We start from the raw sequence: 132,547 nt of genomic DNA on the forward strand, positions 1-132,547 counted from the left end.
CAATATCACGTCAGAGGACACCGGCAATTGGCTTCACATATTGTACCCATATGGGGAATCGAACCGAGCGAACGCTTTACCCACTACGCTACCCCGTCCCGCTACAGAGAACCATGTGAAAAACAGTGAAAGCACAAAACGTCGTCACTACATTATATGCCGGATACATGACCAATAATTCTTGAAGCATCAAGGAATGTATAGAGATCTACTTTGGTTTTTTTTTGTTTTAACGCCGCACTCAGCAATATTCCAGCTATATGACAGAGGTTTGTAAATAATCGAATCTGGACCAGACAATCCAGTGATTGACATCATGAGCATCGATCCACGCAATTGGGATACGATGACATGCATCAACCAAGTCAGTGAGCCTGACCACCCGATCCCGTTTGTCGCCTGTTACGACAAGCATGGGTTGCTGAAGACCTATTCTTACTCGGATCTTCTCTGGCCTTGAGATCTATCAAATATACGTGTTCTGCCACACCCTTTCAAGTAACCAACGACCATCATCGTCCATCACAGGAAGAACATACAAATTAAAACATTACTTTTTCCAAAATGTCTGCGTATTCAGCAGTGAGTAAGATGTGCGAGGCTTTAAACAGTATTTCATTATTTCACTGACAAAACATCAGGGCAAATCTGGCATTCGAACCTCAACGCAACTCTGCACAATGAAGTCCGGTACATTGGACCAACTGGCCATCAGTGCCAACAAGAGTATTCACTGCAACTGTCTTGTAGCCATGGTAACCGTCGCAATGAGAAACACCAGGGTGAGAGTCATGGATTGGACTCCAGCACCTGCAAACAGTAGATATAATATAAGAAATAATAATAAAGGATTTTATATCACCATGTCATTGTTAAATACTGACAACGTTATATTTTACCGAACTTCTGCGAATCCTCTGTTTCTCCAGCAGGGGTCGTTGGCTTTATCATAGGTATTTAATTTAGTTCAGTTTACTCAGCTTATTATATACGTCATTGTATCTGAATATCGAGAACTCGGAAATTATAAGAAATAATTACTTGACCCACCCATTACCGTGCTCGTGCAAACGTGCAGACAATTTTTTTTGTGTGCCAGGATCCTTTGCCTGCATTAGAAATGTGGGTGAGGGAGTGGGAGTTATGGGTGTTTGTTTTTGGGTTTTGTTTTGTTTTGTTTTTGGAGGGGGGGGGGGGGGGGGGGGGGGGGCACCAGGTGTTACGTAGCCAACATCGACACCACAGCTGTACAACGTGTTTACTATTCGACGCAATATTCCAGCTATACGACGGTGGTCTGCATATGATCGAGTCTGGACCAGACAATCGGGGGGGTTGACATAATGAGCATCGATCTTCCCAATTTGTGAGCAGCCATGCATGCCGTCGGAGAATGAATAAGTGAGTTTTGAACATTATTTCAGTTATATCACGGCGTGACAGCTTAATGTGGGAGGACAGCCCGAAGTGATGCAGGTCTCAGACGTTTACCACTTCGGTGAAACCCACGAGCACGGGTATGGTGCTGACAAACCAAGAAACATACTTAGGACGAACCAGGATTCGAACCCACAATGATAGGTTTGTGGTGTGCCTAAGGGACGCAACTCTGCACAGTGAATTGGGGCGCCTCAGACGACTAGGCACCTACGGGACCACCCACCCCTCCCAGTCGGAGTATGATGACACGCCATTCACTAAGTCTCCGAGCCTGGCCACCCCGTCCAGTAAGCCGCCCTTACACACACCGTTAGACGAGTTCTTGCCCTTAATCCCCACGGGGATTCAGTTATATGAGTGAGTGAGTGAGTATGGTTTTACGCCGCTTTTAGCAATATTCCAGCAATATCACGGCGGGGGACACCAGAAATGGGCTTCACACATTGCACCCATGTCGGGAAACGAACCCGAGGCTTCGGCGTGACGAGCGAACGCTTTAACCACTAGGCTACCCGACCGCTCTCAGTTATATTAAGGTGTTGTTTGCCAGTTAGCGACTTTGGCTGATAACGAAGTTGGTTGCCAAGGCAACCTTCCACCCATCTTCTCGAGGCAAGAGAGTTAACCGACTTTAAAAGTCCAGTTTCCACCCTTGCCGAACTTGGCTGGAATTCCTGGGCTCGATCGTAGCGCCACCAGTGGTTATTACGAGTTATGTCCCTTCTGAGCCTCTCATATGGACCAATCAGATTCCACCTCTCGTATCACATGTATTTGTTTCAAACAAAATGGCGCCGCCCAGTCAAGACGATCTGATCGATAATCGCGCAGTGCATCAAATCACATGAACACCATGATCAGAAACATGAAAAGACATGGAAAATGTCCGTTGACAACGAGTTGGCGGTGCACATGCTTTACAAATCCTGCAAGCGACCGAAATCTGCATGACTCGTTAGTCCAGCCAAAATGTATCGCCATAATACCAGTCTAGTTCGGCAAGGGTGGAAACTGGACTTTTATAGCCAGTTATCTCTCTTGCCTCGGGAAGATGTTTTTGTACAATATTTGTGACACAGACATCGGGTAGACAGTTTTCAATGAATCAGTTACAGTATACGAATAACTACCTGATTGGCACTGCTCGCTTTCCTCGTGTTTGTAGTGGTCAATGAATGAACGGAACTGACTGGACACGGCACACGAATCCTTGCTCTCGTCGATGCATTTGTTCACAATCTTTATGTTACTGAAAATACAAAAATTTGAAAGCAAAGTTCCAGTCGCAGTTTGGTCTACTGGGGCGGAATTCACAAGGACGTGACAGCAACACAACCACGTGACCGCTACACAACCACGTATGACACAGCTACACAACCACGTGACAGGTACAAAACAACGTGCCAGCTACACAGCCGCGTGTGACAGCTACACAATCACCTGACAGCTACACGATCACGTGTGACACAGCTACACAACCACGTGACACAGCTACACAGCCACTCGTGACACAGCAACACAACCATTCGTGACACAGCTACACAACCACTCGTGACACAGCTACACAACCACGTGACACAGCTACACAACCACTTGTGACACAGCTACACAACCACGTGACACAGCTACACAACCACGTGACAGCTACAAAACAACGTGCCAGCTACACAACCACGTGACAGGTACACAACCACGTGTGACAGCTACACAGCCACGTGTGACAGCTACACAGCCACGTGTGACAGCTACACAATCACCTGACAGCTACACAATCACGTGTGACACAGCTACACAACCACGTGACACAGCTACACAACCACTCGTGACACAGCTACACAACCACTCGTGACACAGCTACACAACCACTCGTGACACAGCTACACAACCATTCGTGACACAGCTACACAACCACTCGTGACACAGGTACACAACCACGTGACACAGCTACACAACCACTCGTGACACAGCTACACAACCACTCGTGACACAGGTACACAACCACTCGTGACACAGCTACACAACCACTCGTGACACAGCTACACAACCACTCGTGACACAGCTACACAACCACGTGACACAGCTACACAATCACTCGTGACACAGCTACACAACCATTCGTGACACAGCTACACAACCATTCGTGACACAGCTACACAACCACTGTGACACAGCTACACAACCACTCGTGACACAGCTACACAACCACTCGTGACACAGCTACACAACCACTCGTGACACAGCTACACAACCACTCGTGACACAGCTACACAACCACGTGACACAGCTACATAACCACGTGGCAGCTACACAAACACGTGGGACACAATTCTCACAAGCATCAACAGCCTCGACTGTCCCGTGTATCATATCTCCCTTCTCCTCCAACCATTCGCCACATTTATGTCTTCTTCTGGATTAAGCATATGGTCATGATTTCTGACCGCCTCCGTGGTCTAGTCGTATAGCGTCCGCCAGGAGAGCGGAAGGTCCGGGGTTCGATCCCTGGCCGCGTCATACCAAAAGACGTTAAAAGATGGTACTTGTTACCCTGTCTGGCGCTCGGCATGAAGGGGCTAAAACAAGGACTGGTCGGCTCGGAGTCAGTATACTGTATCTGAGTGGGGTATTCATGTTAAACTGCGGCATGATATCTCAGTCAGCTAGCACTATAAATCGGCATCAGTCCGGACTAGTACAAGCAGCCACACACACACACGGTACATGCACGTCGCTATATAAGTGCAATAATCTTGGACGCGACGTTAAACCCCATTTCACCTCACCTCATGATTTCTTCCATTCCGGTTCAAACAGCTTTAGCTCAAACAGTGAGTGAGTTGGGTTTAACGCCGCTTTTAACACTATTACAGTTATATGTCAGCTTAATGTGGGAGGAAAGCCCGAAGTGATGCGGGTCTCAGACGTTTACCACTTCGGTGAAACCCACGAGCACGGGTATGGTGCTAACAAACCTAGAAACATAATGGGGGCGAACCGGGATTCCAACCAACAATCATAGGTTTCTGGCTTGGCCAAGGGACGCAACTCTGCACAGCGAATCGTGGCGCCTTAGACGACTGGGCCACCCGTGCCCCCAGCTCAAACAGACGTCAAATAACGTCTATGCATCTACTCTGTGTGTGCGTGTTTGCCAAGACTTATTCCCATACATGCAGAATGTGCCCGTGTCCGTGCCTTGTGGTCCGGGGCGCAGAGACTGACCATCCCCTGTACATCGCATCAGCTCCACACACCCAGGAGACGATAACGCTGACAGCCCATCTCCTTCATCTGGATGTAGGAAAAAGATACCCATCTTAACACATTATTACTTTTAAACATGCAGGACATTTCAAAGCATAAACATGTTCAAAGGCTAACATATAATGTTGTATTTCGAAAAGCATTAAAAAGAACATTTTTTTCTTATATTAACACATTATCAAACGGCATCACTTATCTGTGAAATGGGGTTCAACGTCGCGGCCAAGATTGTTGCACTTATATAGCGACGTAAAGGCACGTGTGTGTTTGTGTGGCTGCTTGTACTAGTCCGGACTGATGCCGATTTATAGTGCTAGCCCACTGAGATACCATGCCGCAGTTTAACATGAATACCACACTCAGACAGAGTATACTGACTCCGAGCCGACCAGTCCTTGTTTTAGCCCCTTAATGCCGAGCGCCAGACAGGGTAACAACAAGTACCATCTTTTAACGTCTTTTGGTATGACCCACCCGGGGATCGAACCCAGGACCTTCCGCTCTCCGGGCGGACGCCATACGACTAGACCACGGAGGAGGTCGCCACTTACCCAGTATTGTGAGGAAATAAGGAAGAATAGCCACGATTCTATCTGAAATAGGAAGACACACCCGATGCTTATGATAAGGAAAAAGTTAAATTCAATTGAATACCACGAAATTAGGACAAACATTTCATATCCTGGGGAAAGGGGCCGTTTGTTAGGGAAAGACTATTTTTGCACTTCAATATCCAATAAAATTGAGAGAGTGAGTATTGTTTAACGCCGCTTTTAGCAATCTTCCAGCAATACCACGGCGGGGGACACCAGAAATGGGCTTCACACATTGTACCCATGTCGGGAATCGAACCCGGGTCTTCGGCGTGACGAGCGAACGCTTTAACCACTAGGCTACCCGACCGCCCTCCAATAAAAGTGACAAGTGACCAAAAGAAGTCTTTGCTAAGAACAGAGTCCATTGTACGATGACGACTATATCATAAATATGTGTTTATGAATCACTACCAAATAATGATGATGCCGATATTCGCTAAAAAAGTGAGCGTATCCTGCCCCAGAGATGGCACCGTCACAAACACATGCAAAGGCAAATCAAGTGTTCACCCGAAGAGACACGGGAACATATGGTAAAGCACGGACGTTTATACTATATACGTCTTTGGGTAAAGTAAAAAAAAAGGAACTGGATCACACATCAATCGTCACTGAGGCGTTAAATTTGGAAATGTCTACAATAAAACGTTTTGAAAGCCTAGGCCTTGAATTTCAAAACATAAAATTTTATTTTAGGAATGGTGGCGAGGAACGATGTTTGGAACTCTCATTCTGTCAACACATTACATTTTAGTACAACCAGCATGACAATGACCTATATAGGGGTAATTGAGGGTAGTTTTTTTTCCAACATTTGTATTTTTATAACATCCCATCTCCTCCAGCAATCTACGCACAGTAGCATACATTCATCTGACGCCTTAACATACTTACGGTGAACAAAACAGATGTGAAATTGGTTTTTGGTTGGTTGGTTTGTTGTTTAATGCCACACTCAGCAATATTCCAGCTATATGACGGCGGTCTGTAAATAATCGAATCTAGACCAGACAATCCAGTGATTAATATCATGAGCATCGATCCACGCAATTGGGATACGATGACATGCATCAACCAAGTCAGCGAGCCTGACCACCCGATCCCGTTAGTCGCCTTTTACGACAAGCATGGGTTGCTGAAGACCTATTCTACCCCGGAATCTTCACGGGTCGGAACTGTTTTTTAACGATGTTTACCAGTATCACTATCAACATTAGTCCCTATCGAGTGATCTGTTAAGGGACGATCTATACAGTGGTTATAGTAACGCTCACCGGAATTACAGAGTTTTTCCACTTTTTGTTTTTGAGATGCGAAGAAGGTTCGTATTGACTTCGGGACGCCGCACGACAATAAGGCAGCGTCGATACACTTGAAGACAGACCCAACAACACTGCAACGTTCAACACCGATTTATAATGTCAAGTTATGTTCTTCACATTCTGAAGTCAAAATATAATATGGTGTTTCTAAATGCCAATGTTTTGGGCAGACTTTCAAAAATACTTTGTTTTCTGAGGGTTTTCTTGGCATGTTTATATGTCCTACTGAACGTTGGTTATGCAGCTAACAAAGTCACATTTGAGTGAGTGAGTGAGTTGGGTTTAACGCCGCTTTTAACAGCATTCCAGTTATATCACGGCGTGCCAGCTTAATGTGGGAGGAAAGCCCGAAGTGATGCAGGTCTCAGACGTTTACCACTTTGGTGAAACCCACGAGCACGGGTATGGTGCTGACAAACCTAGAAACATTATTGGGGCGAACCGGGATTCGAACCCACAATCATAGGTTTCTGGCGTGTACAAGGGACGCAACTCTGCACAGCGAATCGCGGCGCCTGAGACGACTGGGCCACCCGTGCCCCCTACACCTACAGAGAATCGACATCGGTGATGTAATTTGTGACTTTTCCATGAAGGTAGTTTTATTGCCTCTTCAGCTGCTTCAAATGAAGTCAGGGCGGTGACGTAGCCTAGCGGTTAAAGCGTTCACATCAACGACCCAGGCCCGATGTCCACGTGGGTAGAAAGAGTGAAGCCCGTATCTGGTTTCTCCGCCGTGACATTGCTGGAATATTCCTTCTAGCGGCACAAAACAATACTCACTCGATTCCAGCTGTGACAAATGCTTTGTTTGTTTGTTTGTTGTTTAACGCCGCACTCAGCAATATTCCAGCTATATGGCGGCGGTCTGTAAAATAATCGAGTCTGGACCAGACAATCCAGTGATTGACATCATGAGCATCGATCTACGCAATTGGGATCGATGACATGTATCAACCAAGTCAGCGAGCCTGACCACCCGATCCCGTTAGTCGCCTTTTACGACAAGCATAGTCACCTTTTACGGCAAGTATGGGTTGCTGAAGACCTGTTCTACCCCGTAATCTTCACGGGTCTGTAACTAATGCAGTTAAACCGGCGACACAATCAGGGGAATGTGAAGGATAAAGAGGTGAGGTGAAATGGGGTTTAACGTCGCGTCCAAGATTATTGCACTTATATAGCGACGTGCATGTACGTGTGTGTGTGGCTGCTAGTCCGGACTGATGCCGATTTAGTGCTAACTCACTGAGATACCATGCCGCAGTTTAACATGAATACCCCACTCAGACACAGTATACTGACTCCGAGCCGACCAGTCCTTGTTTTAGCCCCTTAATGCCGAGCGCCAGACAGGGTAACAACAAGTACCATCTTTTACCGTCTTTTGGTATGACGCGGCCGGGAATCGAACCCTGGACCTTCCGCTCTCCGGGCGGACGCTCTACCATTAGACCACGGAGGCGGTCTGAAGGATAAAGACTTTAGGTGACGTATTTATGCAGATCGCTGACTTACTTGCAGGTGTCAGCTCCACTGAATGGGGATATGTTCAGCGGCACACAACTTGCGAAAGCCGAGCAGTCATGCAGTAACCGCAAGTCTCCGGGGGTCAGGTGAAGAGACGTGCCTGAGGAACAATATTCCAGATTCTTGAGTGAGTGAGTGAGTGATTTGGGTTTAACGCCGCTTTTAACAGTATTCCAGTTATACCACGGCGTGTCAGCTTAATGTGGGAGGAAAGCCAGAAGTGATGCAGGTCTAAGACATTTACCACTTCGGTGAAACCCACGAGCACGGGTATGGTGCTGACATACCTAGAAACATAATATGGGGGAGCCGGGATTCGAACCTACAATCATAGGTTTCTGGCGTGCCCAAGGGACGCAACTCTGCATAGGGAAGCTGTCATAGCTTAAACCATGGATGCAGAATATGACAAGATGATTATCCACCCGCAACCAATCTTTCACAAAGTCTGTTTGTTTGTTTTCTGAATCAGACAATCCAGTGATTGACATCATGAGCATCGAACTTCAAAATGTGGATACGATGACATGGATCAAGTCAGCGAGCCTGACCACCCGATCCCGTTAGTGGCCTCTTAGACAAGCATAGTCACCTTTTACGGCAAGCATGGGTTGCTGAAGACCTGGTCTACCCTGGATCTTCTCGGGCCTCATGACGCCATGACAGGATGCTACAGGGGGAAGCCAGATAACTGAAAGTTTTGTTAAATATACATACAGGATATTATATTGACATTTGGTTCAACGTCGCGTTTAAGATTTTTGCGACGCGTGTGTGCGTGTGTGCTCTAGTCCGGACTAATGCCGAATTTACAGTTCTAGCCCACACCGAGCCGAGCAGTCCTCCTTTTACCCGCTTAATGCCGAGCACCAGGCAGGGTAACAAAAAGTACCATACTTTAACGTCTTTTGGTATGACGCGGCCGGGGTTCAAAACCTACACCTTCCGCTCTCCGGGCGCCCGTTCTACCACTGGACCACAGAGGCGGTCTCAGCAGGTTGAAAGTACATCGTATATAAAGCGGCTATTGGCATTACCATTGGCAAACCTGGCAAGGGGTTGATGAAGGAGGGTGTGCGCCATGTCTGGGGTACGTGGAGTTGGCTGTCTGGAGCACACGTGGTGAACGCTGGTGGACATGCTCTGGACGGTCCGGTCTGACGAGAGGCAGGAGTCCACACACTGAGTGAAAGCCTGCAATGCACTGAAAGCAAATAGTGAAAGCCTGCAATGCACTGAAATTCGAATAGTGAAAGCCTGCAATGCACTGAAAGCAAATAGTGAAAGCCTGCAATGCACTGAAAGCAAATAGTGAAAGCCTGCAATGCACTGAAAGCAAATAGTGAAAGCCTGCAATGCACTGAAAGCAAATAGTGAAAGCCTGCAATGCACTGAAAGCAAATAGTGAAAGCCTGCAATGCACTGAAATGCAAATAGTGAAAGCCTGCAATGCACTGAACTGCAAATAGTGAAAGCCTGCAATGCACTGAAAGCAAATAGTGAAAGCCTGCAATGCACTAAAAAGCAAATAGTGAAAGCCTGCAATGCACTGAAAGCAAATAGTGAAAGCATGCAATGCACTGAAAGCAAATAGTGAAAGCCTGCAATGCACTGAAAGCAAATAGTGAAAGCCTGCAATGCACTGAAAGCAAATAGTGAAAGCCTGCAATGCACTGAACTGCAAATAGTGAAAGCCTGCAATGCACTGAAAGCAAATAGTGAAAGCCTGCAATGCACTGAAATGCAAATAGTGAAAGCCTGCAATGCACTGAAATGCAAATAGTGAAAGCCTGCAATGCACTGAAAGCAAATAGTGAAAGCCTGCAATGCACTGAAAGCAAATTATGTAACCATGGGCAACGTCCACGCTTAGAATTTAAAGCTGGGAATCTGCCTCATCTAACTTTCGCAAATATACTCACCACTACTCGGGTGGTTTTGGGTTGCTTGGGAATTTAAGACCGTAAATTTAAGAAGATCTTTAACAAAATTTAGATGTTGTTCAAATGATTTTAAAATACATAAATATAGAATGTCTAGTGATGATGTCTTTGCGGACAGTCTATGTACTTTCTGTAAAGAAGACTTAGATGATGAATACCATGCACTATTTATATGTCCAGCTTATACTAGCTTAAGGATAAGATATTTGCCCTCGTGTTACTATCAAAATCCTACCCTGCACAAGTTTGTATTGTTACTCACAACAAATGACGACAACATTTTATTTCAGCTAGCTCTGTATTTAGATAAAATGTTTAAACTTAGAAATTCTAAAGCCAATATTAGTGAGTGAGTGAGTATGGTTTTAAGCCGCTTTTAGCAATATTCCAGCAATATCACGGCGGGGGACACCAGAAATGGGCTTCACACATTGTACCCATGTCGGGAATCGAACCCGGGTCTTCGGCGTGACGAGCGAACGCTTTAACCACTAGGCTACCCGACCGCCCCAAAGCCAATATTAACTGAAGCGCTCTGTCACAATATGTCAAATATTACCCAACCATCTGTACTATTGCCCTCATGGCCAGACTATACGAAATAAATTCTAATTCTAATAACGAATGTTTTTTTAGGACGAACCTGCGGTCCGGTGAGATCTGACATGACGTACCAGCAGTCGGGGAGATCTGACATGACGTACCTGCAGTCGGGGGAGATCTGACATGACGTACCAGCAGTCGGGTGAGATCTGACATGACGTACCAGCAGTCTGGGAGATCTGACATGACGCACCTGCTGTTGGGGTGAGATCTGACATGACGTACCTACAGTCGATGAGATCTGACATGACGTACCTGCAGTCGGGGGAGTCTGACATGACTTACCTGCAGTCGAGATCTGACATGACGTACCTGTAGTCGGGGGGGGGGGGGGGGCTGACATGACGTACCTGCAGTCGGGGAGACCTGACATGACGTACCAGCAGTCGGGGGGGACCTGACATGACGTACCTGCAGTTGGGGGAGCCTGAGTTCAACGAAGAAAGAGCCGCCGCATGTGTTTGTAAGCATGGCGTCAACACCGGACATTCACCCCTGTACACGTCAATCAGAACTGCGAGAAAAATGGCAAATAAGTCAAAGGTCGTTCAACCCTTACATATATTAACAAAACAGAAGTAACAGTGCTCATAATATTGTGAATTTTAGAAGCACGTCTCAAAACATTGTTCTTTTAGATTCACAAGTGTGTTTGTATATGAAGGGCACTCCAAACAATCCGTGTTAAAACAGCGTGTTTAAACGTTTGTGAGATATTTGTGCTCACAGTTTGCAAACTACTCAAGCTATTACCTTCTTTTCAAATCTACTCAGCCTTTGATTGCCTTGTTTGTTTGTTATTTTACGTCGCACTCAGCAATATCCCAGCCATACGGCGGTCTGTAAAAAATCGAGTCTGGGCCAGACAATCCAGTGATTGACATCATGAGCTTTGATTCACGCTATTGGGATCGATGACATGCATCAACCAAGTCAGCGTGCCTGACCACCCGATCCCGTCAGTCGCCTTTTACGACAAGCATAGTCACCTTTTAGGGCAAGCATGGGTTGCTGAAGACCTATTCTACCCCTATCTTCACGGGTCGGTACATGGTAGTGACTGTCAGTCATAGTGTTGCACGCCTGTCCAAATTGTAGCCACCTTTGTATTTTTTATAATTGATAAAACTATGCAAGTCGGCCAGTTCACACTAAATGCATTACTGTATATCTTAAATTTGCATTTACATATATATTGTAGGTATTTAGGTATCTACCATATACTAAATTGTAATTATATACGTATTTATCATCTGGTGGGGTAGCCTAGTGGTTAAAGCGTTTGCTCCTCACGCCGAAACCCCGGGTTCGGATCCCCTCGTGTGCGAAGCCGATTTCTGGTGTCGAATGAAGTGATATTACAGCAGAACACGGATATAACGAACACGGATAGAGCGAACAAACGGATACAACGAACTGTTAAAACATCCCCGATTTATTTCTTATATATTATCAAATCAAATGTACGTACATAACAAACTCTCTACAGCGAACAAACTCTCTACAGCGAACTAACGGATATAGCGAACTGATATCTGATCACCGAAAAGCCCATCTATCACTAATTAGTGACGTGTATAGCGAACTGAGAAATCTTACTCAGTGTCAAGTGTCACTTACAATTGGCTGTACGCAATCAGATGCGAATCAACACAATCACTGGTGACGATTCAACCTTGTTAAACTTGTATTATGTTAATCTTTATTGTCCATGTAATTAGTCTGGTCTGTAAAACAAACAAACTTCATCAGTAAAGTTTACATTAATTTCGGTGATATTGGAATATATTATCCTGATAAAATAAAAACTTCAGATACAAACGTATATGTGTTTTGTATTTTGTTTTAGCCAAGATGGCGGACGTTTGCGAGCGAAAACGTATATAACGAACAACGTATATAACGAACTGATTTCTCCGGTCCCTTGTAGTTCGTTTTATCCATGTTCTACTGTACTAGAAATTGCCAAAAGCGGCTTAAACCAGCTCACTATCTTTCTACATTTCATACTTAAAGGACATGTTGATTTTTTTATATCTTGAGTAAAGATAAATTTCATCGACCTGTTAATGTACTCGATAAATCTTTTACAAAGAAAGATAGTTGCGCCTATATTACTGTATGCAGCATATATTCCAAAATGTGTAGAAAACTGAACTACTCGTTTAATGGGTTTTAGAACTTAACAGAATAACCATTGCCAATATATTAACAAGATGTTTCACCCGTATAGAAAAAAAACTCCTAGTAATTTTTTGATGCAAATACCATTGATATTTCCATGTGACAGTCAGTTATTGGTTTGTTGGTTCATTGATTTGTTGTTTAACGCCGCACTCAGCAATATTCCAGCTATATGACGGCGGTCTGTAAATAATCGAGTCTGGACCAGACAATCAAGTGATTGATATCATGAGCATCGATCCACGCAATTGGGATCAATGACATGCGTCAACCAAGTCAGCGAGCCTGACCACCCGATCCCGTTAGTCGCCTTTTACGAGAAGCATGGTCAGGCTCACTGACTTGGTTGGCGCGTGTCATCGTATCCCAATTGCGTGTGTAGCGGCCATAAAATTTCCGAGTGATGGGATTCGAACCACGGACCTTCTGATCAGAGGTCGGACGCCTTGTCCAGATGACCAAAGAGGTTAACCCCGTCAGAAAGCTGACAAGGTATGGATGTCATCTGTGGGATGACTCCACGCACTGCTACACGTGGATCGATACTCATTGAAATCTGGTCCATCCTCGATTATTTACAGACCGCCGTCATATAGCTGGAATATTGCTGAGTGCGGCGTTTAACAACAAACAAACAAACACTGTGAGTTTGAAATATATCACCAATGCAAACACAGACTGGGGGATACTCGCTGGCCCGATCCACCATCAAAGCGTCTGAATGATAGATACACATAGGACGTCCTTGACTCGTAGCAACCTGTATTAACTCTCATTGTGCTGACATTGTCCATATTGTCTTTTTCTCATATTTACATATTGTTTAACGCCGCAGTCAGTAATATCCCAGCTATCTGATGGCGGCTTGTAATAAAGCGACAAAACCCTTTCCAAAATCTCTGCATAAAGCAGAGTCGATTGTACAATTCCGACTATATCATCAAATAATAATTATACCAGGTGTTCGCGAAAAGTAAGCCTATCCTGCCCCACCGGTGGCACCCGTCACAAACACATGCAAAGGCAAGTCCATTGTTAGCCCGAAAAACATGTGGGAACATGTAAAAGAATTCCGAGTCTGGATCAGACAATACAGTGATTAACATTATGAGCAATGATCCACGCAATAGGTATACGTTGAAACACAATTAACAAAGTCACTTTGTCTGTGCACCCAATCTATGAAGTCGCCTCTTTCTATCAGCATACACTGATGGTGACCAATTCTAACCCGGAAGGGACACGGGTGGCCCAGTCGTCTAAGGCGCCGCGATTGGCTGTGCAGAGTTGCGTCCCTTGGGAACGCCAGAAACCTATAATTGTAGGTTCGAATCCCGGTTCGCCCCCATTATGTTTCTAGGTTTGTCAGCACCATACCCGTGCTCGTGGGTTTCACCGAAGTGGTAAACGTCTGAGACCTGCATCACTTCGGGCTTTCCTCCCACATTAAGCCGACACGCCGTGATATAAATGGAATACTGTTAAAAGAGGCGTTAAACCCAACTCACTCACTCACACCCGGAATTGCCAGGTATAATTAGAGACCATATAATAGATCTATTGTATGGTCTCTGGTGGAATCAAGAACTGACTTTGTGGAGACATATTTTGAATACGTCTCGCGTGACAAGAAAAAACGTTCAGTGATGAGTGATGAATGATGACTGAAAATCTTCATAACAAATCGCCAGACATCCTTAATTATTGCAATTCGATGGGCATAGCTTACCTGAAAATACAACAACAATCAACAGGTTCTTTGACATCGTGAGCAGTTGTCACCGGTATCCCTGAATATCATAATGTCGTCTGCATTGGTGAAGGCTGTGCTGCCGACTCGTCCACGGGAATGCACGCCTCGCCTCACTCAGCACGTGAAGCACGGGCCGTACATGTGATGTACATTGCATACGTGTCACCAAGATTGACGTCTGGTGTGACAGGTGTATCCTGCCTGCATTGAACAGACAGGAGGTGGTGGGCGAGGTGTCATGGGGTTTACGCTTGTATGTGTGCGCTTGTGCGTGTGCGTGTGCGTGTGCGTGTGCGTGTGCGTGTGCGTGTGCGTACTATATTTGAACGTCTTTTGGCAAGACGTGACTGTAGATCGAACCACTATCCGCTAATCACTCTATCCACTAGACAAAGGAGGCGGTCTGAAATGTCACCCCGTTTAAAAAATGGAAAGACTTCCGCCCGTACCACAACCCCCCCCCCCCCCCCCAAAAAAAAAAGAAGAAGGTATTTATATATTTACATAGCGTGTTTCTTCTTACTATATATATTTTATAGGGCGGCGTGGTAGCCTGGTGGTTAAAGCGTTCGCTCGTAACGCCTAAGACCCAGGTTCGATTTCCCACTTGGGTACAATATGTGAAGCATATTTTCTTGTGTTCCCCGCCGTGATATTGCTGGAATGTTGCTAAGGACAGCGTAAAACCTCACTCACTCACTCACTCACTGTATATGTCAATATAGGTGAGAGATCAGTGGATGACATTCACGTTGATTTGTTGAAGAGAATCCTGAACCAGTCGAGCAATATGAGGCCGGGCGTTGTCATAATGAAAGGTAATGCCTCTGCCATGACGACGCAAAAACGGTTGAACAAGAGGGCCGATGATCTCGTCGCGGTAGCGCTGTCCATTGAGATTTCCCTCCCCCATTATCAAACGGGTCCTCTGTCTTGCTGTAATCCCACACCCCATACCATAACGCTGCCGCCCCGAACCGATCTTCTTCTATGACACAATGATTGACGTAACGTTAACCTCGACGTCGGTACACTCGAATCCGTCCATCGCTGTGGCTGAGGTGAAAACGAGACTCGTCAGTGAATAGAACTTGTCCCCACTGCATGGCCGTCCAGCGTAGACGCTGTCTGCACCACTGTAGACGCGCGTGACGGTGGTTTCCTGTCAAAATGGGACGTCTGGCGGGTCTTCTGGCGACAATCCCTGCACATCTGAGGCGACGACGTACGGTTTGTGAAGATATTCGTCGAAGACCAGGGATGCTTCTAGCAGTCACTGTTGCTGGCTGGAATCGATTTCGTAGGTGTGTTGTTCGAATCCAGTCGTCTTGTCGATTATTGGTTACGCGTGGCCTGCCACTCCGATGATGGTCTCTGACTGCATTCGTCTGTTGCCAACATTGCCATAAACACCAAATGGTGTTTCTGTGGACGTTAAATTGTCTTGCAACATCACGTTGTCTGGATCCTGCTTCAAGCATACCAATGGCTCGCAGACGCCCATTTTCGGACAGGCGTGGCATTTCTTAATGATGAACAATTGCGTAATTTTGTTTTTTTTCTGAGTGGTTGTTGTCAGCACGATGTTAAACAATGCATATGGAATCCCGTTAACGCAAATGTTTTTATACCCATTCTTGGGTAGTGAAATGCTTGGGGCTTGCATAAAAGTCAACTTTTGCATGGGATGCATGCTTTTCTGTACCAGCGTTTTTGTGACTTGATTCCATACATGTACTACAATATTGAAAACCAAACTTTACTTGTTTGAAAAAATACACGAAAATATTGGTGTCACATGAACTTTTGTTGTTGAGTATATATATGATTTTATTTTTGATTATAATTAAAATTTTATTTTTGGTGTGTGTGTGTGGGTTAAGATTTAACGTGCGCTTTCCGACTGATGCGTATTTCGCACACGGGGCGGGAAATCACCGACCGTCTATTAATATAGCCTTCACAAATAAAATTGCAGATTGTAACGTAATGAAACGAAAAGAATGAAGCGTTTAGTCATAGCTGACAATTCAGATAACATTTCAAATAAGATTTGAAGACTTTCAATAGATTACCCTACTTTGATCGAGAGTACAGTCTACATCAACATGGCAGAAAAAAAGGTCGAGAATAGGGCTGGGACGGGTAACTCGGGTACCCCGGTCGGGTGGGTACTGAATAGGACTCGGGTAGCCTACCCAGGGGACTAACCGGACCCGCGTTAGTCACGTGATATATTGTTTAATAAGAAAAATTATCTTGAACTCTATGGTTACACTACAAGTCACTAATGTTCGCATTTCTTTCTGACTATGCGCCCATTCCTTCTGATTTTTCATATGGTCGAATAAAGATATAACTTGATTCAACTTCAGTGTATGAATGACCAGATTGTTTAATACATGTATCTAAATACGTTTTGCCAGGGCTATGGAAAAAATGTTCCCAATCTGACATTTTGAGACACCTCCTGAGACCTACAGTGGGTATACCCGGGTAGGGTCGGGTAATAGGGGGTGTGTGTGTGTGTGTGTGGGGGGGGGGGGGGGGGGGGGGGGGGGGGGGGGTGGGGGGTGCAGGCTAAAACGGCACCTCAGCAAAACGTCACCGATTTCTCTGGCGAAAACGGCTACTATGTGTCGGACGAAAACGGCACCTCTATTTTAATAACGATAAGTGCGATTTATGTAGTTTTATATCTTCATCACATGTTTATAATATCGGTTCTAATGCCACGTACCGAACATTGTGATAGTAGCTGCCTCAGCTAATTTCTCGATAACGGGTATACCCACTTTATTAATCTCACCATATTTCGTAATCCGTAGCACCAGAGACCATATCTATTATATTGTCTCTGGTAGCACTGTGTAAAATATAAGGGTAACGCTGTTTTTCAGGGCATTATCATTTGCAGAAGCCCGAGGTCTTCCATTAACTTGAGGGCTTCTGCAAATGATAATGCCCTGAAAAATAGCGTTACCGTTATTATAGCTAAAATGGATGGAATTTTTTATCAAATTAAAAGAAACAACAATATCGGATTTGAAACATTTACTGCAATCAACACGAATGTCACTGACCAACTTTTACAAATATGGAAAAGTCATAGAACAAACCAGATGACGTCCCTATTGAACGTGACGTCACTATCCTATCCTATAACGTCACCTTACAACGGGCGTAATAATGGCCCGTCGTCAAGCAATATGAGGGCATTATCAAGTTACACTGGCCCGCGCATTTCTGATAACATGCGGGCAGTTTAATGATAATTCTATCCATTTTAGCTATAATATGAGATACACGATGTGACGACTGAGATGATTAGGGTGATGATGGTTATAAATTTGATTTTGCGCACTCAGTGTTTGACATCTTAATTCACAGTTGAAACGGGCCACTAAGAGGGTGTGAGGGACCATGGGATATGAGGGTTAATCTGTGATGGTCGTGACGATACGATCAACTTGTGAAACGGAGCCTGGTTTCATTTAAAATTACTCACTATGGGTGAATAATCAGTTACCCAGTTGTATATATTATACCGGCAAACGATTCTTTGAAAAAAGTCTATCCCATAATTACATCATATTTCCCGCGAAAATATGCAGCAGCAAGGGTCAGGGGAGATAATGACAGCCGAAAATATGTTTTCAGGTATATTAATTATAAGACATAATTAATTTTTGTCGATTATGGTATATTATTGACGAGAAAAATAACATCATCCTATGAGGTATTGAATATTTATTTTGATTGGTTTATATGTTTTGGTTTTCTGCGGTCCATGTAAACAAAGGAAAATGGCGTATGAGGAAATGAGGATGTCAACAAAAAGGTTTCTGCAGACAGGTAGGAATACATGTGATATGTGGTGCCTGTAAACAAGTAAACATTGTCTCTATGATTATCATACTTATTTCAAAATAGTCAAATTTGACTCGGTGAATATGGTATTGGCCTAGTTATGTAACAGGACAGGAAGGGAACTCATGATAGGCTAGATCAGTAGATGATATCAGCATGATTGAATCACTAGTTCCGGATCACTTGAATGTGGGGCGAAATTAAATGGAGACATGAATTTATCAGATCCGTAAACAATGTCCGTTATTGCTCAAGAGTACGAGATTAAATCATATGTGGGCGGGCAATCACATGATTGATGGGAAGAAATAGTTTTAACTGAAGCCAGGCTGCGATACCCAGCTGCGCAGATTCCGACTAAGATCCTGAAAGTGTTCAGTCGTCTGTCAATAACCTCTGCAGAGAGACTCAAGTCAGCGTCATGTGGAAAGGACTTTTTCAAGCAGGTATGGTTTTGGGAGTGTCAGTGTAATTTAGGTATTGTCCATGGGTGCGCGTTAAATTTAAATTGAATAATCTTGAGTATTTTTGGTTGTTGTGACTACACCTTATCCTCGGCCATGTTTCAAGTACCCCCCCCCCCCCCCCCCCCCCCCCCAGATTTATACAAACATCTACATCATATATATTTTAGGGACAGTGGCTCGATGTTTTCATCAGCGTGTTAATAGCCTAAATTGGTGATATTTGCCAGACATTTACTATTGCTCTGATATTGCTCCATCAGAAATCGGTACAAATGCATTATACCGGACACCAATCTGCCATGTTTGTTTGATGCAACTAATAGAGTATTTTGTATCTACTTTGGTAATTAGACATTTCATTTACATACGAAAGCATTTAATTCAGGCCGTTGAGTGTGGGGCAACCCCCCCAAACGGCCTGTTGTTTTAGTGAGGCCACAAAAATGGTGTCTGTAAAACATAGAAACCGTTACTAAAGAATAAGATCATGCACTTCCCTTACCCAAATGGCCGAAGGTGTCCGGTATACTGCATTCTTGCCCAGAAATCATCTGTCCCAAGAATATGATGTGAAATGTAAACTATACTATCACTGATGAGGGTCTTTCCTGTTTTCCACAATATATTTGCCGGTCTCAGTCCTGAGTTTCTGTGGTGTACATATCCAGAGCTCCAGATAAGCTTTTGGTGTTGTGGGTATTTTACCCATGCATTTTAAAATCATTGGGTATCAGTAATTCTAGCTGCGTATTCAAATTTCTGTTACCCACTAGTTTTTACACATGTGGGTATTTAAGTTAAATATTTAAAAACACTATTCATCTAGTCATCCTGCAAACTGGTGTCGTGTGGGTTCGAGAGCTTTATAGGACTCAAAACTACCACGATACTTCCACAAGAAAGTGTGATGGCAAATGATCATGATGTAACTGTCATCGTGGAGATTGGCAAGGTTGACGGAATGCCCGTTTATTATTTCAAAATAAGTTGCTGATTTGCTAATCGAATACGCAGGGTTACTTCACAATATTTTGATGATACGCACAAGTTTTATTTTTGTAGCGTATCTGTAATGTTCATTGCGTATTTGATACGCTTGGATTATATTTTACTGTGTATTTCTGCATTTCTGATGCGTATTTCACGCAGATACGCAGCTTATCTGGAGCTCTGATATCTATTGAACACGAGTCTGTCTAGGTTTAGAATTTCTTCTGAATCAGTCAATCAGTTTATTCCTATAGTACAGAATACATGACAATGTGGAAGCGGTTAGAAATGTTACAAGGATTCATTTCTTAATAACATGGCATGATTTATAAAGAGAGAAAGATTTTGTATAGCCGTTTTGCTCACATGTGATATTAAAGAGATAAACTTGTATTTATTTGGATGTACATAGTATTTCTGTTCAACATATTTTTTCCTTAAATTATCATATTTACAACATACAAGTAGAAAATGAAATTCATCTTCGACAACATTTAAAGAACATTGTTTACATAATCTTAAACATTTGGGTATTTTGTTGTGCCTGCCATCTTCAACCATTAACCTGTGTGAGCTGCATCCAAATTGTGTTAATGATATTCTGCATTTTCTTATATTTACATCAGTTAAATATTTTTCTGCGCATATTTGCATTTTAAAATATCTATAATATTCGCATTTGCCAGAAACATCTACAGTAGATCTCCATGTTTGAAAGTACATGTCAAAAAGCGTCTGCCTTATTTTCGATATGAACATGGCATGATTCTCTAAGAAACATAATTTCATATAATGTTGATATAGGATTTAACCGCAAGAGATACCAGAACATCCTGTAGCCAAATATACTTGAGCAATCTGACACATACGATAGTTTCAGACAATCTTCAGAAAATTATCTAGTTTTCCAATACATATCCAAACACTTATAAAATATGTTCAAGTTTAGACAGGGGTGCCTGACTTGCCTGACCAGTGATGGGCAAGTGGGGAAATATAATTTAGTTTTCCGGCAAATATGGAAAAATCAGCAGTTTTAACTTTGATCCTTAGAAGATGCATCATGTGTTAGTCAGCTGCTGTTGAAGTACCTAACTAGTCATTTTCTCCCATTAGCTGGGGGGACACGGGTGGCCCAGTCGCCTAAGGTGCCGCGATTCGCTGTGCAGAGTTGCATCCCTTGGGCACGCCAGAAACCTATGATTGTGGGTTCGAATCCCGGTTCGCCCCGATTATGTTTCTAGGTTTGTCAGCACCATACCCGTGCTCGTGGGTTTCACCGAAGTGGTAAACGTCTAAGACCTGCATCACTTCGGGCTTTCCTCCCACATCAAGCTGACACGCCGTGATATAACTGGAATACTGTTAAAAGCGGCGTTAAACCCAACTCACTCACTCATTCACTTCCATTATCTGATTCATCATTTAAAAAAGTTTGTTGTTTGTTCTTCTTTTCCCTGATTTGAAAATCAGACTGGGCAAGTAGAGTTTACCGGTTCTTACCCTTGGTCAAGTAGAAAATTTTGGTATTTGAACTAAAGATGTTATCTGGGGTAGAATAGGTCTTCAGCAACCCATGCTTGCAGTAAAAGGCGACTGTGCTTGTCGTAAGAGGCGACTAACGGGATCGGGTGGTCAGGCTCGCTGACTTGGCAGATGCATGTCATCGTATCCCAATTGCGTGGATCAATGCTCATGATGTCAATCACTGGATTGTCTGGTCCAGACTCGATTTACAGACCGCCGTCATATAGCTTGAATATTGCTGTGTGTGTCGTTACACAACAAACACACAAACAGTCAACTCAAAAGTATTTGTACCAGAGGTTTGTACTGTATAGTTCACACACTTTTTCCTATGTGTCAGTCTGACACAGGAAGGAATACAATGAGTGTGTCATCCATTGTTGTCATCCATTGTTGTCATCCATTGTTGTCATCCATTGTTGTCATGCATTGTTATGGGATGAATTATTCTGTGTGGCAGGTTGTGCCATGCACTTTAGATGTTTGGAATATTTTGATAGAATGAAAACTGTTACCGTATTCGACGTAATAAGCGCCCAGGGCGCTCTCAAAATTAGAACTAGGGGGCTCTTATTAGAATGTTATTTTGGTGGAAAAAAACAGAGTTGAAAGATAAATTTCATGGTTTATGCTGACAGTCTGAACTGTTTATATACGACAGATATATTTTTTCAGAATTTAATTGCCCATAATTAAGGGTGCATATAACACATGAGTGCGTATTATACACGAATAAATAAGTCTTGTGTACATTGATCAATCGGAAGGGATGCTAAATTAGATTGTTCATTTGCCAATATATTAGCAAATATCGCCGTGGGCTCTTATTAGAGTGGGGCGCTTATTACGTCAAATACATTAATCGGATATGACATGGTCTCCGTAGGATGAGCAACTGGTTCAGAATTTTGTTTGTTTGTTGGTTTGTTGTTTAACGGCGCACTCAGCAATATTCCAGCTATATGACAGTGGTTTGTAAAATAATCGAGTCTAGACCAGACAATCCAGTGATTGACATCATGAGCATCGGTCCACTCATTTGGGATTCGATGACATATATCAACAAAGTCAGCGAGCCTGACCAGCCGATTCCGTTAGTCGCCTTTTTACGACAAGCAACCCATGCTTGCCGTGTGGCGACTAACGAGATCGGTCTTCAGCAACCCATGCTGGCAATAAAGGGCGACTATGTTTTTTGTAAGAAGCGACTTACGTGATCGGGTGGTCAGGCTCGCTGACTTGGTTGATGCGTGTCATCATATCCAAATTGCGTAGATTGATGCTCATGATATCAATCACTAGATAGTCTGGTCCAGACTTGATTATTTACAGACCGCTCTCATATATAAACAACAAACAAACAAACAAACAAACAAACAAACAGCACTCAGTCAGGTGCCTACTACTGTTCGGCATGGGAGAAGCAGAGACTGAATATCTACTTCCTGGTCCAGGAACAAGTACATCAGATCTCATCAGATATTACTTCTTGCTACAGCTAAACAAAGAATTGAGGATGGCCTAGAACGGGTCACGTCAAACTTTGACCATCCAGTGGAATGACTAACAAGAAGTCGACTTTTGACAATCAGTAGTTAGCTTTCTAGTGCTTTTTTGGCACTGGTTTCAAACTGGCGACTGCGCTTTGAAACATATTTTGACAAATTCTTGATTAAAAATGAATAACTGATTTTAATTTTTACCCACAATACCTAAAGCTTATCTGGAGCTCTATGTGCGGCTTTCGAAAATTAAGCATAGGAGTTAGGGCTGGGACGAGTCAAAATTTACTACCCGGGTACTCATCCCGCTATTACCTGACCCTACCTATTATTCGTTTTGATTGGATAACCGTGGCCTCCGTCACACCGGGACTACTTTTTTCATTCATAAAAAATCGCGAGACGTTATTCTATTTGCAACTATGCAGAACTGAAGCTATCTCTTGAAAGCGAGAGACATTTACACACACTTTATTAAACCAAACAAGATAGTCACACGCATCAACTTTGCTTTGCATTCTGTATTAGTTATGTACAGAGCTACTACCATGACTACAGACATATAATCAAGCTATATCCATTTTGCAATGTACTACTATGGATCGATAGATCGAGGGTCCCTATGAGCGTGACGCACCCAACCATTTTCGCAACTTTAAATTCGATTCAACATAAAAGTATAAGCGTGGTGAAATGAAGTCATGTTTAACTATCTGGATATATATCTGGACTTACGTTGGATGCTCTGGTTGTGCCATCAGTGTCCCCTTTGAAGCGTATTTTGTGGCACTGTTTTGGGAGGTGTTTGTTCATGAATAAACATACACGACTGCACGACCAGATCACTCAAAGTGAACAGTTCCGAAACAAATCATTTAAAAACTCTGTGGAAGTGGACTTCTGATTTTGTGGCCCAGAACATCCCAAATGCGAACAATAACATTCCCTTGCGTAAAACGCTGTGAGTAGATCACTGTTGTCTTTTGTTATTCCGATGGTGACCTTGCCCTTCGATCGTTCGAAGCAGTCACTGACATGCAAGCATACTTGAGTTTGTTGATTTTCACGTCTTCAGTATAGGGTGGTACAGATAACATGAATGTCTTTGGCGAACACTCTGATTTCCCTCTTCCAAAATGGTACGGACAGGATATCAATTCAGCTGATAGATCAAGGAAACCGCAACATTTTGATGGCACAGACGGGACCCTGGCAGTGCGAGTGACCGACTGTTTGTCCGATATTCAAAGCGCGGCGCTAATTGACTTTTAAGATTTTCTTGGTGTCGTGGGTGCTAACAATGCACACACAACAGCAGGAACAAGTTGTTAATGCGTATGCATAGAAATGTCAACAATGCCCATATTTGGGCATATATCAGTACTCATGCGCAACCAGATTTGCAACCGGTTTCAGTTTGATCTGTCAACGAAAGAATTTCTTTTAGGTATTTACACCTAAATACATATTTTGACATGGGTAATAAATAAAATACCACACTCATTCACGTTAGATACAATTTTTACGAAACTTGTGAACATTCTATGGTATCTGAAGTCGCTTTCGCTCGGTCAGATACCATAGAAAGTCCAGTCGTTTCGTAAAAATGGTATCTAACCAGAATGAGTGTAGCATTCTCTATCTATAGCCCGTGTTCCATGTTGCAGTGGTGGTGGTGGTGCTGGTGGCCTGCTGTGTGGGTGAACAGCATCCAACATGTCAGCTGTGGAAGAGGATGGCTCACCAGCTGTCCAACGAACCCAGGAAACAGATGACTTGCTTCGCCAATGACACAGACCCTTGCACCAGTCTGAGATGCTCAGGGACATACAAGTACACTGTAAGTAACCATGACACTAAGTTACCACTACAAATGGCCTTGCTCCTGTCTATGATGATTAGCGACATACAAGTACACTGTAAGTAACCATGACACTAAGTTACCACTAAAAATGGCCTTGCTCCTGTCTATGATGATTAGCGACACACAAGTACACTGTAAGTAACCATGACACTAAGTTACCACTACAAATGGACTTGCTCCTGTCTACGATGCTCAGGAACATTCAAGTACACTGTAAGTAACCATGACACTAAGTTACCACTACAAATGGCCTTGCTCCAGTCTAAGATGCTCAGGGACATACAAGTACACTGTAAGTAACCATGACACTAAGTTACCACTACAAATGGCCTTGCTCCTGTCTATGATGATTAGGGACATACAAGTACACTGTAAGTAACCATGACACTAAGTTACCACTACAAATGGCCTTGCTCCTGTCTATGATGATTAGGGACATACAAGTACACTGTAAGTAACCATGACACTAAGTTACCACTACAAATGGCCTTGCTCCAGTCTAAGATGCTCAGGGACATACAAGTACACTGTAAGTAACCATGACACTAAGTTACCACTACAAATGGCCTTGCTCCAATGATGATTAGCGACATACAAGTACACTGTAAAAGCTATCATGACACTAAGTACAAATGGCCTACCACTACAAATGGCCTTGCCCCTGTCTATAATGATAAGGGACATACAAGTTCACTGTAAATAACCAATATTCGGGAATCGAACCCAGGTCTTCGGCGTGACGATCGAACGCTCTAACCACTAGGCTACCCGACCGCCCCTCCGACTCCTGAGGTAACAGTACACTATAAGTTGCCATTACCCTGGATGTGTCTGTTGTAGTTGTTGATGTGTCTGTTGTAGTCGTTCATGCCGGACTCGTCGGACATCGAGGTTGACTACTGCTTCGGAATGCGGCTGAACCACTGTGACAACCCAGTCTCCATGGACATCTACCTGGTCGTACCCAACAAGAACATGAGTTACAACAAGAGGATCTCCCACAACACACAGATCCAGATGCCTGGTAAGTCCATTACACACTGCGTTAATGTCAAGGTCATCTCATTTGACATTCCAGAGCTTGGATTTAATGTCAAGGTCATTTCATGTGACCTACCAGAGCTGGGATTTAATGTCAAGGTCATTCCATGTCACCTACCAGAGCTGGGATTTTATGTCAAGGTCATTCCATGTGACCTACCAGATGATGGGATTTAACGTCAAGGTCATTTCATGTGACCTACCAGAGCTGGGATTTAATGTCAAGGTCATTCCATGTGACCTACCAGATGATGGGATTTAATGTCAAGGTCATTTCATGTGACCTACCAGAGCTGGGATTTAATGTCAAGGTCATTACAGGTGACTTACCAGAGCTGGAATTTTCTAGGAAATGCCCATGACATGCAATTTCGGAAATAAACAAGTAAAATTTGGAATTGAAGTCAGGGTATCAAATATTCTATAAAACTGAAGTCACATGTTATCTCCGAATTTACTCACCTACACACCGCATCATGATTGTAAACATGATTGTAAGTGTGATTGTAAACATTGTGTTCCAGGGTTGTCCTTCCACCTGAGGAGCCTGGGAACAGTGGATGTGTTCCTGTACTTCTACATGCTGAGGAACGCCTCCACCATCCAAATGTCGGTGAGTCGCAACGAACTTAGCACTAAGATAAACGTGACACTCTGTAACACTGGCATACGACTGTGATCACTTTGAGGACATATGTGCCTTCAGGCTAAGTACGACTGTGATCACTTTGGGGACATATGGGCCTTCAGGCTAAGTACGACTGTGATCACTTTGGGGACATATGGGCCTTTAGGCTAAGTACGACTGTGATCACTTTGGGACATATGGGCCTTCAGGCTAAGTACGACTGTGATCACTTTGGGGACATATGGGCCTTCAGGCTAAGTACGACTGTGATCACTTTGGGGACATATGGGCCTTCAGGCTAAGTACGACTGTGATCACTTTGGGGACATATGGGCCTTCAGGCTTAGTACGACTGTGATCACTTTGGGGACATATGGGCCTTCAGGCTAAGGCACCACAATGCACAGTACAGAGTTGCGTCCCTTAGTTGTTCCAGAATCAGCTGAACATTTGTTCTAATCCCTGATTCTGATCCTGCTTGTGTGATGTAACAAAAATTCCCCTTAAAGCTAAGTTACACTCAGCCCACTGAGTACATCTTCCCGAGGCAAGAGAGTTAACTGACTATAAAAGTCCAGTTTCCACCCTTGCCGAACTAGGCTGGTTTTATGGAGTTATATTTTGGCTGGACTTACGAGTCAATGCATAGTCCAATCAAAATCGTGCATCGAAATCCGGTTGGTAAACTGTCATGCTGATTTCGATCGATTGCAGGATCTGCATGTGCACCGCCAACTCGTTGTTAACAGATATTTTCCAAATCTTTTCATGATTTTAAACGAGGTGCTCACATGATTTGATGCACTTTGCGATGTAAGACCCGTTTTTACACAATATAGATCTTGATTATCAATCAAATCGTCTTGACTGGGCGCCTCCGTTTAGTTTGAATCCAATGCAAGTGATACGAGAGGTGGAATCTGATTGGTCAATGGGAGAGGTTTAGAAGGGACATAACTCGTAATAACCACTGGTGGTGCTACGATCGAGCCCAGTAATTCCAGCCTAGTTTGGCAAGGGTGGAAACTGGACTTTTAAGTCAGTTAACTCTCTTGCCTGGGGAAGACGACTGAGTACAAAATACAAGGGGTCCTATTGGTAACCCTAATGGTTGAAGGTACAGATTTAAGGGGTTGGATGGGTTTGGTGGATGGTCTGTAGGGTCCTAGATTCAAATACAACAACAGCAAACCAGGCGCTTCCACTTGTGATGGAGGCAAACATTGGATTCTGAACTGCTGATCCTGGCACAGCCATGAGATACAACTCTGCACAGGAAATTACAGCCATTTTGAGTGTGCATGGTCTTCGAGCTGTTGCAGACCCCAGAGTGAGCGATAAAATTGCTTTTGCTAAGTGATTCGTGGCTTGCAATGCACCCCCGATCTCTGCAATCAATAAGTAATTCTCCAAGACATGATGATGCCTTTGTTCTAATTTTCTCCCATCGATACCCGGAATCGAAATCTTGACTCCTTCATGCCCTATGGTGCGTGACCCATAAGCACATTCGTTGCTTTTATTGATAGTATAAGGGAGTATTGTCACATTGTTAAACAAAATTGAAACACAGCATTGTCTTGGAATTAATGAGGAAATGTAGGCATCTTAGGTGTCGCATCTGGATGTTGACAAAGTTTTGATAAGTCACTTGCTTGTTGTTCTGTGAATCACCTGGCTATTGCTTGTCTTAGGGACACAGTCATCTGAGGCGCTACAGTTTGCTGAGTTGCATCTCCTAGTGGTGCCAGAAGCCTATAATTCTTACGAATCCTCTTCCTCTATTACATCATTGGCATAAATTCTGTATTTTCGCAGCAATCACTCAAAACTAATCTTCAGAATATTCAGCAGAAGTCCTCTTCACTGTCAACTACACACAACTAGTTGTCAAGACATTAGAACCGCCAATCAGCATCCAGCACTCTAGCTTGCCACGGCGAGAAAACCTGACTATTCTCAAGACATTTACTTCTCCCATTTTGTGTTTCAGATCACAGCCAAATTCAGGATAACATCTTTTATGAGAACGATCATGTGGCCACCATCGCTGCAGAAAGAGATTGTCCCCATGGAGAGTATCCCTGTACCCCCCTGCCTCAATGGTTCCACCCCCTCCCCACCTACCACACTGCCCATGGGAAGCTGCCACCCCCCGAGATGGGTCGCGCCAACGTATCCCCCGGGAGTCTCCTCCACGCCCTACACTCCACACAGCAACAAGAACGGTAAGGCTGTAATGTGATGAGGTTATTATTTCTTGTTATCCCCCTGGAGTCTCCTCCACACCCTACAATCCACACAGCAACAAGAACGGTAAGGCTGTAATGTGATGAGGTTTTTATTCTTGTGATCTGCTGGGAGTCTCCTCCACGCCGTACACACCACACAGCAACAAGAACGGTAAGGCTGTAATGTGATGAGGTTGTTATTTCTTGTGATCTGCCGGGAGTCTCCTCCACGCCGTACACACCACACAGCAACAAGAACGGTAAGGCTGTAATGTGATGAGGTTGTTATTTCTTGTGATCTGCACATTGTGTGACATTGAGTTTCCCTTTCTAAGAGATTGTTTTCCACCTTGAAGTACTTCCTGTTTCATTTGAGGCGTGATGTTGATGACATCCTTGTATTCCTTGTTGTTTAATGTGGAGGGGATGATTACTTTAGTTTCTGTCTTCTCATCCTGCCTCGTGCTTGTGTCTTCTGTTTCTGTCTCATGTTCCTGTCTCATGTTCCTATCTCATGTTTCTGTTCCATGTCGTGTAGTTCCTGTCCCATGTCGTATAGTTCCTGTCCCATGTTGTGCAGTTCCTGTCCCATCGACTGTAGTTCCTGTCCCATGTTCTGTAGTCCTGTCCCATGTCCTGTAGTTCCTGTCCCATGTCCTGTAGTTCCTGTCCCATGTCCTGTCGTTCCTGTCCCATGTTGTGTAGTTCCTGTCCCATGTTCTGTAGTCCTGTCCCATGTCCTGTAGTTCCTGTCCCATGTTCTGTAGTTCCTGTCCCATGTTGTGTAGTTCCTGTCCCATGTCCTACAGTTCCTGTCCCATGTCCTGTAGTTCCTGTCCCATGTCCTGCAGTTCCCGTCCCATGTCCTACAGTTCCTGTCCCATGTTCTGTAGTTCCTGTCCCATGTTCTGTAGTTCCTGTCCCATGTTCTGTAGTTCCTGTCCCATGTTGTGTAGTTCCTGTCCCATGTCCTACAGTTCCTGTCCCATGTTCTGTAGTTCCTGTCCCATGTTCTGTAGTTCCTGTCCCATGTCCTGTAGTTCCTGTCCCATGTTCTGTAGTTCCTGTCCCATGTCCTGTAGTTCCTGTCCCATGTTGTGTAGTTCCCGTCCCATGTTGTGTAGTTCCTGTCCCATGTCCTGTAGTTCCTGTCCCATGTCCTGTAGTTCCTGTCCCATGTTCTGTAGTTCCTGTCCCATGTCCTGTAGTTCCTGTCCCATGTCCTGTAGTTCCCGTCCCATGTCCTGTTGTTCCCGTCCCATGTTGTGTAGCTACGGTCCCATGTTGTGTAGTTCCTGTCCCATGTTCTGTAGTTCCTGTCCCATGTCCTGTAGTTCCTGTCCCATGTTGTGTAGTTCCTGTCCCATGTTCTGTAGTTCCTGTCCCATGTTGTGTAGTTCCTGTCCCATGTTGTGTAGTTCCTGTCCCATGTCCTGTAGTTCCCGTCCCATGTCCTGTAGTTCCTGTCCCATGTTGTGTAGTTCCTGTCCCATGTCCTGTAGTTCCCGTCCCATGTCCTGTTGTTCCTGTCCCATGTTGTGTAGCTACTGTCCCATGTTGTGTAGTTCCTGTCCCATGTTCTGTAGTTCCTGTCCCATGTCCTGTAGTTCCTGTCCCATGTTGTGTAGTTCCTGTCCCATGTTGTGTAGTTCCTGTCCCATGTCCTGTAGTTCCCGTCCCATGTTGTGTAGTTCCTGTCCCATGTTCTGTAGTTCCTGTCCCATGTCCTGTAGTTCCTGTCCCATGTTGTGTAGTTCCTGTCCCATGTCCTGTAGTTCCTGTCCCATGTCCTGTAGTTCCCGTCCCATGTCCTGTAGTTCCTTTCCCATGTCCTGTAGTTCCTGTCCCATGTTGTGTAGTTCCTGTCCCATGTCCTGTAGTTCCTGTCCCGTGTCCTGTAGTTCCCGTCCCATGTTCTGTAGTTCCTGTCCCATGTCCTGTAGTTCCTGTCCCATGTCCTACAGTTCCTGTCCCATGTTGTGTAGTTCCTGTCCCATGTTCTGTAGTTCCTGTCCCATGTCCTGTAGTTCCTGTCCCATGTCCTGTAGTTCCTGTCCCATGTTCTGTAGTTCCTGTCCCATGTCCTGTAGTTCCTGTCCCATGTTGTGTAGTTCCTGTCCCATGTTCTGTAGTTCCCGTCCCATGTTGTGTAGTTCCTGTCCCATGTTGTGTAGTTCCTGTCCCATGTCCTGTAGTTCCTGTCCCATGATGTGTAGTTCCTGTCCCATGTTGTGTAGTTCCTGTCCCATGTCCTGTAGTTCCCGTCCCATGTTGTGTAGTTCCTGTCCCATGTCCTGTAGTTCCGTCCCATGTTGTGTAGTTCCTGTCCCATGTTGTGTAGTTCCTGTCCCATGTTCTGTAGTTCCTGTCCCATGTCCTGTAGTTCCTGTCCCATGTTGTGTAGTTCCTGTCCCATGTTCTGTAGTTCCCGTCCCATGTTGTGTAGTTCCTGTCCCATGTTGTGTAGTTCCTGTCCCATGTCCTGTAGTTCCGTCCCATGTTGTGTAGTTCCTGTCCCATGTTGTGTAGTTCCTGTCCCATGTCGTGTAGTTCCCGTCCCATGTCCTGTAGTTCCTGTCCCATGTCCTGTAGTTCCCGTCCCATGTTGTGTAGTTCCTGTCCCATGTTCTGTAGTTCCCGTCCCATGTTGTGTAGTTCCTGTCCCATGTTGTGTAGTTCCTGTCCCATGTCCTGTAGTTCCCGTCCCATGTCCTGTAGATCCTGTCCCATGTCCTGTAGTTCCTGTCCCATGTCCTGTAGTTCCTGTCCCATGTCCTGTAGTTCCTGTCCCATGTTATGTAGTTCCCGTCCCATGTTGTGTAGTTCCTGTCCCATGTCCTGTAGTTCCCGTCCCATGTCCTGTAGTTCCTGTCCCATGTTGTGTAGTTCCCGTCCCATGTTGTGTAGTTCCTGTCCCATGTCCTGTAGTTCCTGTCCCATGTCCTGTAGTTCCCGTCCCATGTCCTGTTGTTCCTGTCCCATGTTGTGTAGCTACTGTCCCATGTTGTGTAGTTCCTGTCCCATGTTCTGTAGTTCCTGTCCCATGTTCTGTAGTTCCTGTCCCATGTTGTGTAGTTCCTGTCCCATGTTGTGTAGTTCCTGTCCCATGTCCTGTAGTTCCTGTCCCATGTCCTGTAGTTCCCCTCCCATGTCCTGTAGTTCCTGTCCCATGTTGTGTAGTTCCCGTCCCATGTTGTGTAGTTCCTGTCCCATGTCCTGTAGTTCCCGTCCCATGTCCTGTAGTTCCTGTCCCATGTTGTGTAGTTCCCGTCCCATGTTGTGTAGTTCCTGTCCCATGTCCTGTAGTTCCTGTCCCATGTCCTGTAGTTCCTGTCCCATGTTCTGTAGTTCCTGTCCCATGTCCTGTAGTTCCTGTCCCATGTCCTGTAGTTCCTGTCCCATGTCCTGTAGTTCCCGTCCCATGTCCTGTTGTTCCCGTCCCATGTTGTGTAGCTACGGTCCCATGTTGTGTAGTTCCTGTCCCATGTTCTGTAGTTCCTGTCCCATGTCCTGTAGTTCCTGTCCCATGTTGTGTAGTTCCTGTCCCATGTTCTGTAGTTCCTGTCCCATGTTGTGTAGTTCCTGTCCCATGTTGTGTAGTTCCTGTCCCATGTCCTGTAGTTCCCGTCCCATGTCCTGTAGTTCCTGTCCCATGTTGTGTAGTTCCTGTCCCATGTCCTGTAGTTCCCGTCCCATGTCCTGTTGTTCCTGTCCCATGTTGTGTAGCTACTGTCCCATGTTGTGTAGTTCCTGTCCCATGTTCTGTAGTTCCTGTCCCATGTCCTGTAGTTCCTGTCCCATGTTGTGTAGTTCCTGTCCCATGTTGTGTAGTTCCTGTCCCATGTTGTGTAGTTCCCGTCCCATGTCCTGTAGTTCCTGTCCCATGTCCTGTAGTTCCTGTCCCATGTTGTGTAGTTCCTGTCCCATGTTGTGTAGTTCCCGTCCCATGTCCTGTAGTTCCTGTCCCATGTCCTGTAGTTCCTGTCCCATGTTGTGTAGTCCTGTCCCATGTCCTGTAGTTCCTGTCCCATGTCCTGTAGTTCCTGTCCCATGTTGTGTAGTTCCTGTCCCATGTTGTGTAGTTCCTGTCCCATGTTGTGTAGTTCCTGTCCCATGTTGTGTAGTTCCTGTCCCATGTTGTGTAGTTCCTGTCCCATGTCCTGTAGTTCCTGTCCCATGTTGTGTAGTTCCTGTCCCATGTCCTGTAGTTCCTGTCCGATGTTGTGTAGTTCCTGTCCTTTGTTGTGTAGTTCCTGTCCCATGTTGTGTAGTTCCTGTCCCATGTTGTGTAGTTCCTGTCCCATGTTGTGTAGTTCCTGTCCCATGTCCTGTAGTTCCTGTCCCATGTCCTGTAGTTGCTGTCCCATGTTCTGTAGTTCCTGTCCCATGTTGTGTAGTTCCTGTCCCATGTCCTGTAGTTCCTGTCCCATGTCCTGTAGTTGCTGTCCCATGTCCTGTAGTTCCTGTCCCATGTTCTGTAGTTCCCGTCCCATGTTGTGTAGTTCCTGTCCCATGTTGTGTAGTTCCTTTCCCATGTTGTGTAGTTCCTGTCCCATGTCCTGTAGTTCCTGTCCCATGTTGTGTAGTTCCTGTGCCATGTTGTGTAGTTCCTTTCCCATGTTGTGTAGTTCCTGTCCCATGTCCTGTAGTTCCTGTTCCATGTCCTGTAGTTCCTGTCCCATGTCCTGTAGTTCCTGTCCCATGTTGTGTAGTTCCTGTCCTTTGTTGTGTAGTTCCTGTCCCATGTTGTGTAGTTCCTGTCCCATGTCCTGTAGTTCCTGTCCCATGTCCTGTAGTTCCTGTCCCATGTCCTGTAGTTCCTGTCCCATGTTGTGTAGTTCCCTTCCCATGTTCTGTAGTTCCTGTCCCATGTTGTGTAGTTCCTGTCCCATGTTGTGTAGTTCCTGTCCCATGTCCTGTAGTTCCTGTCCCATGTCCTGTAGTTCCCGTCCCATGTCCTGTTGTTCCTGTCCCATGTTCTGTAGTTCCCGTCCCATGTCCTGTAGTTCCTGTCCCATGTTGTGTAGTTCCTGTCCCATGTTGTGTAGTTCCTGTCCCATGTCCTGTAGTTCCTGTCCCATGTTGTGTAGTTCCTATCCCATGTCCTGTAGTTCCTGTCCCATGTTGTGTAGTTCCTGTCCCATGTTGTGTAGTTCCTGTCCCATGTCCTGTAGTTCCTGTCCCATGTTGTGTAGTTCCTGTCCCATGTCCTGTAGTTCCTGTCCCATGTTGTGTAGTTCCTGTCCTTTGTTGTGTAGTTCCTGTCCCATGTTGTGTAGTTCCTGTCCCATGTTGTGTAGTTCCTGTCCCATGTTGTGTAGTTCTCGTCCCGTGTCCTGTAGTTCCTGTCCCATGTTGTGTAGTTCCCGTCCCATGTTGTGTAGTTCCCGTCCCGTGTCCTGTAGTTCCTGTCCCATGTTGTGTAGTTCCTGTCCCATGTCCTGTAGTTCCTGTCCCATGTCCTGTAGTTCCTGTCCCATGTTGTGTAGTTCCTGTCCTTTGTTGTGTAGTTCCTGTCCCATGTTGTGTAGTTCCTGTCCCATGTTGTGTAGTTCCTGTCCCATGTTGTGTAGTTCCTGTCCTTTGTTGTGTAGTTCCTGTCCCATGTTGTGTAGTTCCCGTCCCATGTTCTGTAGTCCCGTCCCATGTTGTGTAGCTACTGTCTCATGTCCTGTAGTTCCTGTCCCATGTCCTGTAGTTCCTGTCCCATGTTGTGTAGTTCCTGTCCCATGTTGTGTAGTTCCCGTCCCATGTCCTGTAGTTCCCGTCCCATGTCCTACAGTTCCTGTCCCATGTTGTGTAGTTCCCGTCCCATGTCCTGTAGTGCCTGTCCCATGTTCCTGTTCCATGTTCCAGTGTCGAACACCTTCAACCACACCTGTCAAGAGGACACGTTTATCTGCAGCCCGAAGGAAGCGTGTGACCTCGGAACAAGCAGATGCGTCTGTCGACCCAACTTTCAATACGACCCCAGGAAAAGAAGATGTGAGTCCAAGAACCGCATGGGTATGACCTGTTCCTACCCGCGTCAGTGCGGCCCCAACGAGGACTGCATCCAGGGGAGGTGCAAGTGTAAGAAGGGGTACACCTTCTCCATCTTCCAAGAAGTCTGCAATGTTGGAGTTCCCAGAGGTAATATATGTTTTTATCATTTAACTAAAGCATTTATCCATGACATAAGCTTATGACATAAAAACATGTATGTCATACCCCAGTGACATAAGTATGCAAATTAGATATGCAAATTAGATAACCGGAAGTGGGACTTTTTTCGCCGGTGCACGTGAGAAGGTGTTTACAAACAACATGGATACCTTTGATGTTGGAGACATTATTTCAATTATTCTGCAAAAGTCTGTTCAAGTATTTTGTTTAAAATAATCCGAGGAACTTTTTTTCTCAGCGAAGGAATATGTCATAAAGGAGTTAAGAGGTTGTTTATTTTGGTTTACACGGCTATGGAAAACATGTATCACTACGCACGATCTATACGTAAGATTTCGACAAGTTGCTGATGTTAATGTTTAATGCAATTATTCCTTAATTGGGAAGCAAAAATGTGAAAATGATAAATAGAATTCATCACGAGTGTTTTTTAATATGGGAAATATCAACCTCGTCCCGTTAATCGGTATTTGCCTCGCCAAAGGCTCGGCAAATACCGATTAACTAAGACTCGGTTGATATTTCCCATATTAAAAAACACTCGTGATGAATCCTCTATATATTACTAATACCAGGGTATGAAACTCCCAAAATTTTCAGCCAGACCATCGGACTGGCTAGCTGAAATATTTAGAATATTTTTACATATGAAATATAACCCGACCGTCGGGCAGGGGGATTTGAAAATCTGGCAGCCCGAGTTGAAATCAACCCGTCTCGGACGGTCGGGCAGGCAGGTATTTCGAACACTGCTAATACTGATGAGATACTGTTAGTTGTTTAACGCCGCACTCAGCAATATCCCAGCTATATGACGGCGGTCTGTAAATAATCAAGTCTGGACCAGACAATCCAGTGATTGACATCATGAGCATTGATCCATCAATTGGGATATGATGACATGCATCAACCAAGTCAGCGGGTCCAACCACCCGATCCTGTCAGTCGCCTCCTACGACAAGCAAGGTCGCCTTTTCCGGCAAGCATGAGTTGCTGAAGACCTAGTCTACCGCTGAGATATTGAGGCAGGTTGAGACGATGTTGAATGATTGCTATGTTATTGCTAAGTTGATGATGAGGGGCGGTCGGGTAGCCTAGTGGTTAAAGCGTTGGATCGTCACGCCGAAGACCCAGGTTCAATTCCCTGACATGGGTGCAATGTGTGAATCCCATTTTTGGTGTCCCGTGTCGTGATATTTCTGGAATGTTGCTAAAAGCGGAGAAAACCTGTACTCACCCACACTCAAATACCGTATTCGACGTAATAAGCGTCCCGCTCTAATATGCGCCCACGGCAATATTTGCTAACATATTGGCTCAATCTCAATTAGCACCCCTTCCGATTGATCAATATACACAAGACTTATTTATTCCTGTATAATTCGTGTGTTATATGCACCCTTAATTATGGGCAATTAAATTCTGGAAAAATATATCTGTCATACATAAACATTTCAGGCTGTCAGCATAAACCACGAAATTTATCTTTCAACTCTGTTTCTAATAAGAGCCCCCTATTTCTAATTTTGAGAGGGCCCTGGGCGCTTATTACGTCGAATACGGTAAATGCCTTATAGGACTGCACATAGGCAGATCTAGATGGGGGGTGGATTCCAGGGGGGGTGTGATATGTACTCCGAAACATTGTGGTCCTGATGATAAAGAAGTTGACATCCATAAATTCTCTTCCTCAAATGTAATGAGTGAGTTAGTGAGTGAGTTGGGTTTAACGCCGCTTTTAACAGTATCCAGTCATATCACGGCGTGTCAGCTTAATGTGGGAGGAAAGCCCGAAGTGATGCAGGTCTCAGACGTTTACCACTTCGGTGAAACCCACGAGCACGGGTATGGTGCTGACAAACCTAGAAACATAATCGAGGCGAACCGGGATTCGAACCCACAATCATAGGTTTATGGCGTGCCTAAGGGACGCAACTCTGCACAGCGAATCGCAGCGCCTTAGACGACAGGGCCACCCGTGCCCCCCCTCAAATGTAGTGAGTGAGTGAGTGAGTTTGATTTTACGCCGCTTTTAGCAATATTCCAGCAATATCACGGCGGGAGACACCAGAAATAGGCTTCACACATTCTACCCATGTCGGGAATCGAACCCGGGTCTTCGGCGTGACGGACGTAGTAAAATTATGTGAGAGAGGATCCACCCTTGCTGCTGGCAGTGATAGGTTCATAACATGGACTAAAGCACTTCAAGCTACAATTTTCCTTGGAGGCACTTGGCTCCTGGCAATATTTTCTAGGTTCAAACTTTTAGGAGCCACATTGATTTAGGGTGTTTTAGAAATTAATTATTAAGACAGGACGAGAAAACATTCAAATTGTTCTACGTGTTCTAATGTGTTGCTGTTGCTGCCGGGGGCGGTCGGGTCGCCTAGTGGTTAAAGCGTTCGCTCGTCACGCCGAAGACCCGGGTTCGATTCCCGACATGGGTACAATGTGTAAAGCCCATTTCTGGTGTCCCCTGTCGTGATATTTCTGGAATATTGCTAAAAGCGGCGTAAAACCATACTCGCTCACTCACTCTTGCTGCCTTTTTGTTTTATTCCAGTGTTTGCGTTATGCATTCGCACAGATTTCTATCACACACATTACCGTATTCGACATAATAAGCGCCCCGAGCGCTCTCAAAATTAGAAATAGGGGGCTCTTCTTGGAATATTATTTTGGTGAAAAACGAGTTGAAAGATCGTAAATTTTGCGGTTTATGCTGACAGCCTGAAATGTTTATATACGACAGATAAATATTTCCAGAATTTAATTTCCCATAATTAAGGATGCATATAACACACATATTATACACAAATAAATTAGTCTTGTGTACATTGATCAATCGGTACAGGTGCTAATTGGGATTGTTGGGTGGGTGGGTGGGCGTAGTCCGGACTGATGCCGATTTATAGTGCTAGCTCACTGAGATACCATGCCACAGTTTAACATGAATACCCCACTCAGACACAGTATACTGACTCCGAGCCAACCAGTCCTTGTTTTAGCCCCTTAATGCTGAGCGCCAGACAGGGTAACAACAAGTACCATCTTTTAACATCTTTTGGTATGACGCGGCGGGGGATCGACCACTACCACTAGACCACGGAGGCGGTCTATCACTGTAAGGAGTTACACTACACCCCAAACAGGGATGTCATGATGTCCATACATACAAGCAATGATGTACTCAAGTTTCTTTCCATTTTCCCTGCCTGGCTTATTGTATCAATGGGAGCAACTGGCAACGGAGCAATAAATACAGGTCGCAAAATGCTAATGTAGGTCGCACATGAAACCAAATTGGCCACAACTTGAAGAAAGTGAAGAGAGCTGATTGACATCATGAGCATCAGTTCACGCAATCTGGATCGATGACATGCATCACCCAAGTCAGCGAGCCTGACCACCCGATCATGTTAGTCGCCTTTTACGACAAGCATAGTCGCCTTTTAGGGCAAACATTGGTTGCTGAAGACCTATTCTACCTTGGTCGGGTAGCCTAGTGGTTAAAGCGTTTGCTCGTCACGCCGAAGATCCGGGTTCGATTCCAGACATGGATACAACGTGTGAAGCCCATTTCTGGTGTCCCCCGCCGTGATATTGCTGGAATATTGCTAAAAACGGCCTAAAACCAAACTCACTCACTCACTCTACCTTAGATCTTCACGGGTAAAATCCTTGCAACTGGGATACGATGACATGCATCAACCAAGTCAGCGAGCCTGACCACCCGATCCCGTTAGTCGCCTCTTATGACAAGCATATTCGCCTTTTAGGACAAGCATGGGTTGCTGAAGACCTATTCTACCTCAGATCTTCACGGGTAAAAAGCAATATTAACCAAGGCATGGTCCGTATAAACAGGTACTGACCTCGTAGTCATATAATGCTAAACAAAATAATAGTCTTGGTTCTCAGGCACTGCCCACATCATCATAGAGTTCACTGCACATGTCGTTTTTGTTTCCATTTTCATTTTTTTTTTTGCATTGTGTTTAAGTATTAGGAATTTTATATTTTTTTGAAGATGGAAATAAAAACAAAATGTGCAGCAGAATTTATGATGATGTGGGTGGCGCCTGACAACCAAGACTATTATTTTTTTAAGCCTAACATATTGATGACATAACACTTAATTGGTTGAGATATTGCTGTGATGCTGATATTAAGTTGCTGAAATATTGCTGTGGTATTAATACTTATTGGAAATATTGCTGTGGTATTAATACTTATTTGAAATATTGTAGTGGTATTAATACTTATTGGAAGTATTGCAGTGGTATTTATACTTATTGGAAATATTGTAGTGGTATTAATACTTATTGGAAGTATTGCAGTGGTATTTATACTTATTGGAAATATTGCTGTGGTATTAATACTTATTGGAAATATTGTAGTGGTATTAATACTTATTGGAAAGATTGTAGTGGTATTAATACTAATTGAAAATATTGTAGTGGTATTAATACTTATTGGAAAGATTGTAGTGGTATTAATACTTATTGGAAATATTGTAGTGGTATTAATACTTATTGGAAATATTGTAGTGGTATTAATACTTATTGGACATATTGCTGTGGTATTAATACTTATTGGAAATATTGTAGTGGTATTAATACTTATTGGAAATATTGCAGTGGTATTAATACTTATTGGACATATTGCTGTGGTATTAATACTTATTGGAAATATTGCTGTGGTATTAATACTTATTGGAAATATTGTAGTGGTATTAATACTTATTGGAAATATTGTAGTGGTATTAATACTTATTGGAAAGATTGCTGTGGTATTAATACTTATTGGAAATATTGTAGTGGTATTAATACTTATTGGAAAGATTGCTGTGGTATTAATACTTATTGGAAATATTGTAGTGGTATTAATACTTATTGGAAATATTGTAGTGGTATTAATACTTATTGGAAATATTGTAGTGGTATTAATACTTATTGGAAATATTGTAGTGGTATTAATACGTATTGGAAAGATTGCTGTGGTATTAATACTTATTGGAAATATTGTAGTGGTGTTAATACTTATTGGAAATATTGCTGTAGTATTAATACTTATTGGAAATATTGTAGTGGTATTAATACTTATTGGACATATTGCAGTGGTATTAATACTTATTGGAAAGATTGCTGTGGTATTAATACTTATTGGAAATATTGTAGTGGTATTAATACTTATTGGAAATATTGTAGTGGTATTAATACTTATTGGAAATATTGTAGTGGTATTAATACTTATTGGAAATATTGTAGTGGTATTAATACTTATTGGAAAGATTGTAGTGGTATTAATACTTATTGGAAGTATTGCAGTGGTATTAATACTTATTGGAAGTATTGCAGTGGTATTAATACTTATAGGAAAGATTGCTGTGGTATTAATACTTATAGGAAAGATTGCTGTGGTATTAATATGACATGGATGTTATATAAAGGATGTGCTGTATTATCGGTATGTCAGTAAATTGAGGTGCATTTTTTCCACGATACATATCACAATATCATTTTTTCATGCGCGATATATAGGGTTATTTGAAATAATTTTTATGATGTCTTTACTGTTATATACTTAGCAAATGCCTTCGCTGTCCCGGAGCATTCACCTTTGGCCCCAAGATGATTGCGTATTTATTGACTGAGTAAACTGTATTAGGGCTGCAACGATACACCTAGGTCACGATACAATACGTATCTCGATACTTAGATCACAATTCGATACAGTTCTCGATACGCTACGATACACATAGTGACAAGAGAAGACAAGAGATTAAAATTAAACTTTGTTTATTAAAATTAAAAATTAAATGAAAGTGAATGAATGTTCATGAGTCATAAAATATATACTGTAATGAGTATTTGAACTTTATGAATCATCTGCCATTTCCATGTAATGTCTCGCAAACACAAAAGTAACAGTCCTACATGGACTAGATAAGTACCAGTGACTTGCCATTTTCACAGTAAGTCCCAGACCGCCTACGTGGTCTAGTGGTAGAGCGTCCGCCCGGAGAGCGGAAGGTCCGGGGTTCGATCCCCGACCGCGTCATACCAAAAGACGTTAAAAGATGGTACTTGTTGTTACCCTGTCTGGCGCTCGGCATTAAGGGACGAAAACAAGGACTGGTCAGCTCGGAGTCAGTATACTGTGTCTGAGTGGGGTATTCATGTTAAACTGCGGCATGGTATCTCAGTGAGCTAGCACTATAAATCGGCATCAGTCCGGACTAGTACAAGCAGCCACACACACGTGCATGCACGTCGCTATATAAGTGCAATAATCTTGGACGCGACGTTAAACCCCATTTCACCTCACCTCCCCACAGTAAGTCCAGAGTCGTTACTCTAGCAAAGGACGAGCGTCTGCTTTTCCCGACATGTTTGAGTTAGAGACCGCTCAGCCAATCAGAAAGCTTGAACTGCTACTGATATACAAAGCTAGCCTAGCCGCTGTATTTTCAAAGACGTACGTGTGTGTAGCGAAAATTATATTGTCCCTATGTTTATATGACTTGGTTAGGGTTTTGAAATTCATTAAAGACACATTTAAAATGTATCTGTGATAAAAGTGTATTAAAAAAAACATATCGTGAAAAATCGAGATACAGCAGCTCACAAATCGCGCACCGTATCGTATGGAGTGTATCACGATGCATCGGTGTCCCGGGTTCTCGTTTCAGCCCTAATCTTGTTTTGTTCCATTTATTAACTTCAATTCATACCTTTATGTGTCAGATCACTTCTGTGTTCAAAATTTAGAATTATACAATATATCGTGATACGTATCGCAATACGAACTTGTGCATCGCAAAATATTGTGATCCACTTTAAACCTCCAATACCCATATTACTGTGATATTGCTGAAATATTGCTGTGATATCGATATGAAGTTGCTGAAACATTGATATGGTATTGATATGATATTGCTGTGATATGTTTCATTGATACTGTAAATCGTGAAACTAATGCGTCTCCAAAAGAATGCGACCACTGGTCCCTAGCCAAAAATGTGACTCAATATGAATGCGACACCCCCTCCTCTCAAGCATCAGTGGATTTATGTATAAAGAAAATGTCCTCTGTCAGGTTTACAGGAGAATCCTCACCGTAATCCATCCTTACATTAAATCAATCACACACCAAATAGCACCGCTTGTTGGCGCTGAGTAGAGCACAATACGTGCGCGCTGGATCGTGTCGGCCTTTGACGCAGTCGCAAAGAAAAAAGACACCGTGTTGCGTGGGTGCCGCCGTCTGTAGGGACTTGCAGGTGTGATCAGTGATGACATAAGTTTTTGTTTTCTTCGTATGTCCAACCTCATAAAAATAAGACCTTAGTTCTCGCTACCGCTGAACAAAGATCTGAGGACATCCCATTAGAGGTCATGTCAGAACGACCTTTCATCCAAACAAGATTACCAGATCATGAAAGTGACAGTCGGAAGGTGATTTCTAGTCATGCAATCTCGAAAACTTTAACATGGGGTATTCCAAACGATAGTTACGGGTTTAATGACTGAATCCTTACAATCCAGACCATCTATTAACCATTCCAGAATGTTTTTTGTTCAGGTTTCAAATTTGTAATCGAGAATTTGTCAAAATATGTTTCGAAGCGTAGTCGAAAGTTTGAAATTTGTGCCGTAAAGCACGAGAAAGCTGCCTTCTTATTGGTCATTCCATTGGTCGGTCAAAGTTCGCGCAAGGTCGGTCAGACGTGACCTGTAATGGGATGTCCTCAGATCTTTGTTTAGCAGTAGCGAGAACTAAGATCTGATTTTAATGAGATTGAGCGTATGTCTAAGTTGGTATATCTCACATCCAAAATGTCTTATTGTTGATATAAATGTGATGTTTAATAATGCGAACAAAGACCACTCCCTGTTCATCCCTCACTCATCCATCACGTGATGTTTCAGACTCAACGGTCAGCCCCCCGGTCCCTGAGAGACCCCATGTGGTCACTATGCCCAGCAAACAACAACCACTGACCGGAGCCCCTCCTACCAACAACAGTGAGTACAACGCATTTGCCTAAACCCAACCAACGCTGTCATTTGTTTGGTTCATAACTCTACAGCTTGTAAAAATTACCAATTGTCCCTAAATGTGGCTCAGAAAATCACCTTGGGCCCCTTTTGTGTTAATTGTGGGGCAGTCGGGTAGCCTAGTGGTTATAGTGTTGGCTCATCACGCCGAAGACCCGGGTTCGATTCCCCACATGGGTACAATGTGTGAAGCCCATTTTCCCTTGTCCACCATCGTGATATTGCTGGAATATTGCTAAAAGCATCATAAATTTTTTTTATCGGATTTTGATGATTTTGACCACCGCCAATGTACAATTTTGGCAAGAAGTTGGTCACTTCTTGAAATTCAAAATTTTAGGCTCAAAATAGACTTTTGAACTTCTGTGGAGACTGCGCAAACGATATGGGGAATAAAAATAATTATCGGATTTTGATGACTTGTGTTAATTTCATATACATATCTACCCAAGACACCTGTCCTATCAAACAACAACACATCCTTATGATAAACAAACACATGGAACAGTCACACCTCCCAAAACAAGCAACCATACAACACTATCACCACATGAAGAATTCCAACCACTAACAGATCAATCCTTAGAATCCAAATCCACAGCTAGCTCTTTCCAACTCCAACTTCAGCCCTCCCTCCTCCCTAAACCAGCCCTACTCTCAACCATGGCTTAACACAAACCAACACACAAGCCCAACCCCACTTCAAATCAGTCCTTGCCATACCACTACCACACAACCAACCCCACTACAAGCCAACCCCACTACAAGCCAACCCCTACTTAAAGCCAACCCCACTACAAGCCAACCCCACTACAAGCCAACGCCACTACAAGCCAACACCACTACAAGCCAACACCACTACAAGCCAACACCACTACAAGCCAACCCCACTACAAGCCAACACCACTACAAGCCAACACCACTACAAGCCAACCCCACTACAAGCCAACACCACTACAAGCCAACACCACTACAAGCCAGCACCACTACAAGCCAACCCCACTACAAGCCAACCCAACTACAAACCAACCCCACTACAAGCCAAACCCACTAAAAGCCAACCCAACTACAAGCCAACCCCACTACAAGCCAACACCACTACAAGCCAACCCCACTACAAGCCAACACCACTACAAGCTAACCCCGCTACCCCACTACAAGCCAACCCCACTACAAGCCAACCCCACTACAAGTTAACCCCACTACAAGCCAACCCCACTACAAGCCAACCCCACTACAAGCCAACCCAACTACAAGCCAACCCCACTACAAGCCAACCCAACTACAAGCCAACCCCACTACAAGCCAACCCAACTACAAGCCAACACCACTACAAGCCAACACCACTACAAGCCAACACCACTACAAGCCAGCACCACTACAAGCCAGCACCACTACAAGCCAACACCACTACAAGCCAACACCACTACAAGCCAGCACCACTACAAGCCAACACCACTACAAGCCAACCCCACTACAAGCCAACACCACTACAAGCCAACACCACTACAAGCCAACACCACTACAAGCCAACACCACTACAAGCCAACATCAAACACATCGACCATAGTCTCCCCTAGTGGTGGGATGATTGACTTTATTGATAAGTATCTTTTTTTATTCTCAATCCCAAATTTGAAAAGCGTGACATTCGGCATAGCGAAATGGATGTAATTAAGTGTTAAGCTTGATCACACATGCACATACGCACACACACATGCACACACACACAAACACACACACATGTGTCGCTATGTGCAATAATCTTGAAGGGAATGTTAACTCCACCTCACCTCACCTCACCTCACCTCACCTCACCTCACCTTACCTCACCTCACCTCACTTCACCTTACCTCACTTCACCTCACCTTACCTCAGTTCACCTCACCTCATCTCACCTCACTTCACCTTACCTCACTTCACCTTACCTCACCTCACCTCACTTCACCTCACCTCACCACACCTCACCTCACCTTACCTCAGTTCACCTCACCTCACCTCACCTCACCTCGCTCACCTCACCTCACCCCACCCCACCTCACCTCACCTCACCTCACCTTCAGACTGTGGTAACGCCATACCAATATGTCCTGCATTCTGCTCCAGACACAGCCATCATCTCGGCATCTGTCGTTGGCGGCGTCCTGGTCCTCTGCCTCATCTGCATGGTCGTCTTCTTCCTCGTCAAACGCGTCCGTCGCCCCTACCAGGACCGCGAGATTCTGCTGTCCAATGACGACACCGACGTCATCATGTAACATGGCGCCTACAGCAACGGAAACAGATCTGAGATTAATGATGACACCAGGTCCCCGTTCCACAAAGCAATTGTAGTGCTACAACTGTCGTAAGTCTATGTTAAAGAATGGGAGTTACGATCATCTTAGCGCTACGATCGCTTTGTGGAACAGGGGCTGGTGTCCTGTGTTAATGTCATCTGAATGTCGGTGACGACATCAAGTTAATGCTAACCTCAGCTGTACGAGGAGCTTGGCATCAATTAAGTGTCGACATTGACAAGAATGTCTGATATTTTAAATAAGTGATATCCCAATGCTATATCAACTAGGTTTTAGTGTCAACATTGTCATTGCTGACATCATTAATGTGAATTTTGACAATTTGTCAGTATTGAACTCCGCTATATTTCAGTACTGACAAAGTCTCTTGTTCAATGATGACATCAGGTATATCTCAGTGTGACAATTAAAATGTCAATGTACGTCTGCAGACTTATATTCCAAAACAAGCATTATTTAAGTTTATAGCATTTTGTAAGACCAGAAATTGCCAAGTTCAAAACTGCACAAAAGATTGTCCAATTCAGTTTATCTGTTCACCTTGAATCAGTCAAATTATTGGTCCTTGTTCACCCTGAAGCGGCCGATCTGATCGAGTGCCTTACTGCTGTCCACTCAACTCTGGCCTCAATTACAGAGGGCATCAGTTCCAAGGTTTTCCTAGATGTTCCAAACATCTTGTTCAAATTCGATTAGGCAGGATAGCAGATCAATAATCGATTGATCCATCTGTCCAGATCAAATTATTGGCTGATTACTTGACTGATTATTTGACTGATTGTTTTCCTGATTATTGACTGATTTTTTGCCTAATTACTCGACTGTTTACTTACCTGATTACTCAACTGATTATTATCCTGATTACTTGATTGATAACTAACCTGATTACTCGACTGATTACTTACCTGATTACCTGACTGATTACTTGCCTGATTACTCGACTGATTATTTGCCTGATTACTTGATTGATTACTAACCTGATTACTTGATTGATTACTAACCTGATTACTCGACTGATTACTTGCCTGATTACTTGATTGATTACTTACCTGATTACTCGACTTATTATTTGCCTGATTACTCGACTGATTATTGCCTGATTACAAGGCAGATTACTCGACATATTACTTGCCAGATTACTTGACTTATTATTTACCTAATTGCTCGACTGATTATTGCCTGATTACTCGACAGATTACTCGACTGATTACCCCTTTAACAACCAGTTAAACAGCTCCATGGAGATGATTCAACTGTAGTTTGAGCTGTTTTTTACACAATAAAAATGTCAGTCTCTCTCACTGTAAACATGACTTTGGATTTCACCAGCTGTGGAATTGCTTGTCTAACTCTAATGTACATTTGTCAGCAATTCAACTGAACTGTCACATACATCTGTGTTTCCTGTGTTAGAGATTAAGGGAATACTTGAGACTTCTACCAGATGTTCGTACCATATTCCATGTTAAGCGCCCTGATCTGGTAAGCGACCCATGACCAACTCCTGGACCAATCTGTATGTAATCTTTACAAACGCCCCTACCAGGGCTCAGCATTATATGTTAAGGCTGGGACGGGTAACTCGGCTCCTCGGTCCGGGTGGGTACTGATTATGATGGGTGGGTATTGATTACTAACCTGATTACTCGACTGATTACTTGCCTGATTACTTGATTGATTATTTACCTGATTACTTGATTGATTACTTACCTGATTACTCGACTGATTACTTGCCTGATTACTTGATTGATTACTTGCCTGATTACTTGATTGATTACTTGCCTGATTACTCGACTGATTACTTACCTGATTACTCGACTGATTACTTACCTGATTACTCGACTGATTATTTGCCTGATTACTCGACTGATAATTGCCACTTCGAAGTGGTAAATCAATCAAGTAATCAGGTTAGTAATCAATCAAGTAATCAGGCAAATAATCAGTCGAGTAATCAGGCAAATAATCAGTCCAGTAATCAGGTAAGTAATCAGTCGAGTAATCAGGTAAGTAATCAATCAAGTAATCAGGCAAGTAATCAGTCGAGTAATCAGGTTAGTAATCAATACCCACCCATCATAATCAGTACCCACCCGGACCTGTGGTTAGTCACGTGATATATTGTTTCATGACAAAAAATCACTATGACTACATGGTTACACACGTCACTTATGTTTGCATTTCTTCAAGACTATGAACGCATTCCTTATGACTTATATATGTTTGAATAAAGATAAAACTTCTATGAACTTCATTGTATATGCATCACCAGATCGTTTTATACGTGTATCTAAATACATTTTGCTCGGGCTACTGTCAAACTATTCCCAATCGGACATTTTGTACCTGTCTCTTGAAACCAACAGCGGGTACCCGGGTAGGGTCGAGTACCTATCTCTTGAAACCAACAGAGGGTACCCGTGTATGGACAAGGACCTATCTCTTGAAACCAACAGCGGGTACCCAGGTAGGGTCGAGTACCTATCTCTTGAAACCAACAGCGGGTACCCGGGTAGGGTCGAGTACCTATCTCTTGAAACCAACAGAGGGTACCCGGGTAGGGTTGGGTAATAGGGGTGTGGGTACCCGGATAGTAAATCCGGACTCGCCCCAGCCCTATTGTATATATTCTTAAACTTATTCCAGAAATTGATCTCGGAACTTGATACTGACAGAAGAATGTATGTGCTACTTTTAGTGTTGTATCCAGTACCTTGCTACACTCACATGCCATCATTGTGCCAGTCTTCTATGATCTGCAGAACCATCTTATCTTGTGTCAATGCTAAAGCACGGGTGGCCCAGTTGTCTAAGGCGCCGCGATTCGCTGTGCAGAGTTGCGTCCCCTGGGCACGCCAGAAACCTATGATTGTGGGTTCGAATCCCGGTTCGCCTCGATTATGTTTCTAGGTTTGTCAGCACCATACCCGTGCTCGTGGGTTTCATCGAAGTGGTAAACGTCTGAGACCTGCATCACTTTGGGCTTTCCTCCCACATCAAGCTGACACGCCGTGATATAACTGGAATACTGTTAGAAGCGGCGTTAAACCAAACTCACTCACTCGTACCCCTCAGAATCTCGTTACCATGTACGTCCTCTTGGCATATATTCATCTTGAATCATTACTCCAGTTTTTTACGATCTGCTGAACCATTATGTATTATTTGATCCAATCTCATTAAAATCAGATCTTCGTTCTCGCTGTCACTAAACATAGATCTGAGGACATCGCGTTACAGGTCACGTCAGAACGACCTTTCATCCAACCAATCAGAGCGTCACAAAATATTTATCACGGGGTATTCCAAACGACAGTTACAGGTTATATGATTATATCCATACAATCTAGGCCATCTATAAGCCATTAAAGAATTTTAAAATTTTTAATCGGAATACATCAAAATATGTAATGAAGCATAGTCGACAGTTTGAAACTTGTGTCGTAAAGCTTGAGAAAGCTGCATTTTGATTGACTAATGTCGATTTCTTTTCAGTCATTTCATTGGTCGGTTAAAGTTCACGTAAGGTGGTTCTGACATGACCTGTAATCGGATGTCCTCAGATCTTTGTTTAGCAGTAGCGAAAACTAAGATCTGATTTTGATGAGATTGTATTTGATCTGAGGGAGTCCGGAATATTTTGAAAGAAATTAACTTGTTCCAGAAAATACTCAAAAACAGTCATTTTGCTTCAGATTTTACAAACAAAAACAATATTGTTCGCTGAAGATGACGAGCATCCTGAAGAGAGAACATTTTGGCCCCACCTTTCAGAGAACAGAATTGTATGTCTTGACGCAAAATATTCTCTTGCTAACAAAATTCAGTCCCCTAAGATGTTCAATGGGTGGTCCAAGTTGTACCATAGCTGAATAATCTGTCGAACATCTGCCACAGATCTGAATCCTTCCATGGATAGGAATCCGATATACTGCTCAGCTGTTGATGATGATGATGATGATGATGATGATGATGATCAGGAAATAAGATATCCCTATCAACAGTTGTGTGGTATATGACTTTGCAATCACTTGTTATAATGTATTATAATTATATGTATAATGTATTGCCGTAAAAGGCAACTATACTTGTCGTAAGAGGCCACTAACAGGATCGGGTGGTCAGGCTCGCTGTCTTGGTTGATGCACGTCATCGTATCCCAATTGCATGGATCGATGCTCATGAGGTCAATCACTGGATTGTCTGGTCCAGACTCGATTATTTACAGACCGCTGTCATATAGCTGGAATATTGCCGAGAGCGGCGTTAAACAACAAACAAACAAACAAAGTTTATGGTATTTAGGATTGTTTGTGAATACGTCCCTGATAAATAAATATAAACTCTGTGTTGCTTGTACATACTCTTGCATGTTTTGTGGGGGATGGAGTATTGTGAGCATCATTGCCAGATTCTTGCATCTCCATCCCACTTCCAGGCTCCTCGAGCAGGTAACATGGAAAAGATGACAGCTGAAGATCTTGTTGACAATTATTTTTGCCTCTTCATGACAAGAACTTGACTGATACTGTAAACGTTTCATTTCCTAAAAACAATTTGGAAAAAATATTTTCAAGTTTGGGGATTTGAAAACATGACAGAAGATATAAAATGATTACCGTATTCGACGTGATAAGCGCACAGGGCGATCTCAAAATTAGAAAAAGGGGCTCTTATTAGAATATTATTTTGGTGAAAAAAAACACAGTTAAGGGATAAATTTTTCATGGTTTATGCTGACAGCCTGAAATGTTTATATACGACAGATATATTTTTCCAGAATTTAATTGCCCATAACGAGTGTATATTATACACGAATAAATAAGTCTTGTGTACATTGATCAATCGGAAGGGGTGCTAATTGGGATTGTTCACTAGCCAATATATTAGCAAATATCGCCGTGGGTGTTTATTAGAGCGGGCGCTTATTACGTCGAATACGGTATATGAAGTTAGAAGTATGAAGTTGGGAAGTAACAAAATATTTGAAACAAACCATATTTCAGGTTGTAGGATAGCTGCAGATGATTTTTATATTTGAGATGTGTCTCATTTTTGTAATTTTGAGAAGAATTTACGTTTAAAACGGAGGAAATATTTGTAAGGGGGAGTATATTTTGTCACATCGTCGCTTTTCAGTCTGTGTATTGATTCTGGTGTCCCTCATCATGATATTGCTGGTATCTTGCTAAAAATTGCATGAAACATACTCACTCACTCACTCACTCACTCTATGTAATTATAATCTGACCTTGTATTGGCAGACCAAATATCTGTATTCCTCTGTATCATAATACTCATCTTCTTAATACCATCATCGTCCTTGTTGCCGACGTGTTTTTATGCATTAATTGTTGTGTCTGGCTTCTTCTTGTCGACTGACATTGTGTTATAAAATGTATAATTTGAGATTTGAGATTCATTTATTATTTGCCCCTCAAGACATCACCTTTTTCATAAACATACAGCTGTATTGCTCGTTGTGTAATACCAAAGCGTGTGCTTATGTAACGAACAAATACTGAAAACTCCTGACATCCCTGGTTTTTTAAATGACATAGCGTGCAGAGATGATAGATCACTCAGAGGAGCTTATGCATACACGATGTCCCCAGCAACCCTGTTGCTAGGCTGACATCACATGACATTGTTTCGCCTGTTGATCTTGAAACAAAATTATACAAATTACGTCATAGGGTATTGTGACATGATTGTAGACTTTGTGGTGCAGTCGTTAGTCTATGTTATGGGAGTTACGATAACTTTAGCGGTACGATAGCTTTCTGGAATGGACCTCTGGATTCTAAAGGTAGGCCGTTGTATGGTAATAAATATTTGACGTGTTTGAAGTATTATTCTGTTAAAACTCATTTGGATAATACTGTGGACCACTATTCAAACCCGACAGTGAAATTCTTTTAAAAAAAAAAAAGAGAGTTATAAATGGCAATTTACATATAAAATACTAACTCGCTCCCGTGTAATACCAATTTTATGAAACTCGTGAATATTTTTGTGTATATTGCTTTCGCTTGTCAGTGTTTCTTAATATTGGTTTAGTATTCTGTATGTATGATACAAAAAAATATTTTGCAAATTCCTATCATAGATCTGAACAAACTAAAATACACAAGCGATCGCAGTGCAGTGGGGTAGCCTAGTAGTTAAAGCTTGTCATGTCAAAGATCTGGGTTCGATTCCCCACATGGGTACAATGTGTGAAGCCCATTTCTGGTGTCCCCCACCGTGATATTGCTGGAATATTGCTAAAAGCGGCATAAAACTACACTCACTCATTCACCTTGCAGGTTTTTAATACAGTCTGAAATTCTGTTTAATTTACCAATTTCGGTTTCTTTCAAATCTTTTGAAGTTCCAACCAAAATCGGCTATAATGTCATCTTTCAAAAACTTGACACTAATCCTGAGAAGAAAGGGAAGGCTGTTTGGCGATGCTCAAGATTCGAAAGAAATCCTGTCGTCTAAGGCCCCGCGATTCGCTGTGCAGAGTTGCGTCCCTTGGGCACGCCAGAAACCTATGATTGTGGGTTCGAATCTCGGTTCGCCCCGATTATGTTTCTAGGTTTGTCAGCACCATACCCGTGCTCGTGGTTTTCACAAAAGTGGTACACGTCTGTGACCTGCATCACTTCGGGCTTTTCTCCTACATTAAGGTGACACGCCGCAATATAACTGTAATACTGTTAAAAGCAGCGTTAAACCCAACTCACTCACTCACTCACTGTTGTCCTTGGAGACAGGTGTCCAGTCATCTACGATGTGGCTATTCTTTGTGCAGAGCTTGGCCTCGAGGCAAGGATCCTATGTTCGTGGGTTTGAATCCCAGGTTTGTAAGCACCATACCCGTACACATGGTTTCACGGCGGTGGTAAATGTGACTCGCTGACAAACCTTCAATGATTCCATGTAATCCCTTAGAATCTGCTTAGCCTCGGCTGAATTTCTTCTTTGCCAAACAGCGTATGAATAGATCAAATTATACAGCCTTCTTTGTGATAAGACATACCAATTTTTATTCTAATTTTCTTGTCCAAGAACAGATAAAATGAAAGAAAAAACTGAAAATATCGGTTTGATTTGAGGTTAATTTCTTAAAAGAAATTGCGAAAAAAATATTAACCAAAAATATGAATATTTAGAACTATTTCTTGATTTCTATTTGTGTGGGAGGTCAGTCTACACAGTCTGTGGATCATAATAATTGATTGACCTGACCTTATGATGCATGTGCTTGCTTATATTTTCTTTGAATTAAATATTTGGACTCATTACTCTTTATAGTGTGAGAAAATATTTATAAAAACTTGCCTTGTATCACTCCCAAGAAATATTTTGTACTTTAAAATTTTTTCTCTCAGTATTATGAAAATTAATTTTTATAGAATTTTTTGATAGAATCTAGCAGTGGAAATGAAAGATTTCCGTCTTTTTCTGTTATGTTCTATTAAAAGACCTTACATTTGCCCATGCGTGACAATACGTGACAATACGCGGGCTGAAGTGTGTCATTGTACGAGAGTTTGGGTTGTGGCTCAAGTTATCAACCACTCGGTCTCCAGCGGGGATTGGTTGGCTCTCACTGCCAGGGGATGGCTGAATTATGTCTACCGTATTCGACGTAATAAGCGCCCAGGGCGCTCTCAAAATTAGAAATAGGGGGCTCTTATTAGAATATTATATTGGTGGAAAAAAAAGAGTTGAAAGATAAATTTCGTGGTTTATGCTGACAGCCTGAAATGTTTATATACGACAGATATATTTTTCCAGAATTTGATTGCCCATAATTAAGAATGCATATAACACACGAGTGTGTATTATACGCGAATAATTAAGTCTTGTGTACATTGATCAATCGGAAGGAGTGCTAACTGGGATTGTTCACTTGCCAATATAATCGCAAATATCGCCGTGGGCGCTTATTAGAGCGGGGCGCTTATTACGTTGAATACGGTTACTGTGGCACAGAACAACATTCACTCACAAAGACAAACATGGTTTGACAAATATGCTGGTCTGCAAGACCAATGCCAGTAAACATTTAACAGGGCCACATGTTTTGTAACGGTTGTCCAGCTGGCTTGTGGAAAATATGAAATTTCATTCTCCGTACAAAATGTAATAAATTTTGAATCTTAAATATGAAATTGTTTAAATGTTTGTTAAGATGTTTTGCAGATTTATTGTCAATTTTCTGTGAGAAGTGAGTTTTGTGTAACACCCAGCGCTGTAGGCTACAGAAGACAAGTGTAGTTGTAGTACCAAAGGAAAGTTATGCCTATTTTTGTCCAAGTTTTCTTATTTTTAGACAGTGTCTTGCTTTTTTTTTAAGCAGACCACCTTTGACAATTGTGATTTTGTATATAGGAGTAGATATTTTCTGAGATTTGTACTGGTTTATTCTGCTTAATAAGACAAATTAAATGCCATATTGAAAAATGATTTGATGTTTGTATAAGTTCTTGTTTCGAATGCTTACCGACTGGTTATTTCTTATTGGGAAGGGGGTGAGATTGTGAGGGATGGGGGTGAGATTGCGAGCGGTGGGGGTGAGATTGTGAGGTGTGGGATGAAATTGTGAGGGGTGGGGTGAAATTGTGAGGGATGGGAGCGAGATTGCGAGCAGTGGGGGTGAGATTACAAGTGGATTGGGGCGAGATTGCAAGGTGTGGGGGCAATATGTTTTTATGAAATGGGGGGGGGGGGGCGGCAAAACATGATATCGTCCCAAAACCCCTATAATAAATGACCAGTCCCTTATTGCAAAGTCGTTATTAGAACTGTCTTGAATTTAAATCAAAGCTTTCTTATCATCAGATGTTAATTCTCATCCTGGAGGTGCTTAGGCGTTCTAAAGGCTTTGTTCTTGTGCATGGCTTGATGTTGTGTAAAACTGTGTGTTAATGAATATATATCTATATAAGGTTGTGTACAAATGGCTTTATTACCTGTGTAAACAATTCTTTGTATCTGTCCATCCAGAGATATTTTCTTTGAATTTTCATCTATGCATATTATTCAGAGATGGTTTCTTTTTTTTTATTGTTGTTTTCGCGTTAATTTCTCACATCCCATATTTATACCTTGATATCCAGGGGGACTTTTAGAATCACGGCCCTGTGGCGCCAATGTCCACTGGGCGGAAATATGGCAGAGTTGGAATCTCACAAGCCAGTTTAAGCTTGACCTATTTTGAAATAGCCCAGGGAATACCAAACCATGGTAGCTAGATTTCCCCCTTCATCTTGCAAACTGTTTTACTGGTTTTCTTGCCAGTTTTCTTGTTGATAGGAATCTTTTTTAACCCACCCTGGGTATGCTTGGTTGGAGAATTATGATCTTTGTGTTTAATCAACATTTTTTTTGTCTTGTTTCTTTTTATATTAAACAATTCATGTATTCTTTATAGAAATAAAGCCTTACCAAAAAAAAGGGGTGTTCATAGTTGCATCCTCATCATCCTCAACATCAGGCTTCTGAACTTGTTGGTTGGTTGGTTGGTTGTTGAACACACTCAGCAATATTCCAGCTATATGGTGGCGGTCTGTAAATAATTGAGTCTGGACCAGACAATCCAGTGATTGACATCATTAGCATCGATCCATGCAATTGGGATATGATGACATGCATCAACCAAGTCAGCGAGCCTGACCACCCGATCCCTTAAGTCGCCTCATACGACCAGCATTGGTTGCCGAAGACCTATTCTACCCCGGAATCTTCACGGGTCAGTGTGGTGTGGTGTGGTGTGGTGTTTCATGGGCGACCTCTTTTTGTACATAACTCCCTGGACAGACTCTATCCCCTAGACCATGGAGGCGATCACTTAATATGCGACTTGGCTGGTATCAGTCAAATCACAGCATTGATGTGTACTAGGAGGAAGTGACATACCACTTTATCCCTGGAATGCTGCAGACCAGGACCTTAAGGCGATTATAAAATCTGAATCCACAAATAGTACATCCTCACACTACCAAGGGAGGTAATCATTCAAGTAATTGCAGCGCTGCAAAATCCAAGGCCGTCTGTACTTTCGACATGTTAAGTAGTGAGATATGTAAGGCATGCAACTCTGCACAACAAATTGTAGCTGTAGATTACAAGGCCATCTGTACTTCCTAGATATAGTGATGGTGAAATGGGGTTTAACGTCGCGTCCAAGATTATTGCACTTGTATAGCGACGTGCATGTACGTGTGTGTGTTTGCGTGGCTGCTTGTACTAGTCCGGACTGATGCCGATTTATAGTGCTAGCTCACTGAGATACATTGCCGCAGTTTAACATTAATACCCCACTCAGACACAGTATACTGACTCAGAGCCGACCAATCCTTGTTTTAGCCCCTTAATGCCGAGCACCAGACAGGGTAACAACAAGTACCATCTTTAACATCTTTTGGTATGGCGCGGCCGGGGATCGAACCCCAGAACTTCCGCTCTCCGGATGGATGCTCTACCACTAGACCACGGAGGCGGTCACTTCCTAGATATAAGCAATCAGAAGTTACTGCTGTTAGCGACAACGAAACAAATCCTGATGAAAATAGTAAAATTTATTTCACGTTATCCTATACAAAACTATATACATCAGGATGTAGGTTCAACAACGAACCATTACAGGATGATAATATGAAATGTTTCCATGACAACTCCTCTTAGAGCCAGTTGTCATGGTTACAACATCTTGGAGGCTTTACTGAAACATTGCATAAATAGGTTGACATGATGTACAGAAGAATAAAGCCAGATTCATGTACAAATTGGAGTTAAATATGGAAAGAAATCAGTTACAAAGATAACATGATATCCTGTGGGACGAGAGAAGCAAATCCTTAAGACCACATAATTAGTTGGTGAAAATGGATATAAGTCAATATTCAAATTATATGAAAGGAAAGACTGCAGCTTTCTGGGCCAAATCTCACTAAAATCAGACCTTAGTTCTCGCTACCACTAAACAAAGATCTGAGGACATCCCAGTAGAGGTCACACCAGAACGACCTTTCATCCGACCAATCAGAGCGTCGCTTACCAGATCATGAAAGTGACAGTCGGAATGTGATTTCTAATCATGCATCCTTGAAAACATTAACACGGGTGTTCCTAACGATAGTTACAATCTAGATCATCTATTAGCGATTCCAGAATGTTCTTTTGTTCAGGTTTCAAATTTGTAATCGAGAATTTGTCAAAATATGTTTCGAAGCGTTGTTGCCAATTTGAAAATAGTGCCGTAAAGCACGAGAAAGCTGCCTTCTGATTGGTCATTCCATTGGTCGACAAAGTTCGCACAATGTCGGTCTGACGTGCCCTGTAATGAGATGTCCTCAGATCTTTGTTCAGCAAATGATGATTTAATGAGATTGTCTGGGCCCAAATTACAACAGCATTTGCCTCAGACAGCAGCTCTCAATTCACTGATCACGCAAGCCTCTTCAATCCTTTGGGATAGTTGAGTAGGTTTAATGTTATCCCCAACTCTATCCTTAGCCCTTGTATCCATTCAAGCACTGTTTACGACCAGATACCCCATTCCCGAAGCTCGAAGTGATGCAGGTCTCAGACGTTTACCACTTCGGTGAAACACACGAGCACGAGCACGGGTATGGTGATGAAAAACCTAGATACCCCATTCTGATCTAGCACCCCTTCACAATCCTTAGCGTTGGGTACACCTTTACAATCCTTAGTGTTGGGTACACCTTTACCATCCTTAGTGTTGGGTACCCCTTTACGATCCTTAGTGTTGGGTACACCTTTACGATCTTTAGTGTTGGGTACACCTTTACCATCCTTAGTGTTGGGTACACCTTTACCATCCTTGGTGTTGGGTACACCTTTACGATCCTTAGTGTTGAGTACACCTTTACGATCCTTAGTGTTGAGTACACCTTTACAATCCTTAGTGTTGGGTACACCTTTACGATCCTTAAGTGTTGAGTACACCTTTACGATCCTTAATGTTGGGTACACCTTTACGATCCACGATCCTTAGTGTTGGGTACACCGTTACGATCCTTAGTGTTGGGTACACCTTTACGATCTTTAGTGTTGGGTACACCTTTACCATCCTTAGTGTTGGGTACACCTTTACCATCCTTAGTGTTGGGTACACCTTTACGATCCTTAGTGTTGAGTACACCTTTACGATCCTTAGTGTTGAGTACACCTTTACAATCCTTAATGTTGGGTACACCTTTACGATCCACGATCCTTAGTGTTGGGTACACCGTTACGATCCTTAGTGTTGGGTACACCTTTACGATCCTTAGTGTTGGGTACACCTTTACGATCCTTAGTGTTGGGTACACCTTTACAATCCTTAGTGTTGGGTACGCCTTTACGATCCTTAGTGATGGGTACACCTTTACGATCCTTAGTGTTGGGTACACCTTTACGATCCTTAGTCTCATTGTGAGTTAGGGTATGGGTTGGCTATGTTCAATCTCATGACAAAGTAATCCTAGTTCGACAGACAAATGGATACCATGCATGCACATCAAGGTAAAGAATTTAGTACTGATCACTTGGTAAACGACAACTTAATTATTTGGCTGATTAGAGTAAGCTTAGCTTTAGCTTCAAGATGTCAGTGAGTGAGTGAGTGGGTTGGGTTTAACGCCGCTTTTAACAGTATTCCAGTTATATCGCGGCGTGTCACTTTAATGTTGAAGGAAAGCTCGAAGTGATGGAGGTCTGACGTTTACCACTTCGGTGAAACCCACGAGCACGGGTATGGTGCTGACAAACCTAGAAACCTAATCGGGGTGAACCGAGATTCGAACCCACAACCATAGGTTTCTGGCGTGCCAAGGGACGCAATTCTGCATAGCGAATCGCAGCTCCTTAGACAACTGGGCCACCCGTGCCCCCTTCAAGATGTCAACCCAAATTGGATCCATCACATTGTGCTAACTGAAATCCCAAAATGAATCATCACGAAACTTGACAGGGACCAAGTGAGAAAATCCTTAACTGGTTGCAACAATCTGATTGGTCAATAGCAGCACTACTATCACTTTAAGGATTGGCCGGAACACTACGACTGCTTCATGGAACGAGACAAAACTCAAACTCTATGCTGAGTCCATGCATTTGAGGCAAGATGCAGACAATGTAATGTTTGGGGAGAGTGACATCAAATACTTTCTCAGGGGGTTCCACAAAGCCATCTGAGCACTAGGGTGAGTTACGCCTTACATTCTGTCTTGGATGCGTGTCTTACAGATCGGCTGACCTTCAAATTACTTAAAATTGGGATTTTGTGTTTTTGTGTCATAAATATCATGTATTAGGAATAGAAATTGTATTATGTGAGGCTTTGAACCAGTGAAGCCTCATAGATACTTCTTCCGCTGATCAAAACAAATCTTCAAGAGGGTTGAAAGAATTGTAATTTTTTACCTTCCAACCAAACTTTTCCAACCAAAAAATATCAAAGCCCTTCATAAAGGGGTTGACAGAATTGTAATTTTTTACCTTCCAACCAAACTTTTCAGTAATCTGTAAAGCAGTCTGACAATAATAATTTAACCTACTCCAAACTGAAATTCTTTTTCCATTTTCTTTCAATAATCACTTGAATACTTGTACATGTGCACTGTATAGCCGAAGAGCCCTTGCTGTTTCCAAGGCAACTCATTGTTACACCACTCTCCCCCATTCATATCCACAAGTTCACCTAAAGCGAGCCTTCTTTCAACATTCGCTCACAGCATTGTTAGTTTTTCTTACAGAGGTTATATCAGTGTTGAGACCTTAAAAGACTGAATAGGCAGAGAGCATGAGAATAATATGGTCTGAGGTCATATACAGATTTACATCCCTTCTTCAAATATTCATCACGTGAAACTACTGTCATCTTCCCTAGGCAAGGGAGTTGGCTGACTTTGTAAGTCCAGTTTCCACCCTTGCCGAACCAGGTTGGAATTTCAGGGCTCGATCTGAGCGCCTTCCAGTGGCTATTACGAGTTATGTCCCTTCTATGTACCTCCTATTGATTCCACCTCCCACATCACTGCTTTAGCTTCAAATAAAATGGCGGCACCCAGTCAAGAGGAAGATGAACAACTACAGGTTTTAGATGATACGGGAAGCCAACAAATTTTTATCCAGAGCAGGTGGTGTTCACTGATACAGATGCATTGGTTGGTTGTTTAACGCTGCACTCAGCAATATTCCAGCTATATGACGGCGGTCTGTAAATAATCGAGTCTGAACCAGACAATCCAGTGATTGACATCATCAGCATCGATTCACGCAATTGGGATCGATGACATGCATCAACCAAGTCAGCGAGCCTGACCACCCGATCCCATTAGTCGCCTCTTACGACAAGCATAGTTGCCTTTTACGGCAAGCATGGGTTGCTGAAGACCTATTCTACCCCGGATGTTCAATAGCAGGTGGTGTTCACTGATACATTGATACAGATGCATTGATGGACTGGGTCTTTGAGGAAAGCAGTTGATTAGGAGAAGAGGAACAAAATGTCGACAGTCTTAGCGATATTGCCCTCAATACTGGCCTTGACAAGAAATAATACTAGGTTTAATGCATGGACAAACTGACAATCTTTATCCATGGGTTCATTTCATCTAGTCCTCAGTTTATTTCAGGACAAGTGATTCAAGTAAAATTACAAGATTTGGGAGAAGACAGGCAGTCCTTGTGACTGTCACAGTGCCAGGACTATCAGTCTGCGATACTTGCTCCATGTTAGATATAACGGCTTCCCTTGACATCTGCTGCTATATTGTTTGAATCATGTGACCCCATAAATATTTCCTTGTTGATATTAGGGCTTGGCAAGGAACCCTTGTATGGCCAGGACGGGCAACTCAGGTTCGTTTGTTTGTTTGTTTGACGCTGCACTCAGCAATAGGTAACTCAGGTTTGTTTGTTTGTTTGTTTGTGGTTTGATGCTGCACTCAGCAATAGGTAACTCAGTACTCGGGTCGGTGGGTCCTGAGTAGGACCGAGTGCCCACCGTACTACCCTGTCCTGAGTCACATGATATAATGATAATAACAATAAAATTTCATGCTTACAATGCAAGTCCCTAATGTTTGCATTTCTTTCCGACCATGCACACATTCCTCTGACTTGTACATGTGTATGCATGATCAGAGCGTTTCATATGTCATCTCAATTGTTTCTGCCGGACATTTTGTACCCAACTCGAGCAATAGGGGGTCGGGTAGTAAATGTAGACCCGTCCCAGCCCCATATCCTTTGTGTTCATGCAAAAGTTCACACACTGCTTTAATAGACAATGTTCCTTTGGCCAACATACTGAAATGCTTGTAAGAACCAGCGAAGTGATTGTTTTCACTGAGGAGCTGGTTGCTGGGAGGCAACACCAGGTAAAGCCTCGAAGACGAGGAGACAATGATGGGGAGGGGGATTCTTCAAAGTTCATTCCCCAGAGGATTTCTCGGGTGTTTTGACAATTTCGTTGAGCTTCTTCTTGTATCCGTCCGCCTCCTCCTGCTTCTGCTGCAGCTGGCGCTTGTATTCCTCCGCCTGCTTCTGCACCTCCTCCAGCTGCCTCCGCAACCGGTCCTGGCCGGGGTCGTTTTCATCAGCCTGTAACCACGGCAACAAACAATCTCATTTACTTACCAGAGCTACAGATAAGCTGCGTATTTGCGTAAAATAACCCCCCAAAAATATTCAATTGGTTGGTTGGTTGGTTTGTTGTTTAACACTGCACTCAGCAATATTCCAGCTATATGACGGCGGTCTGTAAATAATCGAGTCTGGACCAGACAATCCAGTGATTAATATCATGAGCATCGATCCACGCAATTGGGATTGATGTCATGCATCAACCAAGTCAGCGAGCCTGACCACCCGATCCCGTTAGTCGCCTTTTACGACAAGCATGGTAGCCTTTTACGGCAAGCATGGGTTGCTGGAGACCTATTCTGCCCGGGAATCTTCACGGGTCCCAAAATATTCAAAACCCAAAACTTGCCTACAGAAGCGCATGCATTAAATGAAAAACTAAAATGTATAAAACACCCTCCAAATATATTCAAAACCCAATTACTATTAATTAACTTCCGTGCAGAAGCGCATGCATTAAATGGAAAACTAAAATGCATAAAAACAGCATGCGTAAATACCCAATGAAGCTTTTTCAGCATGCGTACAATAAGGCTTATTTCGGAAACACAAATATGAGCTAACTTACTTTCTGAGTTAAGCCTATAGTTAGAACCCTTACAAACAACTAAAACATTATTTTATTTTTTTTAAAATCTCAAAATGTTAGCTCATTTGGGGAAAAAACAAATAGAGTGATGAACAGATGAGAGAAAAAAAATTGCTTACCCAATAGAAAATGTAATAACCCAATTTAGATTTCTACCTCCGAGTAAAAACTCAATTGCTCAAAAACTTATCTGGAGCTCTATTTTACTCCTAATACAACACCGCTCTGTGTGAAGATCTGACAACCTCTCTACAGTGAGTGAGTGAGTGAGTTGGTTTAACGCCGCTTTTAACAGTATTCCAGTTATATCACGGCGTGTCAGCTTAATGTGGGAGGAAAGCCCGAAGTGATGCAGGTCTCAGACGTTTACCACTTCGGTGAAACCCACGAGCATGGGTATGGTGCTGACAAACCTAGAGACATAATTGGGGCGAACCGGGATTCGAACCCACAATCATAGGTTTCTGGTGTGCCAAAGGGACGCAACTCTGCACAGCGAATCGCCGCGCCTTTGACGACTGGGCCACCCGTGCCCCCCCACCCCTCTATAGATTGCATCAGGGGAACACTGAGCAAACTCTAATTGTCAAATCTAAATGAAACGTGGGAGTCCTCGAACCAATAATGTCTGGTTTCAGAAACGGTTCAGTTACCGTATTTGACGTAATAAGTGCCCAGGGCGCTCTCAAAATTAGAACAAGTATTTGTCACAAAGTGACGAAATGTCCCCCGCCGCCTTATGCGATATGTGTTTTTTTTCCAAATATTTTATTCCTTTTGAATCATATTATTTTCTGTGTTAGATACCTCCATGGAACTATTTGTCGTAAATTTTGCATATATCGATGCAACACCCGTTTTCCAACTCCAAAAGCCAATATCATCAAACATGAAGGAATCCAGAAATTAGTTCTTGAGATATCCCAGCAACACTTTTCCAACTCCAAAAGCAGATTTGCCTGCTGTGACCTTGAAAATGGGGTCAAGGTCACCAAAACCGACTGGTGTCTGCGGAGTCTGTATATACACCATAGTTCCAAATGTGAAGACAATCCAGTGTTAAGTTCTTGAGATATCGCGGCGGGGGACAAATAGGGGAAAAAACAGAGTTGAAAGATAAATTTTGTGGTTTATGCTGACACACTGAAATGTTTATATGCGACAGACATAATTTTTCCGGAATTTAATTGCCCATAATTAAGAATGCATATAACAAACGAGTGTGTATTATACGCGAATAAATAAGTCTTGTGTACATTGATCAATCGGAAGGAGTGCTAATTGGGATTGTTCACTAGCCAATATATTAGCAAATATCGCCGTGGGCGCTTGTTAGAGCGGGGCGCTTATTACGTCGAATACGGTATATTTCTTTACCACATCAATTTGGAAATTTAGATTTTGGCAAAGAAAACCCACATAGATCACAAACATTCCCTCGATGGGTCTAGATGCCAGGGAGCTCAGAAACGGCAGTAAGCACACTATAAGCACAATAAGACGAAACTGCATTATCGATGGTTCGAAAAGGGAGCTAACTCTGCTTGCCCAATCAAGGTGGGTCCCACAATCGAAACTAGACGCACTTGTAGAGGCCATGTACTTTGTCCCCAAAAAGAATGTATTAAAAAACTACAGAGTTTCCAAATGGATTAAAATGTACAAATGCGTAGAAACTACAGTAGAATTCATTTCTACTAGCATCGCAAAATTAGGTCGTGGGGTCATTAATATTCATGAGTTATTCCTTTTACGGAACAAGTTCTTGGAGTATGATGACACATCAGCATTGTCACAATGCATTAAATGTCTGGATGCAGGGATTAACTGTCAACACAGGGAAAGAATATTTCAGCCTGACAAGACCTTATTTCTGATCAAATATCAAAGAATGAACCTTATCTTGTAAGAAACATTACATGCTTCAGTTGTGAGTGAGTGAGTATAGTTTTACGCTGCTTTTAGCAATATTCCAGCAATATCACGGCGGGGGACACAAGAAATGGGCTTCACACATTGTACCCATGTCGGGAATTGAACCCGGGTCTTCGGCGTGACGAGTGAACGCTTTAACCACTAGGCTACCCGACCGCCCTCACATTTTTCAGTAACAATCAGTGACATTCGGGACGTATTTCACTCTCTTGTCAGACAGCTGAGGCACAGTTTTGGTCATTTTCCTAAGGCAAGTGAGTAAACTGACTACAAAAGTCCCGTTTCCACCCTTCCCGAACTAGGCTGGTATTATGGAGTTACATTTTGGCTGTGCTAACGAATCTATGCATTGTCCAATCAAAATCGCGCAACGAAATCGAAATCCGGTTAGTAAACTGTCGTGCTGATTTCGATCGATTGCAGGATTTGCAAAGCATGTGCACCGCCAACTCGTTGTAAACACATATTTTCCAAATCTTTTCATGTTTTTAATCAAGGTGCTCACGTGATCTGATGCACTTTGCGATGTAAGACCCGTCTTAACACAATATAGATCTTGACAATCGATCAGATTGTCTTGACTGGGCGCCGCCATTTAGTTTGAATCAAATGCAAGTGATACGAGAGGTGGAATCGGATTGGTCCATAGGAGAGGCTCAGAAGGGACATAACTTGTCATAATCACTGGTGGCGCTACGATCGAGCCCAGGAATTCCAGCCTAGTTCGGCAAGGGTGGAAACTGGACTTTTAAAGTCAGTTAACTCTCTTGATTCGGGAAGATGAGTTTTGGTGGGAAAAGATATCAATTACAATATCCTGCCCCATCGTGCAGGTTGACTAATGAAAGACGAGTCTCTCAAAATATTCAAATTAATAATAATAAAAAATATTCTTAAAAATTAAAAAATAGAAGTTTAATTTTTTCATTAAATTATCTGAAAAGATTTTGATATTTTGGACCCCTGCCTTTCAAAAATGCTCGATCTGTCCTTGATTGAGAATCTTACAATCACATTTGTTAATCCGTACCATGTGAAGAAACTACACATTTCAATGAAGACCCCGGAATCATGTGACTGACACTGACCTCGAACATTGACTCGTCATACGATCAGTATTGACCTGTCATGAGATGAATATTGACTTGTCTGCTTGAAAACAAGATTGCATCTTGTACGAACATTTTACGGTTCACACCTAAGTTGCTGTAAGGAAACAGGACAGTTAAAAGACTTCAAGTACTGTATTCGACCATGTCCCAATAAGCGCAATTTCGTTTTAAATGAAAATCGTCCGGGAACCGAGGTTTCGGGATATTTGAAGTCCGTATAAGCGGGGCATGACTGTATTCTGTTTATTTTAGATATTTGTGACTTAAGGCTTACTGATGAATTTACGCCAATTTGACTCTGAATTGGTCCCAATAAGCGCCCACCCCTTCTGTCTTTATTTTAAGCTCCCTTGGCGCTTATTGGGTCGAATACTGTATGTATGTTTCTACGATACAATGTCACTGTACTCATTCTTACATCCTCAGCCATAACTAATGGCGTTTCCTCCGTTTGTAGAGCATCTGTTTCTGTTAGAGCGACCTCCTCCAGGATTACCTCCCCTTGACCATCCTCAGTTTTGATTTTTTTCAACAGGGGCTCTGTGATTTCTGTCTCATCAACTGAAAGGTAGCAAGGGAGATAATTGATTATCAGCAAGTGCTACCTATAACCCTCAAAGTGGAAGTCTGGCATGAGTAGAAAACATGGACACCGAAAATTATATAAAGTTTTCCGCCATATTCATTGGCCTAGAAGCTGATGTGTGTCATTCGACAGACACGCATATTGACTCCAAGACAGGTCTGCTAACGTAAGGTATTATAAGTTACTAAAATTAAAACGGGAATTACCCAATATGGTATTCCCTAAACCTGAGCCAATCTGACTGTTGGAGGTGAGGTGAAATTGGGTTAACATCGCGTCTAAGATTATTGCACTTATATAGCGACGTGCATGTACGTGTGTGTGTTTGTGTGGCTGCTTGTACTAGTCCGGACTGAGGCCGATTTATAGTGCTAGCTCACTGAGATACCATGCCGCAGTTTAACATGAATACCCCACTCAGACACAGTATACTGACTCCGAGCCGACCAGTCATTGCTTTAGCATCTTAATGCCAAGCGCCAGACAGGGTAACAACAAGTACCATCTTTAAATGTCTTATGGTTTGACGCGGCCAGGGATCGAACCCCGGACCTTCTGCTCTCCGGGCGGACGCTCTACCACTAGACCACGGAGGCGGTCTGACTGTTGGAACCTCCTAACGTTATTGCAGCTAACAATAGATGGATATGTTGAATGTTTTTTTCTCCTGATTTTACATTAAAATAATTATTGACCTTAGGCAAAACAAAATAATAGTCTTGGTTCTCAGGCATAAAGTCTGCTGCACATTTTGTTTTTATTTCCATTTTTAAAAAAAATATATAAAAAACCTAATACTTAAAAACAATGCACACAAAAAAATTGGAAATGGAAACAAAAACGAAACGTGCAATGAACTCTATGATGATGTGGGCAGTGCCTGAGAACCAAGACTATTATTTTGTTTAGCCTTATATGAGGTCAGTACCTGTTTATACAGACCATGTCTTGGTTAATATTGCTTTTTACCCGTGAAGATCCGGGGTAGAATAGGTCTTCAGCAACCCATGCTTGCCCTAAAAGGCAACTATGCTTGTCGTAAGAGACGACTAACAGGATCGGGTGGTCAGGCTCGCTGACTTGGTTGATGCATGTCAAATTTTGATAATCCTGCACACAATTCTGCAAACTTTTGAGCTTAGTTTTCGTGAACTTCGTAGTTTTGCACTTGTGGCCGGCATTTTTATAATATTATTACAAACTTATTCACTGCTAGAATAGCTACAGCTGCAAAACCAGATATTCTATTGATCAAAACAAGCTAAAACATTGTTTCCTAAAAAACACATTGCAACAATGTAATTATTGCAGCAGGCAAATTCTTTTTTTTCCCAACAATATTAATATTTTTTTCAAGAATTTTCAGGGACAATTTTTTTTTTTATGAGATCCCAGCCCCACTGCTCGAATACCAAAAGGTCAGCCTTAAGTCTGATACCAATCCATCACCTCTTATGATCAGCTGGGAACCAATTCTTGGAATTCACATGGTTTGCTAAAAAAACAAAAACAAAAAAAAACAACTTCATCATGCTACCTTGTGACTCCTCCACCATCTGTGCCTCCATGGGGATCTCCGTGGTGGTGCCGTCAGGGTTGACGGCCACCAGCACCGTGCCGCCGTTGTTGCTGGGGATCTCGGTGTCTCCCTGGTTGGCTACAATGGTTATAACTTTCTGGAAGCAAAACAAACGAGAGTTGCGGTCCTTCATCTCTGTTCAATTCTAAATGCAAGGACGAGGTATAAGATTTGGTTTGTTGTTTAACGCCGCTCTCAGCAATATTCCAGCTATATGACGGCGGTCTGTAAATAATTGAGTCGGGACCAGACAATCCAGTGATTGATATCATCAGCATCGATCCACGTAATGTGGGATCGATGACATGCATCAACCAAGTCAGCGAGCCTGATCACCCGATCCCGTTAGTCGCCTCTTATGACAAGCATAGTCACGTTTTACGGCAAGCATGGGCTGCTGAAGACCTATTCTGACCCGGATCTTCGCGAGTACGAGGTATAAGAGCCTTTTCGGCCCACTGGAAATGTCAAACTAGAAACACAGTGGAATCTGTCAAATTCGGATTTTAGTGAACATCGGACGTTTTCTCTGGATCCCTAAGTTCCCATTACTCAAACTGACCTACAACTCAGTGTTCACGTTTACCGGTAATTACCAGCTTTTTACCGGTAAAATTAGGCTTGGACTGGTAATTCATGTGACTGCCAGTCCCTGTGGGCCGGCAAATAAAGTACCTTATAAATCTTTGTTGTTGAACAAAACAACGGCGATATTCATATAAGTATATTTTTCAAACAAAGTCAGCTTGTCTGTTACCATCAGGGTTTCGCCTTGTCTATTTCTAGGAGTGAGTGAGTGAGTATGGTTTTACGCCGCTTTGAGCAATATTCCAGCAATATCACGGCGGGGGACACCAGAAATGGGCTTCACACATTGTACCCATGTAGGGAATGGAACCCGGGTCTTCGGCATGAGGAGCCAACCCTTTAACCACTAGGCTACCCGACCGCTCACTTAGTTGATTAGAATTTAGTCACCTGTTAATGAGAAACTCAGCTTAATAAAATTAACTTAGTGATATAAATAATGGTAAACATAGCATATCATAAGTGAACCAACCACTTTTCTGTACTTCCTCTCAAAAATGTGACTGACGACACAATTTTGAAAAACAATCTTCAGAAAGAAAAACACTGTTCTCAATGACGTTCACAAGTAAATAAGGTTTTAATGTGTATAATATGTCAATATTTCATGTACAATGTATGTGCATGCGAATAAAGATGAATGATTGTTGCTTTTCGTCTTGTCTTCAGTCCAACCTTTTTGTACTCTGTGTAATCCGGACCTTGCCGTAAAATGGACAATTTTACCCTCCTAACTAAGTCCGAATTTGACCGCTTCCAGTGTATATGGAAAAAATGCTGTAAACTATGAGACCATCTTCCTGAGGCAAGGGAGTTAACTGACTATAAAAGTCCAGTTTCCACCCTTGCCGAATTTGGCTGGTATTATGGAGTTACATTTTGGCTGGACTAACAGGACGATGCATAGTCCAATCACAATCGAGGAACGAAATCGAAATCCGGTTCGTAAACTGTCGTGCAGATTTCGGTCGATTGCAGGATTTGCAAGGCATGTGCACTGCCAACTCGTCAACAAATATTTTCCAAATCTTTTCATGTCTTTAATCAAGGTGCCCGCGTGATTTGATGCATTTCGCGATGTTTGACCCATTTTATCACATTATAGATTTTGATTATCGATCAGATCATCCTGACTGGGCGCCGCCATTTCGTTTGAAACAAATGCAAGTGATGGAATCAGATTGGTCCATAATAGAAGAGGCTTAGAAGGGACATATTCCGTAATAACCACTGGTGGCGCTACGATCGAGCCCAGGAATTCCAGCCTAGTTCGGCAAGGGTGGAAAATGGACTTTTAAAGTCAGTTAACTCTCATGCCTCGGGAAGATGCTATGAGACATGTTCAAATGTACACACGCCCCACGTGTGGTACATACCTGTTCCTCCTCTTCCTCCGCGCCCACCACGTTCTCTATAGCACTCTCCACCTCCCCATCTTGAGACACTGCCTGACCTAGGCCCTGCTGCCGGATCAGGTTCAGCGCGATCTTGCCAGCCTCTGAAACACGATATTCACAGATTTATCTTCAGAACAGCCTGTGCCATAAAACATGTGTCTGTTCCAGGGATCCGGAAACCGTCATATGCGCCGGACATGTCCGATTGGGAATCTCAAATGTCCAGTTTCAAATATTGCTTACCGGACATTTAAATTTTTCTGTCCGGACATTTAAAAAAGTATTGTCTGGACATTCTTAAAATTTTGACCGGACATGATCAACAGTTAGGACTGAGCAGTTTCTGTCTGCAGTTGTAACACAATGAAGATTGCTGTAAATACATCGTACCTACATGATAGTCCAAGCGGTCAATCACTGTAATAGGCAATAAACTGAGTTGACACTCATTAATCGAGGATTAATTACTGAGAACATCTTGTTAATTTGACAGACTCTGTTCCTCCGAACTTGTCTGAAGGTAATTTCACCAGTAGATTTAATTTAACATTTGGACTATTGTTAGCTCGGAAAAATAGACTTAAACTTGTTACTGGTCAGGCTTTTGACTAGTTGCATACTGTAGATTTAACAATCAATTCGTTCATAGCCAACTGGGCTTACTCTTTTTAAAAGTCACTGGCCCTTCTCCAAACTAACTGGCCTACAACTAGTGACTCCGAGCCTCAGAGCCGACCTGTGATATATGATTTTGTTAATAGGTCATGGCCATATAATGCTTTTGACTGATGGTGTAAATTCTAAGGTGTGTAAGACAAAAATAGGAGTCTTCGCAGGTAGATATTTCAAGGTGATCTGAATTGAAATGGGGCTTGACGTTGCGTTGGTAGCAGTGCATGGAGTCATCATGCACACAAATGAAACCTTATCAGCTTGCTGACGGGGTTGAGCTCTTTAGTCACGTGGACAATGTGTGCGACCTCGGATCAGAAGATCTGTGGTTCGAATCCCATCATGGGACTAGAAAATGTTATGGCCGCTACACGTGTAAAATTATTGCACACATCTAGCGACGTACATGCATGTGTGTGCGTGTGGCTGCTTGTGCTAGTCCGGATTAATGCCACTTTCATAGTGCTAGCCCACTGAGATACCATGCCGCAGTTTAACATGAATACCCCACTCAGACACAGTATGGATACTGACTCCGAGCCGACCAGTCCTTGTTTTAGCCCCTAAAACCAGGCAGGGTAACAACAAGTAACATCCCTTAACGTCTAGTGATATGATACCACTGGGGTTCGAACCCCCTCTACCACTAGACCACGGAGACGGTCAAATCTGATTAAATGTAAAATTGATACACACAAATATATTTCAGCTCAGTCTTGACAAGTATCTCTTATAACCAAGCAAACTTTAATGTGGTTTCTCAAGAATCGTGTCTAATTTAAAGACAGAATGTAAACAAGGGCAAAAGTGAGCGTGGCTCACTAATACCCCCGACCTGCCTCACTAATACCCCCGACCCGCCTAGTGTGTCAGTAGTTTCAAATTAAATAATGGATAGGGTTAGGGTTTGAAAAATTCATAAAAAAATGGAAAATTAATCAAAACAATTTTTTTCTTTTGACTGCACCCCTCCATATGACACAGATTATATGTACTAAGTTTGAGAGGAATCCACTGAATAGTTTAAGAGAAAGTTTCCGGACGTTCGAACGGACGGACGGACAGAACCTTGGTAGGACTGACCTTTTTGGAAACATGTAGCAAAATAATACAATTTATTGACTTCAATGGTTTCTGAGAAAACTTTCACACAGTATGCACTAAGTTGAAAAGCATGGAACAAGAATCTTAACTCTGTAAAACTGTAAAAAATGTATTTAAGATACCAGTTTTCGAAATCATTTTAGATAATGACAAGTAACATCAATGCATAAAATTTCATTTCTTAACTTAAACAGTTTTAGAGAAAATTTGTCCCCACTGAGTGAGTGAGTGAGTTTAACTTTACGCCTTTTGTAGCAATATTCCAGCAATATCACGGTGGGGGGACACCAGAAAAGGGCTTCACACATTGTACCCATGTCGGGAATCGAACCTTGGTTTTCGGCGTGACGAGCAAACGCTTTAACCACTAGGCTACCCGACCGAACAGACTAACTCAGTTCCTATATATTCCCCTTAAAATAAAATGTCTTCCGCACAAATATCGACCATGGGACAACGTTAGAAATTGGCACTAGTCCTGTAGTCCTTGCCAAACTGCCCAGTAGTAAAGGTATCAAAAGGGCTAGTAGAAATTTGCCATTTTTAGAGGTTTTGCTATATGATATGATTATAAGATTTGGTTTGGTTTGTTGTTTAACGCCGCACTCAGCAATATTCCAACTATATGACGGCAGTTTGTAAATAATCAAGTCTGGACCAGACAATCCAGTGATTGACAACATGAGCATCGATCCACGCAATTCGGACCAATGACATGCATCAGCCAAGTCAGCGAGCCTGACCACCCGATCCCGTTAGTCGCCTTTTACGACAAGCATAGTCGCCTTTTACGACAAGCATGGGTTGCTGAAGACCTATTCTACCCCGGATCTTCACGGGCCTGAGGACTAGTGGACTGAAACTGTTAGTTTCTACCCCTGTGGCACCATGCGTCCCCATCACCAACCTGTGAGTGAGATCGTCTGGCCACTCTCCACGGCCGAAGTGATGATGCCGCCATCTGCTGTTGAGATCATTGTGATGCCTTGACTCTCCAACCAGTTCATCGCTTCGGATGAGCTCACGTCTGGAACACACGACATCAACAGTTCAAAACTTCACACTGGGACTCATTTTTTAACATACATTTAAACATGCAAAGAGTGACTCCACTAAAAAAAGGATGAACATTTCCAGTTGACTAATTCCATACAGGGTTCACAAATTCTTACATGGTACCCCTTAAATTCAATTATTTTTTGTCAGTTTTGTGTTTATGTAAGTTCAGTTTTGAAGAACTGCTATTACCTCACAGGATGAAAGGGTTGGTGAGGTGAAATGGGGTTTAACGTCGCGTCCAAGATTATTGCACTTATATAGCGACGTGCATGCACATGTGTGTGTGTGTGTGTGTGTGTGTGTGTGTGTGTGTGTGTGTGTGTGTGTGTGTGTGTGTGTGTGTGTGTGTGTGTGTGTGTGTGTGTGTGTGTGTGTGTGTGTGGCTGCTTGTACTAGTCCGGACTGATGCTGATTTATAGTGCTAGCCCACTGAGATACCATGTCGCAGTTTAACATCAATACCCCACTCAGACACAGTATACTGACTCCGGGCCGACCAGTCCTTGTTTTAGCCCCTTAATGCCGAGCGCCAGACAGGGTAACAACAAGTACCATCTTTTAAAGTCTTTTGGTACGACGCAGTCGGGGATCGAACCCCGGACCTTTCGCTCTCCAGGCGGAGTCTCTTCCACTAGATCACAGAGGCGGTCTCACAGGATGTAAGCTTAATGTTGAATGAGTGAGTGAAACCTAGAAACATAATCGGGGCGATCTGGGATTTGAACCCACAATCATAGGTTTCTGGCGTGCCCAAGGGCAGCAACTCTGCACAGTGAATCGCGGCGCCTTGGACGACTGGGCCACCCGTGCCCCCTGCTGTACTAGTTTTAAGGGTATCTGGTTTGACCACAACGATCAAACTGTCGACAACAACGTGTTATGTCAAGAACGTGGTTGGGATATCTTTGTGTTTTCTTTGTTTCAGGGGGGCACGGGTGGCCCAGTCGTCTAAGGCGCCGCGATTCGCTGTGCAGAGTTGCGTCCCTTGGGCATGCCAGAAACCTATGATTGTGGGTTCGAATCCCGGTTACCCCGATTATGTTTCTAGGTTTGTCAGCACCATACCCATGCTCGTGGATTTCATCGAAGTTGTAAATGTCTGAGACCTGCATCACTTGGGGCTTTCCTCCCACATTAAGCTGACACGCCGTGATATAATTGGAATACTGTTAAAAGCGGCGTTAAACCCAACTCACTCACTCACTCACTCACACTTTGTTTCAGATATATTGTACAGGTTTGCTTGAGTTCGGCATGTAAGTGTTCATCTTCCCAAGGCAAGTGAGTTAACTGACTTTAAAAGTCCAGTTTCCACCCTTGCCGAACTAGGCTGGTATTATGGAGTTACATTTTGGCTGGACTAACGAGTCTTTGCATAGTCCAATCAAAATCGCGCACCGAAATCGAAATCCGGTTAGTAAACTGTCGTGCAGATTTCGGTCGATTGCAAGATTTGCAAAACATGTTCCCTGCCAACTCATTGTCAACCGATATATTCCAAATCTTTTCATGTTTTTAATGATGGTGCTCACGTTATTTGAAGATTTCGCGATGTAAGACCTGTTTTATCACAATATAGATCTTGATTATCGAGCAGATCGTTCTGACTTGGCGCCACCATTTTGTGAGAAGCAAACGCAAGTGATACGAGAGGTGGAATCTGATTGGTCCATAGGAGAGGCTTAGAAGGGACATCACTGGTAATAGCCACTGGTGGCGCTACGATCGAGCCCAGGAATTCCAGTCTAGTTCGACAAGGGTGGAAACTGGACTTTTAAAGTCAGTTAACTCTCTTGCCTCGGGAAGATGGTAAGTGTTCTAAGCATTTGAGAACAAAACAGTAACATGTTTGCTTTATACATTTTAATCTCCCGTATCCCCTCCTTAGACGAATGAGCTGACTGTACCAATCAACACACACCCATAGTGAATCCTGGCACTACAAAGGGCCACAACTCTAATCAGACCACTAGGGCCTCTGTGTATTGGTTCCACCTTGTGCCTGCTGCACAGCCAATGTTATCACTGACTCTAAGTACAGTCATCAAATATACTGAATACAAATCCAGCATTTGCTAATTTCAACTTCTAAAATGTAGGTAACACATATTTTCACGTGGGTTATCAAGTCAAACATAATACCACACTTCATCATTAGTAGTTTTTTTGCTTAGGTGGGGACCTATTCTGCCTCGTTTCTCCAGAGGAAGACAACAAGAGGTACTGGGGACCTATTCTGCCTCATATCTCCTGAGGAAGACAACAAGAGGTACTGGGGACCTATTCTGCCTCATATCTCCTGAGGAAGACAACAAGAGGTACTGGGGACCTATTCTGCCTCATATCTCCTGAGGAAGACAACAAGGGGTACTGGGGACCTATTCTGCCTAATATCTCCAGAGGAAGACAACAAGAGGCACTGGGGACCTATTCTGCCTCATATCTCCTGAGGAAGACAGCAAGAGGTACTGGGGACCTATTCTGCCTCGTTTCTCAAGAGGAAGACAGCAAGAGGTACTGGGGACCTATTCTGCCTCGTTTCTCAAGAGGAAGACAGCAAGAGGTACTGGGGACCTATTCTGCCTCATATCTCCTGAGGAAGACAAAAAGAGGTACTGGGGACCTATTCTGCCTCGTTTCTCAAGAGGAAGACAGCAAGAGGTACTGGGGACCTATTCTGCCTCATATCTCCTGAGGAAGACAACAAGAGGTACTGGGGACCTATTCTGCCTCGTTTCTCCAGAGGAAGACAACAAGAGGTACTGGGGACCTATTTTGCCTCATATCTCCTGAGGAAGACAATAAGAGGTACTGGGGACCTATTCTGCCTCGTTTCTCCAGAGGAAGACAACAAGAGGTACTGGGGACCTATTTTGCCTCATATCTCCTGAGGAAGACAACAAGAGGTACTGGGGACCTATTCTGCCTCATATTTCCTGAGGAAGACAACAAGAGGTACTGGGGACCTATACTGCCTCGTCACTCCAGAGGAAGACAACAAGAGGTACTGGGGACCTATTCTGCCTCGTTTCTCCAGAGGAAGACAACAAGGGGTACTGGGGACCTATTCTGCATCGTTACCCCAGAGGAAGACAAAAAGAGGTACTGGGGACCTATTCTGCATCGTCACTCCAGAGGAAGACAACAAGGGGTACTGGAGACCTATTCTGCATCGTTACCCCAGAGGAAGACAAGAAGGGATACTGGGTACCTATTCTGCCTAATATCTCCAGAGGAAGACAAGAAGGGATACTGGGTACCTATTCTGCCTCGTCACTCCAGAGGAAGACAACAAGAGGTACTGGGGACCTATTCTGCATCGTTACCCCAGAGGAAGACAACAAGGGGTACTGGGGACCTATTCTGCCTCGTCACTCCAGAGGAAGACAACAAGGGGTACTGGGGACCTATTCTGCCTAATATCTCCAGAGGAAGACAACAAGGGGTACTGGGGACCTATTCTGCCTAATATCTCCAGAGGAAGACAAGAAGGGATACTGGGTACCTATTCTGCCTCGTCACTCCAGAGGAAGACAACAAGAGGTACTGGGGACCTTTTCTGCATCGTTACCCCAGAGGAAGACAACAAGGGACACTGGGGATCTATTCTGCCTCGTCACTCCAGAGGAAGACATCAAGAGGTACTGGAGACCTATTCTGCCTAATATCTCCAAAGGAAGACAACAAGGGGTACTGGGGACCTATTCTGCATCGTTTCTCCAGAGGAAGACAACAAGGGGTACTGGGGACCTATTCTGCCTAATATCTCCAAAGGAAGCCAACAAGGGGTACTGGGGACCTATTCTGCATAGTTACCCCAGAGGAAGACAGCAAGGGGTACTGGGGACCTATTCTGCATCGTTTCTCCAGAGGAAGACAACAAGAGGTACTGGGGACCTATTCTGCCTAATATCTCCAAAGGAAGACAACAAGGGGTACTGGGGACCTATTCTGCCTAATATCTCCAGAGGAAGACAACAAGGGATACTGGGTACCTATTCTGCCTCGTCACTCCAGAGGAAGACAACAAGGGATACTGGGGATCTATTCTGCCTCGTCACTCCAGAGGAAGACAAGGGATACTGGGGATCTATTCTGCCTCGTCACCCCAGAGGAAGACAAGGGACACTGGGGACCTATTCTGCCTCGTTACCCCAGAGGAAGACAACAAGGGACACTGGGGATCTATTCTGCCTCGTCACTCCAGAGGAAGACAACAAGGGACACTGGGGACCTATTCTGCATCGTTACCCCAGAGGAAGACAAGGGACACTGGGGATCTATTCTGCCTCATTACCCTAGACTGCAATGCTAGCCTTACTTTGTGTGTTGATGGGCGCCGTGGCCTCAGCAAGGGCAGCAAGGGTGGCCAGGACGGATGTACTGCTTTGGTCCGAGATTTCCCCATCTTCTAGACATAACAATATATGAAAACATTGCTAAACAGGAGGATTCAGTCACTGACTGAAACAACAGTGGACAAAGTGTTAAAACATAGATGTAGATAATTCATTTCCACAAAGAAAAAACCCAGATCTGGTTGCATTTCCAACTTACAGTCATACAAGGCTTCGTTATAGGTTCTGTTCAATTTAATCAGATGGCCACAATTTTCACAGCAAATTTTTCACTGCCCTCATGTTACAGACAAGTATTTCAAATCATGTCAAAGTTCGTTTGTTTGGTGCTTAACCTCGCAATCAGCAATATTCCAGCTATATGACGGCAGCCTGTAAACAATCAAATCTGGACCAGACATTCCAGTGACTGATATTGTGCCGTGAGGTTACGATGACACAATTTCAACCAGGTGACCGAGCCTGACCACCCATTCAATTTGCCCGCCTCTTACGACCAGCATAGCTTGCTGGGGTTGGTTGGTTGGTGTTTTGTTTAACGCCGCACTCAGCAATATTCCAGCTACATGACGGCAGCCTGTAAACAATCAAATCTGGACCAGACAATCCAGTGATTGATATCATGAGCATCGATCCATGCAATTTGGATCGATGACATGCATCAATTAAGTCAGCGAGCCTGACCACCCGATCCCGTTAGTCGCCTTTTACGACAAGCAGTCACCTTTTACGGCAAGCATGGGTTGCTGAAGACCTATTCTACCCTGGAATCTTCACCGGTCGCTTGCTGGGGACCTATTCTAACCCAGATCCCTGACAGGGGGAAACATGTCAAAGCATTATGCCTATTTTGTATATCCATAAACAATTACATCCTAACAATCATCAGCACCCTTTTCTTTTGATTTAAAAATGTAATAAATATGTTTTTAATTTGTCACCATTTCGCTAAACCTGACCAGCAAGCATGCCTAGCCTACAAACTGATGTATCATAAGGGGGAAACAATACATCGGTGCACTGGTGCATCTTGAGTTTTCATGCGCCTATACGATACATGATACGTTTTCTACTGTATCGATACACTTGCTGAAATAATTGACCCACCTAATTACCTCAAATGTGTTGCCAGTCAAATGTCTCAAAACGTGTTGAAATTAGCATTTCAAGTTCATTACTCATAATGTTTCATACAATATGATACAGTACAATACACTACAGTACAGCCCAATCGACTACAATACAATACAGTACAGTATAGCAGTACAGTACAATACAGTCCAGTCCAGTCCAATACAGTACACTGCAATACATTACAATAAAGTACAGTACAATACAATACAGTACAGTACAATTCAATACAGTCCAGTCCAGTCCAATACAGTACAGTCAAGTCCAGTCCAATACAGTACAGTACACTGCAATACATTACAATAAAGTACAGTACAATACAATACAGTACAGTACAGTACAATTCAATACAGTCCAGTCCAGTCCAATACAGTACAGTACACTGCAATACATTACAATAAAGTACAGTACAATACAATACAATACAATACAATACAGTACAGTACAATTCAATACAGTCCAGTCCAGTCCAATACAGTACAGTCAAGTCCAGTCCAATACAGTACAGTACACTGCAATACATTACAATAAAGTACAGTACAATTCAATACAGTCCAGTACAGTACAATTCAATACAGTCCAGTCCAATACACTGCAATACATTACAATAAAGTACAGTACAATTCAATACAGTCCAGTACACTACACTACACCACAATCCAGTACAGTACAGTACAATATGTACACTACCCTACAGAACAGTACTGTACAGTACACTGCAAAAAAGTACAATACAGTACAGTAGTCCAGTACAGTAGAATACAGTCCAGTACAGCACACTACACTAAAGTACAGTACATTACAATACAGTACAGTCCAGTACAGTACACTGCAATACAATACAATACAATATAGTACTACACTACACTACAATACAATACAATACAGTACAGTACAATACTATACAGTACAGTACAGTACAGTACAGTACAGTATCAAGTAAAAACACTGGATTCTTCCACTCCATATAAACAAGGAGAGAGCGACTGGGTTTTCTGCCTTGATGGGTATTCCAAGTGCAATACTGACACAGCAGCCATTGTGGCCACACAATCTTCATTAAGCAACTCATTTTGAGGCAATTCAAATTCAGATTATCACGAAGGACATTGCTGCCTCACAATAACATAATTAGAATTAACACATTCCTGTCATATAAACTGCCAAACATTGATCAAATTGAGACTAAATTGTCCAGTTTCTTTAACCATGCTGACATTTATGATGAAGAATCTTCCTCAAATTAAAATGTTCAGATTCTTATGAGAATCAATAGTTTCCACTTAGAAATTATTACACAGTTCATGGTCTTCAGCATCTATTCCAGCTAAGTTTAACAAATCAAGATAGACAAGATCACTCTTTTCTCATCAGTATATGTTTTTATCATGAAAATTATTACCAATTAACTATTCTTAAATGTCAGTGCAAAAACTTCACAAACACCCAAAGTGTTTCAGAACTTGTGCAAAAATACAATCCTTACTTTCTTGTTAGGTGCCAGTGCAATTAGGCTTTCAAAATTCAATTAATTGAGTTAATACAAATAATTGAAAAACAAAGTGCAACACCAAACCATCTTAAGTCTAAGGCCATAGGTCCAATAGCATCACAATTTCACCATAATGTGGGTATATAGAGAATCTCACCCGAGTGTCTTTTGATATCAAATATATCAACATGAGTTGATAAAAGTGGCAAAAATCCTGGGCAAGCCTCGGAATTTTTCCACTTTTATCAACTCGTGTTGATATATTTGATATCAAAAGACACTTGGGTGAGATTTTATTTATCATCCAACATCATTCTTTCAACTTTTTCAATTTGTAGACAGTAATTAGCAGTGTCTTCAGTGTAAAAAGTACTGCTAACAGCTTCAGTAGCAGACCATTAGTGATGTCATTTGATTGTGACATCATGGTAACCAGTGACGTCACAATGGTCTGCAAAGCATTGTGATGTAATTTCATTGCAGCAATATCTATAGTGTAGATATCGCTTGATCTCATCCAAGCGATATCTCCTGTGGGAGCCAGTTTTGGATGATAATCCAGGTTATTTATATTTTGCATTCATGCGCTGCCACAAGTGTATCAATATCCCAAAACAGAGCTCCAGATAAGTGAGTGAGTGAGTATGGTTTTACGCCGCTTTTAGCAATATTCCAGCAATATCACGGCGGGGGACACCAGAAATGGGCTTCACACATTGTACCCATGTCGAGAATCGAACCCGGGTCTTCGGCGTGGCGAGCGAACGCTTTAACCACTAGGCTACCCGACCGCCCCAGCTCCAGATAAGCTTTTGGTGTTGTGGGTATTTTACCCATGCATTGGGTAAAATGATGCATTAAAATCATTGGGTATCAGTAATTCTATCTGCGTATTCAAATTTCTGTTACCCATTAGTTTTTTTACACATGTGGGTATTTAAGTTCAATATTTAAAAACACTTTTCATCTAGTCCCTGCAAACTGGTGTCGTGTGGGTTCGAGAGCTTTATAGGACTTAAAGGTACCACGATACTTCCACAAGAAAGAGTGATGGTAAATGATCATGATGTAACTGTCATCGTGGAGTTTGGCAAGGTTGACGGAATGCCCGTTTATAATTTAAAAATAGGTTGCTGATTTGCTGATCGAATACGCAGGGTTACTTCACAATATTTTGATGATACGCACAAGTTTTATTTTTGTAGCGTATCTGTAATGTTCGTTGCGTATTTGATACGCTTGGATTTTATTTTACTGCATATTTGTGCATTTCTGATGCGTATTTTACGCAGATACGCAGCTTATCTGGAGCTCTGCATAAGCCCACAAAAGCGAAATGTGTCAATAAAGCATTATCTACTAAGGCAGAGTTTATGAATGTGAAGCCAATCAGTCATCAATCAGCCATGTTGCTATGGCTAAAAAAGAAAAAAGTCTTGCTTCTCAGGAACCACCCTCATCATCAAGTCTGTTGCACATTTTGTTTTTATTTCCATTTTTTTTTTCTTAACCCTTTAAATATTCCGCATCTCGAACACACCACCATCGCCCGCCCGCCCTAATTTTTTCAAGAGTCATTGCCTGAGAACCAGTTTTTCATTTTTTAAGCCCATCCTACGGTTTCTTTTTTCAAGTGTCTGATGCATATTAAGCATCAAGCAATTAATATCAATTTATAGTGCTTATTTCACAAAATGCACCTCTTCTGGAGCTATGTTGAAGGTATATTATGTGCTTCTGACGGAATTGAGAAAGTCTCCTACATGAAATGCATGTCTGTGCCTGCTGAGAAAGGATTGAGTGAGTTGGGTTTAACGCCGCTTTTAACAGTATTCCAGTTATATCACGGCGTGTCAGCTTAATGTGGGAGGAAAGCCCAAAGTGGTGCAGGTCTCAGACGTTTACCACTTCAGTGAAACCCACGAGCACGGGTATGGTGCTGACAAACCTAGAAACATATTCGGGGCGAACCGGGATTCGAACCCACAATCATAGATTCCTGGTGTGCTCAAGGGACGCAACCCTGCACAGCGAATCGCGGCACCTTAGACGACTGGGCCACCTGCTGAGAATGGAAGATAACTCTAGCTCCTTGCTCTATACATTATGTAAGGCACCAATTTCTCACTTTTGGATTTGGAGGCGGATGCAGTGTTAGGAACAATAGCAACAGGCAACACCGCCCCACCGTCCCTGTCTCCCGCGGCGAGCACGCTGCTGATCATGTCCGACGTCGTCTCCACCGTCACAGTCTCCCCCTCCGTACAGGTGATCTCCGTGTGCTGCAAGGAGATGAAACAGAAAGTGTGTATGGAGCAGACAATCCAGTGATTTACATCACGAGCATCGATCTACCGAAATGGGATACAAAGCCATGCATCAACTAAGTTAGCTAGTCTTGACCATCTGATCCCGTTAGAAGCCTCTTACGACAAGCATGGGCATCCGAAGCAAGAGAGTTAACTGACTATATTAGTCCCGTTTTCATCCTTGCCGAACTAGGCTGGTATTATGGAGTTACATTTTGGCTGGACAAACGAGTCTATGCATAGTCCAATCAAAATCGCGCACCAAAATGGAAATTCGGTTCGTAAACTGTCATGCAGATTTCGATCGATTGTAGGATTTGCAAAGCATGTGCACCGCAAACTTGTCAACAGATTTTTTCAAATGTTTTCATGTTTTTAATCAAGGTGCTCACATGATTTGATGCATGTAAGCCCTGTTTGATCACAGTAGAGATCTTGATTATCGATCAGATCGTTCTGACTGGGCGCCACCATTTTGTGTGAAGCAAACGCAAGTGATACGAGTGGTGGAATCTGATTGGTCCATAGGAGAGGCTTAGAAGGGATGCAACTGGTAATAGCCACTGGTAGCGCTACGATCGAGTCAAGCAATTCCAGCCTAGTTCGGCAAGGGTGGAAACTGGATATTTATAGTCAGATAACGCTCTTGTCTCGGGAAGATGAGCATGGGTTGCTGAAGATCTATTCTAATCTGGATCTTCATGGGGGGAAGACCGTGTTTACAATCAAGTGATTGACATTATGATCTACCATCCACACTGTTTGGGGTATGATGACACACAACCAGTTGGACAAGTTCCGTTAAGTCACTTTTAACACAGTGTTTGAAATAATCTCAAAACCCAACAAGGTGGGTGAGGTGAAAGTGGGTTTAACGTCGCATCCAAGATTATTGCATTTATATAGCGACGTGCATACACGTGTGTGTGGCTGCTTGTACTAGTCCGGACTGATGCCGATTTATAGTGCTAGCTCAGAGATACCATGCCGCAGTTTAACATCAATACCCCACTCAGACACAGTATACTGACTCCGAGCCAACCAGCCGAGCACCAGACAGGGTAACAACAAGTACCATCTTTTAACGTCTTTTAGTATGCCGTTGCCGGGGATCGAACCCCGGACCTTCCGCTCTCCAGGTGGCCACTCTACCACTAGACCACAGAGGCGGTCAAACCTCAGGATATTTTGAATGAGACATAACTGGCTCCACCAAGTTCAAAATGTTAATTGGAAAGTATTTAGGAGCCAGTTTATTCCCCAGACAATATTCTCCAGGCTGAGCCATTCCTTCTTCCTACCTGTGCTAGTTGCAAGAGTTGTGCTATATCTGTCCTCCCGTTGGCGATGGCAATGTCCAGAGGTGTCCGGTCAAACTGTAATCAAGAGAGACGAGAGTCAGGCGGGATTTCAGCCATAAATATTAGGTTGCACATTTCAATATTAGGTTGAACATTTCAATATTAGGTTGAACATTTCAATAGTAGGTTGCACTAAATATTAGGTTGCACATTTCAACAATAGGTTGCACTAAAAATTAGGTTGCACATTTCAATAGTAGGTTGCACTAAATATTAGGTTGCATATTTCAATAATAGGTTGCACTAAACATTAGGTTGCATATTTCACCAATAGGTTGCACTAAATATTAGGTTGCACATTTCACCAATAGGTTGCACTAAATATAAGGTTGCACATTTCAACAATAGGTTGCACTAAATATTAGGTTGCTCTAAATATTGGGTTGCACATTTCAATAGTAGGCTGCACTGATTATTAGGTTGCACATTTCAACAATAGGTTGCACTTAATATTAGGCTGCACATTTCTTCAATAGGTTGCACTTAATATCAGGCTGCACATTTCAATAATAGGTTGCACACGGGTCATGTTCTATGTTGTTAAATCGCTCCCTGAGAGCGGTCATGTCACGCCTACCTCATGTATTGATACACATCGCATCTCTTGAAGCATGCTACAAAACCTTTCTTTGCAGAGATGCCAACGTAAAGTTGTGGCAATTAGCAATATCTTTGGTGATTGTTGCTAAAACTAGTAATTTTCAAAAAACCATTAGAAATCATAACAATTTTATGGTTTTCATGAAAAATATAATCTTTTGCATTACAATTAATATTTTAACATCGTTCTAAAATTAGTGATTACTAATTTCTTATTAACTGATTGTGAATGAGACAATGACTAGCAAGGCCAATTTCATGTAAAAATAACAGGCAATGTTTTCTGGAGAAACCGGTAATTCACTAAATCAATTTGGCAAAATTTGATTCAAAATATGGTTCTGTCAAAATCGTAGTGGCTAGTATATCTGTACTTGAACTGTTTTAACATGGAATTACCAATGAATTAAAACGTGTATAAATACATGGTTAGTCATTTGTATAGTTGATAGAGCATCTGCCCTCTATCATGGAGTTGTCCTCAGATCCTCCTGTATTACTTGCCCGTGAAGAGATCACCCGTTTAATAAACATACAGCTGTATTACACATTGTGTAATACCAAAACGCGTGCTTATGTACTCTCGGAACACGTTTCTAGAACAAATATTGAAAGATCTCAACATCCCTTGGCTTATTAAATGACATTGCGTGTGGAGATGATAGATCACTGAGAGGAGCTTATGCACACTCGATCACCCCAGCAACCTTGTTGCTAGGCTGACGTCACATGGCATTGTTTCGCCGATGGATCTTGCAACAAAATTCCATAAATTACGTCATTGGGTATTGTGACGTGATTGTAAACTTTGAGCTGCAAGGCCCCGTTCCACAAGGCGATCGTACGGTAGCACGACAGTCGTAAGTCTAAGTTAAAGTATGTGATTTGCGATAACCTTAACGCTACTATAATTTTGTGGAATGGACGCCTAAATTCTAAAGGCGGGCCGCTGTATGGTATTAAATTCATACGTTTCAACTTTTGACGTCTTTGAAGTATTATTGTGTTAAACTCAATTGGATTATGCCGTGGATCGTGTAGGTGTCAGCCTATTCACACTCAACAGGTTAATTTAAAAAACGTTATAAATGGCAAGTAATAAATAAAATACTAAACTCGCTCCCGTGTTAAACCCATTTTTTGAAACTCGTGAATAGTTGTGGTATCTGACGAGCGAAAGCGAGTCAGATACCACAACTATTCACTCGTTTCATAAAATTGGTATTACAAGGGGGGCTTGTTTAGTATTCTATATATTTCTTAGCTGCAACCGTAAGGCCTCGTGAAGACCCATGCTTGTCATAAGAGGTGACTAACAGGATCGAGTGGTCAGATTCACTGACTTCGTTGATGGATCCCATCGTGTATCCCATTTGGGTAGATCGATGCTCATGATGTCAATCACTGGATTGTTAAGTCCAAACTTGATTATTTACAGACCGCCGTGCAATAGCTGGAATATTGCTGAGTGCGGCGTGAAACAAAAAACAAAAAAACAAAGACACCATAATCACACAAAGTGCAGGCCAACTAGAGGCTGATGGGATGAGAATCTACCTGTTACTCAGCAAGGTCACAGTGGGCCCTTCAAGGACACGCCACTACTTGTGAATACAGAGTTATCTCACCTTGTTTTCGAAGTTGGTGTCGGCCGAGTGTTTCAGGAGGATTTCGACGACTGGAATGTGTCCTTTCTCTGTGGCCCAATGTAGGGGCGTCATCTTCAGCTGAAATAACAGACATTAAATGGTCACCTTCTTCCAGAATTGTACAGTTTGGTTCAATGCTGATTTGATAAGCATTTCTCCCTGCGAAGATCCGAGTAGAATAGGTCTTCAGCAACCATTCTTGCCGAAAAAGGTGACTAAGCTTGTCGTAAGAGTCAACTAACGGGATCGGGTGATCAGGCTCGCTGACTTGGTTGATGCATGTCATTGTATCCCATTTGCGTGGATCGATGCTCATGTCAATCACTGAATTGTCTGGACCCGATTTGATTGTTTACAGACCGCTGTCATACAACCAGAATATTGCTGAGTGTGGCATCAAACAAACCAACCAACAAACAAATTGAACATTATTTCAGTTATATCACAGTGTGTCAATGGAGCAGGTCTTAGATGTTTATCAAGCTGGGGCATGTTGGGTATGGTGCTGACAAACCAAAAAACATAATGAAAATTTTGGACCCCACAATCACAGACTTCTGGTACACGAACAGAAGCAATTTGCAACGCCTTCGACTTGGCACTTTCAGCGTGGCATGGATAGAAATGTATCTCTTTCAAGTGTGCCACAGGTCTTCTTAAATATACTTAGGTGAGCCCTTTGGATTCTACATGTTCTAAGCATGCTGATAAGGAAAATACTTTTGATATCCTCAAACTCGAATAATAAGCAGACGTAAATTAGAAAGTTCACCTTCTCACCAAGTTTAATAAAACCCTTCTCGATTTCTAAACCCCAGGGTGTCTTCTGCTAATCCAGGGTTATCCAGACCTACCGTATTCGACCCAAAAAGCGCCCATGTCCCAATAAGCACCCACCCCCGCCCCTTTTCCCGGATGCCCAAGTAAGATTTACTCACCTGATTTTTACATACGGTCAAGAATCTTTTGTAGTTGGTTAATGAGGAGATGTTCACCAGTAAAACGTAAGTAACAGTTTATCTCTATCCCCCCAGCAACAGAAGAATATCAATAGGCTTGCTGATGAATTTACGCCAATTTGACTCTGAATTGGTCCCAATAAGCGCCCACCCCTTCTGTCTTTATTTTAAGCGCCCTGGGCACTTATAGGGTCAAATACGGTACTCTCAGAGGCTGACATTTGGCCCAAAGTTGTCAACAAATGTCAGTATTCATTCCCAAATTGGAAATACAAATTCCTAAACTCCTAATGTTCAACTCATCTTATCTCCTTGTACCGACCTGGTACAGATACTTGTATGTCACAGACAAAAGGACCAGTTTTTATGTCACTACAGCTGAACCAATCAACTCAACTTGAAAGGTTGCATTGGAATCATGCACGTTGAGACGCCCAACGCTAACACCGTTTTCGTGCATGCGTGATTCCCGTGCAACCTTTCGAGTTGAGTTGATTGGTTCAACTGTGTCATATGGCCCTGTGACGCAGGGGTAGCATTATGCAGATGGCTGAATGCTCGTTCCACCCGTGACGAACAGGTCTGGTTGTTGATGAAATATAGAGATAGCTAAATAGACCGATTTTTTTTCATGCACCGATTGTCTTTAAATGTAATATCCAGTAATGTATGACTGTTTAATAATCTCATACCAACTTTGACTGGAGTAGGTCCAATAGTTTTTCAGATATTGTAGTAAACATCGGCACCTTAAACTACCTTCCATACTATAGTTAAGAATGTTCAAATGCTCATTTCTTTGTAATTGACTAATTTATTTGCGTGAAAGTACATTCATCCCTGCCTTCATACAAGAAACATAGAAATCAGTTTCTAAGTGTACACTTCAGCACCAGACCTCAACTTAACCCTGCAAATGAGATCCTAACTTTGCCCCTGGCACGATCATGCAAGGGTTTTGAGGCCTGTGCTGAACTTGATATGGACCAGAGTTTCCTCTCACCACAGGGGGCACGGATGGCCAGTCATCTAAGGCGCCGCGATTCGCTGTGCAGAGTTGCATCCCTTGGGCACGCCAGAAACCTAGGATTGTGGGTTCGAATCCCGGTTCGCCCCGATTATGTTTCTAGGTTTGTCAGCACCATACCCGTGCTCGTGGTCACCGAAGTGGTAAACCTCTGAGACCTGCATCACTTCAGGCTTTCCTCCCATATTAAGCTGACACGCTGCGATATAACTAATACTGTTAAAAGCGGCGTTAAACCCAACTAACTCACTCCCCTCACCATATCCTTGGCATCAATGTCTGCTGAGTTGTCCAGAAGCAGCTCCACGATCTCCACATGACCTTCCTGCGCCGCCACATGGAGGGGCGTCCGGTCCACTTTGGTGCGAGCATCTCGGCTGATGCCCGCTCGCAGCAGCACCTCCGCCGTCTGCTGGTGGCCAAACTGCGCAGCAAAGTGAAGTGGAGAAGTTCCCAGCTGAAGAGGCGGAAAAAGGGAAAGATTCAAAATTTATTCTAATTAACCACTCATTTCATATTTTAGACCAGGTGCACTCTATGCCAAACTTTCTCATGTTCCAGTGTTCAAAGTTCTCAAAGTTCAGTGAGAAAAATCCTTTACTTTTTGAAAATCGATACAGAACTAGAACATGATACATGGTCAGGCATGTTCTAAACTGGTTAGACGTTAAATAGAGAATCTCACCCGAGTGTCTTTTGATATCAAATATATCAACACGAGTTGATAAAAGTGGAAAAATTCCGAGGCTTGCCGAGGATTTTTGCCACTTTTATCAACGAGTGTTGATATATTTGATATCAATAGACACGAGGGTGAGATTTTATTTATCATCCAACATCATTCTTTCAATTTTTTCAATTTGTAGACAGTAATTAGCAGTATCTTCAGTGTAAAAAGTACTGCAAACAGCTTCAGTAGCAGAGCCATTAGTGATGTCATTTGATTGTGACGTCATGGTAACCAGTGACGTCACAATGGTCTGCAAAGCATTGTGATGTAATTTCATTGCAGCGATATCTACAGTGTAGATATCGCTTGATCTCATCCAAGCGATATCTCCTGTGGGAGCCAGTTTTGGATGATAAAAGATGGTACTTGTTGTTACCCTGTCTGGCGCTCGGCATTAAGGGGCTAAAACAAGGACTGGTTGGCTCGGAGTCAGTATACTGTGTCTGAGTGGGGTATTCATGTTAAACTGCGGCATGGTATCTCAGTGAGCTAGCACTATAACTCAGCATCAGTCCGGACTAGTACAAGCAGCCACACACACACACACACACACACACACGTACATGCACGTCGCTATATAAGTGCAATACTCTTGGACGCGACGTTAAACCCAATTTCACCTCACCTCTAAACTATTTATGCATAGGTGAACTGTGACAACACGAGAGGGTTGATATGGATCTGTGACTCACCCAAGTCTGTTGTGAAGGGTGCACTACAGGGTGGATATGGATGTGTGACTCACCCAGTCTGTTGTGAAGGGTGCAGTAGAGGGTTGATATGGATCTGTGACTCACCCAAGTCTGTTGTGAAGGGTGCACTACAGGGTGGGTATGGATGTGTGACTCACCCAGTCTGTTGTGAAGGGTGCACTACAGGGTGGATATGGATCTGTGACTCACCCAGTCTATTGTGAAGGGTGCAGTAGAGGGTGGGTATGGATGTGTGACTCACCCAGTCTGTTGTGAAGGGTGCACTACAGGGTGGATATGGATCTGTGACTCACCCAGTCTATTGTGAAGGGTGCAGTAGAGGGTGGATATGGATCTGTGACTCACCCAGTCTGTTGTGAAGGGTGCACTACAGGGTGGATATGGATCTGTGACTCACCCAGTCTGTTGTGAAGGGTGCAGTAGAGGGTGGATATGGATCTGTGACTCACCCAGTCTGTTGTGAAGGGTGCAGTAGAGGGTGGATATGGATGTGTGACTCACCCAGTCTGTGGTAAAGGGTGCACTACAGGGTGGGCTTCACACATTGTACCCATGTCGGGAATCGAACCCGGGTCTTTGGCGTGACGAGCGAACGTTTTAACCACTTGGCTACCCGACTGCCCCCTGTTGTAAAGGGTGCAGTAGAGGGTGGATACGGATGTGTGACTCACCCAGTCTGTTGTGAAGGGTGCAGTAGAGGGTTGATATGGATCTGTGACTCACCCAGTCTGTTGTGAAGGGTGCACTACAGGGTGGGTATGGATGTGTGACTCACCCAGTCTGTTGTGAAGGGTGCACTACAGGGTGGATATGGATCTGTGACTCACCCAGTCTATTGTGAAGGGTGCAGTAGAGGGTGGATATGGATCTGTGAATCACCCAGTCTGTTGTGAAGGGTGCACTACAGGGTGGATAAGGATCTGTGACTCACCCAGTCTGTTGTGAAGGGTGCAGTAGAGGGTGGATATGGATCTGTGACTCACCCAGTCTGTTGTGAAGGGTGCAGTAGAGGGTGGATATGGATGTGTGACTCACCCAGTCTGTGGTAAAGGGTGCACTACAGGGTGGGCTTCACACATTGTACCCATGTCGGGAATCGAACCCGGGTCTTTGGCGTGACGAGCGAACGTTTTAACCACTTGGCTACCCGACTGCCCCCTGTTGTAAAGGGTGCAGTAGAGGGTGGATACGGATGTGTGACTCACCCAGTCTGTTGTGAAGGGTGCACCATTGGACATCAACGCCCGGACAGCATCGGTGTCTCCACGTTTGGCTGCCTCCAGTAGCTTCTTTCCCAGGTCAACGAGCGACATGCCACCTGACCTCGAACTAATAATCTGGACAGGGACTTCGCTTACAATTTTGGTCGCCACGGTGCTGACTGTAATTAAAACTGGCATATTAGAAAGTAATTTTCTCTAAACATTAACATATTGACAAAAGTGATGCTTACCCCGAATTGACTCAGTAAGCAATATCTGGGAATACTGGCATCTAACATGAATAATTGGGAGTCATTTTATACATTGGTTTGGATGAAAATATATCATCTCTACAAATATTATTTGTATCACGAACCTCTTCAAAATAAACCTACTCATCACAAGGTAAAACAAGTGATTAGTGAGTGAGTGAGTGAGTGAGTGAGTGAGTGAGTGAGTGAGTGAGTGAGTGAGTGAGTGAGTGAGTGAGTGAGTGAGTGAGTTGGGTTTAACGCCGCTTTTAACAGTATTGCAGTTATATCGCAGCCTGTCCGCTTAATGTGGGAGGAAAGCCCGAAGTGATGCAGGTCTCAGACGTTTACCACTTCGGTGAAACCCACGAGCACAGGTATGGTGCTGACAAACCTAGAAACATAATCGGGGCGAACCGGGATTCGAACCCACAATCATAGGTTTCTTGCGTGCCCAAGTGACGCAACTCTGCGGATCACGGCCCCTTAGACGAGTGGGCCACCCTTGCCCACAAAACAAGTGATTATTAATTAGTTGTACATGAGACAATAACTGCAGAGAGGACTAAGTTTGGGACAAACATTTCATTTGATCTTATTGGCGGAATTTGGTTCAAAGTACCATGATCATTCTGCCAAAATCGTAATAGTCAGCATCTGTGGCATCATAAGGTTTATTGGCTGCCACCTGTTCAAAATATCTGTGGATGGGTACCCGGTAGGATCAGATGGAAAGAGACAACCTAGTGCCTCACAGGCAGCTTGGATTGAGTACTCCTCAGGGAGCTGAGAATGACACTAAAGGGCACACTGATCTATTGACTGGCGTAATAATATAGTATTTGAACATGTTTGTCAGCATTAGAAACTGGCACTAGTCCTATAGTCCTAACTGCCCAATAGAAAAGATATCCTAAGGACTAGTAGAAATTTGTCATTATGAAGGGTTTTGCTATATGTTATCATCATAAGGACTGGTGAACTGACCGCCTCCGTGGACTAGTGGTAGAGCGTCTGCCAGGAGAGTGCTTCGATCCCCGACCGTGTCATACCAAAAGATGTTAAAAGATGGTACTTGTTGTTACCCTGTCTGGCACTCGGCATAAAGGGGCTAAAACAAGGACTGGTCGGCTCGGAGTCAGTATACTGTGTCTGAGTGGGGTATTCACGTTCAACTGAGGCATGGTATCTCAGTGAGCTAGCACTATAAATCGGCATCAGTCCGGACTAGTACAAGCAGCCACACACACACACACGTGCATGCACGTCGCTATATAAGTGCAATAATCTTTGACGTGACGTTAAACCCCATTTCACCTCACCTCACTAGTGAACTGAACCTGTAAGTTTCTACCACTGTTTGTTTGTTTGTTTGTTTGTTGTTTAACACCAAACTCAGCAATATTCCAGCTATATGATGGTGGTAGGGCTGGAACGAGTCTAAATTTACTACCCGGGTACCCATCCCACTATTACCCGACCCTACCTGGGTACGCGCAGTTAGTCTCAAGGGATAGGTACAATGTCCAATTGGGAATAGTTTGACCGTAGCCCTGGCAAAATGTATTTAGATACTCAAATAAAATGATCTGGTCATGCATACACTGAAGTTGACTGAAGTTTTATCTCTGTTCAAACATATAAAGTCAGAAATAAATGTGAAAATTAGTCACTTATAGTGCAACCGTTGAAGTTCTAGATAATTTTTGCTATTAAACAATACATCAGGTGATAACCACAGGTCCGGGTAGTACTGTGGGTACCCGGGGCCTACTCAGGAACCACCCGACCCGAGTACCTGAGTTACCCGTCCCGGTCCTAGATGGCGGTCTGTAAATAATCGAGTCAGGACCAGACAATCCAGTGATTGACATCATGACAGGCCTCAAAGTTGCGACTCAAACTGTCGCCAATGCGACCTAAATTTAGATTTGTCCACTGTCTAAAATTCAGAGGTAGCCAAATGACTACCTTGAAAAATATCTTGTGGCGACTAAATTCTATTGCTACACATATCATGCATACGTTGACACAAACATAAATAACAGCTGATCTTGGAAAACACATAAGTTAATAATTGTACTCGCAAATAATGCCTCCTAAAGTCGACAATGAACCGAAATACATAAATATTGATTTAATTAGTATATTATTTTAGTTGACAATGCTCAATGGATATGCAAGGATATACCTATATAATCTTGTAACATAAACTGCATCATTGTTCAAGTCACAAATAACAAAAACCAAGTACAGAACAGTTTCCACTAATATACAATACAAAGACTAGTGCTATGACTTGTACATATTTTAATAGTTATTTGATCAAAGATAATTTCAAATGTTTTTGGCTACCTACAATATTGGCTTGACTTCTTGATTTTACCAGTGGCTACCAGGAAAAAAATACTAGTAGCCATGTGGCTACTTGGTAAAAAATTCAACTTTGAGGTCTGCATGAGCATCGATCCACGCAATTGGGATGTGATGACATGCACCAACCAAGTCAGCGGGCCTGACCAACCGACCCGGTTTTTAGTTAGCCTCTTACTCTTCAGCATGTAAAGTACTCGCGTATTTTATATATGCACTTTACTATTATCTGAAAGGTTCCAAGGTAAGTTGTTTTCAATGGACACTTCACTCCTGAAGATTCCAGGGTAGAGAATAGGCCTTCAGCAAGCCATGCTTGCCGTAAAAGGCGACTAACGGGATCAGGTGGTTGGGCCCGCTGACCTGGTTGATGCATGTCATCGATCCAAATTGCGTGGATCGATGCTCATGATGTCGATCACTGGATTGTCTGGTCCAGACTCGATTATTTACAGACCGCCATCATATAGCTGGAATATTGCTGAGTGAGGCGTTAAACAACAAAACAACCAACCAATCAATGGACACTTCCCATACAATCTGCCAAATATTAAATAATGAGAAGCAGGCCTCAAGTATTTTTTTCAAGGTAGCCAGTGGTAAAATCAAGAAGTCAAGCCAATATTGTAGGTAGCCAAAAGCATTTGAAATCATCTTTTATCAAATAACTATCATATGTACAAGTCATAGCATTAGTCTTGGAATTGTATATTAGTGGAAACTGTACTTGAGTTTTGTTATTTGTGACTCGAACAATGATGCAGTTTATGTTTCTAGATTATATAGGTATATCCTTGCTTATCCAATAAACTATCAACTAAATTAAAATACTAATTACATTCATATTTATGCATTTCGGTTCATTGTTGACTTTAGAAGGAATTATTTGCGAGTACAATTAGTAGCAGACATGTATATTTATGTGTCTACATATGTGTAGCAAATAGAATTAAGTCGCCACAAGATATTTACAAGGTAGTCATTTGGCTACCTCTGAATTTTAGACAGTAGACAAGTTGAAAATTAGGTCACATTGGCGACCGTTTTAGTCGCAACTTTGTGGCCTGACAAGGTATCCTTTGGGTGAATTTAGATTGCTTATTTGTTACTGTTTAGAATCATTTTTTATCATAATTTGGGTGTGTGTTGAGAAAATAGCAGGGTCTCAAAGTGTTAACTAACTGTTGTATACTCAGTCTGTGACCTTACACTTCTCTGTATCTAGAATAAAATCTTTCAACATGCTGTAATTATATTTCCCCTGTCCTGATTCTGGTCTCCGCACCCAGTGCTTGTCTTTAGGGGTGACTATTGGTCTGGAAATAACTATTACGATAACTATTTATATTGAAAGAAACTATTGCGATAACTATTTATATTGCAAGCAACTATTGCGATAAATATCGATAGTTTTCAGTGTATCATTTTAGATGGATTTTAGAGTTGAATTAAACCGTGGAAGAAAAGTTTTCTTTGAATGTGATAACCATAACAACAAATAAAAAGTAAACTTTGAGATATGACTGATTTGTTGTTTCTTTACCCTAATAATGAAAGCAAAAGAAACTCCCACATTACCATGTGTAAATTACTACCACTCATAATCAAAAGAAAAACAAATTTGAACAGCATTGCATGTATTATATTGATATGGTAAATACAATCGAAACTATCAATATTTCTAACTGAAATCAATACTATTGATCGGAAACTGATTTAACAATCGATTTATTGACTTTAAGCGCTTACCAATAGCAATATATCAATATTTTGATTTACTGTAACACCCCTACTTGTCTTAGAACTAATGAATAGGAGGATCTGGTGGTAATAACGTCAAACTTGGCTGACTTCATCTTGATTATTAGCAAACGTCTGTGAAATACCTTGAATATTGCTGATGTTTAACGCTCAGAAATATTCCAACTAAGTGGCCTGTAAATAATCCACACAATCCAGTGTGAGTGTTTGTTATTCAATTGTGAGCAATGATCCTCGCCATCGGGTATCAAGACATGCAATCAACCAAGTCAGCAAGCTAGACCACCCAATCTTTAGTTAGTTTGTTTTTGTTTAACGCCGCACTCAGCAATATTCCAGCTATATGACGGCAGTCTGTAAATAATCAAGTCTGTACCAGACAATCCAGTGATTGATATCATGATCATCAATCCATGCAATTAGTACCGATGACATGCATCAACCAAGTCAGCGAGCCTGACCACCCGATCCCGTTGGTCGCCTTTTACGACAAGCATGGGTTGCTGAAGACCGATTCTACCCCAGAATCTTCACAGGTCAGACCACCCAATCTATTTGGGCGCCACCATCTTCCTGAGGCAAGGGAGTTAACTGACTGTAAAAGTCCAGTTTCCACTCTTGTCGAACCCTGCTGGAATTATGGAGTTTTATTTTGGCTGGACTAACGAGTCTATGCATAGTTCAATCAAAATCGCGTAAAGAAATCGACATGAATTTCAATTTCAACATGCAGATTTCGGCAGACGGCAGGATTTGCACCGTGTACCGTCAACTGGGCATTAACAGATACTTTCCAAATCTTTTCACGTTATTAATCAAGGTGCTCACACAACCCATTTTATTACAATATAGATCATCGATCAGATTGGTCTTGACTGGGTACCACCATTTTCTTTGAAGCAAATGTAAGTGATATGAGAGGTGGAATCTGATTGGTCATTAGGAGGGACATAGAAGAGATATAACTCGTAATAGTCACTGGTCGAACTCATAAATTCCAGGCTAGTTTGGCAAGGGTGGAAACTGGACATTTTGAGTCAGTTAACTCCCTTGCCTTGGGAGGTGGATCGTCTCTTGTAACTGGCATAGATCTATTCTAGCCATGAATACCCACAGGGTATTAAACATTCACTCACCCACATACCGTATTCGACATAAGCACCCCACTCTAATAAGCGCCCACGGCGATATTTCCTGATATATTGGCTAGTAAGCAATCCTAATTAGCACCCCTTCCGATTGATCAATGTACACAAGACTTATTTATTCGCGTATATGCACACTCGTGTGTTATATGCACCCTTAATCATTGGCAATTAAATTCTGGAAAAATATATCTGTCGTACATAAACATTTCAGGCTGTCACCATAAACCAAGAAATTTGTCTTTCAACTGTTTTTTTCCACCAAAATAATATTCTAATAAGAGCGCCCTATTTCTAATATTGAGAGGGCCCTGGGCGCTTATTACACCGAATACGGTATTACCACTAAGATCTACCCAGGGCAGTGTTCCAAACTATGCAAGGTCCTTGAGGTCTACTCCCATAGGGACCCCTAGAAATGAAAATAATTTACAGAAAAAACAGTTGTTAAATTATACTTATGAAATGTAATAAAAGAAGGCCAGAGACCTTTTTAATTTTCAGATACTGATACAACAGTAATCTAAACTTGCCAAACATTATAGACTTGCATTGGCTGTATTGGATATATTTGTGTCAGGGTCCGCATGACACACTACCGGGGCCCCTAAAATTATACTTTAACTGGGACTTATCTTGGCCTGCATAGAGTCCGATATTCTGCCCCAAATCAGCAACAAAAATTTCCAATTTGAAAAAAAATAATTACCAATTCCTCAGAATTTACAAAAATTAGAACATTAAAAATTGAATTTTGAATAATATCAAGACTTCTTCCCAATTTGCCTAAGGACGCTTAGTTTGGAATCCTAGGGATATCCCTGTTTTAACAATTAGGATTATGACATTCATTGATTTTCAGGCTTAATCTTATAAACACTGCAACTTTTTACCTTTGCTTAATTTTAAGGGTCTTCTGGAACGACATGAGGGTCCAGTCATACTACACTATTTCATGTCAAACTCATAATTCTTACATACGAATTAATCAATGTAAAGACACATGAAGATCTGGGTTAGAATAGGTCTTCAGCAACCCATCCTTGCCGTAAAACGTGATTAGGCTTGTCTTAAGAGGCGATTAACGGGATCGGGTGGTCAAGCTCGCTGACTTGGTTGATGCATGTCATCATATCCCAATTGCGTGGATTGATGCTCTTAATGTCAATCACTGGATTGTCTGGTCTTGACTCAATTATTAACAGACCGCCATCATATAGCTGCTTAAACAACAAACAAACTCATAACTCTTACACATGACTTAATCAATGTCAAATTTTCTGATCACTACATGGCCGAGATGTTGCTGATGCAATGCCAAAATGTAATTCACTTGCTCAGCCTTAACACATGACATGACTATAGCAATAATTTGTGTATTAAATTACTGTTAGTGCTTGGCAGACCATAGCGACCGCTCCATCTACCGTGACGTCATTACCCAACATTAGGGGACTCTAACAAATAAAACACAACTGTATTTTAGTGAGTAGTTATACAACACCTCTGCTTTCATACCTTGATGTACCCATGAATAACCTAAATGGAAGTTGCATTTAACTTTCGGCTACCTCTTGTTGGCTAGCCTATCGAACAAACAAACGAAAATATCTTTATAACCTTTGTCACCGACTGCAGCTAACAAGCGTCATGTCAGCATGAATAGATTGAAAACGACATGATAAACCCACAAAAAAGCCTTGATACAACTCTGAACGCATCCCGGAAAGAAAAAGATCTCATCCTGTTAGCGCGCAATCGGTGAATCACGTCTTTTTTAATTGAAACTAAACAAATTAGCGAGTGTCCGAATATCTAAGATGGCGTGTACTGTGACAATACGAACCTTGCACAAGCGTTTATTGTTTCAAGTGATATTTGTATGCAAGAAAGTATACATTCCAAGAGCGATCTTATCATCAAGAATGTGAATTGAACTTGCAATTTTACACGAGAAACAACATCCGCCATTTTTAATCAGATGAGCGGAAGTTGCATGTGGACAGAACGGAAAAGGACGTTCATCTACTTCACTTCCGCTACAGTCACACAGACAAAAGTCCAGACATATAAGACGAAGGAATATCCTACCTTTAAATGTATATTTTACCTAAACAGAAACGAAGGGCAACACTTAAATCTTCGTAATTTTCTTCCACGGCTATTTTGCCGGAAGTAGCTTGCTTGATGCGTATAACCGGAAGCTGCTGACGTAAATACTGGATTACTCCGCGTTGTAATAATGTCTATATGTGTTATTCGGGGAACGCATAGGAAAGATGGGACCAGTACTGCATTTGCAATTTCTATTTCAAATACGAGGAGGCGTTTACTCCGTATAATATGCGTTTGTTATCAGGTACTATATTCCCCCTCTCATTTTTTTGTAACCGAATGTGACCCAGCGCGGGCTTTGATTAGATTGACCAACTTTGAGTGCGTGAAACTATATTCACTACAACACATTTTATGTCACATACCTGAAATGAAATAAATGTTAATCTTTTTTTTGTTGGTTTTATATTTGTAACTGTAGCTCTATATTTCTGAATAAATGACGGAAATATCTAAATTATATATAGCCCTACAATGCCTACCGCCCTTTTTTTCTCCGAATGCTGGCTGTTATATATTATAATTTTAAATGAGTTAATCGATTGCAAATTTAAGAAATGTTGGTTTGTGTCCTGGTGTCGGTATTCTTCAATTAATGTTTATTTTCCAAAACTTTTATCAACCAAGGAAAAATTAACAACATATAACTGTACAAATTGAAAACGACATAATTATTCGTACACATTACACAATCCAACGAAGGGGATCGTTGTATAAACAAATATAAAGTAATGCCAGTTACAAACAAATATTATTATTATGATTTTTTTTAAAACTGACTGGATCTTGTCAGTACCACTTTACCTGCAACGTTCAATGCATCACCTTTAGAAATTGGCACTAGTCCTGTAATCCTGGCCAAACTGCCCAACAGTAAAGGTATCATGTAGAAATTTCCCAATTTTAAAGGTTTTGCTATATGGTATCTTTATGAGGACTAGTGACTAATAATGTTAGCTTCTACCACTGTGCATTATTACTTATAATTTGCAATATTTAATATATCCCAAAAATATATAAAATCCTTTTACGGAATATTACGGAAGCCTTTTAGGGCCATTTGTTTGGGTTTTTTTAAATTCGATACTATCTTGAAATTTCAAGATAGTATCTTGAAATTTCAACTTCTCTATCTTGAAATTTCAACTTCTCTTTCTTGAAATTTCAACTTAGTATCTTGAAATTTCAAGATATTATCGAAAAAATTAAAAAAACAAATGCCCCTAAAAGGCTTCCGTAGAATATACCAACCAATGTCTTTTAAAATATTATTTCTACAAACTCGCATACCCATGCATGCCGTAAAAGGTGACTATGCTTGTCGTAAAAGGCGACTAACGGGATCGGGTGGTCAGGCTCGCTGACTTGGTTCATTCATGTCATCGATCCCAATTGCGTGGATCGATGCTCATGATGTCAATCACTGGATTGTCTGGTCCAGGCTCGATTATTTACAGACCGCCGTCATATAGCTGGAATATTGCTGAGTGCGGGGTTAAACAACAAACCAACCAACCAAGCTATCTGACCGTCTCTATGGTGCAGTGGATAGTGTCTCGGTTTCAGTGAGATAACTCTGTATTCACAAGTAGTGGCGTGTCCTTGAAGGGCCCACTGTGACCTTGCTAAGTAACAGGTCGATTCTCATCCCATCAGCCTCTAGTTGGTCTGCACTTTGTGTGACTTTGTCCTTGTTTGTTATTTTTTGTTTAACGCCGCACACAGCAATATTCCAGCTATATGACGGCGGTCTGCAAATAATCGGGTCTGAACCAGACAATCCAGTGATTGACATCATGAACATCGATTGGGATCGATGACATGCATCAACCAAGTCAGCGAGCTTGACCACCCGATCCCGTTAATCGCCTCTTAAGACAAGCATAGTCGCCTTTTACGGCAAGCATGGGTTGCTGAAGACCTTTTCTACCCCGGATCTTCACGGGACTGTACGGAACGAGACATCTGTGGTACGGAGTTTGGAGCTCTGCGTCATCATCCTATGTCAGGGTTGGTGGCGCACAAGAACATCTTCCCGCAATCTCATTAAAATCAGATCTTAGTTCTCACTCCCGCTAAACAAACTTTTAGCAGTAGCGAGAACTAAGATCTGATTTTGATGAGATTGATCTTCCCGAGACAAGGGAGTTAACTGACTATACAAGTGGAAACGCGGCGTTAAACCCAACGCTGGGGCAGTTGCCCCCCCCCCCCCCCACCACACACACACACAAACCTGGATTTTTTTGGGAAAACAGTTTTATTTGAATCATGAAAATACAAGTTGGGGACAAGTGATACTTGAACAAATATTTGCACCCCCTGTCAAAAAAAGTTAACAACGGCCTTGGATACTGTGTCTGAGTTGGGTATTCATGTTAAACTGCGGCATGGTATCTCAGTGGGCTAGCACTATGAAATTGGCATTCATCCAGACTAGCACAAGCAGACACACGTGCATGTACGTCGCTAGATATGTGCAATAATTTTATTTAAACGTGTAGCGGCCATAACATTTTCTAGTCCCGTGATGGGATTCGAACCATGGATCTTCTGATCCGAGGTCGGACGAATTGTCCACGTGACCAAAGAGGCCAATCCCGTTAGCAAGCTGACAAGGTAGGTTTCATCGGTGTGGCGACTCCACGCACTGCGACAGACGCAACGTCAAACCCCATTTCAACTCAAATCACCTCTAAATATCTACCTGCGAAGAAGTCCTAATTTTGCCTTACTCACCTAAGAGTTTACACCATCAGTCAAAAGCATTATATGGCCATGACCTATCAACAAAATCGTATATCACAACTCTGTATGCATGTCAAAAGTCCGACAGACACCCATTAACCACAAAGAGAAATGTGATATGTTGTTAGGAAAATGTAGCTTTCGGAAGTGCACTCTTCCATGTGTGGACCACACCCAAAGTCCAAATACAAGACTGGGGAAGTAGCAGATTTTGTTTGCCAGGGCCAGGGCATGTTTTAAATAGCTGGGTGAAGCTGTTATTAGGAGCGCGAATTATTTGCAAATTGATGAAATAGCTGATACAAGAGGGGCCCAGCAATGGTCCGCCGATCGCTGCGTCATTGTTTTGCTCATTTGCATACAACACGTGCTTTCAGAGAACAGTAACGGAGGAAGATTTGACAGCTGAGTGATGTGTTGACGATGAACGGCAGTCATGCGTGACGTTTACCAGGAGGACAGCTTGGGATGACTCTTCAGCATAAACTATGTTTCATTGCAATTATTGTTTTAAATTTGCTTCAGGCGGGAAAGGGACAAGCACAGAAGAAGCAATGATAGAGAAGCATCAGCTTGCACATCGTATGGATTTCATGAAATACGTTCCAGTCACGTAAGGATTGAAAATGTTATTTTTCACATGATGGATAATGCACATGGATATGTGGACACTATGCAGTAACTTGCTGGTTGATATTGGTGGAGGGAGAGTGTTTAAGGGAGATCAGCTGATTCCTCAGAATCCCATGCATCAAATGGTAATGCCCACGGACAGCGCAAGGGGGGTCGCAATGACATGTGACAGGTGTCACTCAAAGATGCAATCCATTGCAGAACTGTTGTTGATATCATGTGACGCGCGACCGGTGTCCAGTGAAGATCTTTCACCTTTCACGAAATCCTACTCGCGTTGTCGGGATGAAATCCTGGATATTTTACGTCGGTTGAGCAATTTGATGAAGGACGTTGCTTCTCAAGTCAGCAGCGTGGCCGCAGTTCACTGGCACGACATCAGCAACTGTATCCAAGATATGTCTGATTTTGTTATTAGACTTGTTGAATGTTGCGGTCACATTGCCTACCTCATTGCAATCGATTTCCCCGATTGTTCCCCATCTCAAGCAGGAATTATCGACAGGTATAAAATCTGTCGAGCAAATCTAGACATAAAAATAAGCTGCACTCGACTCAAACGATCAAGACTTCACGACCTTCATTCGCAGTTTCTAGTCGATATATGCTCAAATATATCCCAAGCTTTGTCAATAATGACGGATGTTTGTCGTACCGCAGGTGAGAATGCCTCCGACTCGAGTGACCAAGAACAGTTTAAGCTGTGTGTGAAAAGTGTGACTTCTAGTACAAGTTGTTTGATTGCTAGTATCAAGTGTTTTAAATCTCATCCCAATTCTGGACACCTTGGTCGAATTGTTGCCTTCTGTGATCCTGTAATGACGGCCAGTCATGCCCTTGTGACTTTCACAACCGAAGACGGGTTTATCGGGAAACCTGCCCACCTCACAGCTGATGCCAAGGAAAGCCAGAAGTCGATTTTAGGTAAAGTATTAGTGCAATCTCATTAAAATCATATCTTTGTACTCGCTACCGCTAAACAAAGATCTGAGGACATCCCATTAGGGGTCACGTCAGAACGACCTTTCATCCGACCAATCAGAGCGTCGCTTACCAGATCATGGAAGTGACAGTCGGAATGACTTTTCTAATCATGCAACCACGAAATATTTAACATGGGGTATTCCGAACGACAGTTACAGGTTTTATGATTATATCCATACAATCTAGGCCATCCATAAACCATTCCAGAGTGTTCTTCTTATCACTTTTTATTGTTTTAATCGAGAATACGTCAAAATATGTTTCGAGGTGTAGTCGCCAGTTTGAAACTAGTGTCGTAAAGCTTAAGAAAGCTGCCTTCGGATTGGCTAAAGTCGATTTCTGGTCAGTCATTTCATTGGTCGGTCAAAATTTGTGAAAGGTCGTTCTGACGTGACCCGTAATGGGATGTCCTCAGATCCTTGTTTAGCGGTAGCGAGAACTAAGATCTGATTTTAATGAGATTGAGTATTAGTGGCACCTGTACTTAGTCAGTGGAATCGGAAAACTCCGAAAAAATTGGTCATTTGAAAGTAATGAATATATATATCTTAACACTAAAAGATCAGTGATCGAATTGGTCCTTAACAACCCATATTTATCTCCCCCTGTTAAGATCGGGGTTAGAATTGGTCCTCAACAACCCATGTTTATCTCCCCCTGTGAAGATCAGGGTTAGAATTGGTCTTCAGCAAGCCATATTTATCTCCCCCTGTGAAGATCAGGGTTAGAATTGGTCTTCAACAACCCATATTTATCTCCCCCTGTTAAGATCGGGGTTAGAATTGGTCTTCAACAAGCCATATTTATCTCCCCCTGTGAAGATCAGGGTTAGAATTGGTCTTCAGCAAGCCATATTTATCTCCCCCTGTGAAGATCGGGGTTAGAATTGATCTTCAGCAACCCATATTTATCTCCCCCTGTGAAGATCGGGGTTAGATCTTCAGGAGGCAGTGAAGCTCTGTGACTTGGTTGATTGCGTGTCACCTTGCCCTGATTGTGGAGGACGATGCTCATGCCATCAGTCACTAGTTTGTCTCCATCCAGATAGATTATTTACGAAATCACCATGATATAGCTGTAATATTGCTGACTTAGTGTTCAACAACATTCAAGACTCTCCCTCTTCCTCTAATCCCCTCCCCTCCCCTCCCCATTCTACGAGATTTAGGAGGACCTAGGTATCCAGCATCTTTCCATCACTGAATGAGGGACGCAGGGTAGCCTAGTGGTTAAAGTGTCTGCTTGTCCGCCAAAGACATGGGCTCAGTTTCCAATATGGGTACAATGTGTGGAGGCCATTTCTGGTGTCCCCTGCCGTGATATTGCTGCAGTAATACCATACTCACTCACTCACTCACTCACTCCATCACTGAATGAAATCCTGTCCCTCCCTCATCAGCCTTTGAAATTCATGCTGGTCCGCTGGCCAGTGACTACTAAATTGTGCTGAGGACAAGTGAAAAACAATTGATGGTCATCCTCTTTGACTAGTAGCATTTGAGGGCTGTAGCTCTGAATCATTTCTCAATGCTTAAAGCGACTATGCTTGTTGTAAGAGGCGACTAACGGGATCGGGTGGTCAGGCTCTCTGACTTGGTTGATGCATGTCATCGATCCAAATTGCGTGGATCGATGCTCATGATGTCAATCACTGGATTGTCTGGTCCAGACTCGATTATTTCCAGACCGCCATCATATAGCTGGAATATTGCTGAGTGCGGCGTTAAACAACCAACCAGCTGACAAAGTTACAACTAGACTGGCAGTGAAATCTGTTGATCCAAATTTAACGCACATCTGTCACATGGAGCAATAGACTACAACAGATGTAGACATAATGTACAGTTATTCTTGTACATCTGGGACTTCATATTACTCATGGAAAATAATATAGGGATAGCCAATTATTGCAGAAGAAATTGCTTTCTTTAGAGGTTCAATTTTAAAAAAAGAAAAGTTCCAGTTGCCGAAGACCCGTGAAGATTCCGGGGTAGATGAGGTCTTCAGCAACCCATACTTGCCGTAAAAGGCGACTAATGGGATCGGGTGGTCAGGCTCCCTGACTTGGTTTGATGCATGTCATCCATCCCAATTGCGTGGATCGATGTGCATGATGTCAATCACTGGATTGTCTGGTCCAGACTCGATTATATAACTACATACCGCTGTCATATAGCTGGAATATTGCTGAGTGCGGCGTTAAACAACAAACAAATCCAGTTGCCGAAGGACAAGTGAGGAATCTAAAACCACATGGACCGGACTGAATTTCTGGTTGCCCGGAAAACATTGCCAATCAGTTCCGCTCACGATTTCGCTGAAAATAATGTAAACAATATTGAATGAAATTTTGAATAAAATTAATGAAAAGCATCAAGCCGGATAACGGGGTTGGCCCGAGAAGATCCGGTTAAGAACAGGTCTTCAGCAACCCATCCTTGTTGTAAGAAGCTGACTTGGTTGATGCATGTCATTGATCAAAATTTCGTGGATCGATGTTCATGATGTCAATCACTGGATTGTCTGGTCCAGGCCCAATTATTTACAGACCGCCGTCATTAGCTGGAATACAGCTGAGTGCGGCGTTAAAAAACAAACAAACAATCAATCAACACTGAACACTCTTTATAACGAGGTAGTGTAATAAAGGGGCCGAAGTGCATACTTCAGTACAGATTTGTTGACCTCAAAGTTGAAATGACCCGCTTACCCACTGACATGTTGTGACAGCAAACTTTCTTGCCCAAACTGAAAACTAACTTGTCCCGTGTGACGGTCAATGGGATTTTTTAACACCTTTTTCTTTCCAGTTAAAATAATGTTTAATTCTTAAAAAAACAAGACATGAAGAGAAATGATTCCTGGATCATGTACCCCCTTCCCACTTTACAAAATAGTTTAATTCAAAAAAGATATTTATATATATTTATTTATTTTCCCATAGATATACCTACTGTTCAAGTCAACTTCATGCAATGTTTTATAAAAAACTATTTAAAAAACAAACAATTTTTAAATTTTTTTTAGATAATGTGTGAATCTGTAAACTATAAAATAAAAAAAAGATTTTGCCCTAGAAGTGTTCAAATTTCTTGTCATAAATAGTTTCAAATTTCACTTTTCTTCTAAACATTCAAACTTAGGTCTTTTTGATACATGCTATGTTTCTGATTGTGTTGCAACTTATTAATTTTGAAAAAGTACAAAGTACAAGTTTCAATAACCTTTAAAGTTTAAGGATTGTATTGTTGTATCATTGTAACCTGAACTATGCCTTCAAGACTGAATACTGTATTAATTTCCAACTCTGAGAACAATAATAAAAAATAAATATATATAAAAAAGTATAAAATTTAGGGGTTCCAAGATTCAAATTGACTTCTGCAGTCCACATTTACAATGTCGGCCCTGGTCGCCTCTCCAAGTTAGGAGGAAGTAGATCCCTGTTATTGATCAAGCCTCTCAGCTAATGACAAGGGTGTGGTCGCAATATGCTCCTCGCCGTGACCTAGATCTAACGATTACGGAGATATGATTATATTTAATGCACATTTTGTGTGGTGATAACAGCTGGAGGTGTGGTGAGGAAAGCGGTATTGTTTGGTGTATAATTGTTTTGTGAAAGCTGGGTTGTCATAGAGGAAATCTCGAACACCATTGTCCACGGATTTATCTAGGAGTCAAAAAACTAATTGCCCTTAGCAAGCAGACTGGGAAAAAAGTGTTTTGTTGAAAACTTTTTCTTTTTTTTAAGTTCATAACTTCTTAAATTTCACTGGTATTTTAACAGGCCTTGTTCTCTTTTTAGTCCTGTTTTTAGGGAAATACAATCACCTTGACTAATCACGCTAATCATATAAACATTTTAAACATAAAATAGGATTTTTTTTATTTCCATTTGTGTGAGGTGAGGTGAAATGGGGTTCATGTTCAAGATTATTGCACTTATAAAGTGCTGTGCGTGTGTGCGTGCGTGCGTGCATTACTTCAGCTGGTCAAGACGTCATTTGTCTATTACTTTTTGGTGAGAAACAGAATATCTGACAAGCTTTAAAAAGAATCTCAAAAGCTGTCTGTTCAAGAGAGCCTTTGACTGGATCAATCACAGTCTAAGCGCATTTGTGCAGTTGTTAATTGAAAAATGAGGTATGCATACTCTTAATTTAATTTAATTTAATTTCAACTCTATGCTGGTTTTGTATGATAGGCCTGTTAAAGTTATTGTTTATGCAAGCTGAAAAGTCTTCTTTGGATAATTCCGCACCATTTTATACGAAAGGGTTTGTTAAAATTTCATGTGTATTTGTACACTAGCAACTAATAATAAATCGATTTTGGTGATGCAGCTTATCTGGACCTTTAGTTTTAGTGTTCAGTGTAGAAATTGGCACTAGTCCTGTAGTCCTTACCAAACTGCCCAATAGTTAAGGTATCCTAAGGACTAGCCGAAATTGGCCTATTTTAAGGGGTTTTGCTATATGTTATCATTACAAGGTCTAGTGGACAAAAACTGTTAGTTTCTAACCCTGGTGTTTAGCATTGGGTGGCACTGTGTTAGTCGGGCATTGACCTCTGACCCAGACATAGAGGGCGCTGCTCGTCCAGGTTGTTGATAAGGCAGTGTACATTACTTACATCACAGCAGTGTATCTCAAACCTGTCAACACCTGATAGGAAACGCTGGTTCGGGGCAAGAGGGTGAGATGATTGAACCCCTAATCTGTGTTTGTTAAGTGGGAGATATGTGTGTATGGGAGAGCCACAGATTTGTAAACAAGGTTCAGTAATAGCACTCAAAGCAACTGCTACAGTAGACTAACATTTAGTCTCTGAAATCTTATATTACACAATATCCTTCTTGACTCTAAAAATAAAAAAAATTCCCTATGCTGTGGAATAGAGCTAGCTTGAGCTGGCTAGACTTGCTTTTGTATGCATTTCTAGATTATTATTTTTTCATAAAATAATTATATTCCACGGTCAACTGCTACAGACCCGTTTGTGTTTCTGATATTAATCTTGCCATCAAGAAAACTTCCCTGTGAAGCTCTGGCTTAGAAAAGGCCTCTAGCAACCCATGCCTGCCGTAAGAGGCGACTCGAGATTGGGTGGTCCATCTTCCCAAGGCAAGGGGTTTAACTGACTGTAAAAAGTCCAATTTTCACCCTTGGCAAACTAGGCTGGAGTTTCTGGTCTCAATCGTAGCGCCACCAGCTAGTATAAGTTATCTCCCTTCTACAATGCTTGCTGTAAAATGTGACTAACGGATCGGGTGGTCAGGCTTGCTGACTTGGTTGTACATGTAATCGTATCCCAATTGCGTGAATCGATGCTCATGATGTCAATCACTGGATTGTCTGGTCCAGACCCGATTATTAACAGACTGCTGTCGTATAGCTGGAATATTGCTGAGTGCGGCATTAAACAACAAACGAACAAACAAACAAACACTGTGTCTCAGTGGGCTGGTGCTACAAAACCAGCATGAGACCAGACTTGTACAAGGAGCCACACACACACATGCATGTCGCTATACAAAAGCAATAATTTTGAAAGCAAAGTGTTACGTGTCTATTCCCAAATTGAAACAATATGTTAGCCCAGAAGTCTATACGAAAAATGTAGCGTGAAACCAACAAACAACCAACGAATGATATACATTCAACAATTGTATTAAAATTTTACTAGGTTTACTAATTAATACGAATTACTGCAGAGCATTTACAATGGCAGTACTCAACAGAATGGTAGTACAATATTCAATGGCAGTACTCAACAGAGTGGTAGTACAATATTCAATGGCAATACATAATATGATGGCAGTGGTCATTAAAAAGTGAGAGCAGTGGAAATGACATTGACAAGAATAATAATCAACTTGCCGCAACAGTAGTCACGCTTCCGAGATAGGCCTCGGGTGAACACCAGGGTGAAAAGTGATCTTCACACAAAAGCTGGTCTTGATGCAATGTGAGATGCAATGTGAGATGAAATGTGAAATGAGACAGGCATGCATCGGATTGATTTATATAATCTAACCAGCATCCAGGACTTTCTACCCAGTGCCAGACTATTCCAGTGTCGCTTCAACATCACAGAATATTCCACATTTTTCTGTAACGCTTGACATCCATCCGTGCTATTCCAAAAGTTCACAGATAATTCAAGCATCTAAACATCATTACTTCCTCACCACTACTTGCATTAAATAGTACTACATTCCTGACGACTAATCATTATCCATTGCAAATGCAGTGAACTTCTACTGAATCCCAACAGAAACAATGTAATACAGTTACAATCATTGTTATCTCCCCCCCCCCCCCCCATATAATGCGGGGGGATATAGCGATCAGCCAGTCTATCTGTCCGTCTGTCTGTCCGTCCGTCCGTCCGTCCGTCCGTAATCATTTCCTTTTCCGGGGCAGAATTCCCAAACCATTCAGTGTATTTGATCAAAACTTGGCAAACCTATCAGGCACATACTGAAGTGGTGCTTTTTGATATTTTGGGATTTTTCTAATTTTTATTTTTTTAAATTTTTATGGAATGAAGTTGGACGTAGACTCAATTGGGGATGGGGTTCGTTTCCGGGGCAGAATTCGAAAACCATTCAGTGTATTTGATCGAAACTTGGCAAAGCTATCAGGCACATACGGAAGTGGTGCCTTTTGATATTTTGGGATTTTTCTAATTTTTATTTTTTTAAATTTTTATGGAATGAAGTTGGACATAGACTCAATTGGGGATGGGGTTCGTTTCCGGGGCAGAATTCGAAAACCATTCAGTGTATTTGATCGAAACTTGGCAAAGCTATCAGGCACATACTGAAGTGGTGCCTTTTGATATTTGTTATTTTTACGATTTTTTAGTTTTTACAATTTTTATGGAAAGAAGTTGGACCTAGACTCCAATTGGGGAACGGGTTCGTTTCCGGGCCAGAATTCGAAAACCATTCAGTGGGTAAACAATGTATGCTTCTTAAAGAACATTCAACTCTTGACTCATTACATACAGAATTGCACATTTACTTGTGGTTACTTTACAGACAGCTGCCGGGGGGATATGTCATCTTTCTGATGACTCTTGTTTAACAATAATTACACTGCCATATAACAAAAGTCCCACCCATTTCACCTCCAGCTCGTCCTCTGTTGCAGGTGCCTGTATGAGCATCGTGTCTGCCAACGTCCAGACATGTCGATCCGTGCGGGACCTCGCCTACGACGTGATGAACGCTCGGCATCGCGAGAGAATAGCTCTCTGTACCGAGTCCATGGATCGGGCGTCGTCACAGCTTCAGGACATCATCATGAGCTACAGCATCGACGACGCCTCCTCCGACACAACATCATCGACGGTGTCATCAACCTCTTCCAGATAGATCACTACATGCAACAAACAAGTGCTTTATACAAGTTATAGAGATATATGTCAACAAGGTGCATGTGTAAGTCACACACACAAACAAATCAATGAAAGATTTCAAAGTCATGAGACTACTTCAGTCATTTAATCTGTCATATTACCGTATTCGACGTAATAAGCGCCCCGCTCTAATAAGCGCCCAAGAAATTGGTTTGTGAACAATCCCAATGAGCACCCCTTCCGATTGATCAATGTACACAAGACTTATTTATTCGCGTATAATACGCACTCGTGTGTTATATGCACCCTTAATTATGGGCATTTAATTCTGGAAAAATATATCTGTCGTACATAAACATTTCAGGCTGTCAGCATAAACCACGAAATGTATCTTTCAACTCTGTTTTTTTCGACCAAAATAACATTTTAATAAGGGCCCCCTATTTCTAATTTTGAGAGCGCCCTGGGCGCTTATTACGTCGAATACGGTAATTCTTATGATATTGGAATATATATAGGACCGAGAATCGGCAGTGTTAACAGTGGAATGTTCAACCAAGTGCAATGACGGGCAAAATGGGATACAGTGTTATTTTAGTTTTCTAAAGTTAAGATAACCCTTCTTATCAAAGACATGAAAGGTACAAGGGCCTCTAGCGTGGGCCACAAAGTAAAATCAAGTCGATAGGGGCTGTTCTCATTCAAATCAGATCTTTGTTCTCGCTACTGCTAAACAAACATCAGAGGACATCCCATCATGGGTCACATCAGTATTTTGACCAACCAATGGAATGACTGACAAGAAGTCAACATTAGCGAATCAGAAGCCAGCTTTCTCCTGCTTTACGGCACAAGTGTCAAACTGGCGACTAAGCTTTGAAATATATTTTGAGAAATTTTCAATTAAAAATTTGAAAATGGAACAAACAAACATATTGGAATGGCTAATAGATGGCCTTGGTTGTAGGGATTCAGTCATAAAGATTTTAACTTTCGTTCGGAATACCCTTTGTGTAATCTTGTAAGGCTGTATGTATGATCAGAAATCACATTCCGACTGTCACGTTCATGATCTGGTAAGCGACGCTCTGATTTGTTGGATGAAAGGTCGTTCTGACGTGACCTGTAATGGGTTGTCCTCAGATTTTTGTTTAGCAGTAGCTGGAACTAGGATCTGATTTTAATGCTAACTACTATTACTATGCCTGATACTATTGAGGGATGAGAAGGAGGGTTCCAGGGATATTTGTAAAGGACATGATATTTTGTTCTGTTACTTTTTCAAAACATTAAGGTGTTTTTTTCTGCGAGAGGAGAAAATTAATTTTTTGCACGTTTTCATCGATCATATCTAGTGAAATATATTTTGGGGAAAACCTGAGGATATTAGTTATATCTTATTCTGCATCCTCTATATCTCTGGGGCTCGCTTTTCTGTAAACTACACCAACCACTAGACCCATTCCCATGGTCTCAATGACATGACTTTGATTTTCATTACCCCGATTCTGATACAACATAGGAAATTTACCTCTCTCTAATCAATCCCATGAAACAAAACCCCAAACGTGCATCTCCACGAGGTCACCAATCGGAGTTACCTCCCTTTAAACCCTCACGCTCCTTCTCATCAGGATAAGTATATTAGCATTAGGGCTGGGATGAGTCCAAATTTACTACCCGGGTACCCGCCTCCATAATACCCGACCCTACCCGGGTACCCACTGTAGGTCTCAAGAGATAGTTAATACATGTACGATTGGGAATAGATTGACCGTACTCCTGTCAAAATAAATTTAGATACACGTATAATCCGATCTGGTCATGCATACACTGATGTTGACTGATGTTTTATTATTATGCAAACATATAAAGTCAGAAGGAATGTATGAACATTTATCACTTATAGTGTAACCATAGTGTTCTAGATAATTTTTGTCATTATATCACGTGACTAACCACGGTCCGGGTAGTTCTGTGGGTACCCGAGTCCTACTCAGTACCCACCCGACCCGGGTACCCGAGTTACCCGTCCCAGCCCTAATTAGCATAATAATTATTCTAATTTATGGATTTATAAGCCCTCCAATCCCAGCCCCCCTTTCTCCAAGAAAATCAAATGATCAGCCCTAAAGACGATTGCTCTTGTGAGAGCAAATACAGAGCTCCAGATAAGCTCTTGGTGTTGTGGGTATTTTACCCATGCATTTTAAAATCATTGGGTATCAGTAATTCTATCTGGGTATTCAAATTTCTGTTACCCTCTAGTTTTTACACTAGAGGTATTTAAGTTAAATATTTAAAAACACTTCATCTAGTCCCTGCAAACTGGTGTCGTGTGGGTTCGAGAGCTTTATAGGACTCAAAAGTACCACGATACTTCCACAAGAAAGTGTGATGGCAAATGATCGTGATGAAACTGTCATCGTGGAGTTTGGCAAGGTTGACGGAATGCCCGTTTACAATTTCAAAATAAGTTGCTAATTTGCTGATCGAATACGCAGGGTTACTTCACAATATTTTGATGATAAGCCAGGTTTTATTTTTGTAGCGTATCTGTAATGTTCGTTGCGTATTTGATACGCTTGGATTTTATTTTATTGCGTATTTCTGCATTTCTGATGCGTATTTTACGCTGATACGCAGATACGCAGCTTATCTGGAACTCTGCAAATGTGTTTTATCGCCTTGTTACTGCTAGAGATTGTTTCTATAGGGCTGAGATCAGGCCTGTGTTTACATCCTAATAATGTTTGACAACTGTTTCTTTGTTTTTGCAAGTTCTTGCTACCGTATTCGACGTAATAAGCGCCCAGGGCGCTCTCAAAATTAGAAATAGGGGGCTCTTATCAGAATATTATTTTGGTGTTAAAAGATCGCAGATTTCGTGGTTTATGCTGACTGCCTGAAATGTTTATATATGACAGATATATTTTTCCAGGACTTAAATGCCCATAATTAAGGGTGCATATAACACACGAGTGCATATTATACACAAATGAATAAGTCTTGTGTACATTGATCAATCGGAAGGGGTGCTAATTTAGATTGTTCACTAGCCAATATATTAGCAAATATCGCCGTGGGCGCTTATTAGAGCGGGGCGCTTATTACGTCGAATACGGTATATGTTTGTCTATAGACAGCACAGCTACTGTGCTTATTAGGGCTGTTACCTCGTTGTGATACGACCATTAATACTCAACACTCCCACCATCACAGGGGATGTCACAAGCAGACATATTTTGTAAATATAAGGTTTAGGTAGCAATGAGAAGTACATATAGCCTCAAAATGCTATATTCTACTATTTCTTGTCATAATAGTCTTCTAAGTGTTTGGGGGCACGGGTGGCCCAGTCGTCTAAGGCGCCATGATTCGCTGTGCAGAGTTGCGTCCTTTGGGCACGCCAGAAACCTATGATTGTGGGTTCGAATCCCGGTTCGCCCTTATTATGTTTCTAGGTTTGTCAGCACCATACCTGTACCTGTGGGTTTAACCGAGGTGGTAAAATTCAACTCACTCACTCACTTCTAAGTATTTGATTCTAGGGACTTTTAAATCTTGAACCTGATTTGCTGGTTACATATAGCGACTACACCGAATATCGGCCAAATTGTATTCGTGAGTAATGGACAATCTTATTAAAATTAAAGCTTAGTTTTCGCTACCGCTAAACAAAGATCTGAGGACATCGCATTACGGGTAATGTCAGACTGACATTTCGCGAATTTTGACCGACCAATGAAATGACTGACCAGAAATCGACATTAGCCAATCAGAAGGCAGCTTTCGCAAGCTTTACGACACTAGTTTCAAACTGGTGACTACGCTTCGAAACATATTTTGATAAGAACATTCTGGAATGGCTTATAGATGGCCTAGATTGTATGGATATAATCATAAAACCCGTAACTGTCGTTTGGAATACCCCGTGTTAAATATTTCATGGTTGCATGATTAAAAAACACATTCCGACTGTCACTTTCATGATCTGGTAAGCGACGCTCTTATTGGTTGGATGAAAGGTCGTTCTAACGTGACCCTTAATGGGATGTCCTCAGATCTTTGTTTAGCATAGCAAGAACTAAGATCTGATTTTAATGAGATTGTCCATTACTCACGAATACATTGGAGGAACGTAATTTATCGTCCATAACCAGTCTCCATGGAGATATCGCTTGGGTGAAATATCTTCCGGGAGCTACAGTGAAATTGCAAGCAATATCTCTTAGGAGATACAGTCAAGTCCCGTTAATCCGACATTGTTGGTTGCATATGATTATGTCAGATTAACGAGTATGTTGGATAAACAAAATTAGGTACTATCAACAGAACTACTGTTACGGACTGTATGACTGACTCAAAATACTTTTTTAAGCATAGTCTAGAATGGAAGTCGTTAATTTGAAACTAGTCCTGCAATGCTTAAGAAGGCTGCTTTTAGTTAAAGCAGTAATTGTATATTGTTAAGCAAGTTTATCTCTGCAGCCTTTGAAATATGCAGCTATTTGCCGACTCTTCTCGCATCAAAACACAGGGTTGTATATTCGTGGGCAGATGAACACGGAGTACGCTGATCATTGTGTCGGATTAGGGGCGGTCGGGTAGCCTAGTGGTTAAAGCGTTCGCTCGTCACGCCGAAGACCCGGGTTCGATTCCCGACATGGGTACAATGTGTGAAGCCCATTTCTGGTGTCTCCCGCCGTGATATTGCTGGAATATTGCTAAAAGCGGCGTAAAACCATACTTACTCACTCACTTGTGTCGGATTAATGGGTGATTTCAGCAATTCGTTGCAAATTAGGTGTGTCAGAGTTGCAGTGCGAGACTGTCGGATTAACGGGTCTAAATAGCACTGATTTAATCGGTTCCCATCGCTTGTGTTGGAGAAAGCCGATTGTCGGATTTACGAGTGTCGGATTAACGAGACTTGAATGTACAATCAAATTACATCACAATGCTTTGCATTTGATGTCATCGGTTACCATGACAATCACGGTCAACTGACATCACTAATCTCTCCGCCTCTGAAGCTTGTTAGCTGTACTTTTTATGTCTTACAAAAACTGAAAATGTTTGAATAATAATTGTGGATGATCAACAGAATCTCACACTCCTTATCGTTTGATATCAAATTACCAACGCTCATCATTTAAAGTTTATACTCCTGGGCAATAGTTTTAAACTTTTCTGGATAGTGTTGATGTAGTTAATCACAGCAGAGATTCTCTGTATATTCATAACCGGTAAGAAATACTCTGAAATGTGCCTCTGGAAACCCAGCAGTGAATGGGTACCCGGTAGGATGAGATGGCAATGTGACTGTTAACCTTCTAGCGCCACATGGGCGGCTTGGGTCGTATGATCCCCAGGGAGCTGAGAATGAAATTGAGAGCACACTGATCCAATCACTGGGGTAATAATAAGATACATCATGATCTGAGCGTATTTGAGCAGTTGTGAATCAGAAAGTGCACTATACATAGTATTGATGATATTATGATGATGATAAGTACATAATGACAATTACTTCTGATTATGGTTTTCTTATTTCTCCAAGTAGTGACTGACGTGTGTGAGGATGGAATGCTTTTGTTTGCCCTGACATAGGCAGCTTTGCTCTACAAGGCCGTGGTTTTAACAGTCGTCTGACTGGTCCTCTGAGTATTCAGTGAAATAAGGCCGCACTTTAACAGTCGTCATTACTAGTCCTCTGAGTATCCAGTGAAATAAGGCCATGGTTTTAACAGTCGTCATTACTGGTCCTCTGCGTACCGAGTGAAATAAGGCCGTGCTTTAACAGTCGTCATTACTCGTCCTCTGAGTACTCAGTGAAATAAGGCCGCGCTTTAACAGTCATTACTAGTGCTCTTGAGTTCTCAGTGAAATAAGACCGCGTTTTAACAGTCATTACTAGTCCTCTTGAGTACTCAGTGAAATAAGGCCGCCTTAACAGTCGTCATTACTAGTCCTCTTGAGTTCTCAGTGAAATAAGGCCGCGCTTTAACAGTCGACATTCCTAGTCCTCTGATAACCAAGTGAAATAAGGCCGCGCTTTAACAGTCATCATTCCTAGTCCTCTGAGTACCAAGTGAAATAAGGCTGTGCTTTAACAGTCGTCATTACTAGTCCACTGAGTACCGAGTGAAATAAGGCCGCGGTTTTAACAGCTACTACTAGTCCTCTGTGTACCGAGTGAAATAAGGCCGCGTTTTAACAGTCATTACTAGTCCTCTTGAGTACTCAGTGAAATAAGGCCGCGCTTTAACAGTCGTCATTACTAGTCCTCTTGAGTTCTCAGTGAAATAAGGCCGTGCTTTAACAGTCGTCATTACTAGTCCACTGAGTACCGAGTGAAATAAGGTCACGGTTTTAACAGCTAATACTAGTCCTCTGTGTACCGAGTGAAATAAGGCCACAGTCATTACTAGTCTTCTTGAGTACTCAGTGAAATAAGGCCGCGCTTGAACAGTCGTCATCACTAGTCCTCTTGAGTACTCAGTGAAATAAGGTCGCGCTTTAACAGTCGTCATTACTAGTCCTCTAAATAAGGACATGCGATACATTGCCTAAGTCAGAAATCACTTTTTTTGCAATATAATTTGTTTTATGTCCCTAGTAGATGACATTTATTCTGTTACATAGTCATGTGTTGTAATAAGTACCTGTGTTCTGTATGTTAAAGTGTGAGACCTTCAATAGATGGTCAACATTTGGACATTTGCTTTTTACAGGCGTCAACTTTTGAAAACACAATTATTTGCAGCATCTGAAACAAATTAGGAAACGTTTGATTTATTGTTGCAAATTGACAAATTGTCAGCTACCTTATATCAAAGTTCCCACACATAAATACAATTTCCGTGTCTCCTTACCATTCAAGGCCAGTTACAATTTAGGGAAACAAGTAAGATGTGTAATTCTTTGCTCACCCGAAGAAATTACTTTACGAACAAAATCTTTCACGATATTGAATACTGAACAGAATCTTTTTTGCTAATTTGTGTTAATATTTCAGATATGTGCTTAATATCCTCAATTATAGAGTGTATCTATGTTCAAGTTTATGATGTACTACTTTTGATGGGGATAAGCAGATAGGTCATTTTATTTAGATATATATTTGACACATGAGAATCAGGTTTGTGTTTTATGGAAAGATAAACATATCCCTATCAATCGTTGAGTGGCATATCCCTTGACCTTTGTATTGAGACTGCATATCAGTAAGTTGTGACAGATATTTTATGTCACATATTTCTCCTTTTTTAATTCAAGCTTGACTTATCTCCCTTGATGCTTCTTACCTCCCCTTGATGCATTGTTACCTCCCTTGCCTTAAAGGAAACTGCTCCTGGACTTCAAACACTTGAACTTTGTGTGATCTCTGAAATCACGTGTCTAGATTCTGTTAGTTTCCTGACACTCCTTGCTATGACAGATGGGATGTTCCTGTGTCTGTTCGTTTCATGTTATAAACAGAGCTTCAGATAACCTGTGTAATTACGTAAAATACCCCCCAAAACTATTCAAAACCCAATTACTTTCAATTAACTTGCGTACAGAAACGCATGCATTAAATGAAAAACTCAATTGTTTGAAAACAGCACGCATAAATACCCAATGAAGCTTTTTCAGCATGCGTACAATGGAGCTAATTTCCAAAACACAGTTACGAGCTAATTTACTTTCCGAGTCAAGCCTATATTCAGAACCGTTATATACACATAAAACATTATTTCATTTTTTTGTAAATCTTAAAATGCTTACTCATTTTGGGATAAACCCAATAGAATGATGAACAGATGAGAGAAAAAATATTGGTTACCAAATGAAAAATGTAATAACTCAATTAAAATAGAAACCTTCGAGTAAAAACTCAATTGTTCAAAAAGTTATCTGGAGCTCTGTATTAAGAACATCTCACGAATGAGACCATGGATACGTTTGTAATCCTTGTATTTGTTACATAGTGGATCTATTTACATTTTTTAACTGTTTTGTTTCTAACATTTTGTGTCTTCAATGTTTTGTCAGGTGCATTTTTAACCTCAGCTAGATCCTGGATGATGCAGAATGATACCTGTTTTTTTGTGAGTCAGTTGTCAGGAAAGATGTATACTCAGTCTGTGCCATACCCAGATATGGGAAAGTTGTCAGGAAGGTGGTACCGTATTCGACGTAATAAGCGCCCATGGTGATATTTGCTAATATATTGGCTAGTGAACAATCTCAATTAGCACTCCTTCCGATTGATGAATGTACACAAGACTTATTTATTCGTGTATAATATGCATATTCGTGTTATATGCACCCTTAATTATGGGCAATTAAATCCTGGAAAAATATATCTGTTGTATATAAACATTTCAGGCTGTCAGCATGAACCACAAAATTTACAATCTTTCAACTCTAATAACTTATAATAATAGCCCCCTATTTCTAATTTTGAGAGGGCCCTGGGCGCTATTTTACGTCGAATACGGTACGTACACCCATGCAGGGGCAATCTACCAAAGTATCACTGTAAAGTGCCTGAGGAACAGTTTGATTTCTGATGTCAGTTTCCTCGAAGAGTACAAAGCCGCCCCCCCCCCCCCCCCACACACACACACACACACACACAAACACACACTCCTTCTCCCTATGATAAGTGACCAGTTCCTTCCTAAGTAATGTTCAAATTTTTATAGAAAATAAAATAAAAAAAATATGGTACTGTGTCATTTTTTTCACAGCCTCTCTCCCCCTGCCAACTCCCTCCTCCCCACCCACCCCTCTCAGTTGTGATACATTTTGGTGACCCCCCCTACTTTTTCATGTTGTCATTTTATCAAGACAACAACACACCCCCCCCACCCCCCGAATCTCACTCACATCCCCCTCCCCCTCCTCTCTCCCATAAAAAATTGCCAGTCTCGAGATTAAGATTGAATGAAAATTGTAGATAAACCTTAGTGGCCGTTATTCACACATACATGAGTTAAGATGACTATGTTTGTCGTAAGAGGAGACTAACGGGATCGGGTGGCCAGGCTCGCTGACTTGGTTGATGCATGTCATTGATCCCAATTGCGTGGATCGATGCTCATGATATCAATCACTGCATTGTCTTGTCCAGACTTGATTATTTACAGACCGCTGCATATAGCTGGAATATTGCTGAGTGCACGTTAAACAACAAACAAACAAACAAGAGGTAACATTATTCCCCAAACCTGAAAAAACTACACTCCAAAAAGTTGCATTTGGGGTCGGTGTTTGAAATCGGACCTTGGACCCACTGACCCCTAAAATATTTTGAACACATTGGTAATCAATATGGCCGCTGATTTGCAAGTGGAATAAGGCCGTTGATTTACAAAGAAATAAACAGCCTTACTTATGAATGCCTTATGACTCCATTAATGAGATCAACGGTGCGCGCGCATTGTAAAATAGATGGAAGTTAATGCTGCAATTTGATTCGTTGAAAAACATTGATAAATGGGATTCAAAGTCTGGAAATCTTTCATATTTTTCACTAAGGAATATTTTTCGTTATAAGTATCTTTATTTTTTCTCAAAACCAAATTTGAAAAAAAATCATGATATAAGGTTGGCAATATGAATGCCATGTTTATTAAATATAATATATGAATATTTATCAGAAAAACTTTGATGTAGTTCTCGCATTCTGTAACCAGGCGAGTTCAGTTATCACGAAAGCATTTGACGTCATAGCATTCCAGAGTGATAGCAGATACTTACTGTTCTTGTCAGATAGTGAGTGAGTGTATCTCAATCTCATTAAAATCAGCTCGTCACGATATGGCTGAAATAATGCCGATGTGACGGTAACTTTTAACTCACTCACTCACTCATTAAAATCAGACCTTAGTTCTCGCTACCCCTAAACAAAGATCTGAAGACATTCCATTAGGGGTCACGTCAGACCGACCTTTCATCCGACCAATCAGAGAGTCGCTTACCAGATTATGAAAGTGACAGTCGGAATGTGATTTTTAATCATACAACCTCGAAAACTTTAACACTTGGTATACCGAACGATAGTTATGGGTTTAACGACTGATTCCTTACGATCAAGAATGTCTTTTGTTCAGGTTTCAAATTTTTAATCGGAATTTGTCAAAATATGTTTCGAAGCGAAGTCGCCAATTTGAAATTATTGCCTTAAAGCAAGAGAAAGCTGCCTTCTGATTGGTCATTTCATTGGTCGGTCAAAGTTAGCCCAAGGTCGGTCTGACGTGACCCGTAATGGGATGTCCTCAGATCTTTGTTCAGGGGTAGCGAGAACTAAGATCTGATTTTAATGAGATTGGGTTCACAAATGTAGAGGAGTACCTCAGAGGATGACTGATAATTGTACAGTCGGTTCTGAATGATATAAGTAATACTGCTTAGTATGCAACAATGAATAAATAAAACTGATAATCTGAGAACAAATAATGTTTACCGTATTCGGCGTAATAAGCACTCAGGGCACTCTCAAAATTAGAAATAGGGGGTTCTTATTAGAATATAATTTTGGTGAAAAAAAACAGTTGAAAATTCACAAATTTTTAGGTTTATGTACCTGAAATGATACAAAAGAAAGGTCTGTGCGTATTATGCACGACAGATATATTTTTCAAGAATTTAATTGCCCATATTTAAGGGTACATATTACACACAAGTGTGTATTATACACAAATAAATAAGTCTTGAATCGTAATCGGAAGGGGTGCCAATACATGAGCAAATGTCACTATGGGTGCATATTATAGTGGGGTGCTTATTACGTTGAATACTGTATTCACCTAATCAAATGTTCATTGTTGAGTCATTTCCAATCTCATTAAAATCAGATCTTAATTCTCGCTACCACTAAACAAAGATCTGAGGACATCCCATTAGGGTCACGTCTGACCGACCTTGCGTGAACTTTGACCGACCAATGGAATTACGAATCAGAAGGAAGCTTTCTCGTGCTTTACGGCACTAATTTCCAATTGGCGACTACGCTATGTAACATATTTTGACAAATTCTCGATTACAAATTTGAAACCTAAACAAAAGAACATTCTGGAATGGCTAATAGATGGGCTAGATTGTAAGGATTCAGTCGTTAAACCTGTACCTATCGTCCGGAATACCCCTTGTTAAAGTTTTCGAGGTTGCATGATTAGAAATCACATTCCAACTGTCACTTTCATAATCTGGTAAGCGACGCTCTGATTGGTCGGATGAAAGGTCATTCTGACGTGACCCCTAATGGGATGTCTTCAGATCTTTGTTTAGCGGTAGCGAGAAATAAGGTCTGATTTTAATGAGATTGAGTCATTTCAGTTTTGTGAAGTAGAGAAGTGCCTGTTGTTATACCCCCTGCAGTATAGGGCTACGTTACCTCATCCTCCGTCCCAGTTAGAGTAGGTCCCCAGCATCCCGTGCTGTGTTACAAGGGACAGATTGAATTGGGTAGTCGGACTCGGCGACCTGGTTCGATGTGTGTTATCGTACTCAGACGGCGTGGATTATTATTACTGATTTCAATCACTGGATTGTCTGTCCAGACCTGATTATTTCCAGGCCTCTGTCATGAAGCTGGAATATTATTATTTATGGTGTCTTTCGTTGCGCTTACGGTGTCATAATAGGTTAGCCGAAAAATATTGGGCTTATTTTATTTTTTCGGCTAACCTAATATGACACCGTATACAGTAACTAAAGACATCATGACGAATTTATTATGCCGAAAAGTTTACTCTATTTTGTATGTTTGTTGCACGTCATGTCAAAACTGAAAACTTAACACTTACAACCTTAGACGTTAAGGGTCAAAGGGAGACTACTCTTCAAACCTCAGAGGCCAAACCCTGTTGATATTTTAACTTTATATAATCTTTATAAAAGTCATGAAGGTGATCCCAAAAACCATTAACGTCCTTGCACATCAAAATTAATTAAATTAAAACAGAGAACAGTGTCGAATAACAAATTTCTGTACCATGTGAAATATGTGAGGTGGGTGTTGGAAAATCCAAAATGGCTGTTACTGGCGGCATACGGCCTCATATTAGGTCAGTAACAACCATCTTGGTTTTTTACTGATGGTATACGGCTCATGTGGGGTTAGTAGTTCTGCTCTCTGATTGGTCAATCTCACTTTGAGGCATGATATTGCTGAGTTTACCGTTAAACAACAAAGAGACAAGAAATAGATCACTTCATATACCGTATTCAACGTAATAAGCGCCCACGGCGATATTTGCTAATATATTGGCTAGTGCACGATCCCAATTAGCACCCCTTCCGACTGATCAATGTAAACAAGACTTATTTATTCGTGTATAATACGCACTCGTGTGTTATATGCATCCTCAATTATGGGCAATTAAATTCTGGAAAAATATATCTGTCGTATGTAAACATTTCAGGCTGTCAGCATAAACCCCGAAATTTACGATTTTTCAACTCTGTTTTTTTCACCAAAATAATATTCTAATAAGAACCCCCTATTTCTAATTTTGAGAGGGCCCTGGGCGCTTATTACGTCAAATACGGTAACTGCATCTCATGACTTGTATTGCCTTTGTTTTTAACGGTCTTTGATTTGTCTAATGCTTTTGTCTAATGTTTGTTTAAAATCCTGATAGGAGAAGATGGAGAGAATGGGGATGTGTCAGGACCCGCATCATTTCACGAACACCTGGTGTCATCACTATTTGTGCCCGTGAAGATCTGGGGTAGAATAGGTCTTAAACCCATGCTTGCCGTAAAAGGCGACTATGCTTGTCGTAAGAGGCGACTAACGGGATCGGGTGGTCAGGCTCGCTGACTTGGTTGATCCATGTCATCGATCCCAATTGCGTGGATCGATGCTCATGATGTCAATCACTGGATTATTTACAGACTGCCGTCATAGAGCTGGAATATTGCTATTTGACAGTGATGAATAATAATAATAATAATAATATATAATCAGAAACATACCATGCAATCTGCTCTCAGCAGACATTTCCCATGACGATGGATTGGGTTTCTGTTGGGTGAATGTTTTGCAGGAACTGATGTTATCCAACCAGGGATGGAAACAAACACATTTTAGTCCTCCACAGAAAAGACTTGCAATGTGACAGGAGGGACTGTTATCCCCATGACAACATGTTGCTCATCACATTGACCACTGGTTTGACTAGCTCAGGCTATTTGCAGGACACAGTGATAAAACAGCCATGTCACTCCCTCAACCCTCTCCATAAGTTCTTTCTGAATCGGTTCAATCAAATAGAAGTGTATTTTTCTGTTTCATGCCCAATATACCTCTCCACATTTGCGAAGGACCAAATTAATCGTTCGAAATCTCAGTGAGATTCTCAACAAAATCAAAATCAAATAGGCCAATAATCTCTCTTGCCACGCTGTCACCAGCGGTGCTACTTGGTCCCTTGACCCCTTCGGCCAGTGGTATCGCCATCTTGGCTGACCACGACCAGTAGCCGTATCGGTCAAACTTCAAAAGTAGATCTAGAGTTCTTGAAGAGACCCACTCAAGAATCGTTGTTAGCAATCGGGTCCCATCTTGGCGATAGACACACTGAACGTTAAGAATCTTGATGACACGTCCTGGAACTGTAGGAGAAATTGATAAATCTTCTCTCTCCTCATTTACCTCTTGACCGATGAATGAACTCACACGAACTGATGAATCAGCGCATGCGCACATCTCACGTGAGTCCGATAGTATGGAATAGAGAGGTGGAATCTGTAGTCAAAGGTATGGTCCTCAGCAAATGTTGCGTAATATATTAGAAGATTGTTGAACTCTGAAGTGTTCAAATACTTTTGTTGTATATGTTTCCAGTGTTTTGCCCTTTCTGTTGTTTTGCCTTATTTCTTTGCCATTTTACTGTTCTAGTCTGTTGATACAAAGTGCCAAATCTCTTTATGATGTGTGATATACAGTCAACTCTCACACAAGGCTGCGTAAAGGGAAATTATGTATGCTAAAGAATCTGGGCCCTGTCCCGCAAAACAATCTTAGTGCTAAGGTGATCCAGTCCATGTACAAACTATATTTTAATGACGTTAACTAAACTTTAACAACGCCTTTTAGTACAGAAACATTTTAGGGCCATTTGTTTTTTTCTTTTTTTCTTTGAAGTTATTATCTTGAAATTTCAACTTAGCATGCATCTTAAAATTTCAACTTAGCATCTTGAAATTTCAACTTGGTATCTTTCAACATAGCATCTAAGATTTCAACTTACCGGTAGTATCTTGAAATTTTAAGATACTAAGTTGAAATTTCAAGTTATAATCTTAATATTTCAACTTATTATCTTGAAATTTCAACTTATTATGTATCTTGAAATTTCAACATTACTTCTTTAAATTGAAACTTTTCAAGAAATTTCAAGAAAAAGACCAATGGTCCTAAAAGGCTGCCATAAAACTCGCTAGGACTTCCATTTGATCCATGACTAAGCCATCTTAAACTACAAGTGCTCATAAGAAACTCTTCCCCCATCTATCATGATCATCAGTGGTTGGGCATGGGTGGTCCAGTCATTAAAGGCGCCACAATTCGCTGTGCAGAGTTCAGTCCCTTTGGGGGGCACGGGTGGCCCAGTCGTCTAAGGCGCCATGATTCGCTGCGCAGAGTTGTGTCCCTTGGGCACGCCAGAAACCTATGATTGTGGGTTCGAATCCCGGTTCGCCCCGATTATGTTTCTAGGTTTGTCAGCACCATACCCATGCTCGTGGGTTTCACCGAAGTGGTAAACGTCTTAGACCTGCATCACTTCGGGCTTTCCTCCCACATTAAGCTGGCACGCCGTGATATAACTGGAATACTGTTAAAAGCGGTGTTAAACCCAACTCACTCACTCACTCACTCACTCAGTCCCTTTGGCATGCCTGAAACCTAAAGTCACTCATTCGAATCCCGGTTCTCCCCGATTAGGGCTCTAGGTTTGTCAGCACCATACCTGTGCTCTCACGTTTCACGATAGTGGTAAAGGTCGGAGATCTGCATCACTTTGGGTTTCCCCCGACATCAAGCATACATACCACGATATGTGACCCGTGAAGATCCGGGGTAGAATAGGTCTTCAGCAACCCATGCTTGCCGTAAAAGGCGACTATGCTTGTGTTAAGAGACAACTTACGGAATCGGGTGGTCAGGCTCACTGACTCGGTTGTACATGTTATAGTATCCAGTTGCGTAGATCCATGCTCATGATGTCAATCACTGGATTGTCTGGTTCAGACACGATTATTTATAGACTGCAGTCATGTAGCTGGGATATTGCTGAGTGTTGCTTTAAACAACAAACAAACAAACAGCATTTCTATCTGCAGCCTTTTATTGAGAGTTGAATGTAGGACCAACTTTTCCTGGTTTTCTGTTTGTCCCTTTATGTATTGTGTACCAAGGTATATTGGTAAAAATTACTTATGTTATGAATTTGTATATGGTGTGGAAATATTGATGCACCTTAAGTTAATAAATATCAAAATATGTTTCCATGTATGTATTGATATATATATACATATGGTGTTCTTGAATTCGTATCTGTTTTTAAAACTATTTCAGAATGATTTTGTTGTATGAGTATTTTTGCTTGCTTTTGACCTTTTCTGTCCCTGCTCTCCATGCATGATAAAACAACTTTGAAGCAGCAGAAATTATGTCAGTTTTATGTTTAGCTGGTTGCCGTCTTAGCTCACATGATTGACATTGTAGCTCACCTGATTTACGTTTAAGCTCACCTTCATCAAACACAGTGTCCTGGCAACTTGTCTCTGTGTTGTAAACTGAAGTCTATGTGTGTTTAAGATTTTCGTAGTCGAGGAGATGAAACGTCTACCTCGACGTTGAAGGTTGGTGGTTCGAATCCAAACGGTTTTATACTAAAACAAACATGGCGTCGCCCCTGTCATTTGGCAATCGAGTCAGAATTAACCATCGGGAATCTGGATAAACTACAGGGATAATTGCTATCATTATCAAAAGAACAGTCTAATATACTGTCTAACTGTGACGTAGCTAAGGCATTTTATAAGTTTTAGCAACTTTGGAGATATAAATTTTGAAACAATTTTGCGAGGGCACAAGGCCTAGCCAAGCGGGATCAGTAGCCATATCTGTGCTTCTAGACTTCTGCGGCTTGAAACCTTCTCCACAAATTAAAATGTTTGGATTTGGCGGAAATATGTTTGAATTGTTACCTTGTTTCGTTTTGTCGCTGTGTGTACATCTGACTACACTTCTTAACGTTATGACAGGACAGACCGACTGTCAACAATGTCTGACTGTGGCCGTGACGTCTCATAGACTAGGGTTAGAGTAGCTTCCCTTTGACGAAGGGCAGTTACTCTAGCCACAGGAGTCTGTATCTAAAAATAGACGCCCTCATGCATATTCATGACCATCTCCATCTCCACACGCGATGGTCATGAATATGCATGAGGGCGTCTATTTTTAGATACAGACTCCTGTGTTCTAGCGGACAGACCGATGGATTGCCGTGAAAGGCAAGTAAAAACAATAACCTGCTTGGCACTCGGCATTAAGGGGATAATAAACCCAGGACTGGTTGGATCAGAGTATGCTGTGCCTGAGTGGGACATAGTTTCTCAGTGGGCTGGCACTGAAGTGGACAAGCAGGATACCTGCCAGACTAGCAAGCACCAGGTGCTAAGATCGTTTCCGCTAGTAACTGGGTTGTTGTTCAGGACCCGTGAAGATCCGGGGTAGAATAGGTCTTCAGCAACCCATGCTTGCCGTAAAAGGTGACTAACGGGATCGGGTGGTCAGGCTCGCTGACTTGGTTGATGCATGTCATCGACCCCAATTGTGTGGATCGATGCTCATGATATCAATCACTGGATTGTCTGGTCCAGACTCGATTATTTACAGACCGCTGTCATATAGCTGGAATATTGCTGAGTGCGGCGTTAAACAAACCAACCAATGTTGTTCAGCCTATGGACCAACATGTCATTACAGTGTTGCCACAACCCCTAGTGTACTGTACACACACCCTGTGAACTCAAAAGAACCCACTCATCCATAGGTAGATGACCAGATGGTGGAAACACGAATATGAACATGGAAACACAAGTGTCAAAACATGTGGTGTCACCCTGGGCAAGTGACTTTGTTCAAGGGTGCCTCTGTTCACCCGGCAGAGTATGGGTTGGATGTTAGTTGGTTTGTTGTTTAACGCGGCACTCAGCAATATTCCAGCTGTATGACAGCGGTCTGTAAATAATCGAGCCTGGACCAAGTCGCCTTTACAGCAGAGAATGGGTAACCGATCTATCAGGTGGAGGTATATTCCGTCTAGCGACTGTAAGCAGCATGGGTTGTATACTCCCCAGGGAGGTGAGAATGATAGCTGTAATGTGTATGGATCCCCATATTGTGGAACAAATAAAGAACAGCATTTGAGCAGTGATGACAGAGATGTCGGGATAAAAGGTATTTAAATGTATAATACAATATGCAGACACAAGCACACACACACACACACACACACACACATACACACACGTCGCAATAGCAGTGACCGCCTCCGTGGTCTAGTAGTAGAGCGTCCACCTGGAGAGCAGAAGGTCCGGGGTTCGATCCCTGACCGCGTCATACCAAAAGACGTTAAAAGATGGTACTTGTTGTTACCCTGCCTGGCGCTCGGCATTAAGGGGCTAAAACAAGGACTGGTTGGCTCGGAGTCAGTATACTGTGTCTGAGTGGGATATTCATGTTAAACTGCGGCATGGTATCTCAGTGGGCTAGCACTATAAATCGGCATCAGTCCAGATTAGAACAAGCAGCCGCACACACACACACACACACACACGTGCATGCACGTCGCTATATGAGTGCAATTATCTTGGACGCGACGTTAAACCCCATTTCACCTCACCTATAGCAATCTTTAATGTCACCTCAGACCACTCCAGTTAAACTGACAGACTTCTATTTTACGCTGCTTTGAACATTATTTCAGTCATGTCACAGCTTCTCGGCTAATGTGGCAGATCAGTGATGCAGTTCATAGAGTATTCCTACTTGGAAGAAACCCACAAGCCCGGACATGGTACTCACAAACCTATTCAACCACATCAGTACGAATCTGGGATTTGAACACAGGATCATAGCAGGCCTAAGGGACTTTACACGGGCTCTCTCATTTGTCTACTGTTAGCCTCTATCTCCCGAAAAGCAAAACGTCAATGAAACTAAAACTTTGCATGAAGTTGTCAAGAAAGTTTTAACGTGAGTGCCACTGCAACCTTGATGAAGTGGTTATGTTGGACCATTTTCAGTCTTCCGTTTCTAAAGGTATCATTGTAAAATTTGCTTGGACAAGCTTAGTTTGACATACAATAAAACAAAAGGAATCGGTCAAAATGTTACAGCCGTGGATGGAAAGGAAATCGTTATATAACAACGGGTCCAGAAGACAGCGTTACTGCCACATGCAAATGGGTCATGTCTTACGAGAGTTCAGAGACAAGTCACAGTCAGTAGCGACCGCCTTCGTCATTGATACTGGCCCGACAGCTTCCATTGTGGCCGCTGGACGTTGATAAAAGGCCTGGGAAATGGCATTACATATCTGAAGAAGGATAAGTCGGAGTTCTTAGAAAGTTGTTGGAGCGTTTGGAAGAAATCGGAAACGTCGTTCCATTTCATCCAGACATGTCCGGTTGGGTCTGTTGCAATAACGGCAAAACGTCCGTTTACAAAATGGGCGTCAATTCTGCTCCTCTTCTTCACGATTGTTTTCCTTCTGCATATGAATCGGATTGGCAGAGTCAAACAAGGTCATCTGGCCAAGAAGTTTAACTTGAGTTTTGGTTAAATCGATGATATGATACCATTCAATAACCATCAAATAACCAATACCCTTCCACTGATTTACCGGTAAACAAAGATCTGAGGACATCCCATTAGGGGTCACGTCAGAACGACCTTTCATCCGACCAATGAGAGCGTCGCTTACCAGATCATGAAAGTGCCAGTCGAAATGTGATTTCTAATCATGCAGCCTCGAAAACTTTAAAACGGGGTATTCTGAACGATAGTTACAGGCTTAACGACTGAATCAATACAATCCAAAGCATATATTAGCCATTTCAGAATGTTCTTTTGTTCAGGTTTCAAACTTTTAAGCGAGAATTTGTCAAAATATGTTTCGAAGTGTAGTCGCCAATTTGAAATTAGCGCCGTAAAGCACGAGAAAGCTGCCTTCTGATTGGCTAATGTCTACTTCTTGTCAGTAATTCCATTGGTCGGTCAGAGTTTGCGAAAGGACGGTCTGACGTGACCCGTAATGGTATGTCCTCAGATCTTTGTTTGGCGGCAGCGAGAACTAAGATCTGATTTTATAAGGTTTGTGAGACCGCCCCATCTGTTTCATATATATACTGACTCAAATTAAAAACTTCACATTTATAAAAGTAATCCCATATACGATATACAACGGACAAATGTATCAGAGAAGGTAATTTTTAATCATTAATGTCCAAAGAAGGATTTTAATTAACGGTGGTAACCATAATTTGTTCCAAGCACCTACGGTATTCGGTAATAACATCAACAGTTTAAATCATAAGTCCCAAGCACGAGATTCTGATGGCACACAAGCTCAGTAGCGTGTATGGCCACCATGTGCGTTGACAACTGCCACACAACGCCTCCGCATAGACCTTGTGATGCTTGTGAACACATGATTGGGAAGACGACGCCATTGCTGCAAAATGGTGCCAAGGTCTTGCAAATTCTGTGGTTGGTTCTGGAGAGTGCGCAGACTTCTACCAAGAGCATCCCAGACGTGTTCGATGGGATTGAGGTTCGGGAGACCTTGACGGCCAGTCCATGACGTTGACTCCCGCATTCTGAAGGAAATTCCTTGTCAAAATTGCTGTGTGGGGTCTGGCGTTGTCGTGTTGGAAGATCAAACCGGGTCCATGTGCTGCCATAAAAGGCAGAAGTTCTTGTGCCAGTACCTGGTCGCGGTAAGCAGCAGCGTTGAGGTTGCCACGGATGACAAGAAGCCTGGAACGTGCATTGCCACAGAAAGCACCCAATACCATGACACTTCCGCCTCGAAATCTGTCAACTTCCTGTACACAACACTGGGCGTAACGTTCATGACGGCGCCTCCACACCCTCGCCCTACCATCAGCAAATCGAAGATTAAATCGGGATTCATCACTGAAGACGACTTGATTCCAATTCCTCTGAGTCGATCGTAAGTCTCGCTGTGCCCACAATTGACGTTGACGTCTGTGTAGTTTAGTCAGAATCTACCCCTAAACAGTTCATTTCTGGTTGATCGGTTACGGAGGTGACGTAAGACAATCTGACGATTCTCTGCATGTGACGTCACACGTGGTCGACCTGGCCGAGGGCGATCATCGGTGGTACCCGTTTTCTGTAGACGCGTCTGTAAATCATAAACAGTCCGTCGACTACAACCCATCGTCCTTGCGACTTCAGCTACGGACGTTCCCGTCTGCAACATGCCGATGGCACGTTCACGTTGCACATTTGAAAGGCGTGGCATGACAAATGGCCGTAAAGACTTTTGTTTTCTTGTGTTTTTCTTTTTTTGTTAATGACTGCTTACAAGTATGGCTGAAAACACGTGCGGTATTATGGTCACGTGACCAGTTGCACGTGAAAAACCACTTTTGCCACTATAGTGCTGTGTACATGATTTTGATCGATTCACCAGCACAAAAACGGGTGTTATCTGAAGACAATACGTGGCAATTACTGTTTAAATACACAATAAGGGCCCACAATGATAACTGGTCAAAATGTTAAAAATTTAGGATTGTGAAGTTTTTAATTTGGTTCAGTATAGATCTATCCATAAAGATTCAGTGTGACAAAACACACTCCACAAGACTGTATGACAAGATGGATGACTTCTACTTTTTATAGGCAACTTTCCTGTCAAGCAATATTCCTGCAGCTCCATCCCTTGGTGTTTATACTCCACAACGAGAAGAACACACTCTTTCATCTAAGATTTCAAAGAGCGCCATACGACTCTTGCCTAGAAGTTGTTTGATCAAGGTTACTACATTCAATGCCTCAGTGGGGGCACGGGTGGCCCAGTCGTCTAAGGCGCCGCAATTCGCTGTGCAGCGTTTTGTCCCTTGAGCACGCCAGAAACCTATGATTGTGGGTTCGAATCCTGGTTCGCCCCGATTATGTATCTTGGTTTGTCAGCACCATACCCGTGCTCGTGGGTTTCACCGAAGTGGTAAACGTCTGAGACCTGTATCACTTCGGGCTTTCCTCCCACATTAAGCTGATACGCCATGATATATCTGGAATATGGTTAAAAGCGGCGTTTAACCCAACTCACTCACTCACTCAAGGCCTCAGCAGAGCTTTCAAAACGGTTTATGGTTGATATTTGGAGGACATTTCCAAATTTGACGTATCAGTGACAAAAATGATGTCCGATGCAATTCCCTATTTAGACTTGTGCCATATGTTCCCGTGTGTTTTTTCAGGTTCCCCTCTCTTTTGAACAATTGACTTGCCTTTGCATGTGTTTGTGACGGGTGCCATCGATGGGGCAGGATACGCTAACATTTTCGCGAATAAACTGGTGTCATCACAATCTCATTAAAATCAGATCTTAGTTCTCGCTATCGCTAAACAAAGATCTGAGGACATCCCATTACGGGTCACGCCAGAACGACCTTTCATCCAACCAATCAGAGCGTCGCTCACCAGATCAGGAAAGTGACAGTCGCAATGTGTTTTCTAATCATGCAACCATGCTGACATTTATGATGATGAATCTTCCTCAAATTAAAATGTTCAGATTCTTATGAGAATCAAATAGTTTCCACTGAGAAATTATTACAGAATTCATGGTCTTCAGCATCAATTCCAGCTAGAAAATACAACAAATCAAGATAGACAAGATCACACTTTTCTCATCAGTATATGTTTTTATCATGATAATAATTACCAATTAACTATTCTTAAAATTCAGTGCAAAAACTTCACAAACACCCAAAGTGTTTCAGAACTTGTGCAAAAATACAATCCTTACTTTCTTGTTAGGTGCCAGTGCAATAAGGCTTTCAAAATTCAATTAATTGAGTTAATACAAATAATACAAAAACAAAGTGCAGCACCAGGCCATCTTAAGTCTAAGGCCAAAGGTCCAATAGCATCACAATGTCACCATAATGTGGGTATATGTGAGTGTTTTTTAAAGATGCAACATGTGATTTGTTACTTACATGGTATGAATCTCATTGGGCATCAATATATTTCTTGGTGAATTCTATATTTTTTACCTAGTGTTTGCATTTACGGTGTCCCATATACAAAAAAAAGCGAAAAATAACCCAACCTACACGTGTCCCCTAACATGTTTTTGATTTTTATACAAAAGTTTACTTTACTCATATTTATCGTTGTCTTGTTTCGAGTTTTCCTCGCCTCCCAAAATCAATGTGACACACAGACACTCAAAAACTTCAACCAGACACTTCATTTGTGCTGAGAATGGCTTTAAATACACCAATCTCATTAAAATCAGATCTTAGTTTTTGCTACCGCTGAACAAAGATCTGAGGACATCCCATTATGGGTCACGTAAGACTGACCTTGGGTTAACTTTGACCGACCAATGAAATGACCAATCAGGAGGCAGCTTTCTCGTGCTTTACGGCACTAATTTCAAATTGGCGACTTCGCTTCGAAACATATTTTGACAAATTCCGAATAAAAATTTGAAACCTGAACAAAAAACATTCTGGAATGGCTAATAGATTGTCTAGATTGTAAGGAATCAGTCATTAAACCCGTAACTATCGTTCGGTATACCCTGTGTTAAAGTTTTCGAGGTTGTATGATTAAATATCACATTCCGACTGTCACTTTCATAATCTGGTAAGCGACGCACTGATTGGTCGGATGGAAGGTCGTTCTGACGTGACCCCTAATAGGATGTCTTCAGATCTTTGTTTAGCGGTAGCGAGAACTGAGGTCTGATTTTAATGAGATTGGGCTTTCCCGCTAAATGACATACGAGACGAGTTCTTACACAAAATCGTGGCATTGTGGTTCATCCCGATCAAAGGATATCTGATGCAATACTATGGTAAGTTTTGGGACGGCCTAAATGACCCACAAGCTTTCGTGGCTGAGACTGAGGATTTCGTGTCTGCATGAACTACTGTCCTGGAATCCGATACCTACATCAATTTCCTGACCGGATACTTTTATTATCAACACTCTCTTACGAAAGTAGACGAATTAATCCTTGCTGTCAGCCTTCTTTTCATTCACCGACCGTCTCCGTGGTCTTGTGGTAGAGCGTCTGCCCGGAGAGCGGAAGGTCCGGGTTCGATCCCCGGCCGCGTCATACCAAAAAACGTTAAAAGATGGTACTATTTGTTACCCTGTCTGGCGCTCGGCATTAAGGGGCTAAAACAAGGACTGGTCGGCTCGGAGTCAGTATACCCCATTTCACCTCACCTCACCTTTCCATTCACCACATTCGTCCAAGACTTCTTCAAAGTGCTCTCCCTGTTCTGTTCCCGACTCGATTGTTAAAAAGGAGGGGAACATATGTCTACAATAAAACATTTTGAAAACTTTGCTAAGGCCTTGAATTTTGTAACCGCTATCAAACAACTTTGAGCAAGAGGCTCCTTGAAATCTTCGTCGAAAGAACATTCAAGTTTGCGCCTCAAAGTTGTGAAATCTAAACAACAAAGATCGTTCATTGCGTTTATTTATTATTTCCATTGACAGTCATTGATACACAGGGACGTTTTGCAGCTAGTACATAAACATCCTGAAAAAAATAGAAACACAAATGGTTGACACTTGGCGGATTCATTTGATGGATCATCGGAACGAATCTGAAAGCAAAACATATAAGAGCTGATATTAGTAGTTGGTGTTGACATGATAAATCAAAGATCAACTCCATCTCCAGTCAGAAGGTGTCGGCCCACCCTTGGAGACAAGAACTGCCTTGGCTATTGAAGCAAAGGGTACGAAGCAGATCCTGCAGAATGGCTGCAGAATGTCAACT

The 132,547-nt window shown here is 42.2% G+C and overlaps 3 protein-coding genes across 11 annotated transcripts; 2 read left to right on the forward strand and 1 right to left on the reverse strand.

The window, feature by feature from the left end:
- Nucleotides 1-18,400: 18,400 nt before the first annotated feature.
- Nucleotides 18,401-47,260, forward strand: LOC124145411. 3 transcript variants are annotated; one of them, XM_048395735.1, is made up of 8 exons: nt 18,401-18,490; nt 24,659-24,831; nt 25,717-25,879; nt 26,421-26,509; nt 28,518-28,752; nt 34,612-34,887; nt 42,858-42,953; nt 45,093-47,260. In XM_048395735.1, the coding sequence occupies exons 1-8, from the start codon at nt 18,442-18,444 to the stop codon at nt 45,242-45,244; spliced, it is 1,233 nt and encodes a 410-aa protein (XP_048251692.1). In that variant the 5' UTR covers nt 18,401-18,441; the 3' UTR covers nt 45,245-47,260. The 3 variants fall into 3 exon arrangements, with proteins under 3 accessions (XP_048251692.1, XP_048251693.1, XP_046371119.2); XM_048395736.1 differs by lacking the exon at nt 18,401-18,490 and adding an exon at nt 18,670-18,951; XM_046515163.2 differs by lacking the exons at nt 18,401-18,490; nt 24,659-24,831 and adding an exon at nt 25,301-25,384.
- Nucleotides 47,261-59,894: 12,634 nt separating this feature from the next.
- LOC124145412 (GA-binding protein subunit beta-1-like) lies at nt 59,895-96,828 on the reverse strand. 7 transcript variants are annotated; one of them, XM_046515167.2, is made up of 12 exons: nt 96,711-96,828; nt 89,093-89,268; nt 86,704-86,901; nt 84,438-84,536; nt 82,150-82,224; nt 80,668-80,821; nt 75,880-75,969; nt 71,407-71,526; nt 68,703-68,824; nt 66,697-66,835; nt 64,992-65,134; nt 59,895-60,895 (listed from the first exon to the last, which is right to left on the reverse strand). In XM_046515167.2, the coding sequence occupies exons 2-12, from the start codon at nt 89,198-89,200 to the stop codon at nt 60,725-60,727; spliced, it is 1,419 nt and encodes a 472-aa protein (XP_046371123.1). In that variant the 5' UTR covers nt 89,201-89,268; nt 96,711-96,828; the 3' UTR covers nt 59,895-60,724. The 7 variants fall into 7 exon arrangements, with proteins under 7 accessions (XP_046371123.1, XP_046371125.1, XP_046371128.1 ...); XM_046515169.2 differs by having other exon boundaries at nt 96,730-96,821; XM_046515172.2 differs by lacking the exon at nt 96,711-96,828 and adding an exon at nt 96,311-96,401.
- Nucleotides 96,829-99,640: 2,812 nt separating this feature from the next.
- Nucleotides 99,641-108,742, forward strand: LOC124145413 (talin rod domain-containing protein 1-like). The gene is made up of 2 exons (XM_046515173.2): nt 99,641-101,039; nt 108,260-108,742. The coding sequence occupies exons 1-2, from the start codon at nt 100,133-100,135 to the stop codon at nt 108,481-108,483; spliced, it is 1,131 nt and encodes a 376-aa protein (XP_046371129.1). The 5' UTR covers nt 99,641-100,132; the 3' UTR covers nt 108,484-108,742.
- The last annotated feature ends 23,805 nt before the right edge of the window (nt 108,743-132,547 follow it).

The sequence above is a fragment of the Haliotis rufescens genome, unplaced genomic scaffold, assembly GCF_023055435.1.
Source record: "Haliotis rufescens isolate VD_foot unplaced genomic scaffold, xgHalRufe1.0.p SCAF_14, whole genome shotgun sequence".
Taxonomy (NCBI): Eukaryota; Metazoa; Mollusca; class Gastropoda; order Lepetellida; family Haliotidae; genus Haliotis; species Haliotis rufescens.

Excerpts from the sequence above, each read along its gene's own strand:
- LOC124145411 (XM_048395735.1), top strand. The coding sequence starts at position 18,442 with ATGGCGTATGAGGAAATGAGGATGTCAACAAAAAGGTTTCTGCAGACA. Across the intron at positions 24,832-25,716 it reads CAGGGACATACAAGTACACT|TCGTTCATGCCGGACTCGTC; the intron begins GTAAGTAACCAT and ends TGTCTGTTGTAG. Across the intron at positions 25,880-26,420 it reads CACACAGATCCAGATGCCTG|GGTTGTCCTTCCACCTGAGG; the intron begins GTAAGTCCATTA and ends ATTGTGTTCCAG.
- LOC124145412 (XM_046515172.2), bottom strand. The coding sequence starts at position 96,362 with ATGAGATCTTTTTCTTTCCGGGATGCGTTCAGAGTTGTATCAAGGCTT. Across the intron at positions 86,902-89,092 it reads CACCCTTCACAACAGACTGG|CTGGGAACTTCTCCACTTCA; the intron begins GTGAGTCACACA and ends CCGCCTCTTCAG. Across the intron at positions 66,836-68,702 it reads CGGAGGAAGAGGAGGAACAG|AAAGTTATAACCATTGTAGC; the intron begins GTATGTACCACA and ends TTTTGCTTCCAG.
- LOC124145413 (XM_046515173.2), top strand. The coding sequence starts at position 100,133 with ATGCACATGGATATGTGGACACTATGCAGTAACTTGCTGGTTGATATT. Across the intron at positions 101,040-108,259 it reads AAGCCAGAAGTCGATTTTAG|GTGCCTGTATGAGCATCGTG; the intron begins GTAAAGTATTAG and ends CCTCTGTTGCAG.